At 32.0% G+C, this 103598-nt stretch overlaps 1 pseudogene; it reads left to right on the top strand.

Annotated features, from left to right (window-relative positions):
- Positions 1-6785: 6785 nt before the first annotated feature.
- LOC136982306 (polyamine-transporting ATPase 13A3-like) lies at positions 6786-90758 on the top strand (annotated as a pseudogene).
- The last annotated feature ends 12840 nt before the right edge of the window (positions 90759-103598 follow it).

The raw sequence follows: 103598 nt of genomic DNA, 5'->3' as shown, positions 1-103598 counted from the left end.
TCTCGATATTTATCGGAACATAACCCTCCCCCCACACGTCGACAAAAGAAAGATTAGAAAGGGAAGACAAGAACAAAAGAAAGACGTTGAGAATTAAAAAATAATCAAAACACGTAAATTTTAAATAATTAACAAGGCGAGCAGCCACAATAGAAGACACCGCACAATATAGGTCTACATAAAAAAATAAATTTTAATTAGAAAAATATTTTAGGAAAATTTATTTGTGTTTTTTTTTCTGTTTACTTTGGGGTGCTAGCTCTTTTCGCTTTCCCCTGGGTGCGCCACTGTAATAGAATAGAATTTGCAATATAGATATAATGAAAAACAACAGGGGGACGGCTGGATTATGGTGACAGACCATCGATGTAGGGGATCCGGATCGCATCCGGACGAAAAACTCCAGGAATTCGAGGGTAATCCATCCGGATATGATGGACCCCGTCCCTCACCACTCGGCCACCCCATTGTGGGCCTGGCCGAAACTGAGACGAAATGGAGGAAAAAAGGCCTTTTTAGTTCCCATAGAACGGAAAGAAGGGAAAAAGTACATATAGAGGGGGTGCACGTGACGTCACATGACTCCGCTCACATATACAGAAACTGCACAAAGAAGCGCGCGCCATATTGGTTGCTGATTTCACGTTACCTTGCTTAGTCACTTTATTATGTCAACGTGAAAGAAAGGAATTTTACCAGGCTTTGCAGCCGATTTGAAAGGTAATGATTTGATAAAATGTAGAGAGAAAACTTATTTTATTGGATAGGGTCCATACGAAATGAAACAAACGGATTTTTCATCCAACGATTTAACCACGTGGCCAACTTTAGAACATAGACACAATAAATTATTTGGTTTTAACAACTAACGCTGTCACACTGGATCTCATGAAGGCATACAAATCACTCGATGCTCATAATTATTTGACAAGCGGATTTATTCATTGTGATATTTTATTCGTAATGATGTAATTTTGCTTGTCGGAAAGGTACAGTACCTGTATGCAGTGGTGATATTCGAAATATTTAACAAAGGATTCGCTAGCAGAAAATTTTTCCCTGACAATCACCGACAAACAAAATGGAAGTTTTGGCTAGAAATAAATACAATGCCTTTTCTTGCGATATATCTAATAATCAGTGGCGTATTTGGAACGTAACGAGCCCTGGGAGAGGATCAGGTAACAATAGTATATTAGTGCTGTCGACCATTTTTTTTTTTTTTTTTTTTTTTTTTAAGGCAGAGAAATTTTTCACCCCGAACTGCTGATAATAGATGTCATCGTCTCTCGATACAATGTCTTTTTTATTTCGCTGTCCATAGCCCGACACGTGTTCCACAGCCATCTTGTATTATCTCGCGCGCGTGAGATTGTGGGATCTCTCTATGACTGGATCTAGTTTCAAGAACTCTCTTGAATCGATCGCGATTAAACCTCGTTTCGGTCGAGAGAGATCGCACCAAGGCATAGTCCCCGACCTTGCTCACAATCTAGATTGAAATGCTCGGTGCGAACGGGGTATAAGGCTCTAGTTTAATAGTATTACAAAGTATAATACGTATATTTTAATATATATTTTTTAAAAAAACAAAACCACTGAGAAATGTTCCGTGTGTTTAACAAGGTTCGGAAAACTGAAAATTTTAACAACGGGTTCGGCCGAATCTGTGCGAACCCGCTGAATATCACCACTGCCTGTACGTATCTTCATGTGAGACTTTCCATTACTCATAACATATTAACTGCGTTAATATAAAGATGAATGTAATTTTATATTTAGTCATATATTAAGTTAAGTTGTATTTATAATTAGTATTAAATTTTTTCTTTTGTCACTACGGTTTTGTGTTGCGCAAGTCTCTAACAACCTATTATTAAGATTAAATTAATTAGCCTAATAAATGTGGCTATAATAAGTTTGAGAGCTTATCACATCAGCAACTGACTGAAGCAAAATAGACTAAATTTTTACAAAAATTAGCCTTTAATTAACCACAATCAAATTTTTAGTAGAATGCATTTCGGGCACAAAAACTCATTAGCTTACATACACCCATACAGTATAAACCAGTGGCGTGCCGTCATTGGAAGCGATGGAAGCGCTGCTTCCACCTTCCAATGACCTTCCCTTGTATTTTATAAAATATAAATTTTCATATTTTAACGTACTTTGAATTAATTAAAATTAATATTTTTATTATAACCGCATTATGTATCTTTTACAAATTTCTATACTGCATGTGAAAAAAACGATAAGATTGCTATTGTATATTCGAATAATTCAGTGGTGGAAAGAATGTCGAAACCGGGTCAGCTTTCAAGCAGCCAGATAATAGGCATTGGCGCATGCGCTTTACAGAGCACCAACGTCACGGTTTAGCTGGTGGAAGCAACACACGCATAAAGCATGCAATTTTATACCCCGGACGGGTTCTGGGCTGTTATCCGCCTGCCTGCTAGATATTCGGCCGCCCTCGCCCGATTATGTGAATCATGAGTAGACTAGATCAATGCCAGCTACGGCTCGTGAAAAGTTTCTATCCGGCCCGCGAGATCTTTAATAGATTATTAAATTGGAAAAATAACTAATTAATAGTTATTTTTCCAATTTAGAAAATAAATAGATAAGAGAAATAAATGTAGTAATTAACTTTATTTATTTATTTCATATTTGCAGACTAAAAACATTACAAGTCACAAGAAGGCGTCAATTAACTACTATGGCCCGCGGAAAAAACGTAAAATTTATTCTGGTCCGTGTTATAAAAAAGGTTACCTACCCTAGACTAGATTTATAACTTAACCCAACCGATAGAAGTTTACTGGCATGTTTTTATGATAGTTCTGTATAGTTGACAGGAGTTTTAAAAAATCCATTAAAATATTTGATATATTTATTCCGCGTTTATTCTGCTCTAGATAAAATGTGTACAATTCTTGCATAATGTTAAAAAATTAACTGTTACTTTGGCAGCATCATTTACAACCAAATTTAATGAATGAGGCCTACAAGATACAAAAAAAAAGGTCTAGAATTTATTTTCCTTAAACTTACGATTTATGTATCTGTTGTCATAAAAAATTTGTCTTTCCAAGGTTTTCCCAAGACTACAGATATTCAGGTACAAAGAAACTGGTTTCCACTTATTTCTACTAAGAAGTAGTTAAATAATTAAGAGATTAGGGAATGGGGATATAAATAAAACCCTGCTGATAGAGCCAGAATTTTACTTAAACAAAAGTTTAATCGAACCAATCACTAGCCCAGTACAGCGGGGAACTGATTTCCGTGTACACCTGGTATTAAAACGAATTAGTTAGAAAACAAATGACTATTAAGTTTAACATATTTAGATTTTTACAGCTATGGTGAGAAACGTTTAAAATTTACAACAGCCCTGTGGCGTCCTTTGAGATATACTAGTGATGCGACAAAAGAGGCATTTGACATTGACCGGTATCGGCACCCCGGGATTTGGCAACCTGCGTGCATGCACGCGCCGCACACCTACCAAGACGTCTCTGATTCCATTCATTAGCCACTCGTAGGGAGCTATTTCACTAAGTGGATTGTTTTAAGATTTAAAAAGTAAAGAATATTTTGTTATTTTTATGTACGTTTCTTCACAAAGCTATATTTAATTATAAGTTTCTTTAAAAGTATATTCATACAATTGAAGAATTTTTTGTACTAGGCACGTATATTCGTAACATATTTTGTTTTACCAAGTAAGTTCTTTTGATAATTTTAATTTTAGCCCTTATATCGTGGCTAGTGATTCAAAAATTTATTTTAAAAAAGTTTTGGCTGAAGACCATATAATGAAAAAGAAAACATTATTAAAAGAGAAAGACCAATGCCTAAATTAAATATAAATACATCAACAAAAGAATTTCGACATTTTGACGATAAAATTTATGACGAATGACGATTCTTTCGTAAAACTGAAGCAATTTGGAAATCAAAATAAAATAAAATTTAACATTGGTAGACAATCTATATACAGGATGGGCCAACGAAAACGAAACGGCAGTGTCCGTGTTCGTCCAAGCAAATCGCTCGGACAGGTCGATTTTATTCTCGAGGGGACATCTTACGCAATAAAGTTTTTGCGAATCTGAATATTAACTAAACAAACATTTTTTTCGAAATAAATGTTTGTTTAGTTAATACAAAATAAATGAGTTTTTAAAAGTTTTTGTTGTCTGTTGTATTCAGAATCGCGAAAACTTTATTGCAAAAGATGTCCCCTCGAGAATAAAATCGACCAGTCCGAGCGATTTGCTTGGACGAACATGAACACTGCCGTTTCGTTTTCGTTGGCCCACCCTGTATATAAAAACGAATGTATGTCTGTTTGTCCTTCATGCATTACTACACCATTTATCCGATTGCCATGAAACTTTGGGAAGTTGTTTAATACACTCCCGCGAAGGTTTATGACATATGTGAAGACTACCATTTCCCCCCTTCCAAAAATATCTTTATATATGGATTAAGGCTTTTATGTCCAACAGATGGCGCTAACTCTGACGACCTAAGTTTGCTTTTCTGTGAGGCATTATGCTTCTCTGTGAGAATGGACTAAAGCAGATGATTTTCTATCTGTCTATGTAAATAAAATATAACGTTCGTTTGTTTCTACCGATTCCTTTGAAATTTTGACACAACGTTGCATTCGAATACGCACGTGTTTTTATATAATATACATGTCGAAATTCTCCCCACTGGGGGAGATGGACAGGATTAAGGCTTACTGTGAAGAACTCGGCTTTTATTATACTATTTTAGATGCGTTTTTGATTGCGTTTTAATAGAGTACGTCAAGAGAATGTACACTAAGAAGGGATTTTTTGAAATTCTCCCCATGGGGAAAGTGTTATGCATTTATAATAGATACATTTTGAGCCACAACAACGCGTGGCCGGGTCAGCTAGTATAAAATAAATATTGAAAATTATAACAAGATAATAACGATTAATAGATATATCTAAATTAATAGATGTTATATGTTTTTTCTCAAAGCAAGAATTGGCATTTAGAGGGCATAGGGAATTTATTGAATCTAATAAAAAAGTTCAATATAATTACCTCTGTTATTTATTAAGTACGTCAGATAATCTATTAAAAATACATTTAAAAAAGTATACGGTTTTTACTGGCTTATCGAACAAACGAATACGAACGGGCCCTGACGCGCAATTAATTGATTGCCCCTGTAAGTCGGCTTCTTACAGAAAACAGCTTCCCTATCATCAAATGTCACGGCACGCCACTGGTATAAACACAAATATCTGTCAAGACCATCTTAACATAAATAGCAATTCCAGACTAATACATTCTAGAATTACATTTATCTTTATATTAACGCAATTAATATGTTATGAGTAATGGAAAGTCTCACATGAAGATACGTACAGGTATCTTTCCTACAAGCACAATTAAATCATTACGAACGGCTCTTGATAAAATATCACGATGAATAAATCCGCTTGTCAAATAATTATGAGCATCGAGTGATTTGTATGCCTTCATGAGATCCAGTGTGACAGCGTTAGTTGTTAAAACTAAATAATTTATTGTGTCTATGTTCTAAAGTTGGCCACGTGGTTAAATCGTTGGATGAAAAATCCGTTTGTTTCATTTCGTATGGACCCTATCCAATAAAATAAGTTTTCTCTCTACATTTTATCAAATCATTACCTTTCAAATCGGCTGCAAAGCCTGGTAAAATTCCTTTCTTTCACGTTGACATAATAAAGTGACTAAGCAAGGTAACGTGAAATCAGCAACCAATATGGCGGACGATTTTGTTGGGCTTAGCAATCACGTTATGTCACGTGACTGCACCCCCTATATAGGGCTGCATATTAATCTTGGTCTTTTGTTTATCGTGCCAATTTTATTTATGAAAGTGATTACTGGTGTCATTTTCGATAATTTTATCCGAATTGAGATCTTAATAACGATATCGCTATTCGGAATTTCTCGATTCTCGATACAAATTTTATACATAGAGGTCTGCTACTAACTTTTGCAACTTTATCCATTGTGTCTTTAACTATTTTCACTACAATCGGATCAGGGTCTACAATTCATTCCGCAAAAGGACCACCCATTAACTTTCTCTGTGGATTCGGCTTAAATCAGTGGCGTAGCGTGGGTGTTAGCCGCCCGAAGCGGAGGAAAATTTCGCCACCCCCTTATTTAGGTACTGTATAAGTAATGAAAAATTTCGTGCTCATTTCAATCGATCCGAATCGTAGGTGCGACAAAAATATGAAATAAAATGGTTCAAATTTTTACAAGATATTATTATTTATTGTAAAATTTTGCCGCCCTCTAAAAGTGCCGCCCCTGCCGCCCCCACTATGCTACGCCACTGGCTTAAATACAGTATTGTTTTATTATGTCCAGTGATGCGTAACGTACGCGACGGGGGTTGATACAACAGTAAAATATTTTATCATTTTCTACTGGTTTAATATTGCGTGACGAACGAAACTTCACCTCGGTTTCCGCGTTGATATTAACGATTTTCGATACAGAAATTTACGGTAATAAAATACTCGATTTGTCGATCAAAAATTTATTCCGTGTTAAAGCGTCGGTAATCAGACTTTCGATTTTTAAAAAATAATTTAAAATAATTTTAAAGTTAAGTCGTTCGCTTAAAAATATAACGCTAGCCTTGACGCCATGTTAAAAAAAATATTTTATTTTTGAACAGGTATGATTTCGCCAGAGGGTGCTCACCTTGATGTTTATCCAGTGACGCAAACACACGTGTGGTCACATTTGGTGAGGGATTCGCACATTTGATTTGTTTCGTCCATCTATCGTATGACGTATGGTTTCGTTTCGGTAAATATCTATTATATATTTAATTAATAGCGCTATTAATTTATATTTTTGTTAACCGAGTTATATACGTTAGATTTAGCTGTCATACACAATACCAAAGGCAATGTACTGTTGACAGTCAAGAAACGATAGTGGATGTATCTCCGTTCACTTTAGTTCCTGCCTTTTCTTTATTTAATGACGATTTTTAGCCATTTTCGTTGTATTTTTTGCCATAATACAATTAAATGTTAATGAAAACTGAAGATGAATACTTGATTTATTGATATTTGATGTAAAAGGATTCCTACAGAGGTGTAGATTAATAGACGTGTACACGTTTAAGTGACGCAAAAGCAACGTGTATTTCGATCTGTTACGCTCAGAGAATTAAGATTTATAAGTTACTGCGTATTGTAAATTTAGCGACCTGTTTGTATTCTAAAAATTACTCTTTGAAAGTTGCAGAAGAAATATTTTTTGCTAAATGTGCTCACTAAAATCAAAATATACTTTTCTTGAAATTATAGAAATGAATGTTGGAAAGTTAAAGTAAAGTGGAGTATATAAACAACTGTTATATTAATTAAAAGCTATAATGTTTGTTTATGTACTTTCGTGGCACCGGTCTCCAGTGCCACGAAAGTACATAAACATAACATAAACGAAAGTACATAAATCGTCACACGGCATCATTGGTTTTGTGGCACCGGTGATGCCGTGAGACGGTCGACCTCTTTTGTCTCATCGATGTTCTGGTTCTTGCCACCTAGCGTGTCGGTTTTGCGTATTTTGCATATTCTATGTAATTGTTATGTGTAATGCGATAGATGTCTGGAGTTTCCTCTGGAGGACTGTCATTTTTCATACTGCTGGGGTAACGATGCATGTGGATGAGGACAAATTGAATGATGCGTGTGACTGATTTCAGACGAATGTGTGTAGTCGTAAACGCGTCACTCTGTTCAACTATATCTTGTAGTTTTAGTTGTTTAGTTATGGAGTTCTAGCTTATTAATATCAAAATCACTAATGAATGTAAATAGTAAAAGACAGCAAAAATTTATACTATCGTGATTAAAACTAGTAGTAAGTGTGAATTGCCATTCAAACTTACTACTAATTTGTACGTTCACTTTGATCGGTGTGAATTCCTATACTTTTCAATACTTTTTCGTCTTATTTAAAAGCAGTTTTTGATGAGTTACTAGTGGAAATGAATGAAACAGTTTGTAGTGTGAATTTGTGTAAAAATTATTGTATATAACTGTGGTAGTTAAACTGCAGCTCCCGTATATTTAATTATTACAATATGGGAATACATATTCATAATATAAAATAGTTTCAAGAGAGAATGCAACTCTTGTATTTCTGATAGGTGATATATGGTTCCTGTTGTGACAAGGTTTGGCCTGCCCTAATATATAAAGTACAGTCACTGATAAATTAGATTTGGTCTGCAATTTGAAAAAATTGTAGACCTATAAATTCCTACTGTCGTTTGTCAACTGTCTGTCTGTCGGTCTTTCCTTAATCTTGAGAGTGGCATCAGATAGATGAAAGACAAGACCAGATATTGAAACCTTAGGAGCAGGAGGCCCTGATTAACTATATGTGAACTTTTTGATGCAAACCAGAAGTCATGTTATTTCAATTCAAAAATCCCCCCCTTACATGTTTTTTCTGCTATTTTTTTTTCAAATGTCTGTTATAGGCCTACTAAAGATTTACTTTCAAAATATTCTTTGTCTTATCATTATTTTCATATCATCCTTTGGTCAAACTAATTAATTTAATTATTCTGTAATGTTTGCATAAGAGAATGAAAATGATTATGAAAATAAACTCTCATTGTCTCAAGAATTTGAATATGAAATATTTCTGCATTCAACAGAGTTATAAGAGAATAAAGTATTTTTTTTTTAATTTGTCAAAAATGTTCCAAAGTGGAAGACGGACTTTTTAATCAAGAAAATCAGAATCGCAATCTTAAATTTTATTTTTAAGTATTTTCACTGTACTGTACATTACAAATTACTTTGACCACAATTTTTATATCTTTCAATTTACTGTATTTGTTTTTGCTTTTCCCAATAGTGTTATACTGGATGATTAAATATGAGGAACTTGGTAATAATGTGAATCAGACTTAATATTGTGAGCTGATGAAATATGCATGGATAGCTTACAACATTGCCAAACTCCTGATTCTACTTCTACTGATACTTTTGATTGTCTGGTATAGAGTGATATAATTAGCTAAATTATTGCAATATAAAATCTTAAATACCATTCTTCATTTTTGATTTTAAGTTATAATTTTTGAGAAGTGTAGCTGTCAAAAAAATTCCAGAATTAAACATTATTCTTTTCAAAATTAAAAGAATAATTGAATTTTAGAGAAAATATCACTTAATCCTATTTTTTATACATAGGAACTTATTTACTATGTTTAATGACCATCATTAGCTCAATATATAGAACAAATAGGTTAAAATAATTTATTTAAATTTTTGTCTGCTATTAATATCATTTCCATTCTATAAATTATGCATTACATTAACCTATGATAATGATAATTTATATATGATTTTGATATTTTGTATATTCATCATTATTTTTATAAATTTGCATAGGTTTTCTAGATTTCTGTTTTGAAAAATTTAAATAAATTTGAATGAAAAATAGACATCTTACATCTTTCTATATAAAATACTTAGCTTAAAATTATGATGTGTTTTTCTGACAAGAAAAAAAGAAAATGGAAATGGTGGCACTGGGAATTGTTGAAGTATCATGAAATATTTGTTATGAATAGCCTGCATTGGAAACAAGGAGGGCAAAGCTCGTAGGGTGAGTGAGCAATCAAGGAATTGGGAGTACTACAGTGGTCAAGGAAAAACAATAGAAATGGAGGCATCAGAAACCAATAAATTGTTACAAAATATTTGAACAAGTGTGTGAATTGAGTAGGGTTGGGCTAAGAGGGAAATGAAGTGAGTGGGGAGTTAGACCAAGCAGAGTTGAGTGAAGCAAGCAGGGATGGGAATTGGTCGAAGCAAGTGGGGTTTGTCTGAGGAGTTGAATTGTCACAAAATTTTTGTTGTGAGTAGTCTATATTGGGAACAAGTGGATGAAGCAAGTGGAGAGCTGGGCCACTTTGATCCCTAGTTTTAACATATAAACATATATGACTTAGAATTAATTAATTGCAAAAAAATTTGTTAAAATTTATCAGTTTTCAATATTGTACTTTGAGTCCGGTTTTAACCCAGTAAACTATAGCAATTTATGGCATGTGGTTTTAATATTTTACTATGATCAGTCAATAAAATAAAACCCCTTTTAAGTAACAAAACTATTTATTTGGAAAGAAACCTGATGGATATTGTTTAATGCATTTTATCTTTACAATAGAAATTGTTTTATGACAGTGATTGAAATGGGTATCTCTTTCTATCATCTATTAGCATTGCATATGCTTGTTGCTCCTCAGTATCAGCCCATTCTTCATTAGTTTCTGAAGTTTTCCCTCTCCCTTGATCTTGGAGTTCACCCTCTTTGTGTTTTAACTTTCATGCAATAAAGATTAAGATATGCATTGTAAATTGTTTCTTTGTCCAGTGAGTGCCATGTTTATTTGAATGTGAAGACATAACAGAATATTTTTGGTCTATTTTAGGCTAACTTCAGCTTATTCACATATGTATGCAATATAATGAAGATGATGTACTAGCCTCTGTGATGACTTAGCTAAATTACTTCATGCACCTTTAGCAGTAGGAGTTTTAAAAAAGAGCATTAATCAAGTTGAATACATTAGTATTTTTTTAAACATTTCACTGTTAAAAGTGCATTAAGTAACTCAGCTATTTATGCAGTTTAATACTTTATACTATTTTAAATTTCATTCAAGTTTATAGACAAACTCAATTGAAAAGTTTAGTTCAGTTCAGTTTGTCTAGAAACTTAGCAATATTTGAAACAGTAGATAACTGATAACTCAACAAGACAAAGATGAAGAGCTGTAAAAAAAATAAATGACAAAAAGGTTATAAAAATTTCACAAGAATAATTTTTTAATGGTAAACATACTCACATTGGCCAACTTGCAGCTCATGAGCACATGGGGCTCTTCTAGATGCTCATTGTTGTTTCATATTGGACCCATATCCCTTATTACTTACAATTATGGGTCCAACTTTGGTGCTATTTTATTATATATATATATACACACACACTTTACAGTATTTTATATATAAAATATTGTTTCAATATAGGATATAGCTCTCACATATTTCTGGAGGGTATTATGGGATACCTATCATGATAAGGTTAGGTCACCCCAGGTATATACTTATAACAAATCAAATTCAAGTGCTTTCAGACTTTCATCTTCAGGAAATGCTTAGAATATTCTCAAAAGTTAGAAAATAATAGTTTGTTTCATTCCAAGTTTTTGTGCTCCATTAAAGCAAATTTTTATATCATAATATAAGTTTGTGTAATCTTATATATTTTAAAATATTTTAATATTTTTTTTGTAGTTAAAATTTTTAAGGAAAAGAACGATTTTTACAAATTATTTTTAAAATACAAAAATGAATGTAACGACAACTTTCTGTGGTCCACATAAATTTTTACATATTAATTGTTGCTAGAATTATAAGTATTTATTTAAATTATTGACGTTTAAAAATTTTATTGTATTTTTTATACTTTCTTCCCATTTAAAATATAGAAATAAAATGAAATTAATATCAAAGTAAAAGTATATTTAATGTTAATAATTTCTGATTTTCCTTGTCGATAAATTTTATTTTGATATGATTTCTGTGCCAGGTAATATATTTTTATTGTAATAGTTATTCACTTATCAGCATTTGTTGATTTATCTTTATCTTTTATCAAATTTTGACATTTTATAACAGATACAAAATTATTATCAGATTTTTTTATGGTGAGATAAAAATCAATTATCTGTGTTTAGTTCAAAGTGTATAATAAATTTCTGGGCTTTTTTTTTTATTGATAGAGATTTAAACAGTGAATTGTTCATATTATGTCTGATTTAATTTAATAATTAATTAATTAACTTTTATTTATAATTTATATCTAGTGTGAAGTGTGTTTATTTCTTTCTTTATTTAATACACACTCACTTCGTTTAACCTTAATATCCGGTACTTCTTGATCGTCCAAACGAACGTTTTCGTCCTCTCCGAGGACTGCCTCAGGTTATTCGAACAAAAGAATAAATTAGAGCCGGATTCCAATTTTTGAATTAATTTCTCGAGGAACTTTCAAAATATTCGAATATAATTTGACTATATGCGTGCGCTATGACGCGTTGCCTTTTTCGTATTCGTCACACACGTAACGCCACGCGTGCGACAGAGTGTTGCCGTCTTTGGTGTTTATGCATTTTCCAGTGCGTCCGGCCCTGTATATTTCTAGGGCCTCTAGGGCCCTGATGTCATCCGTTTGCAATGCTGAGTTTATCAATCTGGCGTTGTTCAGGTCAGCGTGTATTTCCGGATCTGTGGCGTAGGTTGATAAGGCGGTGGTACACCGTTGATGGCTTATATCATACCTATGTTCTTTGACCCTTTGTTAGATTGATCTTTTCGTGGAGCCGATGTATACCAGTTCTTGCCCAAATCTGTCATCTCTTACCGGGGTATACAGTATCCCGGTAAGAGTATGATATAAGTCCCGGTAAGGTATGATATAAGCCATCAACAGTGTACCACCGCCTTATCAACCTACGCCACAGATCCGGAAATACACGCTGACCTGAACAACGCCAGATTGATAAACTCAGCATTGCAAACGGATGACATCAGGGCCCTAGAGGCCCTAGAAATATACAGGGCCGGACGCACTGGAAAATGCATAAACACCAAAGACGGCAACACTCTGTCGCACGCGTGGCGTTACGTGTGTGACGAATACGAAAAAGGCAACGCGTCATAGCGCACGCATATAGTCAAATTATATTCGAATATTTTGAAAGTTCCTCGAGAAATTAATTCAAAAATTGGAATCCGGCTCTAATTTATTCTTTTGTTCGAATAACCTGAGGCAGTCCTCGGAGAGGACGAAAACGTTCGTTTGGACGATCAAGAAGTACCGGATATTAAGGTTAAACGAAGTGAGTGTGTATTAAGTCAACCGGTATTTAAGTCAAGTAGATGTGGTACTTTCTTTATTTATTTATTGGGAACACTTCCAGTACACTTGATCAGTTCTAACTGGATAGTAAAAATTAAATTTACATTCATTTATTTTGAATTTAGTCAATGTTAAATAAGAATTTATGAATGAGATGCAGCATTATTATCATTTATAAGTACAGTACATAGTGCACTCTTAGTAATCCAAATTCTAATTAGTCCATAAAACACTCACTAACTCTGATTCTCGAAAACTACGGCCTACTGCTTTATTCAAAGAATTGTTATTTATTACTGATCTGTATATATTAAGTGCTTTTGGCACTGTGCTTCATCATCAGGGTTTATAACAAATGTAACAAAAATAAAACCCAAACACCAGAGATAAAACAATCTTCTCTCTTCACAACCTTTCCTTTTTAACTTTGACAATTGTTACATTCAAGAAATCAAACTCTAGCTAAAAAGGAGAGAAAAGAAAAAGAACATTTTGGTTTCAAATGCTCTGTGTGAACTTTTGAACTTATAGCAGATGAATACTTTATTAGAAATAACTCAGAGCTTTCAATTAATGTCATTTTTCTACAATTCGTTATTTAATTAATTTTTTATTTTACAACTATTTCCAATACTAGGATAGTCATAATGACCTTAGCATTGACTATTTTACGTTTTTTGTGCTGCCTATAAATTGGTATCTTTTTCACCATCAAGATAGTCTCCCTTCCCTAACTTCCATCACTAACTTTGTTCTATCCCACTCAACCTTCACATTTCTACTATATGCTTCTGCCATTAACAATTAAGGTTGTTGGGCTGCAATTTTCAAATTGCAGATCTATAAATTTCCACTGACATTCGTCTGTTTGCTTTCCTTAATCTCCGGAACAGAGTTAGATCAACGAAAGTTTAGACCAGATGTGGAAAGTTTAGGATATACTGATTAAATTAAGTATATATGAACTTTCAGTCTGGACCAGAAGTGCTCTGACCACTCACACTTTTTTGCAAGACCTCATAGATGCCAAATCTCATTATCTATATCTTGTTCACTTGTTATTGTACTTGCTCTGCATATTAATGCACTCCATGCAGCCCTTTTGTACTCCCAAAGGTTTTTTTTTGTATTTTAAGAGAATTTATACTTAATTTATATATTTCTCTTATCCACAATTCAGTTGATGCATAATCAGAACTTTTCTTCTCATCATGAATGTGTCTGTTCACAATGTTCTCTCATTTCCATCTGTCACAATAAATCCTTTCCCATTTTTTAAGCTAATTCTTCTGCTTTATAATTCATTAACATATTGCATTTTTTCCATAAACATTACTAAGACAAAACTTTAAAACAATTCAACTCTATTGTTTTTTCTAGTTCTTTTTCTCTTGCAAATCATGTTTTTATTATTCCTATTGACATTTCAATATTTATTCTGCTTTTCAGAATCTTATACTGATTACGAAATTTTTAACAGTGCACTGTGCTGACTGAATTTTGGCAACTTATCATAGTACTCTAAAATTTCAGGTATATCTTCAAGGAATAAATTTTTGCATTTGGTGCAATTACAGCTCCAAATGAGGTGGTTGGGATCTTATCAGGAGTTCAATAATTAACTGAGAGTAATTTTTTTATTTTTAGTTGATTATTATCAGAAGTTGTTAAAAATATAACTGACTAATCTTTATCTTTGGCTAACAGTTCATATATTGAAAATTTTTTCAACCTCTTGAAAGGCCCTCTTTAGTGTTTTGTAGATGGAACACTTCTTAAAAGAACTTTGTCTATAAATGCACTTCTATCAAAGCTGAAACTAATTTAAATTTGAACACCTTAAATATATTTGTTTGAATAAAGTAGTGTTGTTGAAAAAGTATTTAAGGCATTGCTCAAGAAAAATATATATATTTTAAGATTCAAACAGTTTTTTCTCTTTTCTGATATATTTCTGTAGAATGAATCTTAAATTGAATCCTAAAATGTATATTACCATTATTTTTATATTTTTGCATTTTATATCTCCTGATATTTTCCTACAGTCAATTTCCCTCCCTCACATTATTTGAACTTTTTGGAATACTTCTTTTTCCAATGAATTTTGCCTTCTCCGAGGAGATGTTCAGACAGTCACAAGATCTAGTTTAAAAAAATTTAAAGTATTTCTCCATTTAAAGAATGTTCTGTTTGAAAATCTGAAATGGTGTTCATTCCAAAAACAATGTTCTTTTAAGAAGTGTTCTATCTAAAAATATGCGAAGACGACCTTTGAGAGATCAAAAATGTTTTGAAAATGCGAACTGTTAGCCAAAGCTAAAGGTTAGTGAGTTATATTTTCAATATATTTCTTTAGTTTGGAAAATGTTGATAACTGAATTTTAACTAACTTCATACAGACCTTATATGAAGAATTTATTGATCAACGTAAGTTTTCAGTTATAAGTTATTTTGCAATTATCATCAGGTTTCATATTTTTATTTAATCTATTTTGAAATATGAAACGTGATGAAAGCTACAAATGTAACTGAAATCATAGTTATTTCAATACATTTTATTGTAGATAGTAAATTAATTCTATGTATTAAATAGTAAATTATGTATAGTTTTATATAAAACTCTGGTAGATGTATTTTGTTATTATTTCATAAGAAAATTACGAAATTTGTGTTTAGTCATATTAATGCAATAGACTATACTTACTTTTTGTTTTATTTTACAGATAAGATTGATGAAATAAGCTCATCACCATTTGTGGTGAGTAAAGCAATACAGGAAAGTAAGAATTTGTCTTAAGGTTTTACAGACTTCAGAGTTTTTGAATAGGTAATTGTTTTATTTTTAAATTACTTATATTAAATTAAATTTAAAAAATATTTATATTAATTTACATTAAATTTAATTATACTTACATTAAATACAGTCAAACCCCATTAATACAAACTTGAAGGAACTTAAAAATTTGCATTTTTGTATTTTAAATTTGTACAGTTTGCTGTATTACAGCAAACTGTACAAATTAATTAAATTAAATTAAAAATAATTTATTTGCTTGGATTTCAATGTAAACTGTTTGTTTTTAACTGGATTATGGTATTCTTCATTAGTTGTTTAATTATTTCCATTATTAAAGCAATTAAATTATGAAACTACATATTTTTAAATGAAAATTTCTCAAATTTCTGGTTTTCAATGTATATGTTAATTATCTTAACTAATTGTTCAGCATACACAATACTGACTATAAGAGAAAGTGCAACTTTTTGAGTTGGCACAAACATTATGGTGTATACCTGCATTGTCAATGATGACAATAACATTATCACTCTGATCATTGTGGCCAATATTAAAGTAGAAAAAAATCATCCTCAGTTGTGTTGCAGCTCCTGCATCCCACTTTGGCTCTTGTTACTCCATGGAAGCTGGAAGCTGGAAGCAGTGTGCTAAGTATTAAACAATTTGCTATTGAATTTGCAGGACTGCAAATTTAACAGCAATTATATTACTTTGTATTATTTATTGACTGATATTTTGTATTAACCAAACTGATTAACATTGAAATCTTCATCCACAAATTGACTCATTAACAGATTTTGCATAAACTGATAACTTAATAAACGGGTTTGACTGTGTTTTAATAGTCATTAGAAAAGGAAAGTAAGTACTGATTTAACACAAGAATCAATGAGAAAATTCGGTTTTATTATTATCTCATTATCAATGACACAAATTATTCTAAAAAGCAAAAAATCCTTTGAAGATAAAAGTCTGAAGGTGAATCAGCAAGGTTCAAGTGTTTGAATTGAAAATACATTTAAAGATTTCTCTCCAATAAAAGAGTTTCTGATAACCGCCAATCAAAATTCAATATTATATTAAAAATTACATATCTTATATTTTTAAGACAATGTGATAAAGAGATACTTTCGATACTTGCGATAAGAGTTGATTAAAGTTACAAAACTGTATTTGAATACTTTTATTTTGGATTAAACTTAAATTCCTAAATTGTAATTTTGCCATTGTTCTTACAGAATTTATATTTAAAATAAATTAGTTTTGTAATATTTTAATTGACATTAATACAGAAACCTATTGTAAAAAATTTAGGACTGTCATTGAATGAATGAGAATTGTCAAGCAAGAATGAGACAATCATCCCATTTTTGCTTAGGAATTGATTAATTAGGAATTGCATTACTTTTATACTTTTAAAAGTAATTATCTCAAATTGTAGTTTTACATTTTATTATTTATTAATAGCTTTTTTAATTTATTTGAAATTTGAATTGTTTATGAAAAAAAGTAAACTGAACTTGCAAGTTTGTTGAATAAAGAAATGACAATTAATGATTTTAAAAATGAAACACACCTTTTGATTTCCAGTAGCATTTTACTGTAATAAAACATTTTTGACCTATTCATGGGTCTTTTTCAGTTAGGACTATCTCATAGAATACATAAAATAACTTGTTTTGAATTCTGTTTGTTAGTCCTAACTGAGAAAGACCTAGGAATAGGTTGAAAACGTTTTTATTATAGTAAAATTCCACTGAAATCAAAAGGTGTGTTTCATTATATAATTGTTTCCCATTTCAGTAAAACTTGAAATTATTTTGATTACATATCTTCCTCATACACATCGGGGTGTATAATATATAACTAGAACTCACTTGTGCCTGTGACCGGTGTGAAATAAATTAATTCATGTTAACGAAAGTTTTCTGGACGCCTTCCGTGTCCTTCTTCAGGTTAAACTGCTGGATTCTATTATTTTTAAAAAACTCCGTTCCGATCTTTTAAGAATGAATTCGAATGAAGATAGTTTGAAAGCCTTTCGAACTATCTTCATTCGAATTCGTTCTTAAAAGATCGGAACGGAGTTTTTTAAAAATAATAGAATCCAGCAGTTTAACCTGAAGAAGGACACGGAAGGCGTCCAGAAAACTTTCGTTAACATGAATTAATTTATTTCACACCGGTCACAGGCACAAGTGAGTTCTAGTTATATATTCTGATTACAATTACTGTTTGATATAGATATACAGGATGTATATATTTAAGATGAATTTAATAATTAACTAAGCAACAAATGATGATTAAAAATTTTTAGTGTTGTGATAATTATGTAATAAATAGCTTATTTCTGTTTATGATAGCAAAACATTTATATTATTTTAATTTACTTTGACATCATCTGTATAAAGTTGGCAATGATGAATTGTTGTCTTTATATATGTAAGCATTTAAGAACATTTTATTCAATAAAAGTGGATTAATGATTGCAAAATACACTTTTTACTTATTTATTTTATTTTTTACATTTCTATAATTTTACTAAATCTCTTCTTTTAATAAATAATCAGCTAGTTAATATTATTCTACCTAGAGAAATATTCTTTGCATTATCAATATAAAAATAACTTTAATGACTTTTTGATTTTATTTCTAACTAAAATTAGAATAATGTAAACATTTATGTATTATTAATAGTCATTTTTTCATTGGGAACAAAAAATGGAAACCATTATTTTACAACTTAATATATATGTATGTATGTGTGTGTATATATATATATATATATATATATACATGCATACATACAGAATCTTCCAAAAAGAATGATAAATTTTAAATTATTGTAATATTGTAATTATGCTAATTATGTTCTGCATTGCTCCATTGTGCCCAGTGCCTGTGCCATACTGGCAACCTAGGGTTTTCAGATATAGCCCAAATTTAAATTTCGATATTTTTCTACAATAATAAGTTTATGAAAGATTGATTTCAGACCCTTATGAATAGAGGGGTCCCAGGCAATTGACATTTTGTCCATAAGATAACATGCCACTGATGAAACTTGAATATTTACTTTATTGATTGTTTTACAGTACATCACATACTTCTTGAGTAATAATTAATATAATTACAGTAATTTAAAACGGTAGAATTCTTTTTGGAAGACCTTGTACTTTTTATTACTCCAAATTTTTAAGTAACAGTCGAATGTTCCATAATTTGACATTAAAGAACTCCTGATGACAGTCTAAAAACTAGGCAGAAAACATTTTGAGTTTGAAGGGATATATTCTAAATGAACATTTCTAATCACTGTCCCACAACCCTAGACTTTTAATAGGTTGTTCAATAACCACGAAAAGGTCTCTCATGAAGTCACACAGCTTACATTTACTTTTATTTTTCATATATTACTTTTTCAGCTGTTATATATAACAGAGGAAAAGTATGGCAATCAGTTAAAAATATGACTGCCGAGATTTTTACATTTTTGGACTTTTGAAATGTCGAGAAATACAAAAAAAAGTTGAAGGTTTTTTCTGTATGTATGTATGGATGTTTGTGTGGGAGAGAATGATTTTGTTTACCCGCTATGAAGCTTAATAATTTCTCTGCCTTTTGTCAAAAATTTTGAAATTTTGCAGGGAGGTTTATGTATTAGGAGGCTTGATACTATTAAATTTTGATGGTTAAAGATTGAGGAATGGGGAGATAGAGGGGAGTTGTGTTATATCCTCAGTGGGGTCGCACTTAATGATTTTATTCAATATTAGTATTTACAGTCTTCTTTAACTGCACTTAATTACTAATTATGTATTGACACAAAAAAACATTTATAATGCAGCCTTTTAATTCAAATTTCAAATGTTTCTGGTCTTTTTGGAAGGCCTTCGTCAGGAATAAAAATTGAAAAGATTCTTGCTTTAAACCAAGTTTCTTATGGAACGTTATAAATTTTGAATTGTCTTAACTGCGCAGGCTCGTGTATAAATAAATACAATCGGTGATGGTACTTGTACCAATTCACACAACAAATATAAATAAATATAATACATGAATAAATAATTAGCTAACATAAAATAAAATAAATAAGTAACTAGATATGTAACTAGACAGTAAATATATAAAAATACAAAAATAGGTACGTAACACAAAAGTGCCTGCTTTTTTAACTGCTCATCCTCTAATTACTATTCAAATTAGGCTCACTCTCCAAGCGGCTGATATTTTACTGGACTCTCTAAAATTTATTGCCAATCCTTCTTGGTACGTCTTATATATCTGCCATGCTTCCGTATATTTCAAGTGCCTATTGTCCTGGATCTTTTGTATTATTTTAGCCCTTTGCCAATCCACAGTGACTTCTGTCGGGTCTGCAATAGCATACGTTGCTAGCGCAGTGACTGGTTGCTCATTCCGCACATTCCTTTCATGCTCTTTCAGTCTTTCTTTTAACGATCTCCCTGTGGCCCCAATGTAGTATAACTCTTTTTGTCTCCTTTCGTCTTGTACTGGAATAATATATACTCCTGGAATCGAGCTCTGGTCTAATTCTTCCAGCATTCTGGGCACTAATAAAGAGAGCATACACACATTGCAGCAAACTACAAGACAGAATTAAAGAATTAGATCACATTAATGAGCTAGCTAGGCAGTGTGGTATCTACCAGAATACAATAAGAGTCATTATTAACAAAACAAGACTAGACAATAAAGATGATGATGAGCAAGAAAAAATGAAAGAATACAAGGTATGGATTACTTGGCTTCTTTAAGCAGTGTTTACAAAGAAATAGGAGCAGCAACAAACAAGAAAAGTAATTTTTAAAAGGAATCCCACAGTTTACCAAATGCTATGCACTGACAAGGAAGAATTAGACCAGACCTCGATTCCAGGAGTATATATTATTCCAGTACAAGACGAAAGGAGACAAAAAGAGTTATACTACATTGGGGCCACAGGGAGATCGTTAAAAGAAAGACTGAAAGAGCATGAAAGGAATGTGCGGAATGAGCAACCAGTCACTGCGCTAGCAACGTATGCTATTGCAGACCCGACAGAAGTCACTGTGGATTGGCAAAGGGCTAAAATAATACAAAAGATCCAGGACAATAGGCACTTGAAATATACGGAAGCATGGCAGATATATAAGACGTACCAAGAAGGATTGGCAATAAATTTTAGAGAGTCCAGTAAAATATCAGCCACTTGGAGAGTGAGCCTAATTTGAATAGTAATTAGAGGATGAGCAGTTAAAGAAGCAGGCACTTTTGTGTTACGTACCTATTTTTGTATTTTTATATATTTACTGTCTAGTTACATATCTAGTTACTTATTTATTTTATTTTATGTTAGCTAATTATTTATTCATGTATTATATTTATTTATATTTGTTGTGTGTATTGGTACAAGTACCATCACCGATTGTATTTATTTATACACGAGCCTGCACAGTTAAGACAATTCAAAATTTATAACGTTCCATAAGAAACTGTTGGTTTAAAGCAAGAATCTTTTCAATTTTTATTCCTGACGAAGGCCTTCCAAAAAGACCAGAAACGTTTGAAATTTGAATTAAAAGGCTGCATTATAAATATTTTTTTTGTGTTGATACATAGCATTTACAGTTCTTATAAAACTCGTCTCTACTCTCAAAATTAAGTTTTTTGCTATTTTATAATAATTAATAATCTAAAAAGTTTTATAATAAAATCCAATAACTGATAGTACCATACACAAATTTAATTCTTGCCAGGAAAGTTATGCAAATCATTGCTGGATTTTATATATATATATATATATATATATATATATATATATATATATATATAAGGATTCCAAAGCTTTAGTTTAAACTAAATGACTTGTAAGTACATTAATGGAGTAAAATTATGAAAATAACAAGAGGAAACATCATCTTCAATAAGTGCTTTTAAGCTTAATTCTCATTTTATTCAGCTTTGTTAAATTATAATAACAATAATTTTCATTTAATGGACATATCATTTATTATTATTATTATTATTATTATTATTATTATTATTACTTACAATTAGTAATGATTAAATAGAGTAAAATCAATGTTAAATATTAATTCTCACTATTAGAATGAGTATTTCAAAATTTTAACTGTTACAAATGCACAGTTGTTGCTAGTGATAATTGAATTATTGCAGATTATGAGACATTTTAAAATTCTGTGTCAGCTATTTGTGTAACATGTTTCACTATAATGTAACACATGTATTACAACAAAAATACCAGCAGAATTTATTTAAAAACAAACATTTTCAATTGTTCAGATTGTGTTCTAGATCCTGAAGATGACTTATTTTCTATTTATTCTCTTTATTTTATTGAAGTAACTTGTTTTCATTCAGGTTCAAGACAAAATTAATTAAATAAAAATAGTTGTTATAGACATGGTTTGATATAAATTAAATATATAAAAAACAATTATTGTGACATCATCACAATGCCATGCTACAATTTATAATCATATTTTTAATTTATTTAATTTAAAATATATGCTCTCTACCTCAAATTAGTACTGTAGTGTCTTGTCTCTGTACATTATACATTTCCTGTTAGCAAATGAGTTGTGTCAGTCATATGTCTATCACTTTTCAGGGGAAAACTTTTGAATTGAAATAACATGACTTCTGGTTTGTATTGGAAGTTCATATATAGTTAATCATGACTTCCTGCTCCCAAGTTTTCCATATATGGTCTTGTATTTCATTTATTTAACACTGGTCTTGAGATTAAAGAAAGACGGATGGATGACAGTGGGAATTTTTATAGGTCCAATTTTTCAAATTGCAGTTCAATTATATAATCCAGAATAATTTGACCATTGTGTAGCAATAAGTAAGCATTTGCAACATTCAAAATTTTGAAATGTGGTATTCTGTCTGATGAATGTTGAGCTTGAAAGTGCTTGTTACACTCATACTCTATTTAAAGCAGAACTACTTTATGCTGTTTTGCTATTGGTCTATTGTGCTCACTGGCAACTTGCAAGTCATGCAACTCCTTTGATAAACACAATCAGTCATTTACATTAATTTATTTAGAGCCCTTGTATTAGAGTAGCTTTGTGTATATTTTGTCACATAAGTTTATTTTTAGTGCATTCTACCCATTAAGAATTAAGAAAGCATGCAAGTGCAATGATGGCTCAAAAATGCAAAGAAAGAGCATTTCTCAGCACTGGAAACTATTGAATATGAGTGTTATGTCAAATGGAACTGATGAACAACAGGTAGATGTGGGTGTTTCTTTCAATTTGGCAACATTCATGGTATAGTCTAGATTAGATTAAAAGTGTTCATTATTGATAAATTTAGGTGGTTGTAGCAAAGTAATTTTTTAGTTTTTACTTTCCCAGCTTGTTATGTATATAACACAGGAAAAGTATAGGAATCATGTCAAATTTGACTTTGGGGTTTTTGCAAATCTTCATGTGTTTGAGAGATCCCTGAACCCAAAATAGTCAAAACATGGAAAAAATTTCATAGACATAATGTGTGTATGTTTCATTTAATATCTCAGGGTGGGATAGTGATTAACAAATAAAATTTGGCATGGTAACTTGTATATAAGAGGCATTGATGTTGTCAAAGTTTGGTGGTTAAAGGTTTAGGAGGGAGGAGCTAGAGGGGTGTCACATATCGTATCTTGAGTGGAATCAGATTTAATGAAAATTTTGTTCATTACTAGCATTTATAAAACTTGTCTCTACCCTCAAAATTAAGCTTTTTGCCATTTACTAATAATTAATAATATAAAAGTTATTTTTAAACAAAATCTCATAATAGATAGCACCACAGACAATTTTAATTTTGTGCTATTGTCTTAATGTTTTTTGCTAGGGAATTTATGCAAATCATTACTGCACTTTTTTAAATATTAATTCACAAAATACAATGATTAATTTGGAGTTGCAATGTGTCTTCTTATCTGCACTTGTCAGTTGTAATCATTTCAAAAGTATTTATTCATTAAATAAATTTTATTTTTAAAATAATTTATAACTTTTTGAGTATGAAGTTGGAAGGAAAAATATTTACTGGTATTGAAACTGTAGTCTTTCAAGACGATAAAGTTTTGATATTTTTTATTTCAGCCATAAAAAAGATGATAATCTTTTCAAATAATAATTATTATTTTTAGAAAATTGAAATTAATTGAACAATTAGTAATTAAATTTTACTGTTATTCAGCAGGAGTTAGAGAATGTCATTTTGCTGTAAGAAATTTAATTCATATGAAAAACATGAATATTCTGAGGAGATTGAACATAACACTGAATATTATTTGGTAAGATGATAATTTTGAATAATTTAAAAATATACTTTTTTTAATTTAATATCAGTGTTGTTTCCAAATGAATTTTAACTGGTTACTCTACAGCTAAATATTTCCTGTTGTCAGTTAAAAGTGTGCTTTATTTTATTATAATGATTATTTGGACATAACTGCTCTGTGGATAAGTCTGCTATCGACTCTTATTATGTGAATATTAAGAATGAGAATATTTATTAAATCAGGTTTGTAAGGAAATTTGGGATAGAAGCAAGCTGGTATTGTGGTCTTACTACCTAAAATTTTTCTTGAGGAAAATACTGCCATGTAGCAATGGAATAGTTTTCTTTACATAATTAAGTTTATTTTTAGGTTTGATTGTTGTTTATTGAAAAATTTAATGGTCTTGAATATGTAAATTATAATTTACAATCAATATAATTTTTCAAAATTGTTAAACAATTCAAAACAGAATCTTTTTATTTAACAATAATTTTTTATGAAGAAACAGTTTAACTATCTTAATTAACCATTGTCCAGGTTCCAGAATGTAAATAATTTAAAATTCAAAGCTATGTAGGTACATAGTAGACACAATTTTCAACTCATTAGGATAACAGATTCTTGAAAACAAATAATAACACTTTACATAGCAAATGAATAGCCAGATTCCTTTATCAAGCCATTAAGACTAAATAATTACTAAGTAATTTTGGCAAGTCAGGCTGTCATCTCTTCTTAAATTTAATAATTATAAATAAGTAAATTAAAATTAATTTTAGACTATCTGGAAGAATAAATTGGCTTGGAGCAGAACTCAAACCTACAAGTCCTACCACCGTAGAGGTGCATTGCAAGGTCCAGGTAACTGGCAATACATCTACACAGTAAGCAGGAGTTATGAGTTTGAGTCCCATTTCAGGCCAGTCTATTCTTCCAGGATATTCTAAAATTAATTATAATTAATTTATTTATTTATAATTATTGTGTTTAACAAGAGATTGCAGCCTGGCAACCTGCTTCCTGCCAAAATTGCTTACTAATTATTTAGCCATAATAGTCTGATAAAGGAATTCTGCTTTTTGTTTGTTTGATATTTGAAGTAATTATTGTGTTAGTTGTATTTATTATATAAATACTAACACTTTAATGAATTAAAGAAGTTAATATAACGTCATATAAATATTTTCAAATGGTAAGGGTAGATTATAGAGACAAAGTCTTTGTTAGATCTAGTTTATAATAAAAAGGGTGTCTAGCCAAGGGCTCATTATTCTGTGATTTAAACTTTGTTACAAAGACTTTGTTGATCTTTGAACCTACATTAAACAAACTTCAAAGAAACTTTGGCTATTATATTTTCTGCTGTTATTCACAGCTCTTAGACATTGCTAAACCAATTGGGTGAGTCATTTTGTTATGTCACAAAAATGAAAGAGAATTTAGATGTAGAATAGTGGAAAGTTACCAAAGAAGGAAAAGATGTTTTCATTAGTTGAATTGTCTGCCTATTGAGGATAGAGATAAATAGTTAAATATAATTCATGAATCAAAAATGGATTATATTTTATCAAATGGAAATTCCAAAAATAGGATTTCTAAATCACAAACAATAGATTATTTTCTTAATTCTGTTTTTATTTATATTTTTCACACGTTAAAGTTAAAAATTAGTTCATGCTTGCTCTGAATTATAAATATTATGGTTTATTTAGTGATGATTTGGATTGTTTTCATCGTTGATATGTTTTTATAAATAGAAGCCCTCTTTTATTCTTCTTTATACATGTTTTGAATGGTCTTTTAATTGCTAATTTAATTATTGCTCATTTAGCTTAATTGTCTGCACTTAACTGTTTCAACAAGAAGAAACATAAATCTCTTTTGCATTTATGTCTTGGAGTTAATCTAATATCAGTAACTTTGTTTTAACATTTTATTTTCAATTTATAATGAAAATAAACATTATTTCTTGAACTTGAATTATAACATTCAACTCTTGTTCTAGATCTTCACTTTCATAACTATCAGGTGCAAAGGATTCACATGCATAGAGCTGAGGTTACTCCAAAATGGGGTGTCAAAAAGTGATCAGTATTATACTTTTATTTTCAAATTTTAAATTTTGTCACTGTAGAGGCTGATTCATAATGTGTTTAGTTAAAGTTCGAAAATAATCAACCATTTCTATCATAGTTATTTTTTAATATTTTTTCCAAAAAAGGTGAGCAATAATTAAAATTTTGTATGGGGCACATGAAAAGCTAGTTATGATAATGCATTTGTGTACATATGTAAAACATTAACATTTTCTTATGGTATTCTGATACATAATTTATTAGTTAAGGAAATAATATCCTTTTACTTACATGTTCTGCATAAATGAAGATATATTTGAAATTTACTTTTATATATGAAACATCACTAAGCACTCTACTGGATTATCTATCAAGCTATTTTAAGGCTAGTAAATACAGTGGAACCTTGCTTAACGAGCATAATTTGTTCCAGAATCTTACTCGTAATGCGATACACTCGTTAAGTGAAACAGTTCTTTCCATAGAAATTAATGTAAAATATGATGATGTGTTCCATGCCAAAAAAAATACTCAAGTATTTTATGTATAACATTTATTCAAAGAAAATTACACGATATACATTGTTAAGAAGCGTGAATCATCATCATCTTTTCTTCTAGCACAGACTGAACCAACCTGGAATGTGAATTCAATTTGCAGACAACAAAAAATTCACAAGTAATGTCTGATGAAGATGCCAAACGATATGCCAAATTCTTGGGCTATGTAAAGGCTATAATTAAATACTAGAAATTAATTAATTTGACTAGAGGCAGGCAGTTTTGCTGTCGTCTTGTATTACATTTAACAATTATAAATAATGAATTTTTAATTTACACATTTTAAAAATTTAATTTGGAATTGGTCATTAAATTTAGTATGAGATGGAATGTTTATTATATAATGGGCTATGATTGTCAATGTTTATACATAATATGTGTGAACACAAGTTTGGAAAAATGTGTGATCATGAGCGACACTAAGATGCTTGCGGAATGAGTGCTAAACACAGATTGATGGAGCATGTGCACAATCCAGGATTTCCCCTTCTTTGGTCACTCATTATGCGAAACTTTGCTCGTTAAGTGAATCAATTTTTTATAATTTGTTTTGCTCATTATGTGAGGTGCTTGTTAAGTGAGGTTCCACTATAAATTAAATACAAATCAATTTGGCTACAGGTAGGTGGTTATGCTCTCATCTCATGGTAAATTTAATAATTAGAAATAAATTAATTTTAATTTAGAATATTCTGGAAGAAGTAATTTATTCAATTTATATACTAACCTTAAAATAGCCTGATGGATAATCTGGTAGATTGTTTGGCAATAAAAAGAAATTGTGTTATTTATATTATATTATATTATATATATAGTAGCATTCAAAAGTTTCAGGACTAAGTTCATAAGTTCAGAAATTGTTAGAGTTACAGTGGCTGAAACACATCCTTATTCAAAATAAAACAACCAACTTCTGCCAGTGGGTGTAGAGGTTGTGGAAGCACTTCTGGAACCCTTTCTTTGCGATGTCCTCCAGTTCAACTTGCATTGTGTTTTTCACTTCTGCATTCGAAAACTGTCAACCCTGAAGTTGAAGTACTAGTTCGGGAAACAAGTGGTATGATCTCAGAAACCTTTGAAATATTTTTTTCAGTGCAGGCTATCACTGATTCTCTGTGACATTTGATGTTTTCAATTTTTTCTCTTTCCTCCTGGAACTGTTAACACCGAGACAGAGTGTTATCACCATAAACCTGCTTCAACATGTAGGTTTCTGTTGGCCTTTTGCCCAAACAAATACAAACTTAATGTTTATGTACCACTCAATGAATACCACATTTCACTAATTGCCAAACACTCCACAACCTGCTCACAATACCTTTATATACTGCAGTGATTATGTGACCTGTTTGGATGAAATTAGTTCCCTGTGCAGGGGGTTTATGTCATAACATAAGCCAAGAATAACCATAAGTATGGTATACAAGTACGTTCCCTTACAGATCCTGTCCTGGAACTTTTGGATACTACCTTATATGTATACATAATAATTTATAAATTTAAAATTTCAGAAAATTGATGGCTATTATTTTTGTGAATGGAAGAGTATTCTGTATTATATGTTATCATTTTTTACATTGGGCATTTTAAATCTGGTGATGAGATGGAAACCCGTATGGAAGGTGTTACTGACGGCAAATACTTGCCCATTATCAAAAGCCAATATTGTTGTATTAAAGGTGAGTTTAATTTTAATGCTTTTTAATATTTTAAATGAGTTAAACTTTAAATGTTTTAACAATTTAAAAAATTAATTAAAATTGTTTATAAATATGGTTCCCAAATTCTGTAATGTAATGGATATCTGAGAAAAATTGGGAAAAAACAAAATAATTAAGCATTTCCAAATGAAATAATATAATCAGTTCTTACTTTTTATTTAGTGGTTCTTAACCATTGTTCCTTGGAACACTAGTGTTTTGCGAACTTGCTACAAGTGTTTTGCTAAATTACGAAAGCAGCCTACTAGCTGACACTATGATTGGACAAACTTCAGCATAAATTCACAGTTTGCAACACAGACAAAACACAATCTGCATTTGCAGTGAACTTTCCTTGTTACCCCTTCAAAGACAAGAAATACAAATATATCTAAGCAATGCTTTTTGCATAAAGAATCCCTAGTTTCAAAAAAATTGCCAGCAACATTAAAACCTGTACTATACCAAATAGTACGAATGTTAACTTACATCAAGTCAAGATAATTTAAGATGCCTTATTAAAAGTTTGAATATCTGTGGAAGCTCTGCTTTTGCACACTGAAGTAAGATTGTTATTCAGGGCCAAATGTTGTGTCCATTTTTAGAACTAATGAATTGTTGGCCTTTTTTTAAAATAAGGCACAAATTTTTTTATAAAATGCATACATAGCTGATATTTTTAATTATTTGAATAGCTTAATACAAATATCCATGGAAAACATGAAAATATTTTGACATCCACTGGCAAATTTCAGAAAAAGTATCAATTTGACTTTCTGATTTTGTACTCAAGTGCAAACTCCAATTCAACAAACACATTATGTGAAATTCCCAGCCTGTTTGTGCTGTTACACATATGAGGGGGTGTTCGAATGAAAAGGTATGAAACAATACTGTTGGTATAATTGAAGTCTTTATTCAAAGTAATCACCAGAGGCCTGAGCACAACTATCCCACTGTTTAACGAGCCGAAGGATTCCCTGTTTCCAGAATTCCTGTGGCTGTGACAAGAGTCAGTCCTCCACTGTGTCCTTCAGTTCATCATCTGAGTTGAAGTGCTTCTCTTTGAGATGTTTTTTGAGCAGACCAAACAGATGGAAGTTGCAGGATGACATGTCCGGGCTGTAGGGCGGATGCTCAAACTGCTTCTACTTGAACTTGGCGTGGAACTTGAGAAGCTTGGCATTAGGTGCCATCTCTTACTAAACTTAATAATTATAATTAAATTAAATAAATAATTTTAATAATTTGGAACTGGAGGAAAAGAAATTGGCCCGAAGCGGGACTCGAACCCGCAACTTCTGCTATCTGTGCAGACACGTTACCAGTTACGCTACCCGGACCTTCAGTCCGATCGCCTCCTCCAGTATATATAAGCTAACATGACGACCATCGACGGTCATTACAATGCCGGCTGGGGACACATCAAGTGCCCACGTCCTCCCAAGGCACTCAACCGGCCATCGCAATCCCGGCAAGGCGTATAAATATAAATAAATAACGACTAACTCGTTACAAAGCTATACATCCACAAGAGCCGAATTATCGGGCTAGAGTTGGCTATAATAAATAAATACTTAATAAGACAATTTGGCACTAGAGCTTGGCGTTAGGCGCCATCTCTTACTAAACTTAATAATTATAATTAAATTAAATAAATAATTAAATTATTAAGTTAAATAAATAATTAAATTAAATAAATAATTAAATTATAATTATTAAGTTTAGTAAGAGATGGCGCCTAACGCCAAGCTCTAGTGCCAAATTGTCTTATTAAGTATTTATTTATTATAGCCAACTCTAGCCCGATAATTCGGCTCTTGTGGATGTATAGCTTTGTAACAGGTTAGTTGTTATTTATTTACAGTTGATTTGTATTGGTCATCTCACTATCTGTTCATACCTCTTCTCTATTGTCATACTGTTTGTACGTTATCTCTCTGTTATTATGTATGTATTTACCTGTGCTTTGATATATCTCTGTATTTAACCCAATTATACTCTGGTGGTATTGGGAATAAATAAAGATAAATGAAGATAAAGATAAATATCAGCTGATTTAGCACTGTCTGCAGTCAGAAATTTGATAACACCTTGCTGCTCCTCAATCGTCGACTTTTGCAATGTGAACGCCATGATGTCCTCACACGCACCGCTGTGTCAATTGGATGGAACACACAACTGCCTGCTTCTCTCCTGCATCATGTGTGGGCACACACTCATGATGCACAACCACGCCAGACAATACATTTGTGTTCCTAGATGTCTCACTACACTATCCCTAAGTGGCATATTCCCATTTCAACCAGTTTGGTTGTGACGACATTTTGTACCTTTTCGTTTGAATACCCCTTGTACAATTTGAGAGATGAGACTAAGGGCCAAAGTAGTCTGGTCGTAACTACTTTCAGTAATATTGATGTTTCTGACAGCAATGAGAAACTTATGTTGCATATTCGAACATCAAACTGCATGTAAGAGCTAAAGGTATTTGCATTCAATATATTTACATGTAGTATGACATCAAATATAATTGTTACAAAATAATAGCTGTTTTTTCTTCTTATATCTTTATAATATATCACTTTCTGCAAGATTTTTTAAATAGCTACAAATAACTATAGTGAGAGAAAACTGTTCAAGAATATCAAAGTTCATTTATATAAAATTCAGGAATTGCTTCTAAATAATTGCTGTACAATTTATATATATAAAGAAAGAGAATTTTATAGCAGACTGGAAGTAATCTTGAACTTGAAAAGAAATGGAAAATTTAAAATTTTTGAAATTAAATTTTACATCAATATAAATTACTATGAGTTGTTGATAATTCTTGAAGTCAAATAGCATCAATATCAAAGCAACTGGCATTTCTGTTTATACAGAACTTACTTGAAATAAAATAAAAGAAAAAATTTAAAAGAAGTTAAAATTAAAAGTTTGTCTGATGCTATTTAAAATATAAAGTATATAAATATACTTTATATTTTAATTAAAATAAGTTAACATGTTTTAAAACTTGTACATTTGTAGGATTCTCATGGTTTAAGTGGTGTAGAATATGTTCATACAAGAAGTCTTCTTCAGCACACCACCGATCAGTTGCAATATCAATTGACTGATGACATTCAAGATTTCGTAAGTAGACTTTTGACTTTTACATAATATTTCAAGATTGTTTAACTTCTTATTTAATGTTTTTATAGGATGTAGACATTCGTTATTTTATATACAAATACACTAGATACATGTGGGACAATGAAAATAATACTTTTAGCAGACTAAGGTAAGTTGTAAGATCTTTTATTTCTAATTTAATAGAAAAAAAGCAGATTAAACCATGCTTAATCATGTAGACTACATTTTTAATAAAAGAAAAGAAATGCTTTTAGTTAAATATCTGATCTTTTTCAATTTAAAATAATTCATTTAACAGTGTAGAATGATGAAGAATAGACTTAAATTCTTATATTAGAACAAAATTCAAATTAAAAATTTAAAATAAAAGGTTTTAAAATTATAAACAAATGCAGTAGAATGTTTTATAATAAATTATATAGACAGAAGCCTTGTGCTAGGCTGTCTTGCTTCTGCTATGTATAGTTGAATACAAGTGCATGAGAGTATAGGTAATTTGTAGTGGATTATTTGATGGCATAGATGCCTTGCATCCCAACTTCTCATGGAGCCAAATCCTATTTTGGTTCCTACAGAAGATTTATACATAGTTTAAGCATTAAAACCACACTTACAGCATTACAAAGTTGTAGAGAATCTCAAAGTTAGTACAAAACTTTTTTAGTTAAAATACTCAAAAGGGATGTGCTTGGGCACTGTCAAAAATGTGTGAGGGAGACTGTATGAGGTTTCTCTGCATTACAAGCATAGTGTTTTCAATTAAAACACTATTCTTTTAAAACAAACTAAATCATACCATAAACACATTACTCTGCAAAGTTGATTGCCTTGAGTGTAAGGCCAAGCAATCTGCTGTTTTACATCAGGCTATTATATAATAACTAAATATTAAGTAATTTTGCCTAGAGATAGGTGTTATGTGCCATCTCTTGATAAATTTAATAATAATTAATTAATTAATATCTAACTTTTTAATTTATAAATGGCCATATCTAAATTATTGATAATTCTGGAGATGAAGTTTGGATGGAGGTATCTAGGTAGCATAATTGGCAGTGCATCTGTACTACGTGAGTTGCAGGTTCAAGTCCTGCTCCAGGCCAGTTCTTTTTTCTGAAATATTTTAAATTAAAAATTAAATATTAGTTTATTTATAATTATTAAATTTATCAAGAGATTGCATCTAATACTTCCTCTAGACAAAATTACTTAATATGTAATTATTATATAGTAGCCGTATTATAGCCTGATTGTAACTGACAGATTGTTTGACCTTAATCAAAAATTGGGTTAATAGATGTTTATGCGGTCAAACCTGAGTTTTCAAACATTTCATTTTTCAAAAAATTTGATTCATGAACAAAATTTTGAACTTGTATTTCATCCAGTTGCCAAATGATAACTCTATTGCCAAAGAAGCTACTTGGCAAGAGCTGGCTACAGGTTAGAGATACACAGACTGTCAACATCCTGTATTTCTTATGTCGAAGAAAGTCAATGGCCCGACCAATTGATGACAAGACTACCGATTCAGAAGTTAGTGGTGCCGAGATTGTCTGGCATCATTTGACGTCACAACATGAATCATCAATTACATTGCAATTTAAATCAGATTTCAATGTGCATGTGAAAAACATACTATTTCCATTTTTCGGTACACACTGCAGTTGAATCTAAATTAAATAAATTAATAAAAACCAAGTTAATTGACATTCACCACATATAATTGGCATTCGGGTGAATTCTCTGGGCTTGCTTAGCATGCGCCACATGGTTAAGAGAAAGTTTTGACTGTCAATATACTTATTATATGAGAACAAATATGCCAATAATAATTTATTCTAACGTGTAAACTCTTTTATTATTTGTGTTTGCTTTTACATTGACAGCTAGCGGATAGCCGTTTTAAGTCAGCGTGATTCTTGTGGGAATTTGATCGCTTGCTCGTGTGGAGGTTTGCCGTGGGAAACAAGTGCGCATGCATGACATTATTTGAAGCATTTAACACAGCCAGATTGTATTGAAAGCTTGCAGTACTCAGTCAGCATACATGTAGTATGTATCAGGGCAAATCTACATGGAGATTAATAGGGCTTAAGACCTGGGCTCCAGTGTCAAGAGCCCATAAAATTTGAATTAGTATCATAAGTTTTTAATACTTTTTCATTATAATATATTTAATATTTAGATGGGCTTTATAATAGTCCATACTTCTTTATTCATACCAAATAACGTTTTTGCCTATTGTTTAGTGCTAGAGATAGGCTTATTATTCTTATTATAACTTTTAGCATGTCCAAAAATTTTGGTCAGGATTTGCCCCTGATGGCATTCAAGAATTTGTTTAAATATGCTTAAGTTAAATTAAATGACAAAAATTTATTAATATAATATAATATATATTATAATATTAATATTAGGTAGACAATTAAAACTAAAGATAATAATTAAATATAAAAATAATAAAATAATAATTAAAACTCTGGCCTTTACACAGAAACTGAAACTAAAATTAAAATTGAAATCAAGTCAATTGATATATAATATTTTGGAAATTGTGGATAAAGTACTTGTCTGTTTTGATTGATTTGGTTATATTTCATGCTGGCAGAGTTGAGTCTCTATTTATAGAACTTCTTTGTAAAGTGTTGATTTTGGTTTTGGTTGGCAGTGATAGAACATTTTGCTTTTGATATATATATAGAATAAATATAGATGATATATTACATATTGTAATATATTGCATTTGTAGGCATTTTTATCTATTAAATACAGGTACTCCTCACTTTACGACCTATCTGCTTAACGGCCACTCGCACTTACGACCAATCGAATTTCGACCTGCAATTTGGGAATCTCCTTTCTCAGCTTGAGTGTTGATCAGTGACGAATGGTGACACGCGTACTAAGCATAAGCATACTATAATTGTTTTTTAGTACTATAATATGCTAATAGCATACTATAATAGTCTTTTTATGAATAAATTTGAAGTTTGTTGCATAATTTGTATAATTTTACAATGATCCTATATTCCTGGTGCAAGTTCCTCGCTTATCGACCAATTCGCTTAACGACGTTGTCATCGGAACGAAATTCGGTCGAAAAGTGAGGAGTACCTGTACAGTTGAAAAGGTAAAAAAAAAAAAAAAGGCTTTGTTTTGGGGGTTGAGAACAGATTAATCCATTTTTTATTATTTCTTCTGAGAAAATTTATTTCAGTTTCAGAACAAATTGGTTTTTGAACAATTCTAGGAATGAAAGTTCAAAAACTGATGTTTGACTGTATTTTTATACATCAATGTTTCCCAACATTTTTGGATTAGTGACACACTGAATTTAATAAGATTCCTGTGATAAATATATTTTAAAAATTATGTTGCAAGATTTAAAATAAATTATATTTGATTTTAAAATGTTTTGCTAATGTGGAAGTTAAACTTACCTGAACAAAACCTTACAGTTTTATATGTGTATTATAAAAATAAGAAGACTATTTGAATTAGTGCATAAAGAGCTAGTATCAGCCTTTAAGCTGATAAGAGCTTAATGAAGAAAAAGAGTTGGTATGTTGGCAAACACACAGATGCATATAACTTTTGTGAGAGAGTATGCAGATGCTGCAAATTTTGCAACGGTCTGTATTTTAGTGAGTACCTCCTTTTCCCTTTGGTTAGCCTGTGGTAAAAAGATGAAAGATAAGTGAAATTAAAAAAAAGCTTATTCAAAATTCTAAAAAGATATTTAATATTTCCACAAGACACAAGTGTGTCATGGCCTATGGGTTGGGAAATTCTGGTTTAAACTACATTATGCCTCAATTGTGTAGACCTTGCAGAGAAGATTCACACAGTTATCACATGCCATCAAATAGTCTGCTTTCAATTACCTATAGTTTGTGCACTGTATTTAGCTGATATGTAGCAGAAGTAAGATTTAGCCTAATGCAATATCTTTTGTCTAATGCTGTATAACAGTTGTGAGGTTCTCATAGAAGAGATGTTATTCCATTCTGTAATTAAGGTAGGCATATTTCATAAGATTATTTTGTAACATTGAGGCTCTTTATTCTCATGTTTAATTAACAGTATTTGAATTTAAAAAGTTTATAAAGTTCTTCAAGATTTTACTTTCTATAAGAGATTCAAAATTTGCATAATGACTCTTCATTATGTTTTTTAAATTATTTTTATTTTCTATTCACTGCCACCATTAGAATGCTATTTTACTTTTTCATTATTAATATTAACCACTTTGGACATAGACCACATATTACAGTGGATAAGCTTGCCAAAATCTTTATTATCCAGTATTACTAACTTTTATACAAAATAAGTTCAAAAACGAGATCTCCTCAGTGTACGTCTGTATTACAGTGCGATTATATAATAAGTTCTGTTAGTTTTTACATAAATTTTGACAAAAACATACTTTAGGTTTAGCTGCAAGTTTGTATAAATTCTATCCAATTGACACAAAAACATTCAAAAACAGTTCTAAGAAGACAATTGACTAATACATCAGCAATTTATCTAATACGTTTTACTTTCCCGACTATTATAACATAACATTGGAAAGTGATGTATGGCTGCAGATTATTTTTGATATAATATTGTAGATAGTAGTAGAAAAGGTTTTATTATGTTATATATCAGTTAAAAAGAAGGTTATAAATAACCAGCTGAGGAAGACAACTTTGTTTTAGTTGTCAAATGCATACTGGAGTTTTAATTATTATGGAATTTTAATTGTTAAATAAACATTAGCCTGTATGTGTTAAGTCTGTTGTTGGTTGGGTTTAAGAACCAAAAATTTATTAATGGAGTCTGTTTTGTTTAATATCTTGAGATGGAATAAAGATTAAGTAATGAAATTTGATATGATAACTTGTATATAAGGGGCATTGATGCTATTAAATTTTGGAGAACAGAACTTGAGAGGATGGGGATATAGGGAGGTCATGTGTCATATCTCCAGTGGGGTCAGACTTAATGGAACTTTTACTCATTATGGACATTTACAATAGTTTTATTGCTTATTTGATTATTTTGACTAGAATTACTTGATTTTGTACAAAAATATTAATGTCAAATTTTTACTTTTATTTTTGACAAGACTATGTCTTGTTTATAAAATCTTACTGCCGTTTTTGTTACCAGCTTAGAGGTATGAAGGAGTACATAGTGTCAAGAGTTGATATTTGGCACAGAGTATTAGGTGTCCAAATCATTTGCGCATAAAAAAATCCAGACTTGTAGGTAGTCGGGGACCAAGAACCAAGTCAAAATAAAATACAAAATGGCGACCCTCTTCTACAAACAGGCAAAACAGGCACCTCACCCCACCAAAGTCAGGTGAGGAGAGTACCACCCACAGTCATTCTAAGAAGTGAACTCTGACCTTAGAACTGAACACATAGTATTTTCTATGTTAAATAAAATTTGTAATCTAATTTTGTAAATTTGGGAGTGCTTCAAATATGATGTTAAAATGGTTTTATGTCGTTACAAGTGGGTTTTTTTAACATTATCTAGTATAGTAAAATCATGGGACCGATAAAAATTTGACGTGTAGGGCAGAGGGTGCCACTGCATGACCTTCGTTCTTTGACCTCACTTTGCTCCTAAACTCTAATGAGGAGTGACATTTTTTTACTTCATTTAGTTAACCTTTCGATTAGACAGCCGTGCTGATCTTGGATATATATTATATCACAACACTATTGTAAATATCACGTATCTGACACAAATTAAGTAAATTATCAGTTTCTCAGGTAATTTTTACTGGCAGAACAAAAGACGCAGAACATGTGGTTGAGGTCAACATGGACATCACGGACAAGGTAGAATGTGCCACGTACAGATTTTAGCCATGCCACTAAAGACGTTATATTAGGGTTGTCGTTACATCCAATGACGTTATAACTGGGTTAAACTGTATATTGTTTGTGCAAAATAAAAAAATAATTTCAGACAATACAATAGCCACAATTATTTTTTCAAAGACAGAAAATTTTTGTTACACATTGACAAAAATTCAACCCTGGCCGTCATGCAACGAAAGAAATTTTGACATTGGATAGGGTATACCTGGATAGGTTAATTTCACTGAAAATGCATCATGGACAACCTTGTGGTCATGGTCAGTGAAGTTTGAATGATCGTGCTCAAAACCAGCAACACCAAAGAAGATTGGAGAATGAGAATGGGACCCACTTGAGCGTCAAAGTGATTCTGCTTAGTAGTGAGTCTCCGAGACATAGTCTTGTCCCAAATAAGGCTTTGCTAAAGGCTTTATAAATCATTTCAGAAACATTATTAAGAAATAAATTTTGACTTTCATAAAACTTGTTAGCAATAAATTCAATAAACATATATATATATATATTGAGGAGACTGTGTATTTTTAACTATTTATACTCTGATTTTTATTTTATCTAAGTATCTGATTGTATTTTAAAGCTAGGCACATGGTAATATAGGTTACTAGTTACTGATCTCATATTGTTATTTTAGGAATTCCCATTATGCTGTAGGTTTTTCTGAACTTTATGAGAGATTAATCTTTCTGAACATTTTTTATGTTTTTTTCTTATGCTTTTTTTTCCTTTGTTTCTTTCCACGCCTCATTCCAAATCTTGTCCTGTTCCACTTATTATTATTAATTTATTCAAGTATTTTTAGTATATTTTTAGACTAGAATGATGGTTTTATAAATATAATTGATTATCATAATATTTGTATTTTTATAAGAAAATATATATATCTTTTAGAGGTTATGATTATAAAGTCCTGTGTTCTGATTTACTTACAAAGTTCCATGGTCTTTCAAAAATTCAGCAAGATGAAAAGTAAGTTTAATAAATTGAGTTTATTTTTAAATGAAAATATTGTTTTAATAATAATAATAATAATAATAATAATAATAATAATAATAACTCTCCCGTGGTCACCACCTGGTCGTGGTGGGAGAGCCCAGTAATTTTACTGATCCATAGGGCAATGCAGGCTGGAGCATAAGCTCCTGGTAGGGACACCCATGCCAGTAAGGTCTATGGGGAGAAATGAAGCTAAGAGTGACCACGCCCACATTCTGTGGAGATATTCATCATGGTAATAACTAGATCAAAGTGTGATACCGGCTCGGACGTCGCCCGGGTTAACAAGGTCCGCGTTCGTGGGTTAGGCAGAGGCTCACGTTCGAAAAATAGGCCACAGTCTCCCTTGGTTACCGGTGGCGAAAGCAGCACCGGCCCAAGCATGGCTACTGCAATGCCCTCAACAGATGTGAGGAACCAACCCAGCCTTGGTGTTTCTGTGGCAATGCATCCACAGACCACAAAGGCTGGAAAACCACGCCAACGGATGAAATGGACAGTAGAAATGAACGAGTTTATCATCCGTACTTACTACACCATCACAAAACTTGAAACAAACATGACAGCATACAGACAACAGCTACACCATAGATTCACGCAACAGTATCCTCATCTCACTGTCACCGAACAAAGGGTTGTTGATCAAAAAAGAACAATTATACACAACAACCTTATTCCACAAACAACACTTGAACTTATCAAACAACAGGTTGCTGATCAAATACATCAACAGACAGAAACATCTAACATTAATGAAGATCATGTAACCTGTCAGGATAATCCAGCAACAAGCATTGATAATAACACACATACAACAATTACCACTAATGATACTACAGACACTTCCTCATCCATCACTGATAACATAGACATGGATTTAGTTAATACGCTCTTACTTATATTTCAGGAAACACTCACTAAATATACAGGTACAGATCCCACACAACGACCACGAATACCAAAAATCAACACGTCAAAGAAAGTAGGAAAAACACTAAATTATGTAAACACTCACTTACTACCACACTACATTCATTCAATTTCTACACTCGCAGACATTCATACATTAGTTTATGCTGGGGCAGTCACAGTAGTGACACACCATGGACTGAAAGTACAATCACAGACAAATACACAGAAAACACAATTCTATCACAAGCCTGCCTGGCAGAGAAGAATAGAAACACAAATAAATGACATTAGACAGCAATTAGGCAGACTGACACAACACACTAAAAACAGCATAACACCTAAATTAAGGAAACAGCTCAAAAACATTTTCAAAAAAATAAAAACACACACAAAACATGAACATCACAACACACACATCACACAATACATTGATACACTAAAACAAAAACTTGCTGCCAAAGCACGTAGACTCAAACGATACAAAACATGTACACTACGAAAACAACAAAATAATTTATTTACAATGAAAAACTCTTTTACAGACAAATTAATAACAAAGCAAACACTGATACACAACACAGTGGCACACCAACAGAAGAAGAACTCAACATATTGGTCTTCTCTTTGGTCCAGTGCTGTCACGCACAATGCTGATGCAGGCTGCATCGAGGAGGAGAACAGAAACTTGCACAACATACCAACTATGCCCTGTGCTGAAATAAACATACATGATTTCCAATACACTGTTAACAGAACACACGACTGGAAGACACCTGGTGTAGACAACATTCACAATTTCTGGTACAAAAAGTTTACATCACTGCACCAGGAACTAGCTAAACACCTAACACACATCATCATCAATCCACAAGACATGCCAAATTTTCTTACTCAGGGCATCACCTACATGGAACCTAAAAACAACAATACCACAGACCCCATACAATAAAGACCAATTATATGTCTTCCAACACTCTACAAATTATTGACATCCTGTATCGTGAAGAAAATATACAAACATGTTGAAGAACAAGACATTCTTACGGAACAACAAAAAGGTTGCCGTAGAAACCACAGGGGATGCAAAGAACAGTTACTCATAGATTCAGTCATTCTACGGCAAGCACATAAACAACACAGAAACATACACATGGCATATATAGACTACAGAAAAGCATTCGACAGTGTTCCACACAGTTGGCTGCTACATATTCTACACATGTACAAAATACATTCATTACTTATTGCATTTTTCCAAAACACTATGCAGCACTGGAAAACAACACTACATCTCAGGGTTCATAACACTTTTATACAAACAAACCAAATTTTTATTAGGCGAGGAATTTTTCAAGGAGATTCCTTGCGTCCTCTGTGGTTCTGCCTAACCTTGAACCCATTATCCAACATGTTAAACAACACATAATATGGCTACAATATCAGGCATGAAAAAACAATACACTATACACTGTCACATCTCATGTACCCAACCTTTTTTGTGCTATGCCCCACCTAAGTCTTTCAAAAATTCTTGTGTCCCCCCTAACATATACACAAGTTTTAATATTCAAAAATTGAAATGTTCACTAAAGAAGGTTTTAGGAAGAAATCACTAGGAAATTATTGAGAAAACACAGTAAGTAAATTTTCAAAACATATAATGGAGAACTGAAATTCAAGTACAAAATAATTTTAATGAAAGATTTTCTATAATATTTTAATTATTAGTAATTATTTATTATTTAAATTTAGTGAGACCCTTGCTCTTGATGCTTGCTGCAAAGAGATTTTATGTCAGGATCCAATTTAGTTAACTTTATAAACGTTGCGAAAAGTTCACTGATACGGTTTATACGGTCTTTGGCGTGAATATTGTCGTACCGACATTTAGTTAACTTTAGTCTCAAGTATCCCCGTTTAGTTATATCCAGCCGATTTCTTTTTTTTTAGGAGCAAATCATTTATGGCACTAAATCTGCATTCAGATAAATATGAAGATGGAAAAGGTAACAATAGTTCTTTTGCACAATTGGTTGCATTTGGATATTTGATTTGGATTTCCTCACAAAGCCATGCCATCACTCCTTTTATATTAAATAATGTTTTAATTGACTCATTATTTTGCATTTCTGCGAGTTCTTCTTGGTACTGCATATTTGAAATATCAGACAAATCCACTAACATTGGCTGCATCATCCAAGTTGGGAAATCAATTTTTTTCAAATCAGAAAATCTTTCTTTTAAATCAGCCGATAAAATTTTCAGATGATCAACAATAACAAGTATAGCGGTATCAGTAACTTTACACTTTTGGAGCCAATGAAACTTTTCAAAATTTTTGTTGTAAGTATTTGTCTGACATAATTCAATAAAGGTAATGAAACCAAATATCTTCGCTTTTGCATCAACGAGAGTTTTATTTGTTCCTTGAAGTTGTTTATTTAATATATTTAGTTTTTCAAAGATATCGGCTAAATAACTCACAAATGCCTTACCATCGACCATTAACAGATTTTTCATTTCAGGTTTGTCGCGTAAAAAATCACTAAGAGTATCAAATAGTTCCATAAATCTTTTCAAGCAGTTCCCTTTCGAGAGCCATCTTACTTCAGTGTGAAGTATAAGTCTCACATGGTCTTCATTTTGTTCTTCACAAAATAACTTGAAAAGACGTTCACATTTGGCACTTGCTTTAATAGTATTGATACACTTTATAACTAAATTTAATACTTCATTTAGAACAGGTGAAATATTTTTAGCTACTAAGTTTTCCCTGTGAATAACACAATGCACAAGAAGCATTTTTGGATTCTCATCTTTCATCAATTTTAAGCAACCATTTTTCTTCCCCATCATATTAGGAGCACCATCTGCAGCACAACATGTTATATTTTTCATTGGCATATTATTGACATCTAAGTAATTTTTTAGCTTATTATATATATCTTTGGAAGTCGTAGTGCTTTCTAATGATTAACAGAACAACATTTTTTCAGAAAACTCACTCTTTTCAATATATTGTATGTAAGTTATAAGTATGGCCTCACTGTCTCTCAAAGTTGATTCATCCATTTGCACCGAGAATTGTCTTGATTTCAGCTTTTCAACAAGTTGTTTTTCAATATCCTCACTCATTTCGTCTATTCTTCTGCTAACAGTATTGTTACTTAGTGGCATAGCTTTAACATCTTTGTCCAGAACCATTTTAAGAAATGCTGATATTGATGGTTTGATTAAATTCTCCCCTATAGTATGATTTTTCCCAGCTTTAGCGATGAGTAATGAAATTTGGTAACTAGCCTCCAGAGTACGATTGATAGTTTCTTTATGAGCAGTAAATAGAGACTTTAATGTTACTCTTTTTTCATAATTTTTCTTCAAAGTTTGAAAGTACTTCAAACCTGAATTAATATGAGCCTTATGCTTTGCCTTCAAATGTGCCTCAAGACGACCTCGTTTCATTGATTCGTTGGTCAAGCATTGTTGGCATAAAAGACAAAAAGGTGATCGTTCATCGTGGACAGCAGATATAAAACCAAATTTTAAATATTCCTCCGAATACTGACGAACTTTTTTATTGCTTGCACCACTCATTTCCTTATGAGCTAGAAAAATATATATAAAATCAATTAGAAACTAAAAAAAATATGAAGTTGGATTCACACGAAATGGTGTAGAGCTGTAGATCGACAAAAGAAACACATTTCAAAGACTATGCGACGGTATGGTCAACAAAGTAATTTATTTCGCGTAAATGTACAGGTTTTATTTTAGATTCCAACTCCACGGTATTATAAAATAAGTAACAGTAATATGGCGCAAACAACATATACCGTTTGCGACAATATAAAAACTATAACTAAAACTTACGTACTAACTTAAAACTAGCGATAGAAAAATTAGTAGGAAAAAGATAAGATAGGAAATAGAACAGAGAAAAGATTGGAATACCTGGGTTTTTTCTTGCTGAACTCTACAATCTCTGGGTGGGATACCATGTTGAACACTTTTGGAAGGTCTCTCGTTTTGAAGTGTTCGTTGAAGTTTCTCTTGCACTTTCCAGTCGTTGCCAAACACGACCTGGAACACCACAACTCATGTCTGTCCACCTTGACCTCTGGGCAAAGAATGTCCTTTCTCTTTCACCGGCCTCAGGACCTCATTTATATCTTTGTTCTCAGTGGTTCCCAGAAGTGTTAATCCCAAGGGAAAAGGGTTATAAAGGAATGTTTTAGAAGAAAAGGGAAACAAAGAACAAAGAAAACTAAAACTAACTTAAATCAATATTTACAATAAATATGGCGTACAGCAGCTATATGGTTAACTTAAACTCTAAACAAGTCCATTTTTGAATTGCCCCCCTTAAAGATCAAATTGCCCCCTTGTGGGGCGAGGGCCCCACGTTGGGAAACACTGGCCACGCAAAAACAACTTCATCAACTCCTACAAATGACACATTCGTACACCAAGGACATACAAATGAAATTTGGCCTAGATAAATGCAAAACACCTCACATAGAAAAATAAATCCTGAAGAAAGAAGATTTTGCACTTGGAAATGGAGAAGTTATTGAATCCATGGAAGAGGGCAAGTTCTACAAGTATTTAGGATTCCAACAGGCCAAACTAACAGAACATGCACAAATAAAGCAAAGATTAATTAAAGAATACTAAAGTAGGTTAAATGCTATTTTCAGAACACAGTTAAATGCGAAACACACAGTTAAAGCAATAAACACATATGTCATCCCAGTACTCACATATTCTTTTGGAGTTATACATTGGACTCACACAGATCTTGAGCAACTCCAAAGGAAAACAAGAACAACACTTGCTAAGCATAAACAACATCATCCTGAATCTGCCAAAGAAAGATTAACCCTTCCACGTAAAGATGGCGGACATGGCCTGATTGACATAGTTAACCTTCACTACAAACAAATACAGTCACTGCAAGAATTTTTCTACAAAAAACAAGAAACATCACAATTACATAAAGCAGTAACTCTAGCAGACTCAAATAACACACCATTAAACTTACACTCACATCATATGGACACAACACAACATATAAAAAGCACAGACACCATTAAGCAATCGTGGGCTCGAAAGGCACTCCATGGCAGGCACCCTTACAATTTGGCCCAGGATTTTGTTGACAAAACTGTGTCAAACAGCTGGTTAGCTCGGGGATGCCTCTTTGGGGAGATGGAAGTATTCATGATTGCCATACAGGATCAGGTCATAAACACTAAAAACTACAGAAAACACATACTCAAAGATGCAACACTCACAAATGACACATGCATAAAGTGTCACGTCATGCCAGAAACTATACAACACATCACCTCTGGTTGCAAGCTCTTGGCACAGACAGATTATTTACACAGACATAATCAAGTAGCAAATATAATACACCAAGAGCTTGCAAAGAAACACAAATTAGTAGACATCAACGAACCATACTACAAATACATTCCACAGACAGTATTGGAAAGCAACACGCACAAAATGTACTACGACAGAGCCATAATCACAGATAAAACAATTTACCACAACAGACCAGACATCACACTCATTGACAAACACAATAAAATCACATACATTATAGACATATCCATTCCAAACACTCACAATATACAAAACGCTTGCACTGAAAAAATTAGTAAGTACACAGAACTTGCCCAGGAAATAAGGCATCTGTGGAGGATGGATAGGGTGCTTATTTTACCTGTCATTCTCTCCTGTACAGGTGTCATACCACACACACACTACACAAAAGCCTGCACACATTCCAATTGAATAGAAACACATACATCACACTACAGAAGGCCACTATATTGAATACGTGTCATATTGTGAGAAAATTCCTGAATACAGACACACATACTGATACACTTCTGTGGGAACGCCGGAGGTAGGACGGAGTCGTACCTCCTTTTTTCGGCGTTCAGGTCGGCAAGACCCAACCCACTGTCTAGGATGGCTAAATTTATCGCAATATCCCGACTTGTCGGGATCGGTTAGTTAATTGTCAGGTCGAGTGGAGGAAGTGTGGGGTCGTCGATAAGAAAAACGGCAATATCCGCCGTAACAGGACAACACACATAAGATTTATTTAGACGGTAAACAGATACAAAAGATCTAATGCGTTCTGTTCCTAATCGCGAGAGAGAGAGTTTACAAATTTAGGGGGAATCATACCTCTTCCTAGGATTAGTCGTAGGATTAGCTGTAATCGTAGGGTTAATTGTCTCTGTTCTCCGGTCGTGGAGGGAAGCGGGAGGATCGGGCGGGCGGCTCGTTGTCGGCGGGCTTCGGTGACTTCGTGTCTCGGCCCTCGCTTCTCGGGATGGATCCTACGGGTCGGGTGTCTTGTGCGGACCTTCAGCAACCGACCCCGTTCTTAGATATCGCCCCCCTATTTATACTCCCGGTCTCGTCTGCTGCGATGACGGTAGATGATGAGTCAATCTCCCTTGACTCAGAGGTTAGATCCGGGGAGGAGGGAAGTGAGTTGCCGGTGGAAGACTGCACATCCTTTGAATCTTGATCGCTATCTCCCGAGGGGTTTGAACAATAAAATTTAAAACGGACTGGTCGGTTTTACCCGGTCGTCACACTTCTTTAATTTCTGTTTTGGTTACTATGCCTTGACTTTGGTCTGGCACAGTACACAGCCACTGGTGTTAACTGAGTATATCTCACTTAACCCAATATAATAATAATAATTTGCAATGTAACAACAATCATAAATGTAATAAAAGAATGCAAAATGAAAATATTTAAACAACTGATGCCATAAAACATAAGATACAAAAATTTAAAAATAGAATACATAATGTTTAAATATAACAATATGAGAATAAAAATTAAAACATAAAAGTAACATATAAATAAATATGAAATAAACTTCTAATAACAAGACAAAAAATGAAAATAAATGCATGAATCTTAAATTGGTCTTGCAGATAAGTGAGTCTTCTGTTATAAATGTTTTCAATCTACTTCTGATACCTTCTACTGTTTACACCTTCAAAAATGAAATTTTTCTTATTATAGCGTTCTAGAATAGAATGTGTAGAAGATTCCTAGATTAGTTCATATTTAAAATTATTAAGCATCTAATTGGGGATGTGTTTATTAATAGCTCACGTGCTGTCTATTATAATGATGGGATCAAATATCTACATTATGTGGGAGATTTGTTTTTCTTTCTTAAAGTTGTTGGGTCTGCTTTAAAGATTTCCAGCAGTTTTAAATTTCTGAGCTGTTCAGTATGGAGTGTTTCTTTTTTTTTAATGGTGTTGCCTGTTGCAAATATGAAATAATTATCTAATATAATTGAATAAGTTAAAGTTCATATAGTAACCTTCATGCGTTTGAAAGTGTGTCAGCATCTTGATGATTGATGCATGTGGACTTTTTATTAGCTATATAAACTTCTAGTTCTTTAGGTAGCTAAGAGTGTTGGTGTTAGACGTAGGTTTGATGATTTTCAATAGCTCCTAATTCAAAGCTTACTGGGATTTTAAAGGTTAAATTTTACTTGTTATCAGTCTTTTATTTACCAATGTTTACAAAGTATACATTGAGAATATAGAGATATATTTAATGACCCTACATTCTGGCAGGAGAGACTCCCTTTTACTTCTTCTTTTCTCTTTTTAAGGAATTCAGTGGATCTGAAGGCTGGCCAATCTGGAACTGAGCCAATTGTATTCTTTCAGGTCCACCCTCACCAGGACATGATTAATTTTATTAATTACCATATTTTACGGACTATAAGACACACTTTTTTCTTCGAAAAATTGCCTCCAAAATTCAGGTGCGTCTTATGGTCCGTAGCGTCTTATAGGTATTTTTAAAAAAAAATTGCTTGAAAATTAAGGTGCGTCTTATAGTCTGTAGCGTCTTATAGTCCATAAAATACGGTACATATAACAATCTCTTACCCCTCCTGCTTGGCTGGCTCAGTTTACGAAAGACCAAACAAAAGTTTTTTCTCTCTCAAGCTTGTTCTTTTAGTAATTATTTAGTTTTGGCATGTAATTTAATTGAACTTGTAGTTAATATATTATGCATTAATATTATTTATATCACTTTTTTCAGGTTGAAAATATATGGGCCAAATGAAACCAGTATTGAAGTTAAATCTTATTTTTATTTATTAGTCAATGAAGTAAGTTAATAATTTTTTTATACATGGAAAGTAATAAAATATTTGTAGAAATGATAGTACTGAAGATTTTTATTATATAAATTATAAAAAATATTTGAAAAATTTGTTGTGTAGTCAAATTCCTTTCATATTGAGAGCCATAGAAATGATGACTCTAAATAGATTCATCACTGAGAGATTGTTATGCTGCATTTGCCAATAGATATAGAAGTAAGCAAATTTTCTCATTACATCTACTTTATCTACGATAGTTTTTGGAAATGTTTGACAATATCTGATGCTAACAGTAAGCCTTGTAAGCCAGTCTATGGAATAAAAAAAAAAATCCAGCTTCTTTCAGCTGAAATACATTATTAATCAGCTGAAATGGACTCAGGATTAAACATTTTGATCTGTTATTAGTTTGATCCTGAAGATGGCTACCCAGTCAACTGAAAATGTTTGATTAATAAAATATTTCTGCTTGGAAGAGGCTAGATCTTTTAATATTCTATGCTGTTCTAATACAGTTTACTGTAAATTTATATTGTATGTTAGAAGCTATTAAAAATGTAGTCTTTTATTTATTTTCTCATTGCCCTCTTCTTCTTTCTCTTTTTCAGTATTCAACTTAAAAAAGCAGAGTGCTATTTTATTTGAGATTATTTGCTTCAGTTTATCATATGAGAATTGGCAATACTATAGCTGGAGTGTGGGAAACCAAATGTAACCACTGCTCATGGTTTTTGTTTATTATGTGTTCATGATATGGTTAACAGTTTAAGATTGGGGGCTTTTGGTGGAGCACTTTGTTGAGACAAGTTGTTATGTTTGACATAAATGAAACTTTACTAAAAATTTTGAAAAGAAGCATCAATGAAAAGTACAATTGAAGAAGTTTCAGGAAACAGGTTCAGTCTTAGATAAGAATCATGTCAGACAGAGGTTAGTTTTAGGAGAATCAACAGGATATTCAAGCTCAAGCAGCAGTGGTCGGATCTCACAAAGCCAGTAGAAGAATATTTCTATAGGATTAGTTTATACTGCTGTGAGGAAGTATTGAAATTATACCTGTAACAAATTCAGATGTTCTATGAACTAACATTCTCTGACTATGCAAATAAGATTCAATACTGTTGATAGTTTAAGAACCTGATTTGAAGAATCATTAGCATTTTAAATCTAATTTTTTACAGACAAGGTATTGTTTTACTTTAGTTGGTATGTCAGGATGTCAACATTAGAGCTATTGGACATAGAAACTGAAACCCTGCATAGTTTTATTGAATCTCCTCTATACCCACAAAAAGTAGGCATATGGTGGTTATTTCCAGGCAGTGAGTAGTTGGAAGTTGGACATTTTTGAAATGATTCTGAATGCTAAATAGGAAAAGTATGATGTACAGTACAGAGGCAAGCCACTACTAATTTGAGGTGGAGAGCATACATTTTAAATTAAATAAATTAAAAATATGATTAAAAATTGCAGCTTGGCATTGTGACCATGTGACAATAAATAATTTATTTATAAATTTCATTTTGATTTTTTCAGAGTTTATAAATTTATAAGAAAATTTGTGAGTTTATTTTGTTTTAAACAAGTTGTATTCTATAAAATATATTTTAATAAATTTGTGGAAATAATTACACCAGATTTATTTTATTAATTCTTATGTTGTTATATAAATTGCAGAAGTTTAAAAATACTTTTTACATTTTTAAATATTCAAATTTTATATGAGAAATTATTAATTTAATGTACATTAAAAATATTTTTCAGGTTTTAAATCCATTCTATATCTTTCAAATAGTCAGTATTGCTCTATGGATGGCCGATAATTATTACTACTATGCTTCTGCAATATTTATTATTTCGGTGATATCAATTTGCATTACCTTATATGAAACAAAAAGAGTAAGTAGTGATTTATATTGTTTATACAAAAATTATAGTTTAATTATTACTTTATTTATCAAATACAGTTTGATAAGCTAGATTTGGTGAATAAATGGGCTCTGGAATATTTGCAGAGTCTATGAAAATGACTCAATGTTCTTTAAAACCATTTAAATTCATATAACCTGTACCCTTCATGTACTAACATAGACTTGACCTTGCTACTGTGCTATGTGAGTTTCATAAATTAGTTTTGCATAACCAACAACAAACAAATTTAAATAAAACTTTTTATGAATACTTTCACCTGGTACATTCAATCTTCATCAGAATTTTTTAAAAAGAACAATAGAATTTGATTACATAGTATGTATTCTACATTGGAGGTACTACTAGATCCTTGTATAAACATGTTTGCCAGTACAAATTAGAGAGGTTTAATATTGTATTAGCAAGTTTAGCAGTTACTGAAGGCTGTACATGTGGTTTGAACAATGTGAAAATAATACATAAACCTTCCAATCCAATTACTGTATTCTTGGCAGAAACTGCTTTAAAATTAATATTAAACAAACAATAAAATATAAAATTGCTTTCAAATAAAATATTTTATTGTATTGCTTTATTTCTGTTTATTTATCAAATAATGATGATACAATATATCCTTGCTACTCTGGTTGTTCTTTGTGCAGAGAGGTGCCAGATTATTGAGAGTGTAGGTCTAAAGCCTGCAAAAGCAACAAATGATGTTATCTGTTGCCCTTTGGGACTGATTCTTTTCAGAGGTGGGCGTTTGTAACAGAGATGGTCGAACCTTTGGCTGCTTACATGAAAGGTATTCTACTGCAACGATCAATGATACACTGGCAAGAGAGCTGAACTCAAAGTACAGTAGGTAGGTCAATCTACGCCTTCATGTCTGAAGTTGGCCGAACTCCAGTAAGGTGCAATTGGTTGTTGATCCAGATACTGACGAGACATGAAAGGTTTTCCCATTTCAAGTCCAAACTAGGACAAGGAGATGGTTGTTGCTCCTGTGGGTATCTATGGTGACGCAAGACACTACCTACTTGACTGCCCTTACATCGAGAGCTTCTGCCGGAAGGCTATAGATCAGTGATGGCAAACCTTTTTGAGAAGTGGGTCAAATTTTGTTTATTATTTTTTTTAGTACTAGTTTGTGGGTCACTAAGTCAGTGGCATCACTTGGAAAGGGGAAGAGGAAGATGGTTAAAAACTACATTTTTTTTTGTTATTACTTTTAAAATCCTTTAAAAAGTTTACATTTCGTTTTTGTTTTACGACTTTGCAAGTGAAGAGTAAAAAATAAAGGTCGATGTCAAAAAACTGATATCAGTGGGGTGATACCATGTATTACCGCACCAGGCGACACCATGCCCAGTCAGCAGTCACTCCTGCACCGAGTATTTGAATGAACAAGGAATAAAGAAAATCACATATACATTATGAAATATTATTTATTAGTAGATATGATTACAGGTATGTGTATGTATAATAAAGTTGAAGTATATTTAATGAGAAATCTGTTGTTTATTTTCAGATAGTTTGTTAATAGTAGGTTCACATTCCATATTCATTAGTTTAATGCATTTTGCCATCAGTTCATTTCCAAGTTTATTTCTATTGGTAGATTTTACAAAATTCATTGAAGAAAACAATTTCTCACACAAATATGTGAACCTAAACATCGTTGAAAGAGTATTAGCAAGTTTCTTCATTGATATAAAATTATTTGGTGAAGAATCCCATACGTTTAATATAATATTTTCAATTTTTAGTGTAGGATCATTATTATCTGCACTACTTTCAGACATTTATCCTTCTAATTTGGAAATCAACTTTTCAAATGTATTTTTCCACACTATGCTGCTTTGAAATTCAACTGATTCCATTTCTAATTATGGATACCTAGCCACATAAATTTGGTTAACTCCGTCGTTTTGAATTCCATTTTGTATGGATATAAAATAGTGAAATGTATTTTCCAAACTTTTAAATTGATTAAATCTCTCCTCAAAACCTTGTTTTATTTCCTGTATAATCCTTAAATATTTTTTAATTGCATTTTCTTGAATGTCAAGCATATTTTCAAAAATTATTGTGTTTTGAAAATGTTTTTGTAATCGAGAAAAATATTTCATGATTTTCATTTCCAAATCCTTAGTAAAGATGTCAAGTTTTGTCATAAATATTTTAATATTTTCAAACATCATTAAAACAATTTGTCCATTTCCTTGAAGTTTTTTATTCAGTTCATTAAAATGCTGAGTGATGTCGCATAAGAACATTAAATCATTTAACCAATCTATATTTGAAAATTTGTTTAAACTATTGTCTTTTTCATTCAAAAAGAGCTTAATTTCTTTTAATGAAATGACAAACTGATTAAGAACTTGACTGCAACTGAGCCATTGAACATTGTTTGTGTCAAAATCCCTGAATACTGGCACTCAATAAATGACAATTTGCACAATTATTAGAGGGAATTAAGAGCTCTTGCATTTATAAAGTTGATGACTTTTATTAGAATGGGCATTACATTGGAAAATGTTTTTATACCTTGCTTTGCAGATAGAACTTGCTGGTGTATTATACAATGAAATTCAATCAGAGAATGTGTAATATTTCGCTTAAGATACTGAATAAAACCAATGTTTTCCCCCACCATATTGGGTGCACCATCTGTTGTAACAGAAACAACTTTCTGTAGGTCAATATCCATTTCTTTAAAAATATCAAGACCGGTACACTTCCTTTTCAACGTTGTTAGTTTCATTGCTCTTCTTTCATTATATTGCCTGATTTATATCGAGCAAAAATTGCTAATTGTGCATAACCATTTACATCATTACTCTCTTCTAAAGCAATTGAATACATTTCTGCATAATTTAAGTCGTTATGTATTTGCAAAAAAATATTTCTTTCCAATTCTATTACTCAATCTTTAATTGTATTGCGACTTATTGGTAACTCATTTATATGCTTTATAATCAAGTTTTTTTCTTTAAAATCTGCAAATAAAGTTGCACTACATTCTAAAAATGCTTGTTTTACGAACTCTCCTTCTGAAAGAGGTTTCCCATGGTGAGCAATGCAATAGGCAACTTGAAAACTAGCAGCTGTAATGTTATTTTTTGGAATCAAAAAAGTTTTTAAAACACTGGTTTGTGAATGATTATCTTTTTTTCTTTTGTAAAAAATATGTTTTTCTTTCTTCATCTGTTGAAAGGCCGAGACTAGAATGCAACTTTTCAAAATGTCTTTTTACATTGTATGTATATGATGTGACTTTTTCGTTACAAATTACACACAAGGTTGTTTTATTCTTTTCAATCACACCATGTTTATCAAACCATTCTGTTTGATATGGTCTGGAACTTGTATTGTTTGTTTTTATTTTTTTTAACCACCGACATAGTACAGGGCTACAACTAAAAATATTTATATTTAGAATACAATAATTTGAGAAGAAATTTATTAACATACCTGATATACATACATATGTAGATGAGAAACTTTAATAATAAAAAAATAATAATAATTTTGAATTATTAAACACTTCTAGACATGTACGACAAGGCTGCCATTTAGTTCAGCACTGGTACATACATCTCCCTATTCTATGATGCAACAAATATGTATGCGCGTCAAGTTTATGACTACCTGTCATGAATCATACACAGGTGCAGTGATACGACAGAAAATCAGCTAGCCAATATCCACTTGGAAATATCTACTATATGTGCGGTTCTGTGATGGTATGCCAAAAACGGCCAGTAGGGGCACCCCTAGCTATTATTTAAATTAACAATATAAATTCTTTTGTATTTACTTTATATTTCTACAGTATAATTCAGTTTATTATTATTATTATTATTATTATTATTTGTAATTTTGGAATAGGAATTTATTAATTTATGAATTTATTATTTATACCATGGAATGACACTGCGTGCCCTGATGCCCGCATCGGGCCTTGAAAACGGGGCAGTCTCTGTCAGCGTATTGAGTGCCAGCAAAGCATAGCTTCAAAGCTAGGAATTTCCAGAGACCATGCGCATACTCCGATGGCCTTTACACTGATTTTTTCTTTTATAATTTGACATTAGATATATATATTTTATTTTTTTTAAATATTTTTGATTGTCTGTTTTCTCTTTTATGATATAAAAAATAAGTTTATAAAACTCAATGCGTGAGTCATTTAAAAAGCCTATGTGGGTCAGTGTCTGACCTGCAAGTCATAGGTTAGCCACCACTGCTATAGGTCAAAGTCTCCTGAATAAGTACTTCAAATGCTAGCAGCAAGTAAAGAAAACTTAGAGAGACTAAAGGAATTGATGGATACAATAATAGATCTTTTGGATCTAAGCTTGGTGGACACACTGGGCAGGGCTTTCTTTTTTTAGAGGAAGAGGGCCCTGCAGCTTGAGAAGCATCACTCAGTTCTTGGTTGAGTTGAGTTCTTGTCAAATGGCTGTAAGCTATGAAAACTGTTTGTAAAGTTAGAGAGTTGGACTTGAGAGTGAGGAAGGCTGTTCTCCATTAGGTTGAACTGCCAGAGCCTGGGCATTTCTTGGTCTTACTTTATCATTCAGACACCTCATTGATTACTGGGTGCCTGGCTGTCTATGATTAAGATACAGTCTCTTGTACTTTGTAGTGCCATTTAGCGGGGCAGGATCAATCTCTAGAATTGTGATGGGAGAGGCAAGTGGACAAATAATACAGATGCACACAGAAATGAAACCTGTGTAAACGGGGAAAACATAATGTGTGACATGACTAACATTTTCATGGAAATGGTAGAAACATGTAGAAAATTCTACCAGAGGATATGCCAAATTATTGAAGGTTGGATTAGTGAGAATATATTATAATAAATGGCATAATAAAGTAAGAAAAATTAAAGAAAAATAATTTCAATGTCAGTAGTATCTGATAACAAGAATTTTAAAGTTAATCATTTGTCTTGTGTATGCTGTAGAGAATTACCTGTTTTGACTAAATTATGAGCTTTCTTATGTGGTGAAAACCTGATTGACTGTAATGGTCAGACCATGCAATAGAATGCTGGAATCTTGTTTCATTCATCCAATTGCTATTTATGAAATATGGATATTTATTTTTCCACTGTCTTCATACTTTTACTATTAATGAGACATCCTGAATGGTCATCAGAAATGGCCTTGAAGAGTTCATCTTTGGTTGGACAGATTATAATGTAAGATAAAATGAATAGTTAGTTTTTGAGTAGTTCTCTGAAAGGACATTGTTATTTAAAGGAGAAATTACTGTAAATTTATCAGCTTTTGAAATACAGGTTTGAATAGGACTAATAATAACAATTAAAGTATAGATTTACAATCAGAAAATGAATGTGGGAGAACTAAAGGCGAGGCATGTGTACATGTGCTTTCAGTGATTTTTAAAAAATTGCAATGGCAGATGAATGTATCTGCCATGCACTAAGAATTATTTGTGTTTTCTGAAAATGTTCTTGATGACTTTAGACGGAAGAAAAGCCATTTGACAAGTTTGTAATTGCAAGTGTAAGTCAGTAGATAATTTACATTATTACTTAATGCACAGCCACTTTTAAATTGGCATTATCTGCACAAGATTATAGTACTTATTTGTAGGTTATCTGTACAAAATTACAATAATTGAAGGCCTGGATTATAAAATGATTAGGCAAATTGTTACAGTATAAAAATTAAATTTATGATAGATATATTCTCTTCTATAACAATATGTATTGAACAAAAAATTCAATCTTGATTTACAGAAATCAGTAAAAACAGTTTTAAATTTTCAATTTATGTTTATAAAAAATGTTTTATATGCAATTTTTTAGGCATGTTTATAACATTAATTATGAAAATTGATTGTATGTATCTTTCTAGCAACAAGTAGCTTTGCATGAAATGGCTAAATATTCGTCTTCACAATACGTTAGTGTTTGCAGAGGGGGACAAGGTATGTTACTATAAACTTTAGTTGTTTGATTTTGATATAGAAACATTATTAAATGATGATCGAATTCTAGTTTTTGAAGATATTCCTTCATCTGACCTTGTGCCAGGGGACGTAATTGCTATTCCATCTTGTGGTTGTCACATGAGTTGCGATGCTGTCTTAATTACTGGAAGCTGTATTGTCAATGAGAGTATGCTTACAGGTATATATTATACTATTAGTAATGTATGTATAACTTTATGTTAAATTAAAACGTTAGCCGTAATCCCGATAGTATGGTTTTTTTTATAATTCAACTTAAAACAATTCACATGTCTTGATTGACAAGCAGAAATTATATTTAAACCTTATTAAATGTAGCTCAAAGTTTCTATTGATAATTTTATTTAGGTGTAATGATGAATATTTAATGTAAATTGATTTTTATGGAGATTAGTTCATAAAATGATATCTTTTGATGAACTTTTTTAGGAGAAAGTGTTCCTGAAACAAAAACTTCGCTTCACAAGCATGACGATGACGAATATTATGATATTCACATTCACAAGAGGCATACCCTATTTAGTGGGACCGAAGTCATTCAAACCAGATATTATGGTTCCGACAAAGTGATTGCTGTTGTAATAAGAACAGGTTAGTAAAATTTGTTTACAACTTACGTTACAGATTAATAACAAAATTTTTCTATTATTTATAAGATTAAATCCAATTTAAGATTGTTGCAAATAAAGAAAATAAAGAAGTTTTGGGTATAAAAAAGTAAAAAAGTTTTATTATGTAATTGGTACAAGTCCAGTTACTTTTCTACATAGTCACCATTACAATTTAAGCACTTGTGTAGAATGGCACTAGATTTTGGATTCCTTCATCATGTGATCATCAGACACTTTTGTGATTTGCTTATGAATTTCTAAGGTTGAAGTAAGTTTCTTTGAATTTAGAAAATGAATAACACTGCATTTGGTGGGTTTTCAATTTTTGTACACATTTTAACCCTTGACAAAAACAGTAATAATAAGCCCTACTGTTATCAAAATGCTACTTGTGTTAAGCTAACACATCAGAAAACAAATTGACTTGAATTGATGATAGTCATTTACCTATGCAGAGCAGTATGTGCAAATAATTTTCATTTTCTGGATGCTCCTCACATAAATAATATGTAATTCTTAATAATATAAAAACTGAGATATGTTAATAAAATGCCATAGAATTCATAATTATATCTTCTTGATTTTCAAAGTGATCTTTCCACAAATTTGGCAAGAAAAATTCTACAAAATTAATTTTTAACTGAATAAAATGAACTAAAATCAGAATATTTTTATATTCCAAAGCCTTTGTAATGCCATGTACTTCAAATATCAGATGAATGGACAGATTCCTTTACGTAATCTTAATAGTCCGATAAAAGAATTCGACTGTTCGTTTGATATTTGAAAAATTATCAGGTTGTCATATTTATTATTTGCTGCATACCATTTATATATTTGTGAAAAATTATTATAATAACAATCTAATAGTCAGTTTTTTTTTATATAGGCTTTTCCACAACCAAAGGAGAATTATTAAGAGCCATAAAGTTTCCTCGCCCTTTAGGATTCAGATTCTATAAAGAAGCCATGCGTTTCATTTTATTTTTATTTTTTCTGGCTTCCCTGGGAATGGGCTATTCAATATATCTCTATGTGGAAAGAAAGGTATTTTTGAAATTTTAGTTTCTTTTAATTAAAAATCGTAAATTTAATTACTTTTTTCATAGTTTTAACTTTAAATTTGATTTTATTATATATAATTTAAATAAAATACGAAATATTTTGCATATTTTAGTCTGACTATTACATGATAATTTTCATTATCAATTATCTGTTTACAACTGAATGATATATGGAAATAGTTATTAAATATTTTACAAGGGACTGATATGTATTGATGATGATGTGATGATAAATTTAATAGTAAAGGAGGAGTTTTCTTTAACAATGAGTTCAAAGAGTTTAGAAAAAAATGTATTATACAAAAATTTTTATTATAATGTGTAGAAAGTTGGATATTTGCTTTTGAAAATATTAACCTAATAATAATTCTCTCTTAATAATAATACTAATCATTATTGTTTTGAAGTGAGAGAACTCTGTAGTTTCAATGAATTGGAGAACATTGCTGGTCTAAGGCAGGGACAGCCAAACATTGTCATGTTAGGAGCTATATACTGCATGTCAAAAATACATGAGAGCAATATATATATATATATACATACATAAATACATACAAATACAGTGGTGCCTCGTATAACATACGCCTCGAATAACGGACGCTGCGAACAACGGACTTTCTGTTTGGCCGTTACGTGACTCGAGCAACGGACTGGCTGCGAACAATGGACTTTCTGGCATAATTGGTGACTGCTCCATGGGTGTGTTCTTTAATAGCAGTCGCTCTGTGTCTCCGCTACTACGGGAGTGCGCTGCTGTTTGTAGGCATTTAGGAATGACGGTGAAAGAAAGAAAGATGGCGGCTCCCGCCTGTTGATAGTATCGTGATGGAGGAATCTATAATTCTAAAATATGAGCTTTAAAAGGCAAAAGAAGGGTCCCAATTGTAAAATTTAACCATAAATGGATTATTTGTTGAAAGAGCATTCAAAATAGCCTCGAAAAAAAATTCATAAAGACATTTACATCACCGCGTGTGCTAACTCGCGCTTTCACAATTTCTAAATTCTCATTCATAAAACCACATAATGGACCCGGAAACGAAACTATCTGAGCCATGGAGGACGCCATGTTGCTTTCCACTGTAAACTACTGCTACAAGCGGCCGTTTTTGCCGTTCGACGGTGTGCACTCCCACCGGAATTTAGGAACGTGTTCCGTAGGAATTTTTAAATGGATGTCGCTCGCGCAGAGTTACACGGAGGAATAAAAGAATGCACCCCATGTTCATTTTTTATGATACAGTACGGTTATTTTATGCTGCGGAACGAATTAGATGTTTTAACATGTATTTCTATGGGAAACTGCGTTTCATATAACAGACGTTTCACTTAATGGACGTGCACCTGGAACGGATTAAGTACGTTATATGAGGCACCACTGTATTGAGGAATAGCACTAAAGTTGGACCCCTACCCTAATTACTCTTTTGCAAATTTAGCTGGGGTTTTCCAACCAATTTTCCAAAAGAAGTGTTGCAAACTAGCATTAAGTGGAGTAATGTTACACAATCTTGAAGATTTTAAAAATAAATTGTGCTAGGACATTGAACAACTTTGTTGTATTGTAATAGAATTGAGGCAGAGCTGGAAAGAAAGGAGTGATCCCTCACCTGTTAGGCATAGAAGAGGTGATGCTTTTTTTTTTTTTTTTTACCTTTTGACCATTGGAGATGCTGTCCTTGCACTGGCCAGTGCAAGATCCGGGGATCCAAGATTAAAGCAATTACCGTCAATTACTTTGTTCTTGGATTTTGTTTTTTCCTTGCCTATTTTCCATTAGGTGCATGCAATGCTATTTTTTTTTTACTCCTAGGCCTAAATTCTATTAGACACAATCAGTCACATAAGAAAGCATGGATATTGTCACTTTTACTCCACTCTATATCAAAAACAAAGTCAAGGACCACTATTTTTTACATTTAAATGGACTTTCAATATACTTTTGGATTCCTTGTTGTAATTAATGGAAAATAGTAAAGTTTTATCAAAATTGGCCTATTAAGTTTTGAGAATGAGCTCAATTCTATAAGCTCATAGAAAGTGTGCTAGCAACTGTGAAACACTGCATGACAAAGTTGCAAGATTTGTGTGACATTGCTTTGTTGCGTGCAATCGTGTTATGACCGTATACCTTGGAAACAAAGTTATAGATCCCCATTTTTTATTACATTTTTGGATTCCTCATTGCAATTAATGGAAAATGGCAAAGTTTTGAGAACGAAGCCAATTCTGTAAGCCACAAAGAAGAGGTTTTGCTAACATTCCATCTCAATAATTGTATGGGAGACACAGTAAGGATCTAGAAGAGATGTAGTTGGGCCACCATGGGTTTACAAGGGAAAAATGACAGATGTGAAACCTATAATCAACAGCTGATGCAGAATAGATTGCTGATAAATAGCATCTGTTTCCCATGACAAAGATGGCTGATATAAGGATAAGGAAAAACTGTACAGTCTTTCAGCATTAGATTTATTTACTTGAAGAATTACATACATGCAAGTACTGAGGAAGACATTTTTAAATGTTGAAAGTACTTGTATTTATTTAATTCATGAAGTAAATAAATCTAAAGCTGAAAGACAATACAGTTTCTACCTTATACTATATTTGGGGTCATATGCAAGTATATAAAATTTTACAATTTTAGGTGGCTGATTTATAACCACTGGCTTTAAGTAAATATTATCATACCCACTTCTGTGGAGAGAAAAAATAGTTGTGACACATTCTCAGCTTAACTCTGGTTCAAATGTTGCCCACATCTGCATCTGTGTGCTAAGCAGTATGTTTTGCTCAAAAAATTTGCTACAGTCACCCTTGGTCATCAATGATGAATGCAACACTGGTCTAAATATGCTATTGCATCACAAACACTGACATATTCACCATCTCACTTGCACACAATGGGTAACCATTGTCCAAGGACTGACCACTAATGTCAGAAACTTACTCCAACAGATGAAGTGGACTCAATGCATGAAATTTATCAGTAATTCATAGTAAAACTGCAAGCAGATGTGACATCAGATGGACAAATTCAAGCAAAAAAATCCACATCTCACTGTTACAAATTAGAGATTGTTGATCAGAAAAGGACACAACCTTATTTCACAAAAAATGCTTGAACATATCAAACAATAAGCTGCAGAACAGATACAGCAACATATGCAGATTCTAGATCATACCTCAACAACAGTCACACATGAAAATATACATAGCATAACATGCACTGATGAAAACATAAATACAACAATTATAACAGTAACACTATACACCCAGAATCAATCAACACACTAGGCTAGTGTAGTACTTGGTATTGCTATTAACTGAGTATAATGCAATCTGCACACACAAAAATAGTTGTTATTATTAAAATTTGAACATGACATTAGCATATGCAAAACTGAACATGAGAAAGGCTTATTAATTATAATGGTAAAATAGGAAAAGTGCCTAAGGTGTCAGACTACACTGTGGGGATCCTAGAATAAATATGGGCAAGGTACCCCACAGGAAATTTTTAAAGATTATTTGTCATGATATGTTGGGTCTACTCTCTCATTATGAGTATAGTCTCATATTGAGTATGTAACTTTGTAATATGAATTATGTCTGATTAATAAGACCTTCTTGCATTCAATCTTTCTCGGGTTTTACTTAAACTAGTAGAAAAATCCAAAATGTGTTGTTATACAGTAATCAAATATATATTATTTTCATAAAAGATAATGGCGGGATCATTAGTTATGTATTCAAAGCACTTTACTAATCAATTTAGAGTTTACTTTATATTTTCAATACCATTTTTAAAATAGTAAATAATTTAAAATACACATTTGTTATTTGAATACGTTTGTTAGGTTCCCGTGTTACAGACTGTGCTGCGTGCACTCGATATAATTACCATAGTCGTGCCTCCCGCTCTTCCCGCTGCACTAACCGTGGGTATTGTATATGCTCAGAACAGATTGAAAAAAATAGGAATATTTTGTATCAGTCCTCCTCACATTAACATTGCTGGAAAATTGAAACTCTTCTGCTTCGATAAAGTAGGTTTATATTTGTTTGTATTTGTAAGTATTAAGCTTTATGCGTAATATTAAATCAAAATTAAATTGTTCTTGAAATTTTCAGACAGGAACATTAACCGAAGATGGTTTAGATTTATGGGGCGTTGTTGCTGTGGATGGTGGAAGGTAATTTTCTTATTAATTATTTTAAACAAATTTTATTGATTAATTTAATCAAATATGTTTTATAAATTTTATGAGTAACTTCAATAATATGCATATATTCTAAGTTATTGCTGATTAATATTTTTAATATCTATTGTATGTGCTAATTGAGAATCAGAGTAAGACTCTTTATAAATGGTACAAATACATCTTAAGTTTCGTTATGCACATTTGTTATCAGTAATTATGCAACGTAATCAAAAAGTTACTATATATATTTATAGTATGAACAATAAAATTGGCTAGTTTTTGGTAGTAATGTTATACTAATGGTCTAAGTCAGTGATTCTCAAAGTGGGGGTCGCGACCCCTAAGGGGGTCGTGAAAAATATTTGGGGGGGTCGCTGAAAAATTGATGCCAGATCAATTTTTTTTCAAATATTTTATAAATTTACTATGGATTCATGTTTAGAAATAATAGAAATAAAAAATATATAAAATAATTTTTACTTAAATAAATTGCACATATAAATAATAAAAATAATATAAATATTTAAATACGAGCCTAACCCCCTCCCTCTGGGATGTTTTTTGACACATACTTATTCTTCGTGGGTCCTTTGAAATTTTTAAGTGCAAAAGGGGGGTCGCGGTCCAAACAGTTTGAGAAACACTGGTCTAAGTGACAAATGTTTACATCTTCTGATTATTATCTATGGAGTGTAATTAAAAACTTAATTTATAAAAATAATCAACTTATGAGGTGTGTTCAAAAAGTATTGAACCTTTGGTCGTCAAAAATACATTTATTGATTTTGAGGTACAAAACTCTAATCCCCTTCAAAATACAGTAGAGCATCGATTATCTGACCCCCGATTAACCGACTTATCAGTTAACCGACCGCGTTCTAGTAGGCAAATTCAAATGTCCGCTAGTGATGTGGCGCTACAATATTTGGTTATGTCTTGGCTACTTTAATATTATTTTTGTTAAATTTTTGCATGTTTTAGCTGGCAGCACTGGCTCGACCATGAAAGGGAGGCTAGTATTAAACCAGGCCTAATACACAATACTAATAATGTATTTTTCATACTTTTCGGTCATCCGACTTTTCAGTTATCCGACCAACCCCAGTCCCCAACTAAGTCGGATAATTGATGCTCTACTGTAGTCTCCTTGGTAATGTATACACTTCTCCCAGCACTCCTTCTGCCATTGCTAAAATACTACTGGAATGCCTCTTTTGGAATGGCCATCAGCCGGTCCTTCGCATTCTGCATGATGTCTTCTCTTGACTCAAATCGGGTTCCTTTTAGAGGCATTTTCAGCTTGGGAAATAGCCAAAAGTCACACTGAGCCATACTGGGCAAATACGGAGCACGACGAACCACAGAAATGTTGTGTTTGGCGACGAAAGTCTGAATGAGATGTGCAGAATGGGCAGGTGCGTTATCATGATGGAGCTGCCAAGTTTTGGTTGACCACAGATCTGGTCGTTTGCATCGCAGAGCATCACAAAGATGACAAAGGACCTCCTGGTAGTACTCCTTTGTGATGGTTTGGCCTTGTGGTGTGTACTTATGATGCACCACCCCACTGGAGTTGAAAAAAACCGTCAGCATGACCTCAACATTGCTGCTGACCTGGTGTGCTTTTTTTGGCCTCGGGGATGTTGAATGTTTCCACTGTGATGACTGCATCTTGGTTTCTGGGTCATACCCATAAACCCACGACTCATCACCTGTGATTACAGTGTTCAGGGAATTGGGATTACTGCTTGCATTATCTAGCATGTTCTGTGAGATTTCCAGATGCCTTTGCTTCTGCTCCACTGCTAACGGTTTCAGTACGAATTTTGCAGACACTCTCTTCATACCCAAATCCTTGGTCGAAATTGAATGTACTGATCCAATGCTTACTCCTGTCTTGTTCGCAAGTTCTCTGACTGTGATATGACGGTCCACCATGACCAAAGTTTGCACTTGCTCAATAACAGTCTCATTTCGGCTTGTTGAGGATCTGCCTGAACGTGGTTTGCTGCCCACTGATGTGCAGCCATCTTTGAAGCGGTTGTACCATTCCTTTATCTGTGTGTTGCTCATAGCATCGTCCCCAAAAGCATGTTGAATCTTGCAGATAGTTTCTGCTTGGGTATCGCCAAGCTTTTGGCAAAATTTGATGCAATATTGCTGCTCGTGTTGTTCAGTCATTTTCCAACTTATTGTAATCTGACGAGTGCTCTCTAGACGTCCTGACTCACAGGCCGACTGCCAGCAACTGATGCTTTTTGCAGGCGGGAAAAAATTCCAGACTGTGCATGACTGTCCACTCCACATATCCACTGAAGGAGGCCTCCCATGCGTCATTAGTTTATGTGGGAAAAATAAAGGCCTGATACTTTTTGAACACCCCTCATAATCTGTCTCAATTTAAGAAAGCATTTGCAATATTTATGAGAAATATCACTTTGATGAAAGTATAGAGATTGCTTGTAAATATGATAAAATGTGTAGATATATGTTTACAAACACAAGGGACTCAAACATTTGTAATGTAATTAAGGGTAAAAATGTATTTTTTATTAAAGCCACCCAAACAATGTGCCAGATTATAGTGTGATATAATCTTGTAGATCGTTTGGCTTTAATTAAAAATTGGGTTAATGTGTAGTTTACATTTGCATTTTTGTAGTTATTTGTAAGACTTTTTAACCACCTTATCTTTTTTATTAAAATACAAAAATCTTGTAGGTTTTTCATAGTTTTTATATTAATACAATAATTTCTAAATACTTCAAGAAAAGTTTTATGAATTTATTATATTTTACCAAATTTTATTTTGAATTATTTAATATAATAGTCAATATTCATTAGATATCTTCCATAAACTATATGATGCTATTTTTATACTTTCCATTATCAATAAACACTACATGTAATCAATATCCAACAAGAAAAAAAGTATAAGAAAGCCAATGTTTTCATCTATGTTGAACAGGCATCGTCAGGATAACTCAATGAAAATATTTGCTTTCCTGTATTTTTTCTGGCCAGATATGGGTTACATGTAGTATTTATTTACATATACCCTGTTTACTGAAAGAGGTTTTTCAATTTTTTACTATACTTATTTGATATATTTCGGATTATTAATTCCGTATTAAAATTTATACTTTTCAGCTTTTGTTCGGCCGTACATGATCCAATTACCTTGCCAAAGGATTCGCGACTGATAGCATCTATGGCCACATGTCACTCATTGACGATGATTCATGATAGATTAGTGGGAGATCCTTTGGATCTGAAAATGTTTCTATCTACAAAATGGGTAAGATTTGAATTTATTTAATTGACTCTAAAACCACTGTGTGTAATTATTCTAGCCAATAGCATTTAGTGGAAATAACATACCGTCTTCTGGAGTATATATGGTGTTTGTTTGTAAAGTGTCAATTTTCAACTGTTCTAGCTTATTGGTAAATTAAAATTTATTTAAGATAATTAATTATGGAAGTATTGATTTAGTTTCGATTACTTTTTACATAACTTGCTTTATATTTTGTTTATCAGTAAATAATTATTTAATTTCAAATAATTTATTATTTATACTTACCTGAACCACAAATTTTGTTGTAAACATTACAAGTTACTTTCACACATTTTATCTTATTGAGAAACAAAGTTACAAGTAATACATCTTTTTATTAATTTATTCCGTGTTATATATATGAGATCTTTGCTTATTCAAAATTACTCTTCTTAAAAACATTTTATTGATACATTGATTTCAAATGCCAAATCAACTGAAATTTGTGTCTCAAATTAAAGCATTGTCAAAATTAATCATTGTACACGAAATTGGATTGCATTTCACGGAATTTTATATTTTGTTTATTTTCATACATCTAATGCATAGTCTTATTGTTGCGTAGAATCTTATTAATGATAATATTTCTACGTAAATCAATTCAATTTAAGAAGAATATATTTATGGAATACTTTTACCTTTTGAATTAAACTTTTGTTTTTTAAGTTATATAATAACATTTGTGGGAACGCCGGGAGGTAGGACAGAGTCGTACCTCCTTTTTTTCGGCGAACAGGTCGGCAAGACCCACCCCACTGTCAAGGATGGCTAAATTTTTATGATATCCCGACTTGTCGGGATGGGTAATTATTTGTCAGGTCGAGTGGAGGAAGTGTTTGGGTTCGTCGATAAGTTTAAGGTGATATTTGAAATAATGGAACCATGATGAAAACAAATAACAATTTATTTAGACGGATAAACAAAATACAGAAAATCTAACGCGTCCGGTTCCTAACCGTGGGGGAGAGAGAGTTTACAAATTTCGGGGTCATACCTCTTCCTAGGGTAGATCGGTTGTAATCGATGTACTGATCGTCTCGGTTCTCCGGTCGTGGAGGTAAGTAGGAGGATCGGTCGGGGCAGCTTGTTGTCGGCGGGCTTCGGTGACTTCAGGTTTTGGCCCTTGATTCTCGGGACAGATCCTACAGGTTGGGCGTCTTATGCGGACCTTCAGCGACCCCGTTCTCAGCCTTTCCCCCCCCTTATATACCACAGGTCACGTTATCTTCGATCACCAATCGCGATAGTGGGTGAATTGCTGATGATTCGATCTCTGTGACTCAGTTTGGGTCCGGAGGGAAAAGAAGTGCGTTTTGACGGCGGAAGGCTGCACATCCGGAGAATTTCGACTGTTTTTCCAATTTCTCACGAGGGGATTTGAACAATAAAAAAAAAATTTTGTTGCTGGGTTAAACCCGGTCCTCACACATTCAAATATTTATAGATACAAAACAAAAATTGTATTATTCTTAATGAATTTATATTGGAAAAAGTGAAAAAAAAATCTTCAAAATGGGATTATTAACTAAAATTAGTATAAAAATTCCTTAAATTTAGTAAAAATGAATGTTTATGAATGGAACAAACATTTTCTACCATGTACAATTGCCATCTTCGGGTTCTGAAATGGAATTAATAAATAGAACAGAAAGCACATTTAAAATTTAAAAAATTTGAAAATTATAAATTTAAATAGGAGCATAAAAATATTTATGGTCCTGCACAAGTGACTAGCTTCTAGAACCCAAAAACTGCCATTGTACATTGTTGAAAATGTTTGTTTCATTAATATTAATAAACATTCTATTTTTACTGAATTTAAAGTATTTTTGATATTAATTTAAAATTTATATTGGTTAAAAATATGTATATATTCACGAAGTTAAACATATTTCATTTTTTTTTTTTTCGTTTTGGCTTTTTTCTCTTGCAGGCAGTTGCTCTCTTGTATTTGATCCCAAGTTTGCTGAATGGTGGATCTGGCCCTTAACTGCCTCAGCCATTTAGCTGTGAAGTCAAATGTGTATTCTCAATTAAATTTTTTAAAGTAAATTTGTCCCTCATCATTGCTTCGAAACCCTTATTAATAATGTTATAGTTCAGTTAGTTTAAGGTAAACTATTTTAACATTAAGTTGTTAAATATTTTGTATCATTCCACATTTAGAATATCTAAAATTATTGTATGTTAGAATTACTTTAATGTCTTGTATAACTAAGCTAAATGTTTAATGTGTAGATGTAGCAATTAAGTTAAGATACAGTTTAACATATACAGCTGTAATGGTGGACAATTGGATTAGTAGAAACAAAAATTAAATATGGAGCATTGAAAGTAAAACAAGAGTGAACTACTTTGCAGATTTATATTTATGTATGGTATGAATGACAGACATTATTGACTAAACTTAAGGGTCTAAGTCTTTATCTTTTAGTTCCTTCCATAGAGTTACACTTAATGGTGATAATTAAGTTTTCCACAATTTACAGATGGATTTTTTTTTCAATGGGTCTTTGCAATCTCTGCTTCTTCCCAATTGCTTGTTGTGTTTTATTGGTTATTAACTCTTCAGCCAAAACTATGTTTGTTTCCTCTTTTTTGAATGCTTTCTATGTTCTTTTGTTATATCAGTAAAATCTATATGTAGTCCCAACATTTCTTTTTTACATAAGGTTTGTTCAAGGAGTAAAACATTTTGTGATTAACTGCTAGAAAATGTTAAGTCTTTATCTTATCTGTATCATATTCTTTCAACCATAAATTGTGTTAATTGGTATTAGACCTCATATATGATATTGTATATAGATAAAGTACATGTTTATACAAAGACACACTAGCATAATGAAACTGCATACTGATTTAAAATTATGCAAAACTTTTCTAATAATTGGTGTTATAAATGAGATAAAGTTTGAAGTTTATTTATCAAATTTATTTATGCAGTAAAAATGTGCTTATCTCTTTCAGTGTTTAGAAGAACCCGGTCAAGATAATAATAAATTTGATTTACTGGCACCTACTGTTGTTTATCCCACGGATGATCATTTAATTAAAGTAAGATAATTTTTAACGTTAATTATTACTCTTAAACAAAATTATATCTGCAATGTTAAATAGGAAGAACACGAAATCGGCATTGTCCGTCAATTTCCATTTTCTTCGACTCTCCAACGTATGAGCGTGGTGTGCAGGACACTCGGAGCCTCTCATATGGATTTGTACGTTAAGGGAGCACCGGAGAAAATTGTTTCTCTTTGTACACAAAATACAGGTTTTGATTTATTTATTAATGCAATTTTTTTATTTTAATAATTTAGTAGTTAATTTTATTTGTATTTTATTTTATAATTTAATAATAATAATAATAATAAGCATTGCATTTGCGATGTACAATATAACACTTAAATTACAATGAAATGTATAAATATTAAATCTCATTCTCTTAAGTAAATTTTTTATATCTTCAGATATATTATTGAGAAAGTATTGAAAGTAAATATAACACTTGCCTAATTATATTTAATGAATCTAGGGATTTAACACCACATAATCCTTTGGATAATGGATCTTTTAGGTGTAATGTTAGAGAGAAATTCATTAGTTAAAGTCCTGCAGAGAGATGATACTAAATTAAACTAAAGGTAAAGTTAGTTGTGGATATCAGAGATATCTTGGGCTCCAAACTGTTTATCTCCCATTTTTTTTCAGGCTTTCTCTTGTTTTCTCTTATTTTAAATATTTTTTTCAGTGGTACCATCATCTTATATTTCGTATAAATTTGTCATTTGTTCTATATTTTTGGGAAAGTTATTTATTTATTTATATTGTATTCATTTATAAATTTATTTATTCATCAGGAAATACTACATAAATTTTTTTGATTTTCCATAAACTTACAGGAATGAACTTAAACTAATGTCAATGCCAAGTATCTTTTGAAGGAAGACTTCAGAGATTTATCTGTATAAATTGCTAAACCTCTGAATGATGACATGACAAATCTAACTCTTCGCAAACATCAGCAAAAAGACATTCAGTGATGAGCACCAATACCTATCTGTTTATGAGGCATGCTGTTCCAATTGTAGACAAGCTATTTGCATATCATTGTTGTGGACTTTGGCAGAATCATAAGATTGTCTCATCAAGACTAATAAATACCATAATAAAGCATTATAACAAGTCTTACCATGATGAATAAATGATAAAAGCTCAAATGATCTGGCAGATGAAAGTGGCATGTGATACAGTTTGTTTTTTTTATGTGATGAATCTTGAGGGAAATATTTTTGCATAGTAAAATTGCAAAGTACATGACATTAGCAAGCAATAAAGTTTATTTTTTTGGATTTGGCCTAGAGAATATTACACAAATTGTAAGCAGTTGAGACTTTTTTTGTCTGAACACATTGACTAAGCAATCAAAAAATTGCACCTTGTTTTTTAATGCCACACCATGCTGGAAATGTTGAAGCTCTCGGGATATACTTTTGGCAGTGTTACTAATACAGACATTAGTACAGAATGCAGGGTGTAAAAGTGCTTAAAAAGAATTTTGGAGACTACAATATCTGAAAATTGGAATTTTTGAGAGCAATAAGAATGCAAGATGGACTTTTGAGATGGTGAAAAATATATGAAACTGCATTCTTATTGCTCTCAAGGAGACAAGGGACAATTGATGCATATCTTATAAAATGATATGCTTATAGTGATGAATGGTTTATTATCTCAATTTGTGGCAGAGATAATTGGGCATAATGCCGATATTGAGAAACTTAGTCATCATGTTTCTTTGACTTCATGGGATTGGCATCTTACAAAAACAGAAAATGAAAGTTTATGAAGAGAAGATGGTCGATATGAAAATTATACTGATAATAAGAAACAAATATTGATATTTCCTTTGAAACTTTTTGCTTGAAGCAACTACAGATGCTTGTAGATTGCCTGCCAACCAGCAATATTCTGTTGATAATAAGTCTTGTAAATTTATAAAATGAATGAAAACAGATTTAGCCTCTTCCAGCAGAAGTATTTTAATTTTTATTGATGAAATGTTTTTAGCCGACTGGATAGCCATCTTCATGACTACACCAATAATGAATTGGAATGTAGAATATAGAATACAGTTTTAAAATATGAAAAATGACAAAGTTGTAGATTGGCTTAAAAATGAAGCAAGAATAGATTTGCAAGCAAAATGAAAGAAAATAAAATAAAAAGTACATCCAAACAAATATCAAGCAAAAATACAGTATGACTCATGATATACAGTAATATATCAGTGTCAGTAACTCTTTATTGGCTTAAAACATATTTCTGGGCTGTGGAATTCATGTATTGACTATAGAGACTACTATCCTTTAGTTATTTTTTTAACAAATTTTGACATATTTATAAATATAATTTTATTACACACACAACTTAATCTGTACTTTTATCCTAAAGCACAAATTATACCTTGTAATAAGTTTCAGTTATATCTATAGTTTTTAACAATTTTCTTTTATTAAATTATATTACTATCTTCTGTTTACTAACTGATTTTAAATTTCTTTAAAGTTCCCCATAATTTTGAGACACTTCTGCAAAATTATACTCTTAAAGGATTTCGCGTGATTGCTTTGGCTTGGCGTCCATTAGAATCTAAATTAACATGGCATCATTTACAAAGAGTTAAAAGGTAACTTTCATTAAAAAAATTTAAATTATTTGTTAGTGATAAATTAATCTAAATTAAAACTTATTAATTATATTAATATATAATATTACATAAAGTTTTGATTATAGTTTCGTATAGGATAGTTTTGTTCATTCTGAAATACTTCAAAAACAGCTAGAGTTTAATTTATAAATCATTAATTATTGGATGTTCTAAAATCACTTTTTGAAAGATTGCAACATTTTTGTACTAAAATCAGATATTTTCATATTATATTGTGAATTTGATTTAGTTAATTTTGATGGATTAGGCATTAATGATTACCAGAATTTCTCTTTTAAATGAAATAACGAGTATATAAGGGATATAATTATACATATATCTGGGACTTATTTCTTCCTGGGGAACAGGAAGCGGTCATTTAGGACTCTCTAGACTGTTGGGGACTTCTGTTCTCTAAATTAAAATTTTCACCTTGCACTTAACTTTATTTTTAGTTAAAATACATTATGTAATAATAATTATTATTATAACAACAACACTATTCATTTTAAACTTAGAAATTTTTTGAAAATGATATTTTATTGTAGTTTTATTGGATTATCTATTAAATATTAGTTTAAGAATACAGAAAGAATATTATTGATAAAAATAAATAAACTTGAGTGGATGGGAATTAAAATCATTTACTCATTACAAGATAATTTTGTGATAAATCATTAAAATTGAATATGAAAGCAAATGTGTGAATAAATTGTAATTATAAAAATAAAAAAATGCAAATAGGAAACTAAAATTGTATGAAAATTTTGAATCATATTACATATCAAATGTGTGTGTGTATAAATCAACCTCAAGATTTTTTGCTCAAAAGTTTAGTTTAACTTACACCTGCTATGTAAGTCAACCTTCAAACATATAGTAAGCTAGAATTGACATATGGATGTGATATATACAGAGTGCATGATAATGTCCTTACACACTCATCTAACTGACGAATACAGAAGGTTATGATCATGAATGTGATGTATAATTATAGTAAAGTGACTACGTGCTACAAGATATTTTATCACTTGGGGTACCACGAGTGATAAAATCTGGAAGTCTGCACTCATCTCTTGAAAATGATGTGCACATACAGTGTCATAGTGTGACCGATTTAGCACAAAAGGATTTGAATAGAAAATATCAAGTGCTAATGGACACATTGAGCATGGATGGTAAAATGTGTATTTCTTGTTTTTTCTCATTCATTTCTTGTGTATTTCTCATTTTCTTATATCTTTGTGCTGCATTAGGTTAATGTGTCCTTATATATTGACGTGTTCGTTGCTCACACATGTCCGTATATAAGGACTCTACATCCTGTATACTGTAGTGTATGACAAAGAATATATATAAGACCACATCATTTTCATTCAGACATTAATCATAACTTTTGCTGCATAATGTACAGTACATGTTATAAAGCTTGTACAAAAAGGTGTGTTGGAAGATGATCTACGTAGGATATCAAGCAATAAAAATCATCAGTAAGTTATCTTGACAAGAAGTTCATTGTATGTAGAGTCCATTAAACACATTATTGGAGATATTGATTTTGGGTGTAAAGTATTAATAGTTTACATAGGACAGTGCTATGGTAGTATTACTACATACAGCAGATTAGAGTATGTCTTCGCTTATTATCTTTCATTTGTATTAATGATGTATGGCTGGATTATTGGTTATTAGAAATTATTAGATATAGTATGTGGTGTAATGTTTGTGTATACTAAAATTTCATTATTATACCAATATGCATGTTAAATAAGTTTAAACAAATTTTAGCTGGAAATGTTTTTGGTAGTAGGATGGAATTAGTAAGAGGTGAACAGCAATTTTTAGTTCTGTTCTGCTCATTTGCCATTCTAAGGAAGGGTTTCTATTTTATACCTGTTGACCCTAGTTTGGGAAGACATTTTTTGTTTAAAAATGGTAGGCAAATTGTATGCAATTATTTTTAATGCATATAATTGGGGCTGGATCATCGCATAGATAAATGAGACAAATGTCTAGGGCACGGTCAAACTGTTTATTTTGAAAAAATTTGTAAATATGATAGTTTATTTTTCAGAATTTTTAAATAAAGTTTATTCATATCTATATACAGTACTTACTTTTTTTAAAACTAGCTTGGCTTTTATTTAAATTATCTTTTTTCATTATTCAATTTACCTTTCATGGGTAAAATATTATATTATTTAAATATTAACCAAAAAGGTTAAATTAAACAATATTTTAAAATATTATTGTTATCGTATAACAACTTTTGTTAGACATTTAATAAAATAAATTTCAATTTTTTAAAATTTATAAACCAACTGTTCAAACTTTTCCAGAAAAACTAAAATTTATTGTTGTATATTAAATATTTTTTATTAATAAAAATTTAAGATTTGTTTTAGTTTTTCACATTATTTAGTTTTGTTTATTTATTGTTTTATATTTTTGTGTGCTGTATTTCTTGTGGGAGAGAGAGAGGGCCCGGTAAGAAGAAAATGTCTAGGGCCCCAGTGGGTTAATCTGGCCCTTCATATAATTTTTCTTGATATATATGTTTTTAATATTAACTTCAAGAAAACCTGTAAAATTTTAAAATTCATACAATGGAATTAAATGAAAATTAGTCACAAACTCTCTACATTTATATTTTCTAATATTTATTAAACGTGTATATAATTTTTATAGAAATCTGCATAATAATTTCGTCATTTCAGTTTTTATCTATCCCTGAAAACAGAGTAAAGTTATAAAAATTTATATTCAATATACTAAATTTTTAAATTTAATTTTCAGAGCAGATCTTGAAAAGGATCTTAACTTTTTGGGTTTATTAATAATGCAAAACATGTTAAAGAGCGAAACTCTTCCTGTTATTCATTCTTTGAAAGAAGCTGCTGTTAGAAGTGTCATGGTTACAGGTAAGATGCTTATTCTGTTTTCTTATTTTGAGTAGAGGAAAAACAATTTATGAATATTTAAATTATATTAATATTGTAAGTTTAATTTTCTTTTGTCTTTGAATGAGTCATTTGAAAACATACAAGGTGTGGCAGAAAAGTAATGAGACTAATTTTTTTTTGCAACAATTTTATTTTATTGTTATACATTAATGTTATTCTCTTCAAAGCAATTCCCTTGGGCAGCTATACATTGGAAAAGGTGTTGTTGCCAGTTTTTGTAAAACTGCTGTAAGGCACTTTTCAACTGGAATCGCCTGCAGCAATGCAGTTATGCTCCTTTGGATGTTATTGGCAGTACCAAGATCATTTCAAATCATTTCAAATGGTTTTTAATCTTGAGAAACAAAAGCAAGTCACATGGACTAAGATCACGCAAATAGGGGACTTGAGGAGCCACAGAAATTTCTTTTTCTATCAAAAACTGGTTGATGAGATGGCTGTGTGACAAGAGGAGTCATCATATTCGAGCATCCAAGTATCTGCAATGTCCTGTCTGACTCTAAGCATCCTTTTTCTGAGCCTTTCAAGGAGCCCTCACTCGTTCTACACTTTCTGCAGTTCTTGATGTTAAATGCCTTCCTGAGTGAGGTTAGTCTTCTACTGCTTCTTGGCCCTCCAAAATATGCTTTGTGCCACCGAAAAACTTGTTCTCATGATAGGGAATGTTCCCCCATAGGCTCATTGCAACTTTTCATATGTCAAACTCACGGGTTCACCAAGCTTAACACAAAATTTGATGGCACAACGTTGTTCCAAATTTTGCTATTCCATTTTCAGTAATGCAATACAAAAACAAAACTTCGCTTATCACACTCTCTAAGAACACGTAGTTACCACACGAGATTGAAACTGTTACTGAGCATCTAGGAGGGACTGACGTACAAACTATTTGTTTATTAATGTTTAATGTATAATGTATTAGTTTTAAAAGTAATGATGTCATAGAAAGTTGGTAATGTTCCAAATGTTGAACTCGCTATAGACATTTGATTTTGTATACACTTAACTCAATGCAGGCTCCTGAATGTGACCAAAAATATTTATCTGTTCATAAGATTCTGCTGGAAAGTGAGAGGAAAATGTAATTTTTCTGTTATATTTAAGAGGCATATTTTTAGCAAGTCAATAGTGTGGCAACTAGATGTATCTGGCAGGGCTTTTCAACATGTTCGGATTCGATTCCGGGTCTCCCCAAGGGTGTCTAGGAGGGACTGAGGGAGCGTCTTTTACATTAGGCTGCCGTATTAGTCTCTCGACCACCTGGCTATCTAGATAAACATGTTATCATGTTGTGATAAATCTAATGACTGTTGGTCTGTCTGTAGGGTGAAATTTTTGATTATAGAATTTGAAATTTAAGATACTAAATTAATTTTTAAATATTAATAGAGATGTCTGCTTTAATGTTATTTTAATGCAATAATAATTAATTTTCTGTTTTTAGACAGAAAAGTAAAATTAGAATTTAAAAAGTTTTATTAATTTACTTATAAAATTTTTTAGGAGATAATATTTTGACTGCACTCAGTGTTGCTCGAGAATGTGGGATGGTTCCTTATACCGAAAGAATTATATTAGTGAAGGCTTTCCCTCCTGAATACGACAATCCTGCAAAAAATTATATGGGAAGCTGGAGAATCCTCACCTATGGGATCTAATTGTGATTTAACATCATCATTTGTAAATAATAAAGATGTGGAAGTGAGTGGCTCTAACAATCTATAATATAAATGAGGATGTTTGTTTGTTTGTTTGTTCACTATACACTCCTAGGCCATTTGACCAATTGCTACTAAACATGACAGTTATGTAAAAACCTACTTCTAATGTAGATAATGTTGTACATACGACCCCAAAATATCTATTGAATTTCTACATATCAATTAATTTCTGGCCAGATCTGAGGAGTCGCAATGCATTATGGTCGATTTTTTTCACTCAGTGAGTATTTTTGGTCTTTGAGCCTAACATCTACATTTGAAATAAAAAAGTTGTCATTGAAACGACAAATTGTTTTTTATATTCTTACATTATTGTTTAACATATTTTTAATTAATTCAGTTATGTAGATTGAAAAGAATAAATGTAGATGGTGTATGATTATAGGTATGAGTGCATAATTTATAATTTTAACAAAGTTGGCATTAAAAAAAAATATAGAAAAAAATCACATATATGTCTGAAAATAAATATTGGAGTGATTTAATAATTTTACTGATTAATTTTTATAGTTATATCAAAAAATTAACATTGACAAAGATGAAGAATACTATCACTTTGCCATCGACGGCAAATCGTTTTTGGTGGTTCGTAACTATTTTCCCGAGATTTTTCCAAAGGTGAGTATTTTATAAGTGGCATTATTTACAAAGTAATTATAGAAATAAAATATATTTAGATCTATGTAGGAATTAGTTTGTATTTTGGAAGAAAACAAAAGATATATATTTTGTAGTTGAATATTTCTGATTAATAATTTTCAAATTACAATTCAAATTTGCATCCTTTACAATTCTAATGTTAACTGTAAAAAGACACTGATATTGCATATTATTAATCTAAACTTTTCTTATTCTGGTTAGCATTAAAAAAAATTACTTTTAGTTTACTCTTTGTAAGCACTTATAAGCATCATTTTGCCAGTTATGTCTTTTTATTAGATTGTATGGAATATCAATGTTCTGGTAGGCAACGTGCTAGGCTTTTGTAACCACATTACCTGAGAATTGAGCCAGTGAAATCACATGGACCCAGAGCAGTCTAATAATATTTTGGATATCTTGTCTCAAACAAGCAGTCTCTTTAGTCTAATACAAGGGGTAATTGGTAAAATTGAATTGTATTTCTTAAACAGAGATGTTATTTTTAATGATAGGGAGTTTTTACAAAATGGTACTATCTTGATATTAATCCAGCAGCAATGTAAGTTCAGAAAAACACAAACATTTTCTACTTCTTAGACCTATTTCTGGTCAGAAGTTTAAAATAGATTACAGTTTCTGGAGTACACTTTGATAGAGTACCAACTAAAGGAACAGCAATAAGAGCAGAGCTGCATTTGTGGCTTGATGGCTAAAGCGGAAATTGGTATAGTGATATGAAGACTGCCATTTACTTATTGGAATTTAGTATGTGGATGTCCTGCATTGTGTAGTATTATTTTTTTGATGCATAACTCATTATCTAATTGTGTGCAAATTGAAGTAAGAATGTGGGCTTTTCTAATTAGAACGGTAATTTGTATTCTGTTATTCTGATCACTTTTTGTTTGTCATCTTATTTTGTACGTTTTGTGCTAGTGCACTTTTCCCAAAGATGGACTTATCACACTAGATTAAACATGGAACAGAATGCATCAAACCTTCTTTTTAGTATCTTCTGAACAATTCTCCAGTAGCTTATTATCTTGATAATGACTAATGTTTCCAATCCTTAGCTGGATCTTCAGGTTTGTAAAGTACTATTTTTAGTATCTTAGGAAACCGACACTAACTGCGGCCGGTAAAACTTCCGTTAACCTAACTGGTACTTTACGCGGATTCGAGATTAGTTTGCCAGGCCTGGGCTTTTACGCGTGCACCGAAAAGAATTAGTAAGAATAACGACAAATATCAAGTCAAAGTAAAAGTTTCAAATATATTTAATTAGTAAATAGAATTTACTATGTACAATTGTCTATAATCCAAAACAAAATTTATTAACAAAAATCAACAAGTCAACCCAACAATAAACTCAGCTACTTAGCTTAACTTAATATTAATTCCCCTTTGAAAATTCGACAAATCAAATACTTAGGAACTATGAACAGAATCTCTTACGAACTAAATGTCTATCCATCACCTCACTATACTAGGAACCTGTTTTCTCAATCCTTTCGCTATCATCAAATTGTCAATCGAATTCCTCTTTAACACCTTGGATCGCCTAATTTTCAATCTGGACTTCGACCAGGAATTCACCTCGCTTTCTTCGGTTGACATGCTGGTTTTATGCTGTGAGGTGATGTCACAACTCAGCTGGGTTACTCCCCTTATTTACATACTTAGTTTTCTAACATTAAGTTTCTTTCTGGCAGCTTTAATTTTCCGACAAAAGCTTATAAACCGTTTACAAAGTATTTAGCACAATTTTCTGGGATGTTATGACGGTTTAGTAAGTATTTCTTTGCTAGTGAGTGTGGGGATTCCCCCTCCATTTTTTTTTTCTCTGCAGACTGTTTATTTTCGCTGGGCAGCGCAAATGTGCGAGATTTTTTTTCCTACGGCACTCGTTCCTTTATGAGTTGGTTTATCTTCTTTTTTTTTTTTTTTTTTTTTCGTTATTAATAAGAGAGTGGTGGGGAACCTTCGTCCTAAATAAACATAAGCCCCCAAACAAAATATAATAATACGAAAAAATAAAAATAAAAAAAAATAAAAATAATGCTCGGACTCAGTTCCTTACAGGTTGAACATAAATGTTGTGTTTTAAAAATGTTCCATTAATCAAATGTGTCTCCAGGTTAAATGTTATTTTTGTTATATGCTTTGGCCAATTTTTGAATAAGGTCTTTTTTGTAACCATGTTTAGCTGCAAAACACTCCAGGTGATGCACCTCACTCAATATATTTTTATGGTAGGTGCAGTGCATGAAAGCCCTCTTTGTCAGGGATCAAAATTTGGCCACTTTATATGAACATGGATCATGGGAGGACACCAGTATAAACACTGGCAGATGGTCTGGTTTGTAATAAATGTTCATATGGATGTTGCCCTCTTGGATGAACAGTTGTAAATCTAAGAAGTGGGCCTGTGTATTGCTGGATTGTCCAGTTTGAGACTCAAGCTGAGACTGAGGTATCCACAAAAGCTTCTATGTTTGGTTTAGTTTTCCAGATGATCAAAATGTTATCCACTTATCTTTTGTAAATGTGGATGTGAGGAAGGAATAGAGGTAATACCTTTAGTTCCGGCATACCTACCACTATTTCACAAGATCTCTGGATCTCGGACTGCCCATGGGCACTCCTGTTTTTGTACAGTACATATGTGGTGTTATAGTGGAAGGAGGAGGCATAACAGATCACGTGTGCTGGGTTCAAGATATGTTGGTGGTGTGTATGATCTATAAACAGATTTTTCCAGCCTTTTTAAACAGCCAATCCCTTAGTGTGCAAAAGGACAGTTGTAGTTTGATAGATGGATAGAGGAATACAAAATCCACAACTTTTATGTATGCATTTTTATGTATTATGGTCTGTTACATTTCTTCCACTAATACATAAAAATGCATACATAACAGTTACCTCAAGCTAGCTCAAAACATACAAAAAAAATTTGTATTACACTTTGAAGCCATTTTCAGAAGATATTTTGTAATGTTGAAAATGTTTGAAAGAGAATATTATATGTTTTTAAACTTACAAGATTTAAGAAAGTTCTTAATATAGACAATACATAAAAATGTGTTCTAAGTTTGTCTTTTTTCACACATGCGAGGAAATTAACAATATTAAGAATTTTCTTAAATGTCACTTTAACTTATTTGTCCTGGTCTTTTTTTTTTTTAATCAAATTATCATATGTTTTTACTTTGAATGTTTGTTTTGCTATATCTTGTACTCAGAAAGTGAAAGTTAATATTGAATTAGCATTATAAATGTGAATGTGTTTTGTAAAACATGAAAGATTGATTAAAGTTATTAAATTTCCTTTTAATTAGTTAACTGGCGATATATAATATTGAATTATATATTAATGAAATTTCATTTATATATAATTGAAACATTTTAAACTTAATTCTTGAGAAATTTTAGTAGTATAAAACCTTTAAACTTGAATAGGATTAATATCATATTGTCTATGAATATTAATGCAAACTTTCCAAATATGATTTTTCCAGCTTGTAGTGAGAGGGACGATCTTTGCTCGTATGGCACCGGATCAGAAAACTCAATTAGTCGAAGCTTTGCAGGAAGTTGGGTAAAAAAATAATACTTTGTTAAAACTTGTTGTTTATAGCTAATGTTAAAAATTCATCATATGTAGACTGTAGTATTTGTTCTTAAAAATAATGACTTTAATATATACTTTGACATTGTACTTTTATTTTAAGCTACAGTTTCACTTAAGTAAGTCAACACTTAAGGTAAAAAATGCTAAGATGCAATAGTTTTGATATTGCATAACAAAACTAAAGAGGTATTTATCATTTATCAATTAAAAAAAATCACTTGTTCTAATATTACTGGAAAAAAATCTCAGTAATACAGAGTCTTCCAAAAAGAATGGCATCATTTTAAATTATTGTAATTCCAACAGAAGAGGGGTAAAAGCTTGAAAACGCATATCAGCACCTAAACGTCAAAATAAAGATGGATGTAAAATAAAGCTTAGTGTATATCAAAAAGTGCTTCGTCATACAATATTGATAAACATGATAAAAGACACAGTTTTAAATTAGAGGAAAATATTGTAATTATGTCAATTATTGTCTGAGAACATTGTAATGAACATTAAAACATTGGAAAACCATTCAAATTTCACATTTTTCCATTACTGTTTGTCAATGCATTACACGATACAATACTCAATCCTTCTTATGTTTGTTACAGAATATCCATCATCACTCTTCTCATGGCAATCACAATTCTATGGTTTCTGCACATTACTCATGTTGCAGAATGATGAGCAACTCTGCCATCTGCAGAATGCAAAATGCCTTAATGCCTTAAATGTTGTGAAGTTTCCATTTTCATTTACAGCACTTTTAGACATAGTAGATGATGAGACATTCGATTGCAGATGGGAAACAAAACTCGAGTGGTTACTCTATCGATTGATTTACATCGCATACTTCTTGAATAATAATTAACATAAGTAATTTTGAAGTGGTAGCATTCATTTTGAAAAATCCTATATTTAATTCAAGGGTCTTTTTTATTGATAAATGAAAAAGATCCAAACATTATAAATACATAACAATGTTAAAGTTAAATATAAAGATATCTAATATAAAGTTAACACTTAAGTTAACATTATGTAACTGTAATGTTTGTTTATTTAAAAACAGATACAGTGTTGGAATGTGTGGCGACGGTGCAAATGATTGCGGAGTGAGTATTCTAGTTTTTAGTCTTATTTAAAAATTAATTTTTTTAAGAAATGTTAGCTAGGACTTTTGGATGATTTTTAATACTTAAAGATGCATGTGACTGTTTGTTTACCTGTATTATCTAAAAGCAATACTCCCTGCAGTAATGTCAGTTATTATTTTTTTTGAAAGATTAAGATTTGAATCCGAAGTAAAATGAGAAATTGATTGATGTTACTATGATTATTTTAACAAATAAATAAATTGAACAATTACTTAGTTTGGGTAGCTGTCACTTTTCTGAAATAAACAGTTTTGTTGAATGCCAAGAACAATCAGATATTTTACTACTCATTTTATATACATACAGGGTTTCCTGGAAAATCTGGGATTTTTCTTAGCATTTCCACAAAGTTTTGGAAAGTCAGGAACTATGTCAAAAATAGTGAAAACATCAGTGAAAGTCTAACTGTTATAGAAATGTGTAAAAACATGTCACTTAATAATTTATATATATGTTATTAGCAATATAAAGGAAAATACTTTTTATTTATTTATCTATTCTATTTATGACATTTTGTTGCTAACAGATTAAGCACACTCCTATATATTTATACAAATTAAAACCCCTTTCAGGCACTGAAGGCGGCAGATGTTGGAATTTCTCTTTCCGAAGCCGAGGCATCCGTTGCTGCTCCGTTCACATCAAAAGTTCCAAATATAGAATGTGTCCCAATAGTAATAAAGTAAGTTATTTTTGTTTGTTTTTATTTGGATATTTCATTACTCTCGCTTTATATATATATATATTTTTTTTTACATTCATCGAATATATATATATACAAAGCCTTAGATATTTGTCCAACTCTTCATTTTCACAATATATCTTCATTATACAACATACCTGTAAACTTTATTCACATACAGTCTTGCAAAATACAGCCATGAAACTCCAAATGAAATGCAGCATGTGGTTCTATATGTTAATATTTCAATTTTCTAAGGACGTAATGCCATCTGGCAGTCACCAGACAAACTATTAGACACACACACTTCATCTATATAATGTTACAAATGTAATGTTACATTTAAATCTAGGAATATCTTGTTATATCAAAATCCTTAATGTTATGGTTCCACAGTTTTAAAAAGTATTCATGTAACATAACTAGTGGTAAACATAATCTTAAGTGTTAAAGTTATACTTAAATCTAGGAAACAGATTGTTGTCAAGTTTGTTACACCAAATGATTAAGATATTATCTACATACTGAAAATACAAAACAATCTGATGGAGATGACTTGGAAGAATAGATTGTTCCAATGTTCATATTACAGTTCATATAGCAGGCTTCCCATTTAGATTCCTGTATTCTCAGATATGTTTTATTGTTATAACCTGCTCTAAAATTTGGTCATGATATAAAGAGGAGTGTTTAACTTGCCTTAAAAAGAACTCTTTAAGGTGAAAAAAGCTTGGCTGAATAAGGATGGAGGGTTATAACAAGTCAAAATTTAGAGCTGCAAGGTGTTCCTCCCCATTAACACATTTTAAATCAAATTTCAACTCTTGACATCACAAAAATGCCTGTTTCTGAGGAATCGATTAATTAAAAACGAGCTTTAGAACAATCTTATGATACATTTTGTTTACAGCTAAAACATTATGCTACACTGACCAAAGGTTTTTGTATAAATTTTTAATTAAAGCCAATTTATCTATTCTAAAAATAATTTATTATTATTAATTGCATTTTCTATTATTTTACTGTTGATTCTTCTTTATTACATTTAAAAAATATAATTTAGTTATTTAATTGGTATATATAAAAACCCTTACAAGGAATTATCATAGTCATAACACGAGTATAGAGATTGTTGTGAAATTATGCAAAATTTCAGGGTCTGATGGTAAAAATGTGGTGTAGGCACAGTTTCTAGCAATTACACATAGCAATATTTGAATGTTCAATTAATAAAGTTTAGTAAACTTTTTTAATTTTAAAGAAATTTTCATTTTAGTGAACTTTTCTCTTTAATTAGACTTACTTTATAATAATTAAACTGTACAAATCTGTTAAAGACAAACATTATATTGAATGGTCTTTGGAAAAATTTAATACAATGCTTTCTGATTTTGGCAGACTAATCACTAATTTGAGGTTCACTATAAAGTGAGTATCATATAATCTATGAAAAAACTCATATTTTCTACTAGTGAAAATATACAATTAAGTTATTATTGATATGATTGAAAACTGACATTTAACTATTATTATTATTTCATGTCACTAATTTATATAATTTTCAGAGAAGGCCGTTGTTCTTTAGTGACTGCGATTTCAGTCTTCAAATTCATTTGTATGTACAGTATTATCCAGTTTGCATCCGTACTAATATTGTACACGGTGAGTATTGCATAAATTTTTGATTACAGATGTAACTGAAAAGAAATAATTTGTGCAATTCATGATAAAAATTATATATTGCCATGCAAAAATGAGTTACACAAGCAATTGTTATATGAAAATAATATGAATATTTAAGATATTTTTTTTAATAATCTGACTATAAAGCACTTGAGAAATAGCATATAAAAGTTACATGGTAGGACTGCTTTGTATAGAATAATTAAAATGTCACCTGGATGGCAGTAAAGGAGCAGTTGTGCACTCTTGACAGGAACACTTGGGTTTGCATTTTCCAACGATATAGACAAACCTTGAGTATTCCTGAAAGAAAACACGGAAGAAAGGCACAGTAAATTTTGGCTTGTGCCTTTTGATTTCTGGATCTGTGGTTTGTCAGAAAGGACACCTTAGAACTCTTTGAACTCAGACTAAGTCCATTTATTTTATAACTATTTGCAATACATATATAGCAATATTTCTTGCTTGTTTTTAACAACACAGTCTTACGTCAGGTTTATTTCTCCTCATTCTAATGGTCGTGTTGCCTTAGATAAAAGTTTTAGATCTGTTGGTCGACCAATCTAAAGCTGAGTTGGTAGCTCTCTTGCAGGTCTGCCTTGATTGGCATACCTGTCCCAGCTTGTCTAGGATGACTCATTAACTGGCTTTTCCCAGAAAATTGTTCTGATGAGTGAAAACTTGAATTATATTGTCTCTACTCAATAGGCCTCCTTGAAAAGACCTATGCCTTTCCTCATTCAAAAATAATCTCTTAATCTATTCATTTTTAGAATATAATTTAAGTGTAGTGACAACTTCACTGTGATTATACTCTTTAGAAACATACAGTTTAACCTGATTATAATGTCATCCATGGGACCGGCAATTTTTTGACGTGTCGATATCTGCAGGGTCATAATATCAGTCCCATAAAAAATACCAAGTGTGTTTAAGAATCTATTATAAAATCCATTCTAATTTAACATCGTATGCATTACTGTAAAATTATTTCTTAATGGTAATATGGTATACTGTATCTGTTATGATAATGATAATTTATTATCATATGTATAAAAATACAAACTGCGTGTTTAAATCAACTTTATTTACATTATTATGTCTAAGTTTACATTGATGTAATTAAAAATTTCAAAAATTATCTTTTATAAGAAATTTATATTTGTCTTAAGTTTCAATAATGGTGGAAATTCGGGTTTGAGAATAATTTTGAATCTGTGAAGATCCTAAAATTGTGTTGGAATTTTGATTATTTACAAAATTACTATGTCAGAATTTTGGAATTTCAACTGGACTGAGAATGTGTGTCGGGCAGTAAACTCAACCAAAGTGAAGCACTTGTGCTAAAACAAATGCGACGTGAGGATAGACTATGGGGGGGGGAATGTCCAACAAATGAGAGAGGGGCTTTGTCAGGGTGCTCATATATAAGAGTCAGGATGTATAAATCAAAGAAGGGGAGGAGAGACTTATGGTCAAAGACACCTGTTAGATCACGTGAGCCCAGGACTGTCTTGGAAGGGGGCAGGAGGACACAGAACATCTGGACAATCAGCCTGGTCAGATGTCTAAGAGAGGGGGGGCGAGCGGTGTAAATTATGAGTGTAGCTGTCAACGTTTGGGTGTCGTTCCTGGCTGGACTTCGTTTTTGTCATGCTTGGAAACAAAAGAATGACCAATCAGGAAAAGGGAAGAGGGACCCAAGACCAATCAAGAGAAGAAAATCTGAGGAAAAATCCTGTAAAAACCCTCGAATCAAGGTTAAAGAAAAGTGAGAGGACAGAACCTTTGACTCGCAAGTGTTCATCAGGACGCCTGCCAACCCTTCACTCCTCATGCCAATCTTCGCTTTCGATTCCAAGGACTCTTTCGTCTTCACTGCCCCGGGGCTTCCTCATCCAGCATCCGACCATTGTCATCCGGAGCTCCTTGCCCTGTAGACGATCGAGATCGCACCATGTGTTGTTCTATTGTAAGTTCACTTTAATGTCAAAATAAATGGTTATTGTAAGACACTTGTCATCTTTGCCTCTGCTGCCGCCACGCACATACGATCAGTCCCTAGGCTTTTTCTTACGCGCAATTAACTTATTGCCCCTAAATTTTTGCAACTTACAAATCAAAAGGCAACAAAAGGTTAAACTAATGTATGCCAATTAAAAATGGTTTAATTATTTCTTTATAAACTATTTGATATAATATGTTATATTAAAAATAATAGAATATTTAACAATTTAGCATAAAGTAATTTAAAAATGAGTACATAATAACTGATGATAACTGATCATCTTGAGTACGTAATACTATAATAACCAATTGTCACATTGTTTAAAAGTGTGGCGAATCTCACCCTACCAAAGTCAGGTGGTGAGAGTACCCACAGTCGTTTTAGGAAGTGGACTGAACACATAGTATTTTCTTTAAATAATATTTGTAATCTAAATTTGTAAATTTGGGAGTGCTTCAAATAAGACATTAAAACAGGGTTTTATGTCATTACAGGTGGGTTTTTTAACATTATCTAGTATAGTAAAATTGTGAGACCAATAAAAATTTGACATTATATTAGGGTTGTTGTTACATCTGATGATGTTACAATTGGGTTAAACTGTATATTATACATATAAAAAGTTGAGGCTTCTTAGCTAAAATTAAAGTTTAATTTACCAGGTCATTTTTAAATTGTTGTATAGTAAGGATGATTAAAGTAGCAAATTTGGTATAACGATAGATCTAACTGCTTGCTTTTGGATTAGATTCATTAGTTTAATCATTTTTATTTTAGCTAGAAAATAGTCTAGTCAACTAGGCCAAAGTAAGATATTTATGCAAAATCATTAAAATATATTACTATTGGCATTTAAAATAATTATACTGAAAATCTTAACTAATTATAACAATATGAAAAAAATTGAATATAGTTAGTAAATTCATTATTTTGATAACAGAGGTATTAGCAATAGTACAGAGACTCCAAAAAGATGCTGCTATTTTAAATCATTTTACTTATGTTACTAATTATCTGATAAGTATTTGACGTACACTGATCTATAGAGACACTGTCTGAATTTTGTCTCCCATCTGCATTCAAAAGTCTTATTATTTACTACCTCTAGGAAGTACCATGAACAAAAATGGGGACTCTGCAAAAGAGATGATATTTTGTTTACTTCCAGAGCTGTAGAATTTTGGTTGACAGGGAAGAGTGATGATGGATATAAGAGCAAAAAAATAGTGAGCATGGTGTAGCGAGCATAAGAATAATTTTAATATCAGTTATGTGTGCACCTTGTGACAGGATGAGCACATGTTGAGAAATTATAATGGGCAAATGTAAAATTTGGACAGTTTTCCAGTTTTAATATAATAATTATCTAAGAATATCATAATGTAATACAATTACAATAATTTAAAATGGTTACATTCCTCTGGAAGACCTTCATTTGACTCATTTGAATTATGCTCCCAAAATTGGAGTATGCCAGAATTTAAAATGTTTATTAAACATTATATTATTATTATTACATCTGTCTTAGTGTGCAACTAGCAAGTTCATTACAGTTAAAATTCTTTTTAACATTTTATTTTATATTTATTTGTTTCTTCACAACTTAAATAATATGGATTTAATAATCTATATTAAAGTAAGATTTTGTGTAAATAATCTCTTTATATGTTTTACTTTTAGGTAGAAACAAATTTGACTGACCAAATGTTTCTTTATATTGATTTAGTAATTATTACAACATTAGCTATAGTTAGTAAGTAAAATTTTTGTTATATACTATAAAAATATTTAAAATATCTTTAGTTTTTAATAAATTTCAAAAATTTCCAGTGAGTAACACGAAAGCTTATGAACATTTAGTCAAAGAGAGACCTCAGGGATCTCTTCTTAATGTTACGACCATTACTTCTATCCTCCTTCAGATTGTTCTAGTCATCATTGGTCAAATTTTGGCCCTCATTTACCTTCAGCATCAGGCATGGTTAGAATTTTATATATTTAGTTTAATTTTGTTTAACTTGATTATAAATAATGGAATTTTAAATGTGAAATTTACTTATTTGACTATTGTTTAGTACCCATTTATATTATTTTTTAATTTAACAGAAGAGATTCTGTTATATCAAATTAAAGGTTTGGAATATTTCATTCAGATGAACTAATCTACAACCTGAATAGGATATATTTTGATCAAATGTTTAATTATATATTTTTAGGTACGTACCTCTAGTACCCAACGAAGCAGAAGATGCATTCGCCTGCTGGGAAAATTCTTCAATTTTTCTATATTCTTGTTATCAGTATATTATTGTTGCAATTGTTTTTTCTAAAGGTCCTCCATTTCGCAAACCATTTTATACCAACAGTAAGTAATTAAATTAAATACTTGTTATGAAAATTTTTATTTTAATATTTAAATGAAGATCATTGTTAATACTGACACACAAGTAAAAATAAAGAATCTCTCTAGCCTTTCTAGCAATTATACCTGATATTTTTGGTTCTATTTGCAGCATCACTATGTTCATTCATCATTCCATGTCAAAGAAAAGCTGAGCAATTTAATTTGTATAAACTAGTTTGTTAGACTAATGCACCATATCATAAGAGCTGCTCTACTTTCAACACTAGAAATGATAAAAATTAATTTAATTGTCTATTAAACTGTAGTAAAGACACTTTCTAAAATAGATTAAAATATATGGATATTTCCCTCAAACATACCTAGGTTTTTTTGGATTAATTTTGGGAAAAGAAATGTGAGTATAGTACTGTAGACAATGGAAATAGAAAGTGCATGTGACAAAGTTAGTTGTATTAAATCAGTACGTTTCCACGTGTGGTCCTGATGTGGCAAGTATGTTAGGGTGCATGCTGTATTCTAATGGTAGGAGTCACACTGTTTATTGCATCTGTGATTCTTGTATGTAGAGCTCTTGTGTCTGGCACTTTTGTAGCATACACACAAACTTCAACATGTCCACAGGAAACAGCTTGAGGTGACGATGTTGAGTGATCGGGCACACGGAGAAGTGGGTCCTGGCCATCTATACCTTGATTTCATTAAACTATAAAAAATGTTATTTTTGTTGACAGATGATCTCTTGTATAAAAATATTAAAAATATAAATATTAGATCTCATAAAAATTTCAATAAATATATCACAGTTAAAAAATAGTTGTTTTATTCCAAAAACTCTTGTTCAAATCATGTGGAAAATTAACAAGAGGCATCAATAAAGGGTGTTGTTTTGATGTATATGAGAGCTTTTGGGATACGAATTATCTCAGAATTGCTGGGGCGATTTTACAATTATACCAGAATCCATCATATTTTGCCCCTGCTCGACATCTTTCTCTTGATATCATGAGAGTCTCTAACATTTTATAACTTTTATTCTGAACATTTAACAAATTATTCCAGAATCTCTCAAACATATACTACTAATATTTTAGTTAAATATAAGTTAATATATGTAATTAATAAAACAGACTAATCAAAAGTTAATTTTTGAAAATATAAATTAGAATACATTGAATTTAATTTTTATTTACAGTATACTTCATGGTGTCACTGATAATATTGATTTTCTTCAGTACTTTGCTGCTTTTTAATCCTTCTTCAAAGATGGCAGATTTTTTTCAGGTATCATTTTAAACATTTTATTTCCTAATTTATTAATTTTAGTTAGTTAATTTTGTTTTACAGTTAATCTTTAAAATTTTTCTGCACATTAACATTTTTTTTTTTACTGTACAAATCTAAAATTAGTAGATTACACTGTTAAACAAGATGTTTCAGCATCGAGAAAATGTCTTGTGTACTGTATATATTTGTATATTCATTAAGTCTTCAATTAACAGTTTTTTGTTTCAACGTTGTTCAGTTTTTTCTTAAGCCATTCCTTCAACCAGTTAGAAATTCTTTTTAAAGCTAACCAGACTACTGACTAGTCTTCTATCGAGTTTTATACGATCATTACTAATTGAGATTTGCAATGGTAGCCAGTCAACTTTGCAGGTTGACCACTTAAAATATTTTTCTGGAGAAACACTGGTTTATTAATTGTAGATAGTTTTTACCTAATGTAGAAAATGTGTGCATTGTCTCATTTTAGGTGTAACATTTTACTGGAGAAAATCACTGTTAAACTGCATGGAGAGTTCATTTAATACATTGCTTTTGGGAAATGTTTCTGTTGCATGAAGTGAAAATTACCTATAAATATACTGATATATATATCATAAAACGTATAATCATAATGTAACTTGATCAAAATGAAGAGCATCTTTATCATTTGCTGCCTTGATTGAAACTAATCAAATTAGAAGTTGCATTTCCTAAAGTGGTGCAATTATGTCAAAAAAGTCAAAGAAACCATATTTCTACATGTGACTCTTTGCACCATGTGCTTTGCTATTACATTTAACTATTTAGCCTATGTGATCATGCTGGTTTTGAGTAGCCCATTTGACTGTTTGATTTGTTAAATATAGTTTTAGGGGGTATGTGGCTTGCTCCTACCCCCTAATACTAATTCCACGAAGCAAACAGTCAAGTGGGCTAAATAGTTAAATGCGATAGCAGAGCACATGGTGCAAAAAGTCACATGTAGAGGTATGGTTTCTTTGACTTTTTTGTTTCAATGGGCATGTTTTATGGCTCTCTTAATGTTCCAATAGTGTCATTCCCATCTGCAACTGTACCCAGTTTAGAATGTTCAGTTTGCTGTCATTTATCCTGTATGCAGCTCTCCGCCCATCTTGCTTTTCTTTGCTTACCTAGAGGAAATCTAAATAATCCAACATCCAAACATTTACTTTTACAATTTGATGCCACACAATTACCCATTCTTTCACTTTTGCAAACAAATATAACTGACTCACACAAAAACTTTTTGTAGGGTGTACTCTATCAATAAGCCCCAAAATGGCCACTGCCGGGTTTGTATCCAGACCTAATTTATATAGACCTTGATTATAAGTACTGTATTAAATTTATCTGGTAATTGCATGAAAAAAGAAAATTATCGATAATCCATCATTAATAATCTGTAATTATTTTTCAGATAATCCGTTTTCAACCAAACCAGCATTTCATTTTTCGGTTAACATTACTCTTAATGGGAGGATGCACTTTCTTCATTTCTGTGTTGATTGAGGTACATTATCATATAAATATATATGGCATTTTATAAAAATTATAAGCAGTATTGCAAACAAAAATACATAAAACAATGACAATTTTTATATTTCTAGGCACTTATTACAGAAAGAAATTGGCTAAAAAATACTTTTAAGCGTGTAACCAATCACCAGACTAAAAGTCCATACAAGAGAATAGAAAAGGAGCTGTCATCCAATCCCGGATGGCCCAATATTGACGACGTCACCTATGCCATGCCTCCCAATCAATTATTATGATGATTACAATTTACTTAAGTTGAAATCAATACTAGTAGAAATACAATTAATCTTTTACATTCCACATATATATTAATTTTTCGATATTCTTTATTATCTGTGATGATTCCGACAGTAGAAGTTCAGGATTGTATGTTTCTAATCGACGTAAAACCTGAAAAATATATTTTTGGACAAAGAAATGTCAACATGTACATAGTTTTAAAGGTTAGCTATCGTTGGTTATAGTTTATATTTGTATTTATAAATTCACTGTTTGATTATTTATATAAGAATATCTAAATACATTTTATCTATTTTGTTAATTACCAAGAAATATTTCTGTTATCTGTCCTGAAAGATTTTCAGGTTTAGAGAGATGAATTTTTCTTTATATATTTTTTTGTATTATGTAATTGTGTAAATATTTTTAAGAATGCAATATTATAAGAATTATAAAAATGATTCCTAAATTTTTATAAACACTTGTACAATAATATATGTGCAGATACTTCTGTCATCACTCCTCTCACACCATTGTAATCTGTTAATAGATTCTAGAACTATAAATATCTTAGAAACCAACCAAATAAGTAGCAGAATGCTTAGTTTCTAAGATATTTTTGGTGGCAACACAGTCTTCAATGGTTTTAATATACAGTATTTATTTTAATAATCACTTGTATCTTTTTAAATTATTGTCATTTGAATATCATTAGATAGCCAAAAGTGTCTTAAAATATGCTACAAACACACAAGTTCCTAATAAAATTAGCATAATTTCCATTACAGATAGCAAAGTATCAAATAAGATGTGTATTTTGAATTTGTGGGGGCACCCAAATTATTGCATGAATTTGATTGGTAATCATGGTATTAATTATAAATAAGTAGTGTTTAAAGTAGATATAATTACATGCTATATTCGATCACTATCACTTTGTTTCTAACACTGTATTATGTGTACTAAGCCGGTTCCACACCATCAGAAATTTGGCCAATACTGAGCAGTGTGAATGTACTTATGACCAATATTGGGTGCTGTTTACATTCGGTGTATTGTGCCAAATCGCAGGGGACAGTTATTTGACAATTGTCAAATGGAATTTTGATTCATGGTGCAACAATTTATTCATTGTGTTGTGACACTAGTTGCAGAAGTTCTTGAAACTTAAATCCAAGTCAAATAAAAACTTATAGAAACTTCAGTGTTTTCAGACATGCACCATAAATTCTGTCCATCCCCAAAAGTATTCTAGGTCCAGATTTCAAGGAAAGTAATTTGAAATTACAATATTGATCCTTATCTTAAAGTGTTGCATTTCTAATTAGAAAATTAGCATATCTTTATTGGTTTTTGTAAGTTTTTTCTATGTTTTTGGATATATTTTGCAATCCGCCATCAGAAAATTTGAAGTTATAAAGCCAAAAAAGTCTTCCACTAATATCTAAAAATGAAATATATTGTAATTTAGTGATTGATTAGAGACATAAATGGATTTATACACGACTTTTTAAAACACAATTTAAAGTCATTAAGTCGATCATCTTTGTACCTATTCAAATGTATGTTAAATGTAAAGATGGAGTAATTTTTATTTTTCCTTCCTAGCATTGTCCTTTCTATAAATATTTATCAAGACTGATATTTAATTTTGGACATTAGTAGATTTGATGTTGTCTTTTCAAACTGTAACCAGCAATTATTTATTGACTCAAAGTCAAACAATTCAGAACTTTTGAATTGTGGAAATGAATTTTCAACTGTTAAATTAAGATAAATGGAAATGATGATTTCTCTCGATGAACTGAATTAATTCAAGATTTCTATTTGTATAGCATGTTATCAGATGTAGTTTTACAACACAGTATGTAAATATGCGTGATGTAACATGCCTTAATTACTTCATTTCAATTGGCATACAAATGGGTACGCAATGTATTTTGAATCCATTATACCTGGTAAAATTCCCTGTACAGAAGTTGGAATTGAACTTAGAATATATTTTTTCTTGGTTATTTACACCCAAAAATTGATGGCAGACATTCTAACAGTTAACATTTTGGAAGACTTCTGTAAAAAAGACTCCGTGTTTTATAATTATTTACTGTAACTTTTAATAGAAATTGTCCCAAACAGTTTTTGTTAACAGAATTAGTTATTATATATTTAAAAATAAGTTTTTATTGTAAATTTTGCAATTATTGTCTGTAATAGTTAGCCATATGCTTGCTTACTGTTTAAATATAATTTCCGTTTACAATTTATACCGAGATTTTTCTCATATTTAAAAATAAAAGAAGAAATGTGTAATTTTCTAATATGACTGGAGCTTGTGTTGTCATATTTTTAACTTGATTTCTGATTCGGGTAAAGAATTATGTCGATAGTGACATTGTATTGTAACGAAACTGGTTCCATGTTTTTATATGAGTAATTTAAAAACTGATATTTATAATTATTATAAGAGTAAACATTTTGTTACGGTCCCACGGCACGTTATTTCTAGTCTCTTAGTGATGTCTGACGGACTCGAGATGTCAAAATTTTGATAATTGGGTAGAATAAAATGGGAAATATTGCTCATCATATCTCTGTCTGTGTGTTTTCTTTTAAATCTGCCTGTCATGTGGATTTCTTGCTGGTTATCAGTAAATTTTAAGTCTACACTTTGTGAACAAATTTTATACAACATGACTTGTTCATACTGTTCAGAATGTTGGAGGAGTGTGTGAAGGGCCTTTTGACTAAGTCTGTGAAGACTGCCATTTTGAAACTATAAGTGATGTATTTCAATCCAATATCCATAAAAATTTGAGGATACAACCCGCATTTGAATCTGGGTCTACAGAGTGCAGAACACATTGCTTAATTGTCTGTCCTAAAACCAGTAATGTGTATGTATGGTACATAATTTATAACTATGATCAAAACCTATTTTTTAAAAATAAGTTTAATAATCTGCAAAACACTAATGTTATATCTTATATACTATATATGTGTCGCAGCCACTAGGATTATGGACAGAAATGCTAGGAACTGCAAAAATGTACGTTGTACAATCGAACTTTTTTAAAATAATTTTCAAATTTATAATAAACTAGCTGTTACCTGCGACTTTGCCTGTGCAGATTTTGCAAAAAAACACCATTTATATTCAATATTTCAACAACCATAGTAATTGTTATATAACACCTAAAGCTGAAAATGATGAGAATTGCTGAGAATCAAATGAACTGTTTTTAATTTGATTAATTTTCTGGAATGTTTATAATCGAATCAATACACAATAACAAAGTCAAATTTAAAACAGTTCGAACATTTTGTTAAAAAATTGAAATATATAAAAATTTTTATAACATCTGGAATGTTATCAATTTAATACTCCTAAGAACTCCATGAAGACTAAATGTAGTTAAAAACAAAAAATTGCATCTAAAATAGTGTAGTAAAAGTCTGAATGCTCTCCCTCCCTCTGTGGGGGAATTTCAAAAAATCTTTTCTTAGTATGCATTTGCATTGTGTATCCTAACTGTGTACCAAATTTTACCTCTAGGTTCGGTGGTTTGCTCTGGGCGATGATGAATCAATCAGTCAGTCAGGACAAGTAATTTTATATACATTTAGATAAGAGTATAGTACAGTAATTCAATTACTTCTTGCTTTTAGGGAATAATTTACCATATAGTAGACTCTTGCTAATATGGCCATTCTGTGCATGAGGTAATGGCGAATTAGTGAGTGTATAGGACTGAAGGCGATGAACCATATGGCCTCTTGCCCTTCCATACCAATTAATTGAGCTGTATTTGTTGTGAAATCGTGAACAGGGATACAGTAATTGTTTATTTCTTTTTTTAAAGTTACTCTTATAAGTTTACTACATGTATTTTAATTAAAAAATAATAAACACAAATAAGAGAGATATTTTAATGGAGTATGCTGGATTAGAAGAGTCTACATTAATAATTTATAATCATACCTTATTCTGTTTTTTTTACTACCCAATATCAATTTTTTGGCCAAACCAATAAATCCTAGCGTAAACGAGCAATTATTTCTTGTCACTTGGTCACAATGCTGCAATTTTTAATCATGTTTTTAATTCATTTGATATATATATCAAGTGATATATATTTGTGTATATATATATATATATATATATATAAATGATGTTTACATACAACGTATTTAGATTATGTATAACATTACACTCCAAAATATCTATTCCATTTCTGTAAATCAATTAATTTTCATTTCCATTTGATTTGCTGATTTATACATAGCGCCAATAGATTGTGCTACCCATAAATGACAAAATGGAATGTAAATCAGCAATTACATTTGCTTAAACTTAAATTGCAAGAAAATATTCTAAAATACAGTTAATAATAAAGAAAACTCCTGTAAGTACGAATTTGTCTTATTTGACGTCATTTCCTGGTAATGTGGACTGTGTGCAATCGAAAGTGTTATCCTGTGAAAAATCTATAAGTATTTAATTTTCCACATCTAATGACTGGGATGTTTTCATTTCAGAACAGTACTTTCTTAATTCTAATAAGCTCCCTCCAATAGCGGAGTGCATAAAAACAACCAAACTCTGGTAGTTAGTCGGGGGATCGGGCATGGCAAACGGGCTGGAGTTTTCCAGGTTTTCTTCACATCGGTAACACCTAGAGTCTAGCTTCCCATAAAAGTCTTTCTGGGATGCATCCCCCTCGGCATATCGCTCACCTGTTGCGTTGCCCTAACCAAATAAACCATCATGTGCGCCATCACAACCCATCCAACATGGATCACTTTTCAATTATTAATAATAAACCAGTATTAATGAGTACTGGTGGATCATTCTCTCTTCTGAGAGGAGGTCAGTGACTACTTTGGTCGAATTACTTCGTCCTCCTTTGGCAACAGTGTCCTTACTATTGGACAAGCGGTATGGTGGCATTCGAATAGGAAAATTGTATAATACAAAGTTACCGGCGAGCATAAAATATGTTTTAAGTGGTTTACGAGAATGCCAAGTTTAAATATATGATCCGTTTTTTTTTGTGAAAAAATGTGATTGGTTGGCAGATTACCATTTGATGTTTGGCTGCGAATGGTACAGTTTCATAGAGTTAATGTTAGGAAACAATACGATATTGTGAAAATTCGGATTTTAATATATTCACTTTATTAAATTATTTTAAATCAAATGTTTTATCTTTAAATTATTTTATATTTTATCTTTAAATTATATATTTTCTCCACCTTTGAAAGTCAACTCCCTTTCCTTGCTGTTAGGTCATCTCATCCTCTGAGTAAGCCTTTAGTCTGACTTCATCCAAGTCAGATGAGCGGATTCTAGGTCTGTTGTTGGAGGAGATTTAGGATAAAAAAAAAGGCAACAATGCCATTTTCTGCGTACTATGTCCTCCTCCTGATAATTAACCAAGTGCCATCCATGTTTGGGAAACAACTTCCACCCACCGGTCGCCCATACGAATATTATAGAACTTCGACATGAGGAAGAAAACGGACCAACTCCCAGAGGTGTTATGTGGAATGAGTGACTGTGTAACACTCTCTCGTTCGATAATCTATATAATGTATGGTTAGATTATCTATATATGTAGACATAGACTAATATTCCATAGCTATTAGAATAAACTTTTATCAGCAGAATGTTATCTTGTCATCTAGAAAAATATCTTGTATCTTGTCATCTATATTTCTGTTATTTTATTAAATTAGTTTGTTTGTTAACCCACCTGTCTCGTAAGTTGATTAACAGACACATTCGCACGCACTCCCCACTCGCTCTGCCCTCCTATACATCCGACGACTCCGAGATCGGGCTTTACCAGCCCGTGCAGATTAAGTGGTCAGAAAGGGATTAACTCCTGACTTCCTGCTTATTTCACAATATCTTAAATTTTTTAAGATACATTTTCAATTGCTGTCTACTTGACCAATGAGATTGTACCATTTCGTACCTTCGAGCATCAGAATAAGGACGAGAGGGTTAACTAAAATAACCAAACTTTTTAATTAAATAGTTTTCGTTTTAATGTTTGTTATAGTGTTTGATTTATATAAGTAGAAAAATTATCTTATGTAAGGGTTCTTTATTCCTCTACAGTACACAGTTTTAAAAAATTTTAAAATTGTGTTAGATTGGTCACTCATTGCGATAAATCTTTGTAAATATAAATGAAATATTATACTACTAGCAGGTAGGCCCAGCGTTGCTTAGGCAAAAGTAACGATAATGAAGATTAAGATTATTACGTTATAGTCACAAAAGAAAAAGAGTACAGTAATTTCATCAACGAACTAAGTTTTTCTAAAGAAAGGTCGAATTTGAAAATCGAATGTTCTAATATTGTTCGATTTTCACGACGTGTTCTGATTATATCCTTCGATTTTCATCGAATGTTCTAAAGAAGAAAGGTCAAGAAAAACTGAACTAATCTGTTTAAATTTGAAAATCGAATATGTTCCAACATATTACTCTTTTTCTTTTTTCTTTATTTTTCTTTCCAGCGCCCGTAAATCTTGCACGTCGCTTTCTCTTGTTCTCCATTGTTACTTAACACATTGGTACTTAAATCTGGTACCCTAACTGTGTACCAAATTTCAACTTTCAACTCCTAACCGTTTGTGCTCTGTGCTGATTATTATTATTATTATTATGTTGGGTTAAGTGAGATATACTCGGTTAACACCGGTGGCTGTGTACTATGCCGGACCAGAGTCAAGGCATAGTAACCAAAACAGAAATTAAAGAACTGTATCAGTGTGTGTGTCTGTATTCAAGAATTTTCTCACAATGTGACATGTATTCAATATAGTGGCCTTCTGTAGTGTGATGTATGTGTTTCTATTCAATTGGAATGTGCCCAGGCTTTTGTGTAGTGTGTGTGATATGACACCTGTAGCGGAGAGAACAACAGGTACAATAAGCACCCTATCCATCCTCCACAGATGCCTTATTTCCTGGGCGAGTTCTGTGTACTTGCTAATTTTTTCAGTGCATGCGTTTTGTATATTGTGAGTGTTTGGAATGGATATGTCTATAATGTATGTGATTTTATTGTGTTTGTCAATGAGTGTGATGTCTGGTCTGTTGTGGTAAATTGTTTTATCTGTGATTATGGCTCTGTCGTAGTACATTTTGTGCGTGTTGTTTTCCAATACTGTCTGTGGAATGTATTTGTAGTATGGTTCGTGGATGTCTACTAATTTGTGTTTCCTTGCAAGCTCTTGGTGTATTATATTTGCTACTTGATTATGTCTGTGTAAATAATCTGTCTGTGCCAAGAGCTTGCAACCAGAGGTGATGTGTTGTATAGTTTCTGGCATGATGTGACATTTTCTGCATGTGTCATTTGTGAGTGTTGTATCTTTGAGTATGTGTTTTGTGTAGTTTTTAGTATTTATGACCTGATCCTGTATGGCAATCATGAATCCTTCCATTTCCCCAAAGAGGCATCCCCGAGCTAACCAGCTGTTTGATGCAGTTTTGTCAACAAAATCCTGGGCCAGATCGTAAGGATGCCTGCCATGGAGTGCCTTTCGAGCCCACGATTGCTTAATGGTGTCTATGCTTTTTATATATTGTGTTGTGTCCATATGATGTGAGTGTAAGTTTAATGATGTGTTATTTGAGTCTGCTAGAGTTACTGCTTTATGTAATTGTGATGTTTCTTGTTTTTTGTAGAAAAATTCTTGCAGTGACTGTATTTGTTTGTAGTGAAGGTTAACTATGTCAATCAGGCCACGTCCGGCATCTTTACTTGGAAGGGTTAATCTTTCTGTGGCGGATTTAGGATGATGATGTTAATGCTTAGTAAGTGTTGTTCTTGTTTTCTTTTGGAGTTGCTCAAAATCTGTGTGAGTCCAATGTATAACTCCAAAAGAATATATGAGTACTGGGATGACATATGTGTTTATTGCTTTAACTGTGTGTTTTGCATTTAACTGTGTTCTGAGAATAGCATTTAACCTACTTTAGTATTCTTTAATTAATCTTTGCTTTATTTGTGTATGTTCTGTTAGTTTGGCTGGTTGGAATCCTAAATACTTGTAGGACTCGCCCTCTTCCATGGATTCAATGACATCTTTATTTCCAAGCGCAAAATCTTCTTTCTTCAGGATTCCTTTTTCTATGTGAAGTGTTTTGCATTTATCTAGGCCAAATTCCATTTGTATGTCCTTGGTGTATGAATGTGTGATTTGTAGGAGTTGATGAAGTTGTTTTTGTGTGGATGCATAAAGTTTTATGTCATCCATGTACATGAGATGTGACAGTGTATAGTGTATTGTTTTTTCATGCCTGATATTGTAGCCATATTATGTGTTGTTTAACATGTTGGATAATGGGTTCAAGGCTAGGCAGAACCAGAGAGGACGCAAGGAATCTCCTTGAAAAATTCCTCGCCTAATAAAAATTTGGTTTGTTTGTATGGAAGTGTTACTAACCCTGAGATGTAGTGTTGTTCTCCAGTGCTGCATAGTGTTTTGGAAAAATGCAATGAGTGATGGATGTATTTTGTACATGTGTAGAATATGTAGCAGCCAACTGTGTGGAACACTGTCGAATGCTTTTCTGTAGTCTATATATGCCATGTGTATGTTTCTGTGTTGTTTATGTGCTTGCCGTAGAATGACTGAATCTATGAGTAACTGTTCTTTGCATCCCCTGTGGTTTCTACGGCAACCTTTTTGTTGTTCTGTAAGAATATCGTGTTCTTCAACATGTTTGTATATTTTCTTCGCGATACAGGATGTCAATAATTTGTAGAGTGTTGGAAGACATATAATTGGTCTTTATTGTATGGGGTCTGTGGTATTGTTGTTTTTAGGTTCCATGTAGGTGATGCCCTGAGTAAGAAAATTTGGCATGTCTTGTGGATTGATGATGATGTGTGTTAGGTGTTTAGCTAGTTCCTGGTGCAGTGATGTAAACTTTTTGTACCAGAAATTGTGAATGTTGTCTACACCAGGTGTCTTCCAGTTGTGTGTTCTGTTAACAGTGTATTGGAAATCATGTATGTTTATTTCAGCACAGGGCATAGTTGGTATGTTGTGCAAGTTTCTGTTCTCCTCCTCGATCCAGCCTGCATCAGCATTATGCGTGACAGCACTGGACCAAAGAGAAGACCAATATGTTGTGAGTTCTTCTTCTGTTGGTGTGCCACTGTGCTGTGTATCAGTGTTTGCTTTGTTATTAATTTGTCTGTAAAAGAGTTTTTCATTGTTTGTAAATAATTTATTTTGTTGTTTTCGTAGTGTACATGTTTTGTATCGTTTGAGTCTACGTGCTTTGGCAACAAGTTTTTGTTTTAGTGTATCAATGTATTCTGTAATGTGTGTGTTGTGATGTTCATGTTTTGTGTGTGTTTTTATTTTTTTGAAAATGTTTTTGAGCTGTTTCCTTAATTTAGGTGTTATGTTGTTTTTAGTGTGTTGTGTCAGCCTGCCTAATTGCTGTCTAATGTCATTTATTTGTGTTTCTATTCTTCTCTGCCAGGCAGGATTGTGATAGAATTGTGTTTTCTGTGTATTTGTCTGTGATTGTACTTTCAGTCCATGGTGTGTCACTGCTGTGACTGCCCCAGCATAAACTAATGTATGAATGTCTGCGAGTGTAGAAATTGAATGAATGTAGTGTGGTAGTAAGTGAGTGTTTACATAATTTAGTGTTTTTCCTACTTCCTTTGACGTGTTGATTTTTGGTATTCGTGGTCGTTGTGTGGGATCTGTGCCTGTATATTTAGTGAGTGTTTCCTGAAATATAAGTGAGAGCGTATTAACTAAATCCATGTCTATGTTATCAGTGATAGATGAGGAAGTGTCTGATAGTATCATTAGTGGTAATTGTTGTATGTGTGTTATTATCAATGCTTGTTGCTGGATTATCCTGACAGGTTACATAATCTTCATTAATGTTAGATGTTTCTGTCTGTTGATGTATTTGATCAGCAACCTGTTGTTTGATAAGTTCAAGTGTTGTTTGTGGAATAAGGTTGTTGTGTATAATTGTTCTTTTTTGATCAACAACCCTTTGTTCGGTGACAGTGAGATGAGGATACTGTTGTGTGAATCTATGGTGTAGTTGTTGTCTGTATGCTGTCATGTTTGTTTCGAGTTTTGTGATGGTGTAATAAGTACGGATGATAAACTTGTTTCATTTCCGTGTTCATTTCATCCGTTGGCGTGGTTTTCCAGCCTTTGTGGTCTGTGGATGCATTGCCACAGAAACACTAAGGCTGGGTTGGTTCCTCACATCTGTTGAGGGCATTGCAGTAGCCATGCTTGGGCCAGTGCTGCTTTCGCCACCGGTAACCAGGGAGACTGTGGCCTATTTTTCGAACGTGAGCCTTTGCCTAACCCATGCACGCGAACCTTGTTAACCCGGGCGACGTCCGAGCCGGTATCACACTTTGATCTGGTTATCACTATAATAAATATCTCTACAGAATGTGGGTGTGGTCACTCTTAGCTTCATTTCTCCCCATAGACCTTACTGGCATGGGTGTCCCTACCAGGAGCTTGTGCTCCAGCCTGCATTGCCCTATGGATCAGTAAAATTACTGGGCTCTCCCACCACGACCAGGTGGTGACCACGGGAGAGTTATTATTATTATTATTATTATTATTATCAACTCGTCTCGATTATATATATAGATAACAGAAACATTAGAAGTATGAAATAATCGAATACTTTAAAATTCTTAACCTTTGTTGTTATTTTTTGCCCAGGCAACGCTGAACATTTCTGCTAATTTAAAGTATATGCTCCCTGTCTGAAATTAGTAGTGGCTTGTCCCTATACAGTACATCATACTTTTCCTTTAACAATAGAGTGCCTGTCATCTAACTAAATCCTTTCTGGTAAAACTTTTTCAATTGAAATAACGTGATCTTCGATTTGCACTGGAAATTCGTAATTGGGTCCTCCTGGCTCTAAAGTTTCCAAATTTAATAAAAACAAAGAAAATAATAATAGCAGAGCCTAAACGATTAAGAGTTGAAAGCCGAAATATGGTACACAGTTAGGGTATGTCATAAGAATGCACATCAAGAATGAATTTTTGGGAATTTTACTTCACAAGAAAAGATAGGTTGTTAATAATAATAAGCACAGAACAAAAACAGTAGAGTTGAAAGTTATGATTTTGTACACAGAGTACACCATGAGAATGCATACAAAGATGAGATTTTTGGGAATTCTTCCCCACGAAGGAGGATGAATTGATAATAATGATAACTTTAATTAACTGCACAACATACTGGAATGAATATAAAAAGTGCGACTCACATTAACCAATTAACTGGTGTGCATTCGATTAAAACTTGCGTACGTTTTTGTAGCCACTTCTGGGCTCTTCTTCAGGCTTCTTTTCATTCAAAATAAGTTGCCAGTTAACATTCGAATATAAATCGAGCGATGATAGATTTCGGATACTATACGCACATGCGTTCCACTTTAAATATGATTGAAAATTAATTATTATTGTCTAGTGGAGCCTGCCACATCATTGAAAGGCACATTTCCTCCCTAAAATTAGAGCGAATCCTAAATTATTCGCCTTTGCCAAGACACAAATAAAGAGCAACAACTACATCCGGTGGTTGAGAAATCTGGAGCTCCTACAGGTAAGTTGGAGAAAGCCGCACATAATCTACTTACTCTGTGCCTGGATGGATATCAATTTACCATCTCCAGCCCAGTAGAACTATTAGAGCACCTCAATTGGATCGCCTCTTTTATGTACGTTATGGTGTTGGACTTTCGGTCGTTGTACCCATCCATAGAGCTACATCCTTGTTTTTGTGCTCTCAGGGACTTGTTTACAAGAGTGGACAATACAACAATGCACCAACACATACCCGAATTGGCCAGCTTGGTGTGTTATAGTTCTATATTTCAATTTAATGGAATTGTATACACACAGAGTACAGGAGTTCCCACGGGCAGTCTGGTTTCCGGGGACCTCTCAATTGGTGGTCAGACAATTGGAAAACAGCACTCTACCCAGTGGCGTAGCGTAGTGGGGGCGGCAGGAGCGGCCCGCCCCGGGCGGCACTTATAGGGGGCGGCAAAATTTCACAATAAATAATAATATCTTGTAAAAATACTTAAATAAGGGGGCGGCGAAATTTTCCTCTGCCCCGGGCGGCTGACACCCACGCTACGCCACTGACTCTACCCCACTTCCTCCACAGCATACTCCGATACAAAAGATACATAGAGAACATCATTATTTTCTGGAGGACAACAGCGAATATAACGAAGTTTGTCGACACAATGAACGACAATCCGTACAGTATGTTTCTTGAGAGACCAAGCAGTTCCGTTCCTTGAACACTGAGGGGAGTTCGGTCGTGGATTCGCGCCAGACAGGCTGGCAACGTGGAGTTTTCAAAGTTTTTTTCCACCTGTGCAACACCTGAATAGGCCAGTTACCCTTAAAAAGACCTCCCGGAAGGCATCTCCTTAGGCAAATCGCCCAAGTGGTGCGTTGCCATAAATTAATAAAACAAACAAGCTGTTTCTTGAGGTGGAACAACACAGCCCCACCAGGGTCCACTTCTTGGAAAAAAAATATCACAATTGAAGAGTTGTACATATGTACTCTGTTCATCATAAATCATGTGCTATCTCCACTTATATTCTAATTGGATCCCGCGATCCTTTTGCATACAAAATAGCAGCATTCAGGGCCTTGGTTAGAAGAGCGTTTACGCATTCTTCTATTCCACAAGCGCTAGAACAAGAAGTAAGGAGTACAGAAGGGATAGCCGGGCCAGATGGTTACAACAACTTTAAACAAAGATTATGTGAGAGCCACAGACGTACGCAAGAAGCATCCACCAGTTGGACCAAAGTACCGAGAGATAAACAGGAGGAGGATAAGGAGAAGATCCTCCTCACTTTTAATCCCCACTTAGAATCCTTGTACCCCACAATTTTCAAGAGACGTCAGGTCAATATTACGTACAGGAGTTGCCCATCCATTTTCAACATACTCCGTAATAAAAAAGACCATCCTATCCCCTACAGATTTCCAGGCATTTATAGTGTCCCTATCAGAGACAACAGATGGGATAGAGAAATGGTGTACGTTGGCTCCACTGAACGTTCAATGGGTGTCAGGATACGGGAGCATAAATCCGACATAGGTGTACAACTGCCCTTTCCACTTATGCGACCGACCCGGATATTACGGCGGACTTCACCGGAGCCCGTATCATCTTTACCATTCCACACCAGGAACACTTCAAATGGTTGGAGGTGATCGAAATTTTGA

Source organism: Centruroides vittatus, unplaced genomic scaffold (genome assembly GCF_030686945.1).
Source record: "Centruroides vittatus isolate TY-2023 unplaced genomic scaffold, ASM3068694v2 contig_82, whole genome shotgun sequence".
Classification (NCBI taxonomy): domain Eukaryota; kingdom Metazoa; phylum Arthropoda; class Arachnida; order Scorpiones; family Buthidae; genus Centruroides; species Centruroides vittatus.
Note: the sequence above shows the minus strand (reverse complement) of the source record. Positions and strands in the feature narration are given on the sequence as shown.